Source organism: Streptopelia decaocto (genome assembly GCF_964273445.1).
Source record: "Streptopelia decaocto genome assembly, chromosome: 5".
Classification (NCBI taxonomy): Eukaryota; Metazoa; Chordata; class Aves; order Columbiformes; family Columbidae; genus Streptopelia; species Streptopelia decaocto.
The window spans coordinates 26,879,343-27,023,521 of record NC_138659.1 but is presented as its reverse complement, the minus strand read 5'-3'; the positions used below and the strand labels follow the sequence as shown (position 1 = coordinate 27,023,521).

General features: G+C 40.8%; 5 protein-coding genes across 15 annotated transcripts; 1 reads left to right on the top strand and 4 right to left on the bottom strand.

Moving 5' to 3' along the window:
• Positions 1-2,022: 2,022 nt before the first annotated feature.
• Positions 2,023-20,104, bottom strand: LPAR3 (lysophosphatidic acid receptor 3). 4 transcript variants are annotated; one of them, XM_082054485.1, is made up of 6 exons: positions 19,666-19,684; positions 19,295-19,493; positions 17,158-17,260; positions 13,732-14,163; positions 10,283-11,040; positions 2,023-4,326 (listed from the first exon to the last, which is right to left on the bottom strand). In XM_082054485.1, the coding sequence occupies exons 5-6, from the start codon at positions 11,016-11,018 to the stop codon at positions 3,977-3,979; spliced, it is 1,086 nt and encodes a 361-aa protein (XP_081910611.1). In that variant the 5' UTR covers positions 11,019-11,040; positions 13,732-14,163; positions 17,158-17,260; positions 19,295-19,493; positions 19,666-19,684; the 3' UTR covers positions 2,023-3,976. The 4 variants fall into 4 exon arrangements, with proteins under 4 accessions (XP_081910611.1, XP_081910613.1, XP_081910612.1 ...); XM_082054487.1 differs by lacking the exons at positions 19,295-19,493; positions 19,666-19,684 and adding an exon at positions 19,763-20,104; XM_082054486.1 differs by lacking the exon at positions 19,295-19,493 and having other exon boundaries at positions 19,666-19,709.
• A 3,809-nt stretch (positions 20,105-23,913) lies between these two features.
• On the bottom strand, positions 23,914-45,556 carry MCOLN2 (mucolipin TRP cation channel 2). Of its 6 annotated transcripts, none has more exons than XM_082054478.1 (14): positions 45,334-45,556; positions 41,796-41,958; positions 38,653-38,826; positions 35,626-35,770; positions 34,987-35,074; positions 34,402-34,498; positions 33,800-33,899; positions 33,112-33,227; positions 31,570-31,719; positions 30,172-30,273; positions 29,937-30,059; positions 27,158-27,364; positions 26,009-26,124; positions 23,914-24,708 (listed from the first exon to the last, which is right to left on the bottom strand). In XM_082054478.1, the coding sequence occupies exons 1-14, from the start codon at positions 45,381-45,383 to the stop codon at positions 24,672-24,674; spliced, it is 1,668 nt and encodes a 555-aa protein (XP_081910604.1). In that variant the 5' UTR covers positions 45,384-45,556; the 3' UTR covers positions 23,914-24,671. The 6 variants fall into 6 exon arrangements, with proteins under 6 accessions (XP_081910604.1, XP_081910605.1, XP_081910606.1 ...); XM_082054479.1 differs by having other exon boundaries at positions 41,796-41,955; XM_082054480.1 differs by lacking the exon at positions 45,334-45,556 and adding an exon at positions 45,019-45,239.
• Positions 45,557-48,069: 2,513 nt separating this feature from the next.
• Positions 48,070-64,537, bottom strand: MCOLN3 (mucolipin TRP cation channel 3). 3 transcript variants are annotated; one of them, XM_082053291.1, is made up of 14 exons: positions 64,225-64,358; positions 62,136-62,365; positions 60,306-60,473; positions 59,634-59,787; positions 59,060-59,144; positions 58,883-58,979; positions 58,176-58,275; positions 56,051-56,163; positions 55,822-55,971; positions 53,765-53,866; positions 53,531-53,653; positions 52,797-53,003; positions 52,314-52,443; positions 48,070-50,573 (listed from the first exon to the last, which is right to left on the bottom strand). In XM_082053291.1, exons 2-14 carry the CDS (start codon positions 62,361-62,363, stop codon positions 50,554-50,556), a joined length of 1,677 nt encoding a protein of 558 aa, XP_081909417.1. In that variant the 5' UTR covers positions 62,364-62,365; positions 64,225-64,358; the 3' UTR covers positions 48,070-50,553. The 3 variants fall into 3 exon arrangements, with proteins under 3 accessions (XP_081909417.1, XP_081909418.1, XP_081909419.1); XM_082053292.1 differs by having other exon boundaries at positions 48,071-50,573; positions 62,136-62,386; positions 64,225-64,537; XM_082053293.1 differs by lacking the exons at positions 48,070-50,573; positions 52,314-52,443 and having other exon boundaries at positions 52,814-53,003; positions 53,734-53,866; positions 62,136-62,386.
• A 6,357-nt stretch (positions 64,538-70,894) lies between these two features.
• Positions 70,895-97,194, top strand: DNAI3 (dynein axonemal intermediate chain 3; the record flags this gene model as incomplete). The annotated part of the gene is made up of 24 exons (XM_082053157.1): positions 70,895-70,979; positions 72,241-72,279; positions 76,436-76,617; positions 77,164-77,268; positions 78,111-78,278; positions 79,789-79,988; positions 80,263-80,379; positions 81,013-81,203; positions 82,068-82,192; positions 82,296-82,385; positions 82,805-82,894; positions 83,593-83,721; positions 85,632-85,705; positions 87,084-87,219; positions 88,059-88,146; positions 88,418-88,518; positions 89,335-89,398; positions 89,791-89,921; positions 90,630-90,834; positions 91,241-91,332; positions 92,572-92,747; positions 92,869-92,920; positions 93,294-93,383; positions 97,174-97,194. 24 exons carry the CDS (start codon positions 70,895-70,897, stop codon positions 97,192-97,194), a joined length of 2,751 nt encoding a protein of 916 aa, XP_081909283.1.
• Positions 97,195-98,244: 1,050 nt separating this feature from the next.
• Positions 98,245-128,049, bottom strand: SYDE2 (synapse defective Rho GTPase homolog 2). The gene is made up of 7 exons (XM_082052449.1): positions 127,899-128,049; positions 122,718-123,449; positions 113,055-114,151; positions 110,257-110,383; positions 104,952-105,133; positions 103,831-104,062; positions 98,245-100,661 (listed from the first exon to the last, which is right to left on the bottom strand). Exons 1-7 carry the CDS (start codon positions 128,005-128,007, stop codon positions 100,159-100,161), a joined length of 2,982 nt encoding a protein of 993 aa, XP_081908575.1. The 5' UTR covers positions 128,008-128,049; the 3' UTR covers positions 98,245-100,158.
• Positions 128,050-144,179: the final 16,130 nt, after the last annotated feature.

Here is a 144,179-nt window from a genome sequence, read left to right as displayed (position 1 = left end):
CTGAATTTTTTTAAACAAACAAACATGTATAACTGTATATAAAATACAGAGTCATAGAATAGTTTGGGTTGGAAGGGTCCTTTAAAGGTCATTTAGGCCAAGCCCCTGCCGTGAGCAGGAATGTCTTCAACCAGATCAGATCTGATCAGAGAAAGGCACCATAATTTCACGTAGCTGCAGTAATTACTGCAGGCCACAAATACGTGCTCAAGCTGTTTTATGCAGTAACAAAGAGGTATTTCACCAGTCTGCAGTAATTACTACCAAAAAAAAAAAAAAAAAAAAAAGCCAAAAAAACCCACAGACCTTACACAGAGGGAAAAGTTGCCATAGTAAAGCAGCCCCAGAGCAGAGGAGCAGCCGTGTTTGGGGCCACTCCAGCTGTAGCCATTTGGCTGCTGTCCCAGGGGGACTCATCACCCACACCACCCAGCTCACATGGACAGCACAGATATTAGAGAAACTTCTCTCCCACGCACACAGTTGTTAAACAATCATCAGTCTAGTTGCTTATCCAGAAAGATTCAAAAGATCTATCATGTAAAATAAAACCCCATTGTTCCTGGCTTTTCATAATAATTCTCTGAAAAGCATCTCCAGTGATTGTGGCCACACAGGCCTTCTGGGAGCACTAACCGTGGAGGACAGACTGTACATCTTTCCCCTGGGAAACACTGTGAAGCATTTCTTCTTGGACCCACTGAGCAACTGGAAGAGCAACTTTGGTTTGGGAGACAAGGAACTGGAGAGGGGAAGAGGAGGGGAATACCTCAAAGGTTTACAAACCATAACTGCTGTGACAACAATGAATTATAAATACTTGGTCACTACACTTAGTAGGATACAGCAGCTCTTGAGGCTCTCCCAGACACAGAGAGCCCTCCAGGAACATGCAAAACCTTATAACAATTCAACTTAATGGTAACTCCGCCTCCTTAATTAATGTCCTCAGGTTTCTGTGGGTGTTCACCCTAAAGCCTTCCCCAAAAAAAGAATTTAATCTCAGACAGCAGTACACTGGCACACATAAGTAGGAGCAGGTACTGGAAAGTCAACAGATATCTGTTATTTTGGGTTATTAGTGAAAAAGGCAACAGAACTTACCTTCATCAAGTGCCCTTTGCTTACCCCACCCCGCCCTCAAGTACAAATAGTGCTTTAACATTTCCCTTGAGACAAACTATTTTGATAAATGTTTATGGAGTTAAAAAGAAATAACCCACTACATGAGTAGCTAGATGTTTAAACACTTCGCCATAGGAAACATTATACAGTCTCTGGTGTAGCAATTTGTAGGAAAGTTTGATGCAAGATCAGTTTCCTGTCCCAGCCAAGTCACATCGTAATTTACAGTAGCGGACAATGAGGTAGCAGCCTCTGAGAGAAACATCATGCCAAACAGAGGACATGACGTACTGCCAACAACACCATTCACAGGGCACCAGTTTGCAAGCTTTTTGGATTGATTTGTTCTGTTGGCTTTTTTTTTTAATTAGATAATTTTTAAATGAGATAACAGGTGGAATAGAAGTGCAGACCTGAAATCCTCCCACTTACTTGTGAGAGAATCATTGTTAATACCCCTCAGATCTTAATCCAGACCACTATATGAGGTGCTCTACTAACAAAGCAGTCCTTTACCTTTACAGGAGTCACCTTTTCCTGCTTACCTGGAAGAATAACCCACATGGGGTTATTTTGCAGACCAAATCTCAAGATCTGCAGGTGAGACCTGGTGTTTTCTTGACTGCTGCAGCTGTTCAGATCTTCATCCAAGCTCCCTTCAGGGCTTGATTCAACCAAATATTACACTCGCTAGTATTACATTACTAGTAAAAATGAAAATTTTATTAGAAACATCCCTTCTGCTGTGGTAACACGAAACAACATTTCCCCATCTTTATTGGTATCAGTTTTAGTTTGGATGAGTCTGTGGAAATAAGTAAGAGTAGCAGCAATTAAATGCCAACTGTAGTGCCAGGTGATGTTCAGCCACCATCTGATCAGGAAACAAAACAAGAATTTTATTTTGAAGTAACATTTTATTTTCTGTTAACTTCGTACATGGAGCTTCAGCCTAGTTAACACAAACTGTGCGCTGCAGGTAGCTGTAGGGACAGGAATGCTGGCATGCTATACCTTTGCAATGCCACTGGCTCTAGAAAGCACCACTTTTACATGCTTTACAAAACACCAAAATAACAAAGTATTACTTGCACAAGAATATCGCATTATAATGGCAAAAAAATAAAGAAAACTTAAACCATTTCAGCATTAGTCATAAACACAGCATTTACCTTGATATGTTAGGCCAAATCCCTAGAGGGTACTTGTGTTATGGGAGAGCTCTCTGAGCAAGGGCTGGCTGTGTTTGTAAGCTGAGACCTGCTGTGAAATTCCCCAGTGCCTTCTGCAAAACTGCAGCTGGGCCTTTGATCCAAGTGCTAGTTCTGCTTTGAACAACACACTCCAGATACCCACATGCAAGTTGCACCAAAGGAAGAATTTCCCCAAACCACAGCTAAGCTTTATCTTCCAGTCTCATACAATATGCTCTTGGTGCTGTTCTCCAACAATTCCAAGTGGTCAAAACTTCCAAAACTTTCCGAGGTGACATCTGGTTGTGGTCACCTCCTTTAACACCAGGGATCAGACATTCCCTAGGACACAATACAGGTAACTCCACTTGAAATTAAGACAGGTAGAAGGGAGCTGAAAGCAGACAGTAGGAGCCAAGTTTTTAGAGTACTAAGAAGTCTATATTCCAATTTTTAAAGTTTAAATTTAAAACCTTTACCCTAGAGCTTTAAATTGCTGGATCCTCCATTAGAGCATACTCTGTATTTCAAAATTTCAGCTTTTTGGGCTGTAGCTGCATCAACACTAGACTTGATTAGTCACAATGCTGTTTAGTCACCTTCATCGCTTGCTGTTTCACGGCCTCTTCCTCAAGTATTTGTCAGTAATATCTGCTTGCAAATCAGATGTTAAATGTCCTCCAGACAAGGTCAGACAATCAATGCATACTGTGCTTTTGTAGGGGTTTAAGTTGGTTTCAGGCTTTTTTCCCTGTAAATTAATCCATATTTTAAATAGCTTGATTGAACCTGTATATATATGTCAAACCTTCCCTTAAAGGTCTGCCCTCTTAGAACAGTTTTGGATTTCATTTCTCTCAGTGGCATAGCAGGTAAAGAGGGGTGAGAACACCCATTTGATGTTAACTGAGGAAATAAAAAGTGGGCATAAACACAGCCAGGCTGCTCTTCTGTTAGCATGCCCCCAGCATCTGTCTACACAACAGCAGCAGAGAGTGCAATATATCTCCTTGCAGCATTCATCCCACTACAGAAGTAATAATGGCTTTTGTGCTGCTTCTACTGAAAATCCACAGCTGGACACACTCATGTGTGGGCTGGGCTTCCCATCACAGCCAGGTTTCTGGCACAGCTTTAACAAAACCAACTACCTATTTTGAAAACAAGATAAGGAGAAGAAGGAGAGAACTATTTCATGACTGTTGTAAACCAAGACAACAGATCACAATTCTGTCCAACCAGGCCTACGATCCTCCTCAAGATGCACAGAGACCGTTCAAAGCATAAATACTCAACAAATGCCAAGCCTGCACGGTGAGGCAGGTTTATTCTCTCTGTAGGAGCCTGAGGAGGGTCTCACTACATTGTTTACATTTTGTTTCCATGCACAAAAAGTCTGAGATGTATTTATTCCATTCATACAAAAAACAATTTCATGTACTTAAAAGAAAAAGGGAGAGATGGCAGCACAGAAAGTTTTCTTCATTACAAAGTGTTTTTCCATCAGGCAATTATTTATAAGAACTTTTGTTAACACTGGAGTTTAGGCTCTGGAACAAAGTGGATATATTGTTTACTAGCTTTGTCAGTCAATCTTCTCTTGCAAAACCTCTCCCTTCCCCCTCTCCTTTTCCAGCCAAGTCAGTCCCTTGAATAGCTCAAGAGTTTCCTTTGTCACCAAGATCTTCTTTTCCACAAATTGTTCCCTGAATAATGCCATCTTCGATGTAGTGCCCTGAGGTATCTGTGCTCCTGCAGAGAACTGTTGAGGGGATCCGTGACGAGCGTCTGTCCTGGCTCTTATCCTCAGAAGAGCAGCAAATCATCTTTTTCATGGTAGCCCACATCTCATCATCTTTGTATGAATAAATTATTGGATTCATGACAGAGTTCAACAGGGCCAGCAGAAGAAACCACCTTTTAACATTCTGAATCCCACAGTATGTGCAGTTCAGACCATCGAGCAGTAAGACAACCAGGCCAGGGGTCCAACAGACAACAAAGGCACCTAGAAATAAAGGAAACAAACAAACATTAAAAAAAAGGGACTTCAAACTGCTAGGGATTTTTTTTTTTTTTTTTTTTTTTTTTTTTTGCGTCTTACAACATTGTGTTTATCAAAATTCTACACGAAAATTATAAAAGCAGGAGAGGACAAAATTCTAATGATAGTAGCAAAATAACATCTACTACAGCTTCTCTGCCAGGCCCTGAGCATGAGGCAGGGCAGCTCTCAGAATGCTGCGGGGAGCAAGGATCCAGCTGCTGACAGCATCAGCTCAGACACAAGTGGGGAAAGGTCTTCACAACAGTGATTTGTCCATGCTGATAAATAAACAAGAACTCTGGAGCACTAACAAGCAGAGAACTGGTGCTCTGAACACAGACTACTTCTCTTCACATATGCTGGAGGAGCAGATACCAGGTGGCCCACTTCCACAATGACATGTCCTGTGTCACACTACAGCTGACTCTGTAGAGCTGTGGGCACACTGCCCAACTCACGAAACAAGAGTCACATAATTTACACACGTCCTGGCTGGAACCCCACAGCCGGTGCAGGACACACACCATTGACCAGGGCACGCCAGCACTGCCGGCTGCCCAGTCCAAGCAGCACCCACCTCGCTCCTCTGCTCCCTCCCGCCCTGGGCTGCTGGGTATCTGAGACCAAACAACTCAGATCCAGGAAACAAATTAAGTTGTAAATGAAAAGAGAAAAAAAAAAAACAAGAAAACAAAAAAACCTAAACAAAATAAGCCACAAAACAACATAAAAAATGAGTTAATGAAGAAGAAGCAAAAGGTGCAGCAGTCAGGGCAAAGAAACAAAGCAGAGAGCCAAATGAAGAGCAAAAAAGACAAAAAGGATGAGGAAGTATGAGAGCAGTGATGGGGGCACAAGAAAACTCTGCAAAAGAGGCATTTCCCCAAAAGACAGCAAGAAACCACAGGACAAGCCCAGGAGCAGAAGGGTTCTCCTTGTGTTTCAGCTGTGAGGCAGGAATAACAACAGCTCCTGTGAGGAAGAAGTGAGACACAAGTTGGTAACGAAAGCTGAATGATGCAAAGTAGGACAAACGCTCTCTGTTCTCCCACCAGCCCCTGAGAACAAACAAAACACACACACATAAACAAAAAACACCACCACACACAACCAAAAAAACAAACCAAACCAAACAACAAACAAACAAACAACAAAACACAACGAAAGAACACCACCACCACAACAAAAAAACCCTGACCATGAAGCAGGGTGGAATAAGGGAGAGGAGATATTAGACACAGTGAAGACAACATGAAGAAAGCATAGAAATCGTAAGTTAGAAGGATGTTCACTATTGTGTTGACATCTTTCCATGTTTCTATCCATCCCCACCTTATAGGCAAAGGTGTGGGCAGTACTGGTGGGAAGGGGCAACGTGGCAACTGAACGCAGCCCTCGCCCATGAGCTTGTGAGGGGCCCTGAACAGCCCATCTGCTTCCCGGCACCACAGCCCGGCATCCCTCGCCTCCGGCCTGGGAAGGAGCGGCCATATGCATGATAATGCTAACCTAGCACAAGCCACAATTGCTGTCTGACATCCAGAAATAGAAAATTACAACTCTGCACAACAGTCACAGTTTGAACAATGTACCGAGGAAATTCCAATCATTTATAACAGCAGTTTCCCCTTTTTTGTGCTTAGAAAAAAAATAATCAAACAGGGATGATAGAAGCTACATGTTAAAATGCTCACTTGGAGATATTGATATCTGTTCAACAGTTTTGGTAGGAAAAGCAAATCCAGCTCAGTTCCAAATTTTCCCATATCTGAGTCATGCAAGCAAGCAGTGGGAGGGCAGCCAGGCCACGGCAGGATGGGGCAGCGCTGGAGTCAGGGCTCAGCAGCACCCCGGCATCCCCTCGGCTCCACTGGGCACACCGGCTGGTTCCAGCAGCACTGGGCTCTTCTCCCCATCAAGGATTTCAATCGACACATCTGATGGGCAGGCCATGATGGTATATAAAGTGAATTCATGTGATTTAGTGATCATTAGGATTGCTGAAAAATGTATCAATGACAAGATATCACAGATCTTGCTGTAAATCTGTACTCCTGGAGTCCAAACAAAATGCAACCAACTGATTTACTATGTTCCAGGCAATATCGTACAAAACAGAAAGGCAAGAGATTGCCTCCTTCAGAAACTGCATTTTCTAGTCTGCTGTACCAAGATTTTTGTGATGCTAAGTACTAATTTCATGGTGTTAGTTTTGAGATACTGATTAACATCAGTAACATTCCTCTGTTGCCCACTGACATCAGGATCTGCAAGCTGCCACCACAACACTTGTTTTCTCTGGTCAATCTCTATATTACACACTGTTTTGGCTCCAACATGCTGAGTAAGCAGTTGTGACACCAACTCTCTTACAGTCTACAACAGGAAAAATGCTGCACTGATTTATTGCCCTGGTGTTCCCCAGCAAACCCCATCTGTTTTAACAAGTGCTGGAATCAGACCACCCAGACAACACTGCTGGTTCTAGTTGAGTGTCTTGGACAGAGAATATTTGCTAGCCACCAAGGGTTACTTCCACAGTCACCAGCAGACAAGCTCCATGCAGGAATTAAGATGATAACAAACCCTCATTAGAACAAGTACAGAAAGCATCTTAACCACGTGCACCACAAAGCATGCGAGTTCAAACCCTGCCTTCACGGAAGTCAGCAGGTGAGGAAACAGACCCCAAAGCCACACTTAAGACACAGAAATCTCTCATTTAAACAAAACCCCAAATTCGCAGGCAGGATTAATCCATGAACTCGCAGGATATATCCCTGTCTACCTATACAGGCAAAACCCTAAAGCATACCAGTGGCAAAAGTAAGGGAAGAGATACCTGCAGACAGCTCTGCACATTTCCCTCGCCCCAGGACTTATGACAAGGACAGCACAATGCAGTGACTGTGCCAGAGTTACTGGGAAATACTTTAATGGGGCTATTGCTTTGACTCCATCAAAAATACATTTTTCTGTGTATGGAGACCACACAAATGATTCACACCCTGCTCTTAGAACCACAGAGATGAAAGCAAGGCATGGCTCAGACTTGCAGCCTTGCTCAGATTTTGCTATTTTTAATCACAGAGCTTACAGAGGGAACCATGGTTAAGCATAAATATATACCTTTGTCTTTGCCCTTTGGTGATTTTCTAGTTTGCAGACTTTTTATCCCATAGGAGCTCCTCCCACTGACAAAGTGCCACATTCAAAAAAGAATTTAATTTCTGTGACTCTCCAAAATTTACAGAAATGACATGAAATATAGCCTGGTTGTGACAAGAATGAGAAAAACAGCTCTGAGTCTTTGCGCTGGATTATGGGAGATCAGGTACCACAATGCCTCAAGGTCAGTTTGAGGATTTTTTAGATTTAAACGTAGATTTTTTTTTCTTGTAAATTACATCATCTCTGCTTGAAAATTAAATCCTGTATAACTGGAAGCACTACTGATGCTTTTGCAGCACTGTACCATGAAACTCTGCACATAGAAGCTGTCCCTGAGCACGCCAATGCTGAGAAAGAACGTGCAGTAGCTTCCAGTTGCCATTGCCACATGTGCGCCTGAGTTAAAAAAGCAAGTTACCAATTAAACTATAAATTCACTAGAACTGAAAATCATCCACCCCAAAGTTGCTATTTCAGCAGGAATCTCACTGCCAAGCTCAGATGAGCTACCACACACACCACCTGAAAATCACATACCTGCATGCCTGCCAGGCACCCTTCTTCAAACCTACAGTCACAGGCCTAGCTAGGACTGTGCCATGATGTCAGCCTAAGAGGAGTTTAGCCCATTTTGCTAGGTTTCCCATCTTCCAGTTTCACTCAGATAACTTTCTAGGGTTTAACATGCCAAAGGGAAAACCATTTCAACTGCTTCTATCCTGTGACGGATCATGTTAGGAGTTATGGTAGAAAGAGGCAGATGGCAGGGACTCAAGTCCCAGCCTCTGGAGGAGGCCATCGGAGCCCAGCAAAGGGTGATACAAAAAGCTATCTGCAGCTGTGGTCACCATGAATCCATGAAGTTACACTGAAAGCCAGATTCCCCCAACTCTTAACTGTAGGACCACAGGAGAAGAACATCCTGGGATAACAGTGATGTTCCCAAGGACGATGATACCAACAGCGCACATTAATGAGAACTCTGGTTTTTGTCATGCCTCATCCAGCAACAGAGCATCTTGGAACTGCTTTTAGTTAAGATCATATCAGGCACATCCAAAGCATCTTCAGATGTTTTGGAACAAGCCATTAAAAATAATTGCCTCGGGTAAAATCCACACACTGCATATAGCTATAGGTCATTGCATCAATGGGTGTAAGCAGAATTTTAGGAGTATCCATTTGGTCACTTGGTGACTTCTTTGGTAATCAGGAAGCCCAGAAAGTGTAGTATTGAGTTTCTAATACATTTTGCACAGTATGCTTGAATGACTTGACCAGGAATCACATTTCAAACCGTTTTAAAAAAATGAATTCCCATTCCTAGTAATAAACATTTATAAAAAGCTTCTCAAAGTCATAGTTTGGAGAACTGATATGAAGGAACGTAACAAGATACATCTCATCTGACACAGTCGTTTGGGATAGATCTCCCATCCAGCAACACATGTACTAATTGGACTCCTACAAAAGTAGGCTCTCTTTGGTTTTGTTTCTGACTGGTAAAGTAAATACACAAAATTATGATCTCTACAGTAGCATTCAGGCTTTCTACATTAAATTGCCTGGCCCAGCACACAATATCATTAAATATTTTACCCAAATTACAGTTTAATCTGGTGGCTGAAAAGCCACATTCTGCAAGTAAGAGAAAGTTAATGCTGATCTTTAAATCAAACCATATTCCTAAGGCCCCTCTCCCTAGTAAAAGAAAAAAATAAGTTAAAAATTAAGCTTAAAGTGGGCTTTATTTGCACGCAACAGCGTGGTGAGCACTGAAGACATGTCACAGGCTACAGGACTGTGAGGGATTCACACATGGCAGCCACCATTGCTGTCCTCCCGACTTCACACCGGCTGGCTGGGTGTCACTTCTCTGCTCTGACCTGCAAACATGCACAGGTGGCACTGACAGCTAACAGTGTTATTCCAACACCCACTCAGCACCTCCCAGCTTTGGTTGACAGAAAACTAAATAATAACTATATAAATATACATATAAACTATACAAGGCTTTGCATGATGATTTAGTTGCATGTGACTTCCCAGAACACAGCCTGCAGTCCTGCCTTGCATAGAAAGACTCAAATAACTGCTTTTTAAAAGGGTGTTTCTTTTTGTCTCTTTCCAGTGCAACAATTAACTAGGATCTACCTGATGCTTATGCATTAGGACAGGATCATGTCTGGAACAATTCAGAGCTTTTCTGCAGGAATTTTCTTCTTCCAGATGACTGGTTTAAGTTTCACTCCCCGAGAGCTTCAGGGGCAAAAGACTGAATCTTGCCCCTGCAAGTCGAGAGGGAGATAGGAACAAACACCACATTCTATTGCTATAGATGCCATAAAAATCAAGGGGGAAAAAAGGACAGCTGGGGAAGGATTTTGAAGGGAAAGGCTCTGGCAGCCAACAAGCCAGCTTCAGAAGATAAAGGAGTGTGAGAACCTTGTACTTGCTGGAACCATCAGTTCACTTTCTTTTCTGAGGTCCGACAGTTTAATGAAGGGATTTTTTGTTTGGTTTTGTTTTAGGGAGGTTAGCTTAAAAACAAAACGAAACAACAACAACAAAAAAAAACAACAACCCAAACACACACACACAAAAACCCACAAAACAAAACAAGAAACACAAAACAAACAAACAAAACAAAACCCCCAAACCACACACCAATCAAAACACCACCAAACAACACAAATTCATTGATTAGCACTGCCAGCCTTGCACACCATGGTTTGTAGTCTCTTACCTAAGACTGTCATGACGGTCTTCATAAGCTTCACAGGGGTTCTCCTGCGGCTAATGGATCCACTGGTGTGTGATGACAAGACGTTAGTTTTCCTTTGGACATACATATAGATTCTTATGTAAACCACCACCACGATGAAGAAGACAACCAGGTTTAAGACACTCCAGAATACCAGGTAGCTTCTGCTGTAAATAGGCGCCAGGGATGAGCAGGCGGTAATGTCACAGAGGCAGTTCCAACCCAGGGTAGGAACAGCTCCCATGAAAATAGCAATAGCCCAAATTGATACAATTAAGAAGGTGACTCTCTTCTTTGTGAGATTACTGTGGATCTTCATCCGCATTATCGACATGTGCCGCTCAACAGCTATGACGAGGAGATTCACCAGGGATGCTGTCAGGCTGGTGTCCAGAAGACCCTGACGCAAAAACCAGCGGTTAACAGTTAATGTCTTAGAAACTGGGCCAGTGTTGAACATCAAGAAGACATAGGCAATTCCAGCAAAAAAGTCTGCAGCAGCTAAGTTGGCCAGGAGATAGTAAAAGGGAAAATGAAACCTCTTGTTCTTGACCACAGCTGCTATGACCAATGAGTTTGAAATGAAAATGAAGAGGCAGAAAAATGTCCCAAAACACAGAACAACAATAAGCTTTGGCCCTGTCCACTCATCTACTGTGTCAGTATTTGTCTTGTTATAAAAAAAGTCCATGCGCTTATCATAGTAGCATTCGTTCATCCTGGATTAAAGCCCCTGCATCCTAGGAAGGGTGGAAGGGAAAAAAAGAAAGGATTTAAAATCAACTGTTGGTCCTCACTTCAATCACCATACCCAACATACTTGTTTCTAGGGTGAGGGGAATGGGACAGGCACATGAAAGGGTATATATCTGGAGGCCCTAATTAAAAATTTCATATTGCACCAAGTTAATATAGAAGGAAATATTTTCTCTGCTGGAGGACTGCAGTGCATGATGCTTTGATGAATGAGGAATTGTCAAAAGACTTACCCACTTACAAAACCCCAGCACAGTCCCTTTGCACCACCAGTCATACAACATAGGCAGTAAAGTGGAAGTTAAGAAGTTAAAAGTGACTTTCTATAGGACACAAAAAATATGAGCAACAGCCAAGCCATTCTTGCTGTAAAATCCCATGTTTGAGCCACAGCCCCATCATTATTTCCATTTCTCAATGTATCCAGTCAGGACAGTGAAGTATAAATCATAACCCTTCCATTTTACTGACTAAGCAATAAAAGGTCTATTACTGGAAAAGTGTTTTGGTTTTTCAATTATATATTAATAAATATAATAATGTATGTAAAATATGCTGCAGGCATATATATTCTGAGCACGTGCCTGTTATTTACTGCTACAGGATTTAAGTAAATGTACTGAAAAGGAAAAAATATATTCTACATATTTGACTGCTCTAAAGCCAGGGATTATTTTATTGGGCTGTCAACCCAGAGCCCTGTGAGCACCACACAGCCCAATCATCTTTAAAACCAAAAGACAGTTCCCTACCCAACCAAAGGATAAAGCACGACCCAGCAACAGCAGCGGGTTTTTTTCTTAGCCCAAATCAGCACTATTTTGGACACAGGGTTATTAAATGTGATGGAAGGGGGGAGTCTGTGTTCCAGATTACCTCACACTTCAGCTACTCTGTTGAGGTCAATGTCAGCTGCCTTGGCAATTTACTACCTTTATTACGAACCAAACTGCACTCAAAGTAATTTACACAAGCAGCTCTGACAGCAATTACTCCTGGTGACCAGACCTCGCACAGGGTCTCACAGCCTGAAGAGGTTGTGTCTGATCATCACGATCCCTCACATTTGCTGTCAGTATCTGAATAAGGGTTTTAACAATGACCTCGTTAATAGATATTGCATATTTTTAGCAAAACGTAGGAACACAGCCCTGGCATAAGATCCTAATCATGTTAGCTATTGTACAGAGCAGCAAACCTGTGCCTGACTGTAATATAAGGCCAGAGAGGAGATATCGGGTACAAAGCTGCAGGAAAGGCAGCAACACCAATAGTTTTTGGGAAGCTCCTTGTGAGCCTCAGGCTGTCACCAGTGCCAGAGTGATGGGCTGAGTGTGGCTAAAAAGAAAAAAGAACCTAGAAGTATTTACAGGCAGAAAGGTTAAAAAAAATAAAATAAAATCATAAACTTTTCACCTTTGCAGCTAAAATTGATCACAGATAAAGATCAGGTTCACTTAGTCCATTATTACCCTGTGGTTACTTAACAGTTATATCTCATGGGAAGTGAATTAAGCAATCCCCAGCAGGCTAGCTAACAAGTCACATCTATATTAAAGGTTACTGCTGAGTTTTAAGGTAAAAAGGTTCATCTTCTGTCATTTATTCTACTTGGATTTTTTCTCTCATGCAATATTTGTATTACTTAATTTTAAATCAGCTTACACTATTCAATGATTAATATTTTCAAAGTGATTTTTTTTTTTTTTAATATTTTGGTTTTCTGAACTAGCTCCCTGACCATTTTTTTCTTTGGCTCATGCCTTACATCTAGCAATCAACATGAAAGCAGGTCACTTGACATTGTTGTTCATTTTATTATCCTCAAAAACCCAGGCAGCCCCTTCTTTTATAAAATAATATATTACTTAAAGCATCAAATTCAAGTACATAGAACTAAGAACAATTACTTAAGGACAAGAAATGGAAGGAAACAAGTCAATCATCCCTTGTGCTGAAATATTACAGAGCATCCTTTCATCTAAAAGTAAAAAAGCCTCAGCAGCTCAGATCCACCGTAAGGGGTCAATTGGATTTCCATGACTACTGCTCCCTGTCCAGGGCAATATGGTAGAGTTGGACAGTCAGTACATTCCCCATTCTCACCCACAAAGTACTCAAAAGTCAAAGTAAGTCTGTAAGTGACCAGAAGTCCCCAAGGATCTGCAGATGACAACAGTCACTCAAGCAGCCAAGTGCTGGGAACCCTGCTCAGCCGAGATGACTCTAGTCTTACCCACCAAAGTGGTAAAGGACTTGCTGGGCTTGACATGAAACTTCTACAGAACAACAAAATGTCTGCAAATAGAAGCAGCATTTTGGGCAAGAACAGCATTGGGGAAAAAAAAAAAAAAAGAAAAAAGAAAAAAAGAAAAAAAATCTGTGAAAATTACAGGGAAGGTTTTCTGAACATATATCTTACTGTGTAATCATCTCAACAGATGAATCTTTTATTTGCAGTGACAAGAGAGTAAAGAAATCTGCAGATACGTTTTGCATCTTATCTGCCGAACAAGCTTAAAGAAATCCAAAATAACAATTATGAACTTATTCTAAATACTTCAGCTTATTGAGATCACATACACATTGATGTAGTATTTAAAAAAAAATATATATCAAAAAAACCCCACACATCCATAATTCTCCACCAAAATAATCACACTACAAACACTCACTGTCATGCAGCAGAGCTCAAATGACAAATGTTTTTGAAAGAGATTTCTTGAGGTGTTGAGATAAGGCAGGAGGGAGTAGAAAAGCATCCAGCTGAGGTCTCAGTGTCCCAGGGCAGACTCTGGAGATATCCTAATGGAAGCTACAAAGCAGCAGCTGAACTGGAGCTAGTTTGCATCCCAGTCCTTCAAGGCAGAGACGTAGCACTTGGGCTGTCTGTACCAGCCTATGTCCAAAAAGCACTTGTCATGCCAGGATCCTTCAGACAGTGGTTTACTTCACACCTTCATTTTATTTTCAAGTCCTCCCAGCAGAAGGAGCCTGGCCTCAGGGAAGCTGGGCAGCCGTGACAGAGCTCTGCAGCTGTATCCTCAGTGGTCCTGCCCCAGTCTGCACCAGGCATGAGAGATGTGCGATAGGATATCCCATATTTCCTGGAAAGTTAACACATTGCATGACATTATTCTCCAGGCCTCCTCTTTTGTAGCCACATCAGGGACATTTATCTTAGTCAGAGCAGGTTTAAACTTAAAAAGAAAAACACCTTAAATGTTACATATTTCAGATTTGCCCATTAAGTACACGCAAATTTGAAGATTCAGAAAAGATATTGTTCAAAGTTTTAAAAATAATAGAAACTGAAAGAGTAGAAAAACAGTTACATTGGTCAGCCCAGCTTTATAAAGACAACAGAGAGTCTTTAGAATCTGCAGCAGAGACCTCCCCAATTCTGCTACTCACTCCATGAAGAATTGTCTTCTTTTGCTGTGAAAGTGGCTCTCATGAGCTTGATACTTCTCAGGTTTTTACAGGAAAGGACAGCAAACAATCTGCATTCACCTCTTCTATGCCACTCACATTTTATAGCCCTCCCTACAGACCTCAGAAAGCTTGATGGCAGTAACCACATATTGCATATTCCACGGGTGGGCTGAGCTATTAGCTTGCCATAAGTCACTTGCAAGCAAATACATCAAAATTTTGCAAGAGCCAAAAGCATACCCTTGTCAAAAAGGTTCTGTTCCTTATTTCAATTTATGTAATTACTTCAGTTCCATCAACAGTGGTTACAAAGCTGAGAAACTGATGGACTGCAAAGTGCGTTTTCCTCTACCACTTTGAGTAAACATAAGCTTTGAGTGGGAGAAATTATCTTTCCCAAAAATCTCAAAGGCTTTCATTCAGTTAAACTGCTTTCAAATGCACAAGCACGCATTCAGAATTCTTCCCAATTCAACACAGCTTGAGCTCTGTTTGTCTTAAAGACAGCTTGTATATTTGAATTGATTTTGAATTCCTCTATGTAAGTGCAACTTGTATCAAGTCAGAATATGTTCTTCACCATTCTTAAAATAAGAGTCAAGAATTTGCATGAATATACAAGCATATATTACACTAGCTACCTAAATAAAGAATTAGTGAAATAAAACATCACTTAGATAATGTTAATCATTATTAAAGCAGGTATTTCTGAAAGAAAATTCAAATAGCATTTTAATGAGAAGGTCATTACAACATTTAACCTGCAAGCTGTAATGTGATTCATGGCACACCCCACTGGTTTTCTGCCTCTTTCCCAACTATTAAAACCCAAGTTTTTTCCATACATTTGCCACAACGTTACTGAAGAGGTCACATCAGTTTGGAGGACTTTGATGGCTTCTGCCTTCTGTCTGTATAAATGCAACAGGGAGGAGTGCACAAGCACGGGTTGGCACAGTGAGCTACCATGAGAGGATTCAAGCCAAGTTTGCAGCTTGATGGAGAAGTCCATAGAGCAGGACTGAACCTATAGAATAGCTATAGCAGTATAGCCATATAGCAGGACTGAAAGTTACCCTGGGTGAGAGGTGAGGGAGTTCACCCAGGCAGAAGCCCAGCCTGGGTTACTGCTGGTTTTCCTGAGCTGCCACAGGGGTTTCCATGCAGAAATTCAGGGCAATTCAGTATGCAAAATGCTGCACCCTGGAGCAGAAGGAGAGAAAGCCAAGCCGGGCACAGCCCGGGCAGGTCCGTGGGACAAGGCACAAGCAGCGCCCAGGCTCAGCCTTGCAAAGCAGGCAAGCTGCCAGCCCATGCCCCAGTGCTTTACCTCCCTGCCTCCCCTGGGCCCTTAGCAAAGACAAGGTATTAAATACAGGATCTCTTGGGTATTTTGAAACTTATTATAGAAATTTCTCTTCAGAAAACAGTTTATCACGCTGACTGATCATAGCCATCAGGGGCAGAGAACAAGGAAGCAAGTCACTTGAAATACTCTTTGCATTCAAAGATAGTGCAAAGAAATATTAAGCAGCAGCAATTGACTACCTGCACATAGTGCTTCAGCTTTTTGAACTTAATCTACAAGCAGCAGACAGTCCTTGATGCAGTACCCCCAAGGGAGTGCCTGGGTGCTCGCTGACCGCGCAGCCCTTGGCAGCAGCGCTCTTGCTGCACCCTGTGCCACAGGCACATAGGAACAACCTCCGTTCCTTCCTCTTCTGCTGGATAAAGAACTGGTGCTGCTTTTGTTTTTCCTAGTTACTGAAAATACCTTTCTCGCCTCACTCCAGGCAGCAGAAGGAAGCCAGGGTGCCGGGCAGCCAAGCTGTACATGCAGCTATACATGCAAGTGATACCAGTGCCAAAAGGGAAGCGGTTCCTTGTTCCCCTCCACACTCATATGGCCACAGAGGGAAACACAGCCAAATGATTGCACAGTAACCCAAGAAACCCATTCAGGTTACCTCAACTTAGAAAGAAATACCAGTGCAGAAAAGGGTGTGTAAGGCAGCAGAGGCCAAAAATGTTAATATGTAACTGCGAGAAGGAGTTTTGTGAGGTAAGCACTCTGGTTCACTCTTAATTGCCTTTAGTAGTTAATTTATATTACGACAAAAATCAAATTGGAGACACTGGCTGAAAGGAAGCCCATAAGGAACACAAAATTATGCCCAAATATCTCAATTAAAACAAAAGCTTTTTTATCTGGTACCATTAGAGAATGCAATAAAGCCAACGTTCATGTAACAGGTTTTAGAGAAACAAGTTATCTCTGAAGTAACTGTTTTACATTTTGTTTATAATTAAATTCTGTGGGAACTGCGTGTACTTGGAACAGCATGCTATGTGATCCACTTTAAAGAACTGAGAATATACTTTTAAGTCATTTTTAAAATTCAGCTCTACAAATTGGAAAAGAAATATATTAAAGAACTATAAATCTCAATGAGTATGTTTTTAATCCAGATAACTTCTTTATTAGCAAGGCAATCTACTTCTGGCTGTGTTTGGCTACTTCTTTGTAACTTAAGCATTCTTATTTCAGATAATTGGCTGAACTCAAGTCAAGCACACACAAGCCACATTATCCCATTATCTTGGTCTTCAACCCCTTTTAGAATAAGGAGAGCAGAGTGCCACATCCATTTCCACTCCAAACCTACCTTCAGAATGTTAACTTGATGGGAAGTACAGCAAGCCTCAGAATTCCATCATGGTTCTGGTCATTTCCAGCAATAGTCCATTTTAATGGTATCATCGTTTGGACTGAAAAGAGAAGGGAGGGGGGGTGAAGGGAATCAACACTATTCTGTGTGCATGCTACATTTGAGAAGCATAAATAATATGTTCTTTAACTATTTCAAACTTTGACGATTATTACATATTGGTGGTGGAAACATCTAAGGTTTTATTATTTATCATGTAGCCTTGGTATTATATGCAGGCTATATGGTACAAACAAAGGATCTTAAGAAAAGTATTAAACCTACCAAAAACATAGAACAGGAAGACTAAATATTTAAGTTGCAGAAAGGAAGTAGTACCGCCAGCCACAGACCACAGTACTCTGTATACAGACCGATAAGAGGCTTAAAAATCACTGTTGGGGCACAGAAGTGTCACCCCATACAGCCCAGCACAAGCAGCTGAGCTGTGAAGCACAGAGTTACCGGGGCACCTACACCAAGGTGCCGCAAAGCTCAGGCTCCAGCTCCTGAAATCCCTTCGCTACAAAGCTTTTCTACTGCACCAAACTGCTTTTTAGAGCTCTGATCCACTACAAAAAGTTGTTAGGATGGATACTAAGTAACTCACTAGTTACCACAAGTTTAGACTTCAGACCTGGGTAATTTAAGACTTTCTGAAATTATGGTTTACTAAATCTATATATGGAGTTCAAACTAAAAACTTCACTGCAAAGCTTTCATTTAGAGTCTCCTTTAAGTGTGGTTTTGGAAGGAGCTGGCAGGTCATCCTATAATGCAGAAACAGACACAGCATTTAAAATCTTTAAAAGCCATTCAAACAGCTTGTACATTGTGAAACATGCCTAGAAAAAAAGATACCTGTCCTGCTTCTAAACTAAGTTTTCCACTTCTGCAGAACTTCCAGTTCTGCTCATCGATCACTAGCTGCTCCATTTTACAGTTAAACAAATCAGCTTTATTCCACAAAACCTACAAAATGTGATTACAGACTGTTTCAGCACAGTCCCAACCAAGTGAAATTTTAGTATTCATTTTCAGTGTATTGCTGATTAGGACCTGAATCACACCACTGTTCATTAGAACAAACCACCTGACCATATCTGATCTGTTAACAGATTCAGAGCCCTGGTTTGCAAGCAAATATTTCATTGGAACTGGTAGAAATGGTGGGTTCTGAAGAATATTTGCTAAACATATTGAAGTGGACCTAATGGCTTAAAAGTAGAATTCAGTCCTGTGAATCTTCAAGAATAATATCCAAGAGGAATATATTCTCTATGATGTCAAAACTTCTACTTCAGAAATTTTATTTCATTATCTGATAGCATAAAGACTGTACTGGAGGAAGCTCCAATATAGTTAACAGTCACAGTAGCACAGAAGGATAAGGATACAATCAATCCAACTTGTCTGAAACTACAGTCTAGCATTCTACAAAAGGTAAACATATCTTTCAGCTTAACTTGCTGATAAGAACCGCTGCATCTTTACCGTTTTGCCGATTCTGCAAATTAGCTTGTGTGTTCTGTTTTGAATTTTTTTGTGATTTTTTTTTCCAAATTTCACTTCATTTTCAGTATGCAGATAAACTTAGCGAAATCTCATTTTTTTGCTATATAACTGGATTTGAGTTGTACCTCCTGCTACACCACTTAGAAGACTGGAACAACATACGAGAAATCACATACCCTGCACAGCTTAAAGAACCAAGCTACAGCAATGCACCTTGCCAATTTGTAACAAGAAATGTCTTTTCCTAGATTCATACTACAGAATGAAGAACAGACCTACCTATGTGACCTCTGGAAACACAAGTAGTATAAACGTGCAGATTTTTTTCTTAAGGAAAAAACTAATCAGAAGGTACAATGCAAAAAATATCATTGTATTTTTCAGTGTGTTGCATAGATTAAGATGATAGATCACTGCATAAAAGAATCCGTGCCAGCCCCCAGGTGGTACATACTTACTACCAGTGCTTCAGCAGGACACGACACATGAACAAATCCTGGTGTTCAAACCCAGTGTCAAATACATAGAAACTCACATGCGTACATATAGGAAGTATCTATATTTTTAAATATTTACATACACAGAGACGTGCCTATGAGGGAAAGCTGCAGCACCCACGGTCGCCAGGGCGATGCGTCGTCCCTCGGCGGCGTGGCCAGCAGACCCGCGGCGGCCCCCACGGAGCCCGGCCGTCATCCCCGCTCTGTGCCCACCGGCAAGGGAATGGGGGCTGCAGCTTAAGGGAGTTTCAAAAAAAACCGCAGCTTTCTCCTGCCCGACTACCAGGAAAAGAGTTAATAAATCCCGAAGTTCATCAAGTCCACCATAAAGGTGTTCCCACGCCCGGACGCCCCCGCCGAGCCGCTGTCGGCCCCGGGAGGCGGCCGCCCCACCGCCCCGGCCCCGCTGTGGCTGCCGGGGGGCTCTGCCCCGGCCCCGGACCCCACTCACCGGCAGTCCCGGACCGCCGCGCCGCCGCCGCCGCGCAGAGCCGGCCCGGCCGCCGCCCCGCCCCGCCTTAACCCCTCCGCCGCCGCCCGCTCCGCACCTGCCCCCCTTGCCCAGCAACCTGCGGCGAACCGGACCGAAAAGGGGTTTTTGATGCGTTTGTTTTCTCCCAGGTGCGAAGGTTTGGCTTCTCCAAGATACAGGCGGAGACGAGGCGGACGAGACCTTCAAGCAGCCGAGAGCAGCAGAAGTCTAAAGGGCTGAGCTGCCTGAAGAGCCCATCAAAAGGTCCATCATCACTCACATTTTGGGGAACAAAGGCAAAGCCCAAATAAAATAGTAATGACTTCTGTGAGTAGATCAGGACAGTAGAGGCAGGTATATGTGCTACCTCTTTCCAGCATCACACACAGCTGTTCTTTTAAACATGGTATAAAAAGAAATAAGAACCACTTCACACCGAACACTGTGACAGAGAAACCTTGAGGCTCGTGTTAGCTCCAAAGGGCAGCACTGAGCACACGCAGCTTTGCCATGAAGGGTAAGCCAAACTCAAACATAGGTGGTGGTACAAAAATTATCTGAGGACTGTGATCAGCTGGATCTGTCCCATCACTACCTACCTGAATAATTTACTGAGACCAGGCATGTATCCAAGGTGTACAGAACTACTTATACATCTGCTAAGAGATGGAGAACCGACAAAAGAAAATCTCAAAGCCTCTGCTCCACTTCCCAGAAATCCTGGTAAGGATTATAGCATGAAACCTAAACAGAGCATTAAAGACTAAGCAAAGCCTTGCACATGAACATTCTATATGAAATGCCGAACAGCCTCCAGTCCAGCAGTTCTTTCCTGTTTTATCCATCAAGGGAAGGCTCCCAAAGTAAGACCCCAAATTCCTATCTATCCTGTCTCCCTCACCTTGAAGACAGCTCAGGAAGCTTTCTTCTCCTTCCTGCCTGTTTCTAATGCAGCCTTCCCAGTGCCTTTCCATCCATTTCTGTCCTTCTTTTAAGTCACACAAGCAATCAGCAAAAGCTTCTTATTCCCAGGGAACAAGACAACCAAAAGTAACAGCTTATTTTCAGAACTCTTTGCAGAAGCTTATGCTCCAGCTCTGTTCCCTTTACTGTGCATTGCCTCCTTAGAAGTTGGAGTGGGATCATCTATCAGTCAGGAACTGTATTCAGATCTGTATTAATGAACAGAATTAAAAGTCAAGATATATTCCTCTTAAGTTTAACCTCTGTGGAATACAGAGTCAATGAGAAGCTTCAGCAACTGGCTTTTTTTCCAAGACAAAAAAAAAAAAAAAAAAAAAAAAAATATCAACACTAGACAAGAAAGCTCTGATTCCATTATAGAAATTAAGTATCAAAATCCATAAGAATAAGTATTTTCTACATTCCATTGGTTGATAACATTTTCTCCTCATTCCCTGAGGATTCTCTCACAAATAAATACTTATCTGAGCAATGGTTTTGGCGGATCACACAGTGTCCTGCCAAATTGGAAAGGAGCAGTTGGACTTGGAACTTAGGGGCTCCTGTCCCGTGACTCACAGTGCTAAGGGTAAGCGAGGCACCTCACCTGCTTTAGGGAAGAGAGGCACCAGGCCTCAGAAGGCAACTGTTTGTAAAACAGAAAGTACTTCCACAACATCTGATGCCACCTCAGACAACATTGAAAAAAACCAAACCAATTAACAAGATGGGGGATCTTGCTTTGGGATCCAAGCCCAAAAACTTGCCATGCTTCAGTCTGGTGTTTGCGGTTCATAGCCATTGGCAATAACAACATCTCACAATTAGATACAGAACTTGCACACTCAGGCAAGAGCCCTTGGAGGCATGTACTGCCCAACACATTTGTAAGCCACATCAGGGCAACACATACTGGAACACGTTATATGACTAATTATTCACTAACATAGCATTAATTATCTGTTTTTTCTAGGTTCAAGTTTCTAACCTAAGATTTCCATAAGTACTGGCAGAGGAAGGCCAGTAAGGAAGATACAATTAATTTTCAGACATGCTGGATTTTGGTCCTGTTTACTAGGGAACTGTTTGACAGATATTCCAGAAAGCCACCAGTAAAATAGCAGCAAATATGGAAAACACAAGCATCATATACACAAGAAAAGGTTAAGATTGCACACCGCATGAACAAAGAAACTCTGCCAGGTATCAGCTAATGCTGATCACTTCTGCAGTCTGGAAAAGAGCATGTGGATTACCTAATGCCCCAAAGCAGACACTAGAAGAATAGACCCCAACAAGTGCTGTACATGAAAAACTGACTCATCTGTCTTGAGTGGAAGATAATAATCCTCTGGCCTAGATCACACAATTAGCATCTGGTGAAAGTTGCTTACAGAAAATCCTAACAGTGTGAAATCTCCATTATTGATAGCAATATAATTTTTATCCACAAGCTGTAGTGACAGCTGAGCCCACAACAAGGCATTGCTTTGACTGGGATGGGGAGAAGATTCTGTCACAAAGCAAGACGAATGCTAAAATTTGCAGAGCCTGGATGCGCGGAAACACTGACATGAAAACCATCTCTTCTACACACGTGCCTGCAGCCTAGGTAAGACAAAATTACATTGATTTCCAACAAAAAAAGTATTCATTGTCAGGAAAGCAAACACTGCAGGGGAAGATGTCAATGACAGCACATCTTTCCAAACCTCAGTTACCACTGCTCTTACCTGATGGCCAGAAGCACTGCTGGAGAAGCTGCAGTTAGCCACCTCTCATCTTTAAACATCCCAGAGGAGAGACAGAGAATGCAGACCTATTAAAAAAATTGTTTTTCAACTTACCAGATAAGATGTGAATCCAGCATTGCTTTTGGCCCATATTATCCACTCTCCAGTTTCCCAGAATTAAAATATATATATAGTCTATTTTTCTGCTGTCCATTGGGAAAGTATTTATTCACATTTAATTCAAGAATCAAGTATTTTCTCTCTTGCTTTTCATATCAAATTCAGGTCAGCCCACGCTACAACCAACCATCACATCTTCACAGCTGGAAGGTGATCACTGCTGAGGGCACTACAGCTATTCTGATTCTTCTAACATCTGTCTGCTGCAGGCTCCATGGAAGCACTAACGAAGGTCCCACCAGGATCATACTGTGAACTTCCAGTATCTTTGCTCAAGGACAGCAAATCAGGCTTTTGTATTTAAGGCTGCAGGTACACATATAGTTCCACTAACAAGGACGAACACTTTGGACAGTGCTGTTAGTGACTCCTTTTCTTAAACAGTTGAGTTTTTGTTCTCCTGACTACCTAGCAGCACAGAGCATGCATTTTCCAAGTTCCAGTTGGTTTCTGACCATCTTCTTCCTACATTATGGTTATCTTCTGTGAAAGAGTCCTGGTCCCCTCTGATACTCTTCTCCGTGCCAGATTTCAAAGGGATGCAATGCAGTATTTTGATGAGTCTTTAAGAACAGCTTTCAGTAAGTCAGGATCTTGTTTAAGTTTCACCAGCATCATTTCCTTCTTCCCCCAAACTAAGCTGCCACCCATCTTACTCATACAAGGACAGCATTTCAAGTTGCCAGTAAGCCTGAAGTTGCACAAAGTCCATAATTAATAGTTAAGCATACATATTAAAGACCAAGTCCTAGCCCACACACTCCAAAGCAAACATTATCTGCTACAATTTGCTTTCAGTAAGTAGATGATAGGTCCATTTAGATAAAGTGCAGTGTCTAATATAATAGCCCACGCACCTTTGGGGGCAGTCGGTACCACTGAAAGTCTTCTGAAGCAGCTGGTAACACCTATGGCAGAACTATACCAGAAGTGCTTTAAAGAGACCAAATGTGCTCTGTTCTCATTGAAGTAAAAAAAAAAAAAAAAAAAAAAAAAAGTCAAAGGGGAGAGAAAAACAAAAAGAAAATCACCACCAAACACCACAAAACCAACACCCACCAAAAACTAGTACTCTGAGATGGTCATCTGTGAAGACACCTAGAAAATCAACTGAACAAATCAACTGCCAGACCCAGTTGTTATGTATTTTCTTCCACTTAAGATGTGTTTGAAATTAAGTAATTAGGCAAGTCAACTCCTTTGCATTGCTTTTGCCCGAATTTGTCCTTCAGGTTATGGCAACAAAACAGTGCAATACTAAAAAGAAGAAAAATAAAGCAATAATCTCTTTATCATCCTTCACATGATGCTTGCTGTGGAAGTCTGCAACCATGCAAAAAGAGTATTTACCTATAGCTAAAGTAGTAAGTTTAATTTGGACACAGTACACATGAAATATTATAGACACAAAAGACTGAAAGCAAAAAAAAATAATCCACAAAATACCTTGGTTTTTAGTAAAGCTGGTAAAGAAAAAATTGTGATCTATTAATTATTTGTTTTAAAATATTATACAAGAAGGAGAACAGCAATTAATTTGCACTTTTGTGCAGCTCTGTAGTTTTACATACATTTATTTAAAGGAAATGAATTGTGCCAAGTAGAAATTACAGTCACAATGCCAAATGCATCACTCTAAGCAAAAAACTCCTCCCTTCTCCCTGAATACTTTATCTTGAATATTTTTTAGCATGGAACTATTAAAAAAAAATATATATATATATATTTTTTTTTCAAGCATTTTTTTTCTGTATTAACAACAGCAGTTGGTTCAAGGCTGCTTTTCCTCCTCCCTGAGGTGTGTAGCAAACAGAGCTCCCACAGACACTGCTCCATGATCAGCCTTCTTTAACGTAACAGACTTGGGGCAAGAATATAGAGTTCTTCACAGCTCTCCTCCAGATCCAGCTTCTGGGCTCTCCTCCTGGTCAGCCAGCTGATGTCATATTAGCAGCTTTTCTCCTCCCAACACCTTAATTAGGTAAGATTAGTCCATTCACAGTGAGGCAGGTCCAGATAGTGGGTTTCATTGCAATTTGGAGAATTATTTTTCTCCATACAACTATGCTTTCTTTGCATATATTAGCAATTAACTTCAATGTGTAATCATCAATTAATAAGTATAAGGTTGTCATCACTCTGTTGTCTGCAAAGAAAAAAAAAAAAAAATCACAATTTTTCATTCAGCAAGAAATGCAATAGGAAGTATTTACCCCTACAAAACCAAGCTGAGCTATGATCCTTGTGTTCTGTGCTCTCCAATTTCAGCATAAAGCTCCAGCACCCGCACAGGGACAATCAAGCAGGAACAGCTTCAGTAATAAAAGCTCTGGATTTGCACTCCAGTTGCCAGGCTGGTGCCCTCAATACTCTGCAGAGTATTAGAGTAAAATATACATTCAAGCAGACAAAAATCTCTTATCCTGCACAATGACTTATGTGAAACCTGAAGCTGTACCTGGCTGGAGTTCTTATTCACTAGTTGGCTTTCAAGCGTTCACAGCAACTGCTGGGGTACCTGCCCATCATCATCACACATGCTCCTTTTTGGCTGCCAGAGTACATCCAAAGTATAAAGTTGCATTTTACAAAAACTTCAGCACATAAGTACACAAGTATCCTACTGCTAAAACAGGATTTGTTACACCACCTGGGATTGAACAAGTGTTCACATTCAGCTCTGCCCTTTCTCCCATAGCCTCACTTCCTTGCACAGTGCTCACAACCATTCTGTGCACAAGCAGGAATTCTCTTGGACTGCCTAGTGACAGTGACAAGACCCTTCCACTCTCAATGAGGGATTCAGAGGTGTGTTAGGTTTCCTTGGAAACAGAATTCAAAGAATAAGACTTCCACACAGGCACCAGGTGAGACATTCACCTCTCAACAACTCTAACTTAAATAGGACCACTGGTAAGACCTCCAAAGGCTTGAGGTTGGTGGCAAACAGACATTTACAAGTGTGTTTCCAGTATTCTGACAGATAGTATGGAATGAGTTTTCCTCACAGACACAGCACAGCTTCAGGATAAGTACAGGACCTTGCCTGAATCACATTCTCTTGCTTTCTGCTATTACTCCCAGCCCAGGGGAAAAGCTTTTTTAGAAACAGAAGACTTGCAAAACCCTAAGAAGCAGAGACTTAGTTTGCTCTTGACTCCTTGACAGTTGCATGTTATACCCTGCTGTCCTCCCATCAGCTTCTACCAGTTTCTGCATGGTAGTTTTGATATGAGCAAAGCACTTAAAACATGCTTTTAAGCTCAGAATTACCACTGCTGCACCATCAGTAGACTAAAGATCTAACACCTAGTAAAACACAAGAGGAACAACAGATTCCAAATATTCCATGGGCTGAATTCTGGATGCTCCAGCATTTGTGAAACTTTGCTGCAAGAAATCAACTGGTGTATTTAATGTTTTTATTAGAAGTACAGCCTACTGACCTCCTACAGCAGCAGATGAATGGCATGGAAGTACTTTCTTTTCTGTAAGCAACACTGCCATGGTCTTTTAGAAATTCATGTAGATCTGTTACTGGAAACCCACTTTGTTGGTATTTCTGAAAGAGAAAGTACTTTATTTAAAACACGTGAGAAGTTACTGGCCATGAAGTGTTCTAAATTTTCCTCTAGAGTGAAGGGCCTTGAAGTGGATGTTCAGTATTGCCACGCTGCAGAAGTGCTCTGCAAAACAGCAGTTCATCGCACTGAAGTGGCTCACCCATTGACCCACACAAGGTGCTCGGAGGGAAGAGTAACAGTAAAATGTTTTGCAGATCAGACCATCCAATAAACTCAGATGCACAGACAGCCGAGTTGTATTTTGAGCTCTTGCTCAGTCTGGAAGTTGTGGTTCATGTCAGAACAGCCTTGTTCTGCTGGCCTGTTTATCTAACACTGAGACAAGAAAGGGACAAGAGCTGAAGAGGATGATCTGCTTTGCCTTCCCACCAGTTATTGCAGCTACCAGGAGCACAAAGGAGAGACAGCACTGGAGGACAAGAACAAAAGGTAATTACTAAAGACTTCATTTCACTTTCAGACAGTTTATACTGGAAATGGAGGCTGCAATTTTAAATTGAACAAGAAGTAGTGGGTCTTTTGGAAGACATTTCCTTTTAACCACAGATTTCCAAGCAGTGCATTAAGCAAGCCATTAAGCAAATGAATTTAGAGTTATCTGCTTGGCCCCTGCCACACCCCTGTCAATGCGGTATTCTCCAAGATGCCAGCAAGCCCTTCCTGACCTCAGCTTCTAGTGCCATGAGAAGAAGCGCTCACTCCAAACAAGAATTATTCAGCTCTTTCCACTCATCCTTCAACTTGTGTTTCCATAAGCTGTTACATTTTGAAGCCAGGTGAAGCAGGAGAAAATACTGGGACACACACTAAGGATGATTTTCCAAGCCAATTACTGCTTAGTCATTTGGATGACTACCCAGTCATCCTCCCAATTTCACCACAGACTAAACTACAAGATTTTAATAGTCTCACCAGTCATCATAACTAATCCTAGATTGTATGGTGTTGAGTGACTAAGAAGAATGAATACAAAGCTGATTAGAAGTGTAATGGGAAAGAAAAATGTTTTACCTTTATGGTGTCGTAGGAGTCAGTAATGAGAGCAATAAAGAGGCTGAGGATCATGTATATAAACAGACTAATGAAGGAATAGAGATATAACCGGCTGAACACCCACACCAATGTGCTCTTCTGCTGGATCTGAGCAAATGTTGCAAACATATCATCACCGTTGACCAATGAAAACAGACATTCAGCCACTGTGTTCAGATCTTCAAACTAGAAAATAAGTATAAATTATTAATAGAATGTGAAGGTCAAACATCCAGATTAAATGGAAAGTGAAAGGTGTTATAAAAACAAAAGTAATTTTGTTCAGGGTTTTACTCATAGCAGAAGAAAATAGTCAACCCAGCCAATCAAATGCTACCACACTTCCTTTCCTGTACATTCAGGCCAAAACATACACATCAGTAACAGAGTCACGCAGAAATATAATCTTGGCTAAGCATTATACATTTACATTAGAAATATTAAGATTTATTTTAAAACAATAAACTCATCAGTTACTGGCTGTTTTGCCTGTTGAGCATCACCACCACAGAAAGTTTGTTACCAAATTTTAAGCTGGTTTAAACCTGCAGAAAAATATCATTCTGTTTGCCAAAACATGTAGATAAAGTGATTTCACAGAATATATACAGTAAATCAGCAGCGTTATGCTAGGAACAGAATCCACATCCTCTGGTTACCCAGCTCTGCAGCGCTACTGGAGTAGGAGTAATAAATCAATATTGTATTAAGAAGTTAGAGATAGCATGTAGCCTTCTGACCTCAAATGATCTAAACCACATTTGTCTGGTGAGAACATCATCTATCTGTCATTCAGAAAACCCTGAGCTGTAGGTAAAAGCTACTAAGCACATCCTGGACAAAATCATGGTTTAATTTCCAGGACATCCTCTTAAATTCTTAATTCCATTTCCCCCAGCAGGAACATGCTCTGAGGCTAAACTCTATTCAGCAACCAGGTGAGTAAACTTCTCACCATCACTTTGTGCCTCCAAATAACTGGATTTGTTAACTATACTTTACTCGACAATATTAATTAGTGCACAATATTTTAATGTAGTTATTATCAACAAAACAACAGTACTACACTCACTTTAATTTTGGTACTATATTGAAAACAAGATGTAAAGAGGCATATGTTTGTAAGAACATAGTGTCGCACATAAACAGCAGGTCTGGCCTTACCCATGGCTTATTTTTTAATTAATCTTTTTATTTATTTTTAGAGCCATTATAAGACTCAGCAGCACATTCTCTGAGAAGAAGGGGTCCATAGCATGGGTAATTCTTGAGTAACCCACAGGTTTTGATTCATAGGCAGAGACAAAACTGCTAAGGATTGCTCACACTTACAAGCCCCTGGATTGACATAACACAAAATCCAGGGTTACCACTCCCTCTCTCTGTCCACAGAAGAAAAAAAGTATTTGTATGTTTTTGAGCCAAGGTCTTCAGTTTTGGAGCACAGGGACCCTTCTCCTGCAGACCTGCACAGCAGAGAAAGCTCTTCCCGTTCCCTTCCAGGGACACTCACACTGCAGAGTGCCCAGCGGGGCTCTGCGCGGTGCCACATCGCCTTCCAGCGGGGACCGGCTGGAATAGGAAACCCCACAGCCACAGCTGCCTGCCTGCCTTCACAGGCATCTGGGAGATTTAGCAAGAGGTAACACCTTCACAGGTAAGAATATTATTGACTGCACTTTCTTTTGCTCAGATAATTAACATACTTGCTGCAGGGAAGCTGCAACAGTAATTATGCTGTGCCTGTTATAAACAATTAAGCCCCTAGTATGACCAAGGATCCCACAGATTACTATGGAGAAATGTATTGTCATCAACTTAAAATACGCACAGACTGAACAACTACATTTCTCAAAGCAGAGAACTGCATTATGTTAGAGGAATCAGAGCTCCGGGGGTGCAAAAAGCTGAAGCAAGCGCTGCAGCCTGTGTCTCTGTTACTGTATATACTGTGTGTGACCAGAAATCAGGAATGAAAAGTCATACATTCATTACTGATTAAAGGACATCTAGAATTTATCACAACAGGAATGTGCCTTTTTAAAACTGTCACAGAAGAGCATCTGCCAAGAAATAACAAACAAGTCTTGCAGATTTTTTTTTTGCATGTGTTTCGGAATATACAAAGCCTTACTGCTGTATCCAGCTTTCAGATAAGATGAAACACCAGGCACATACTTTGACACCAACCTTAAAAAAAAAAAAAAACACCAAACCAAAAACAAAACACAAACAAACCCAAACAAACAAAAAAACACAAAAACAAACAAAACCAACACACTAACAACAACAACAACACACAACACACAACACAAAGGAAGCAAAGTAAACAAGACAAGCATTCCTCCACTCCTTTAGGAGTCAAGATTTAAGAACTGAAGCTACATGACACAGGGAAGACTTGGAAAAACAAAGTCAGAGTCAAGGAGATTCCCCAAAATGTTAACGGAGAGCTGGTGCCTCTTTAACCCAACTGAGCTGGGATTGCCAGAAGAGGGCGAAAGAGATACAGACCAATTTACCTAAAGTCCCCAGCCTGGGTAAACCTTGAGCTCAAGCACACAGTGAAAGCAAGAACGCGGTTTATTTTGTTAAATGGAGCAGGTGACAGGAGGTACACATGGAAGAAGAACTCCTGTGTTCTTCAAGTTAAAGCTTTTAAACAACAACATGAATTTAAGACCTATTTCTGCTGTTATAACTAAGAACTATACACACAGTCATTCACACATCATTAAACCAGGAAAGGAGTACATACCTTTTCATGATAGGGTCCCAGGACAATCCAACCACAGAAAGTATAGCCAAGATAAATCATCCCAGCACAACAACAAAACCTTAGCACTTTGGGCAATGATGCCTGCATAGTTAAAATGAGCACCTACATGTCAGGGTGGAAGAAAGGAGAATGGGAAAAAGCCACAAGTTAGGGAGACCTGAGTAAGAGTGATAACTAGACAGTTTAATTGTTGAATATTTTAATCTAGCCTTACATTGTAGGTTTGAAAATATCCCAGGTATCTGATGACTCCAACCCAGACAAACAAAGTTGATGTTCCAAGTAAAATGCTGCAGACATCATAACTTGTGAGGTTCTGAGGGATCCAAACAGAGCAGGTGGTCAAATCACAAAGCAGTAGGTATGTCAGCTTGACAGCTATTCAAGTTTCAGCAGTTCAAACAAAGAAAGCAGGGCAGTTCAATACTGAAAGGATGTTGCTACATCACAAAAATCACACCAAGGTGAACTGCAGTTATTTACCAAGATCACCCAAATGCAATAGTGCTGCAAATGAAATCACATCTACACTGATATTATTGTAGTTTTGCATGAATAACTAAAGCCTTTAGCTTGGTTATGACACAGTTTTAAACTTTTTGTTTTTAATAAAAGTGTTGATATATGCTATTGTTAGGCAAACAAGCTCTCATTCACTATTTAGGAAAACATGACCCATCATTTAAATGAAAAGTGAGCCTCAGGACTACAGCCCTTTCCATACTACATGCATTTACATCTCTGAACAGGTTGACAGCTATTTAGGGCCTGAACACCATTTTTTGCTACCAGTGAAGTTTATAACCAATTATACTTGCATTTTATTTTAGAAGGCTAGAACTGTTTGAGGTAAGCATGAGATACCCATCTAGCTCAAGATTTCCTACCCTCATCTGCCACTTTGCCATACAGCGGGAGGTTCTCAAGTGCTTCCTTTGAAGGCCACTCTGGGCATCTGCCCTTTGAGCCTTAGTACATATAAAACATAAGCAGCACACTACCTACCATGGTTTTCCCAGAATACAAAGCTTTGTGAACACATTAATTGCTCTATTGTGAGAAAACAAACAACAGCAACAACAACAACACAACACCCAAAAAATAACACACTCCACACCAAAAAGAAACACACACACACACACACACCCCCCCATACACACAAACCCCGCAAACAAAACAGAAAAACCAAACAAAAAAAACCCTGAAGAGCTGCCAGTTGGACAAAACACCTTGATTACAGTAAATCTAGACTGGGAGGTCAAGGTCCCAAGTTGGGCTTTTTTCTGTTTGTTTTTGTTTGTTTGTGGGGTTTGGTTTTGTTTTGTTAGAAACTGTCTACCCACAGTTCCTATACCAGGGATTAGGGGACTTATCACTATGAAAATAAGATGTTTAAATAGCTTATATGGTCTTACTGAGTGACTTTGAGGAAAAGGGACCAAAACCAGCTATCAGTCAAACTAGCACTAGGAAATGAAGGAAAAAGCACTAGCGAAAGTAAATAAGATTACTAGTGACTATGATAGCTCACTTTCATTTGTCCCCAAGTTAAAACACATTACACTTTGTTGTAACAAGTTAGTATTTTATATCTGAGGTATTAAATTCTCACCTTGGCTTTTATTTCCATTTTTAGGATTGACCCAATGATTGTCATCACATCACTGATAATTACCAGGACATACCATCCATTTATGAACTCCAGGCGGTCAGCATGACAGACATGACGCTTATATTTCTCCAAGAAGAAGTTCACAAATCTCTATTGATAAGCATGTAGATGTTTAGTTACAGGTCACCTTAGATGAAAAATACGTACAGATGCCTTGGTAGTATAGCAACACTCAAGTTTCACATAACCCCTTTCCCTATAGTAGTTGCTGGAATAATAGCTTAAAACTCATTCTCAATTGCAACAGAAATCGTAAAAAATAAGATTGGTTTAGGCCAGTGAAAACCAACTTTTCACAGAACATCTGACTTCATAACCAACCCCCGCTAGCCTAACCATGGCTTGCTGCCCCTTTTTTAGCCCCCTCCACAAAAGTTTCTATCCACCTCCAACAGAGCAAGGCCACTCAACTAAAGGAGTGAAAAGGAGAATTAGTAACTCAAATACAACTATAAGGGAAGTGCTCTCATTTCCAGTAGACCTGATAATATCACTTCCCACACTCAACACCACCTATCTGCTTTCACTTGCTCTTTTTGCTCATGAATAAATGCTAACGTCCCTATTCCTGACAGCAGTTTGGCAATGTCTTTGCTGAATTGTGTCCTCTTCACGCTTGTCTTGTTTACAAGCTACAGAAAGGATATATTGAACAAGACAAACAAGTATCTGTGCTTTCATACCCTATCTATCCTGAACTCTTCTCCCAACTCCTATAAGCCACATACTTGCAAAGTCTGTATCAATTAACAGTTATACACTGGTACATCTCAGGGCACAGCTTGTGTTCCGACATCGGTATTTGGACCAGAAGAACTGAGTCTGCATATATGAAGCTCTGCAAGCAGCTTGAGGTGAAGTGGGAGAGGGTTAGTCTCAGTCTGCAGAGGAGGATGAGCAGGGAAGGTGACAGCAGATGGCGATCAGGGATTGCGGAGGGAGAAGGAGAGACTAACTGAAAAGGGGTGGATCCAGCCCCAGAAAGACCCAAAATCCCAACCAGAGTTAGACAACATGCCATGCTTTACATTTTCTCCAGTTAGAGCTGGCTTTGAGGCATGTTCACTAAAGCATTAATTTATGAGAAGACTTCTATGGGAATTCTACTCTGAAGCCAGGGAAGGAAGAATTTGTGTTGGAATGTGCAGGATGTGTTGGCTGTTAGCAGCACAAAGACTCAGAAGGTTTTTTTCACATAAAATCCTGGACAAAATTAAGTCCTGGACAAAAAATTAAGTCTCCTTTTGCCCTTGAAATACAAAATACTTTGTATTACAGCACTACATAAACAGAAGTAAAAACCCATTCAGCTAGAAACTGTTCAGAGACACCTACACATCCTTTCTAGAGACAGAGATACAGTAAGAGAGCAACATCCTGCAACAGATATACTACCCGATATTCCAAAACACATCATTTGACAATACTAGCCGTAAACAAGACAGACAAAATAATCATTGAGATTATGAGCACTGTACTTACTTTTTGTAGTCTCAAGGCAAGAACAATGGATCGTGTACAGAGGATGAGAGAAGCAAAGCAACTTAAAATGACAAATCCATCAAAGACTAGAATATACTGAGTGTTTTTCTGGAGAACTGCAAAGAATCAAAGAAAGGAAGTAAAGTTAGTCATTTCACACCTCTCTGAGCACCAATTGTTACAAAATGTCACATATTTTGCATTTAAACACTCTCACCCCATAAACAGATGGGGTATAAGAAGTATTCTTTCTGCCACTATGGAGACTGGGCCACAGAGTGAAAGGCATGTTCAAGTTCTTCAAAATAAAACCAAGGATGGATTAATATAAGCATCCCCTTTTTGCACTAAGTTCATCAGTTCATCTGTACTCCAGTGTTAGAATTACACAGAGTAAGAGAAATGTAGACTTCGGTGCATACCAACATTATTAAATTAAAACAAAACAAGAAATCCCACCTCTTATTCCATGACCTGCAATCAAAAATTTGTTTGACTTTCTATACTGTATTATTTTCATCCACAGCTTTACAAGCCATCATGTGAACCCAAATCAGACATTTTCCTTGGCTTACTCATATCAACTGATGAACAGGACGGGGAATGTCTTGCTAGACAGATTGTTATAGAGCAGGGAAGTGACAGGAGGAGATGTGCTATTATGCAAACACACATGCACCAGACTTACCAGAGCCGAATACGTGCCAGTCTTTACATTCTTGAATATCAGTGTCACTATCAAAATAAATTTTGATTTTTCCACTGTGGGCTCTGTTATTGAAAGTTATCTGGAAATACAAGAGTAGATCAGAAATGAGGTTAATAAAATTTCATTCCATTAAAAAAAAAAAAAAACACAAAAAAAACCCAACAACAACAACAACAAAAAAACAACTTGGTAAGTGCTTTGACATAATATGCATTAATATTTGTTCATCAGGTAAGCTTTGAGAAAGATATCACCATGAGTGTTCATACAGACATAATTTGAGGATGTGTCACATATAGCACAAAAAGCAGTATTCCAAGAAGCCAAACTTCAAGTTTAACCTTTAGAAGAATAATGATGACTTATCTTCTCAGGCTGTGAAGCTACCAGCTGTAATATAATAAAATAATATTGTCCCACGGCAACACCATTTCAGCAGCCTTTGGGAAGGAGGCTAAGGGCAAAGACGTGCTCAACTGGTTTTGCCTCGCAGCTGAAGTATAAGGATGATGACTACCCCTCAGCTTAAGATCTTGTTATAATATACAGTGTTGGAAGTGCCATACCCCATATCCACTTACAGTATTTTGAAATGCATAGCAGTCGGGCAATTCACGGGCATGGATTGTCTGTAGGGCAATGCCTTTTAGCTTGAAGGAGATTTCAACCTGTATAAGTCTGAATGTTTAAAAAAGTGTATAAATATATCACAGAATCACAGAATGTCAGGGATTGGAAGGGACCTCGAAAGCTCATCCAGTCCAACCCCCCCACCAGAGCAGGAACACCCAGGTGAGGTTACACAGGAAGGCGCCCAGGTGGGTTTTGAATGTCTGCAGAGAAGGAGACTCCACAACCTCCCTGGGCAGCCTGGGCCAGTGTCTGTCACCCTCACTGTAGAAGTTTCTTCTCAAATTTAAATGGAACCTCCTGTGTTCCAATTTATACCCATAGCCATACCCATACCCATTGGTTGTCACTGAGAAGAGCCTGGCTCCATCCTCATGACACTTACCCTTTACATATTTATAAACATTAATGAGGTGTATGTAAATACACACAAACACATACACAAAGTAAGGAAGCCGCACAACTCAGAATCCACCATGTTCATACAGAAAGACTAAGTTAAAAATTAAAAAAAAAAATCCTCACCATCACTTTACCTGTAAAATTCAAGATTGAAAAAAGAGGAGTTCAGCTTCAGTTCAGCCCTCTTACCAGCTAGCTCCTGTGGCTTTAAAAAGATACATTCTGGAAGGAGAAAAGGAAAAGCTGTAACCTTAAAAAGTTCACATAGAAAGCAGCATAAAACTGAGATAACCAGGTTGAATGGCAAGTCCTAATCAGGCAAAATGTTAATTTTGAGCAAACCTATCCATAGAGAGCCCCAGCTGGTGGGATCAGAAGCAGGTTCATGCAGTAAATTTTGAGGAGCTAACAGCAAGGACTCATCCCCGAGAGGTGGTAATGACACCCACCCACCGAAGGTACAGACAGACCAGCATCCAGAATTCTGTATTTGAGCTTTCTGCATGGAGTGGGGAACAGACACACAGAAAAACCCAAACCAAACAAAACCAAACACACACACAACCCACTAACGACAGCAACTGAAAAGAGCTTCCTATAGTGTACACAGCCACTGTTTCTAAGCAGGTAAAAAACAAGAAGGGAATAGACAAAAGGCATGTTTGTGTTACTATGATTGCCACGCAAAAAGCCATTGGTATTAAACTTTACTGACTTTACATTGGAACGTAAGTACTCCACAGCAAGACATTTTTAGTACAACAATACTATACCTGTTTCAGTAGAAACATCTATGTTCAGTGTATCATTGGAAGGAAGCATCGTGCCTTTCCTGTACTGTTGTTTACAGATTTTTAAACCTGATCCTTCATGTTCATAACCAAGCGTTCCCAGGGATATGTTCTTTAATTGCTTGTACTAGTTTAAAAACAAAACAGAAGTTACAGAGATAGTAGTCTCTTTTGCATTAGGCAGTAACTTGCCATCTCAAAGTTATGTGTATCAATATAGCTTTTTACCTTTAAAAAAACCAATCTTTACTTTCACATAAAGTCTGTAAATTGAGAGTGGATAGCTTACGGGAAGTAAAGAGGGCTGCAGGCCACTAATTAGTAGTGATTGGCATCCTGATGACATGGTGACTGGGAGCCCAGTACCTACTGGGCTGCCTGCAAACGATGATCTGTGTGCCAGGCAGCAAGCCAGCAGACAGCTCTTAATTTGATTCCTGGCAGGGACTTCAATGCAGTATTGCTACTAACCACACACAGTCCTGGGGTATCTTATGTATTTATCTCATGAAGGTGTTAGTTTTCACACCACTTGAAACTTGATTGCTTTATGTACAATCCAAGTCACAGTTCTTATCAAGCCCACCCCAAGAGTAAAACCAAAGCTGCTCCCTGTGTGACTACAGAAGAGGGAGGCCACGTATTCACCACGTAACCAGCAACTGTGGAACATACAGAGAGCTTGGGCAGCCTCCAAAAGTAATTTAACCTGCCTACTTCACACAGAAGGAACTGAAAACATGCCTGTGAGGAAGGCAGTTTCTTTTTCACTTACTCTAAATACAGCAGAACCACCTTCTTCATATGTTAAGACATGCTTGAAAAAAAAGGACTAGAAGTTAAAGTGAATAAAGCTAAGCCAAGTCAAACATCATCCACACACAGATCAGCCCTTAGCATCACCAGTGAACTCCATTAAAGGCCAGTCCTCTCCTGACTTGCCTTCCACACATCCTCAGTATCTGCTGGAAACAAGAAACCTCCTCTGATCCTCAGAGTCACAGCTTCCAGCCCCGCACAAGGAGCCAAACCCCGGGGCACAGCTCTCCCTCTGGTTCTTGACTCCTCAACAGCTGAGGAGATCAATGACTAACCATGAACACAGTCATCTGCCAGCCCAGTTTGGCACCAGCTAACACTGTTCAAGAGAAGCCAGATGGACCCCTGGCCTTTCGAGGAAGAATGCATAAGCATTTAGTAATTAATTAGTTTTTATCATCACCTCACCAAGTGCAAGAGCTCAGGCCAGGCCTCCGTACCCTGTCACAACATTATCTCAAAGTAAACTAAAGAAGCCAAGTCTGACTAAGGCAGGTCAAGTGAGTGGAAACAGTAGTTAGTCACAACTCCACATCCTTCTGAGAGCGTCTCCAGATCACTGCATCCAACAGCCACTGCTCTGGCCACGTGTGCTCTCAGGCTCTGCCCTCCTGACAGTGGAGCATGTGGCTCTGGGTTACTCACATGCCACTTTCAAACAACACTACAAAACAGTGAAAGACAAAAACCCCATTTCCACATTTCTAAGCAGCCTCAGACAGAGCAGCCAGTGGAATATCCCAGTCCTCCAGGCTCCACCGCAAGCATGGTACAAGCATAACAACTCCACACAGTTTCTTCGTGATAGAAGCTTCCAAACTGGACCCAGGAAAGGAGCGAGGAAAACCTGTGTACTCTTCCAAGTGGAAAGTATGTTCATTTCTTTTTCTTTCAGAGTGTGAAAATATCACAGTGGCATATTATACAAAGCCTAAAATTCCATTTTTACAACTTCAGTTTTGCTGTTCACTATTACCATCTTCTGTAATATCATATGCTTCTGCTTGTCCCACCTGTTCAAACCCCCAACCACACACTTCAAAGTAAAACTCAAAACGCCAAAACCTATGGCTTCTAGCTGCCCATCTCAAAACTAAAAAGCATTGTTTTTAGCTTAGTAGCCAGCTAGCTTGTCTCCTCCTAGAAGGCATCTTTTAAAAAAATAATTTAAAAAACACCCACCCCAAAAAACGAAACACTAGTGTCAATTTCTGCTTGGAGACACTTTTTTTTTAAGTATTACACATGATAAAAAAGCCTCAGTAACACCACAGAACACTGAAGAATCCAGATTACACAAGTTTAAATCTCCTTAAAGGATATGTCTACAGTTATACATAGACATTTTATGAAGTGACCTTTTTCTGATGCCTGTATCACACATTGGCTCATTCTTGAGGATATAAAGCTATTATTGCTCTACTGTCTTCTATCTGGACTTCACCTCAGCCTTAGTGCCTACAAAAGAAGGAAAGTGAGACAAAGCAAGCAAGGAAGAGAAAAAAAAAGCACAGTTTATGGAAGAAACAGTGGTGATATTGAGAGGAAATGAAAGATGGTTTAAAGTCACTTTCCGTTCATCCCATGTGAACAGTTTCTGGGCTTATCATCATCCTCAAACACAAGAGATGTTTCATTTTCCAGACACACACTCATTCATCTCATGACTTCTAAATGTATTAATATTAAATGCAAAAATATTTACTGCATTTTCATCCTAGATTTATTCACTTTCCTCCTACAATTGTAAAGGGACTGTTCTTTAAAATACCATTCCTAACCAGGGCAAGTGGCTCTACATTCCTGGAAGTACCCTATTCCCCATTTTGAGGCCTCTGGCACTGACTACAAAGCTGTGATTCAGCATAGCTCTAAGCACAAATTTTTTGAATACCATGCATAGGTATATTCAGGCCCATAGCTCTTCAACATAAGACCTAAACAAAAATTCCAGTTCATACAAAATGACTGATTTTCAAACTTTCTGCATTTCAGTACTATGCACTGAGTACAATTTTGGTTTAGATTTCTCCACAAGAGACAAAAATGCAGACACCTACACTCAAAATTCAGGATATGCCACATATGCTGATTTGCTGAAATATCAAAACTGAAATCCAAGAATGGCAACAGCAAACCAGAACCTTAGCTTTGGCTTTAGTACTGTCGATTATAAACACATACACTTACCTGATTAATAACATAAAAAATGCTATCATAAGCATCCTGCTGTGTATATATACTGCAGCTGTAGTCATCTTCATCAGCTCCAGTATAGCCTTTCAGGAATAGGTGTTTAAAAGCAATAGTGTTTTCCTCTTTGAATGAGACCACCAACTGGTTACTCAAACCAAAAAAGATAAGCTGGAAAAAAAATTTTAAAGGTCAAAATTGCATTTTGGAAAGAGCTTTGAATTATAACAAATACAAAACAAAGGCGCCTGTTGCTATAACCCTGCTAAAATAGGAGAAAAAAAAAACCACAAAACAAAACCCTGTTAACTAATGCCATAAGACCACTAAAGTCAAGTTTGCTGTACATAGGGTAAGAGAAGCAGAAATCAAAGTCTTCTGCCAATTCTAAAACTTACAGTGCAGCAACTACACAGCCAGCTAGGTCACTGCCACCTTTCACACATCCAGGACCAACAACTCTAACTGGAATTTGCCAAAACTTTTGTTGAGGATAGAAATGGCAGAAGATCTAACCTACAAATATAGCCTGCTAGCCCAGAAACACCCTGCTTTTCTATGGAACTAATTCCTGCACCTTCTTCCTACCTCTGGCATGGCACAGGATTAGAGCAAACCTGTGTGGGACCCCACAGCAACAAACGCCATCACCTGCCTGACCCAGGTGCTGGTTAAGGAGGCTGTAATAAGAATTGGCAGACAGCAGAGTTACTACTCAGGATATGTGTTGCCCTACTGTATGGATGCTCCCATTCCTACCACCACCAAGGAAAACATAAATGGAGCACAGAAGCTGAAAAATCAAGCAATGAGACTTTCTTCGCAGGCATAGTAGCAGGAAGATATCCCAAGCCCTAAAGAGCTAACTCTTCACCCTAGGTTTAAATTGCTTACTAACAGCAAATGTGAAAATGTCTCATTAATGCATGGAGTTTCCAAGCCCTACAAGAAACTGGCAGAAGCAGAGAAGTAGTAAGAGTGAAAAACTGCAAGCAAAAGAACTGTGAACTTAGAAATCCCCCAAAGCAAACAGACTGGCTCCACTAACATCCAAATTCTTTCATGCAAAACAATAGAAACTGGAAAGCACATCTATTTTTTTCCCCTTCACCAGACTATGCCATCTTCTGTCCTAGACAGTAATTGCTTAGAACTGGGCCAGGCTAAAAGAATAGATGCAGCAGGACTATTTAGTGTAAGGCTGTTTGATTGTACAGCAGTCACAGCCAGGACAGAGAAACGGTGATGTCAGCTTGGACAGGTATATGCAGTCTTCAGATTCAGAACTGAATCCTCAAACCAAGTTCTAAATAAATTATATCTTCAGTTGACTGAAAAAAAACAAAACAAAACAAAAAAAAAAAACCACAACCACTGAGTGCTACAAATAAATCTGCAGCACTCCAGTTAGTATTGCAAAAAAAATCAGGGATCTTCCAGTTGCAATACAGAGAAACAAAACATAGTTGGGAGGGTTTCCTCAGGGGACTCCCTAGGGGATTTCAGCATGGCATTGGATTAAAACTCCCCATATGGGACCAAAGCTGCTTCTGCTCTTCAGTCAGGCACAGGCACCCCAGCTGCTGCCCCAGACCACAGCAGCTGCTGGTGTCACAACTAACAGGCTGGCACCTGGCAGAAGCAGCTAAAAGGAGGCTTAACTTATCCCAGGTTGTCCTGCAAGGGTGTTCCCCTTGCTCTGAAGTAGAGATACTTGTTGAACTTGTCCATTTACTAGTAGCTCACGTTTTGAGACCTCCCTGCAGAGCAGCAATGTATTTTCCTTCAGAAACTCTATTTTCTTGCTGACTCCCTGCCTGGCATCTGAGCAAGACCTGGGATTGGCAAGAAAAATCTTAAGCAGCAACCCAAAAAATCTTGCAGCCTTTGAAAGCCAAGCAGCAGAGCACTCATTCTGCTCATGCAGGTTAGTGAGAGACTAGAAGAGCAGACAGAAAAACTACATGTTCTGTAACTCCTCCAGGAGTTTGAGTATGTTAAGCTAGATGGAAAGTACTGCACCTTTTCAGAGCCATGTAAACCTGCATTTTGTCTCATTACTTACACACTAAGGCTACTGCCTGTCTTTGAAGAGAGTGCAATAACCCACATCTGAGGTGCAGCTGCCAGAGAAGCAGAATGGGAAAACCTGTCCCCTTACTCGCACTGCCCACCCCCTACTCCCCCACACCGTAACACACACCCTGCTCCCAGCAGCTCTCGCATTCCAGGTCACCATGTGCCCGCACGAGTGTAAATAGCCCATTTCAGCCAGCCGCACCCAGACAGACGGACCACAGCTGCAGCACAGGCCAGACCTGGTGCCAGCGGGACCAGCGAGCCCACCCCATCTCTCCAGTGGGGAGATGAAGGGCAAGAGAGTCAATAAAACACAGGGACACACACACACCGGGATTACACTTAGTTCTAGCAGGCAAGACAAACACAAACCTGGAATCCTGCAACTCAGCATGTTTTTAGGAGTTGTAGATTTAGCTGTGTCGGATGTTACAATCCTGCATTTCAAAACTCCAGATAAATAATTTCTACCTATACATGTGTCCCATTTTGCTTCCCTCCACCTCCAGGCACCATTTCTTACTGGACTGTAAATTAACCAACTGCACTGTGATACAGTACAGCTTAAAAACTGCTTTCTCCTTTGGTTCCACCTCTCTAGGTACGTGACTGTTTGAAATGCATCATTTGGTGACAGATGCAAGGGGCACATCTGATTCTGCAGCCCCATCATCCCCAGAGACTGTAGCATTTTCACACTAAATATGCGTTTCAAGTTCCTGACTAGATTTCATGAAATACCACTTTTGAAACAGTCCAGTGAAACTATGACCTACAAACATAACAGGAGGCAAAACACAGGGCAGCACTGGGACATCAAGCCTGAAGACAGCAAAATACCTGGTCAAATATTGCCCCAAAATCTCCAGGAGGCTTTATTAATTTAGTTTGTTATTCTTCCCCCTCGACACACCTTTCATAGTATTTTTTCCTTCTGGACTGAAGCAGGAAGTTCAAGTCAGTAACAAATATCCAGGGATGGCAATGGCCCAAACCACAGACCTGCTTCTCCCGCACTTCATTGCTACACCTTCTAAGAGTGAAAACATAGTTAGGATTACCTGAGTAGTAACCATAAGTATCTTCAAAATCTGCAAAGCCAGTTTCCATGGAATTTGACGTCTTGCTCTGTATTTTTCACATGGGTTCATGAAGTAAAACTTCAAATCTTCTTTCAGAGCTGCCTCTTTTAGATCTAAATCTGACTGAGCCATCATATTTCTGCTGTAAATAACAGGTTGATTAGAAACCAACAGAATGCTTTGGCAGACAATTTCCTCATATTGCAGTTTCGCCTCAGATCACCACACGACATGAAAGGTCTGTAACAGTTTTCTGTTTGTTTTACAGCAAAATGCAAGAAACATTTCCCTATGATAACATCAGTAAAAATCATTCAACCACATTAGATCACCAAAACACAACATTTACACAACTAATTCTCAGGAAATAGGCATTAATAAGAGGATTTGTAATAGTAACAGCAAGTCTACATTTATCTCTTTCTTAAAACTAAAGATTTGAAATAAACAGAGGCCACTCTTAACAAATTTCTCAGAAAAACCTGTATTTACCACCAGAAAAAGGTGTCTTAAAGACAAAACAACCAAAGCAGGCTTCACAGCATGCTTCTGCTGTGAACATGCAGCTTTAAGGGCTAAACTCATAGGCATTCATTTATTTAAATATCTGGGCATGTAAAAATCAGAGGAACAAGCACAGAGAACTGTTGTTGTAGGTGTCTTAAATCACTAAGTTTCTCCCTCTCAGCTAAACAGAACATTGAAGATCATTCCCCTTCTCCTCATCTTTTTAACCCTGTTTTCCAGTACCTTAATTATCAGAATCTTCCTTCTTCACAAAAAGATCAGAACCAAACTTATAATTTTTCCTCCCTCCATGTATCAAGGTAGAGCAATCATATCTGAAACTGGCTACATAAGGTGATTATCAGTCCCATTTACCATCCAGAAAATTACTCCCCATGTTCTGAATTTTACAAAGGACAACATTTTTCTCTCAAGGTCAAAACCAAAAGCATAATTTCCGAGTTTTCAGATGCGTTCTTAGTTATTTTGTTCTCACCTGCCTGAAGTGTATAGGTATTTAAGCCCGGACTGTAGACAACAAAGCACATTCGATTTGCTAGAACTAGCTCTCTCATAAGAAGAGAAATGAGAATTAAAAAACACAGTAAAGTCAACACTGTGGTGTTTCCTTGTAAGAGGAACTGAAAAAAAAAACCAACTTTTTTTAACATTAAAAGCTCAAAGGTTATCTTTATTACACAACCTTAAATCAATCATTCATGAAGATGACGCGAGGTGGGCTGATTTTGGTTTTGAGACAGGAGAAACACTGGAAGGTTTTTCAGAAAAATAAACTGTGAAGTACATGCCTCTTTAAATTTATAATAAAAACATACTGGGCTGGTTTTAATAAAGTTTAAGATATAAAAACGTTGAAAAATTTAAACACATCTGACAGAAAAGCATATCATAATTATAGCTGTGAGTATTGTCTAAGGAAACAGGTACATACGTACTTCAATCCTGCACTGAGACCCAAAGGCGTCGCTGCTCCTGCACCAGCTTCTCTTGAAGGGGCAGCAGCATTTGTGTGAGTACACAATGAACAAACACAAAACCCAGACTGAGAGTCATAGGAGTAGGTGGAAAAGAAAGAGGAAACAGAGCAGGTTTAAGCTGCATCTGGTCAAGACTTAGCACATGAAAGTATGACATGAGAACCACCCCAAGACTTCAGCAAAATCTTCACCTAAGTTTCCAGTAAAAGCACACTTGAAGCAGCAGATCTTAAAAAAAAAAAAAAAAAAAAAAAAAAAATCAAACAGTAAACCTTATAAGAAACACTATTTCCTTTGATATTCAAATACATACCATGGAAGACACAGTGGTTTTCTCCAGAGTTATCTTTCACACCCATACAGCTATTCTAAAAACCTGGTGATGAATAATAACAATACTTTCACTTATACAGCCCTCACTTAACTCCGCTGGCTAGGGATTACTTTCACTGATGCCCTTAGCTGTAGAACCTGTGAGGAGGAAATTCAGCCAAGGAAAGCAAAATACTTTTTCAGCTTAGGAGGAAGAGATTCAAGCCTGTATCACTGTTGGGCTTTGTCTTCCAATAAAGAATAGGCATTCCCTGGTGTAATATCAAAGAAATAATTCATTTGGCAATAGGTGAAATACAGCATTGTTTTCTGTTCCATTAATTTCCAGAATAGATTCAAGGTAACATCCAAATAAACGGCACTGAATCTGCAGAACTAGAACCTTCAGCTGAAGCATTAAAAAAGACTGAGTGATTAATAGTAACTTGCCTCATTTAAAGCAACTTATCTAGTTCTCCCAAATGTTTATTAGCCTAATCATCTGAAAATAAACCAAACGAAGCACCTAGCTCTAAACAGAGTAACAGAACAATTCCATTCAGACACAGCAGTGTAATTAACACCACTTAGTAAGTTTCAATGGCATGTTTTGTAAAGTACTGATACAAGCAACTTTTTTTGTGAATGAAGACTAACTCTACGCATATCTAAGTGTCGTTAAGTGTTGCGCATCACAAATAATAATTGTTACTAATTCAATGCTAAAAGCTGCATTAGGATAACCACCATTGCAATGCTGTATCCGGTAGGACAATCTGTTTGGATATTGGTTTGTAGTGAGGCACTTCAAAGCTTAGAACTCTATTCAACGAAGAGGTTTCAACAGCAATGACTACAATTTACAGCTACCTACTTATTAAATAAGCATTTAATATGTAGCTCTTCACCACTATCAGAGATCTGTACCAGGAACATTTGTTTACTGGAACTCTACACCTTAAGAGATATTAACAGGATTGATGGGGAGGGGAGCGAGAATAAGAAAAGCAAACAAACAAACCCACAAAAAGCCCACACACTGAGTTGGTTTCTACATATCAGACTGGGCAACCCCAGCTCCACTTTAATGATCTTTTCCTAAATTTACAGCTCGCTCAGAGGAGCGCATGGCCTAGCACTTCTCAGGAAAGCAAGCACCAAGAAACTGAGGAAGTAAAACTCCTTTCACACAGCTGTCAACGTTACCAGTCTCTAAGTCACCGCAGGAGCAGTAACAGCCCCGCTGCCAGAGCAGGCAGAGCAAGGGGCACACAGAACACCGCAGCTCCCACTCTGGACCGCAGCAACAGGAGAATGGGGCCGTTCTGTAGCTGCTGGACAGCAGGACAACGCGAACCCCGAGAGGCAGAGCGGAGAGGACCTACCTGGTGCAGCAAATTTAAAACACGAGTTTGAGCAACACCTGGGTAAAGACTAACCTGGTGGCCGAGCACTGCCGGGCGGGGGAAGGGCTCCTCTCCAGAAGCCGCCCACCCCCGTTCTGGTGCGGCAGGCACTCCCGTTATCGCGGTCCCACACGGCCGCCGTGCCCCGAGCGGGGGCTGGGGCCCGACCCGCGCCCCGGGGCGCTTTGCTCCTTCCCGCTACCGCAGGAGCGCCCTTATCTCCCGTCCCCTCCCCGCCGCGCCGGGCGGCGTGACCCTGGCAGGCAGCGTCGAGCCTGGCCCCGTCCCGCTCACCCGCTGGCGGCGGCCCGTCCGCCGGGCAGGTACTTGAGAGAGATCTCCATGGGACCGCGGAGCTCCGGCAGCCCTCGGCGGCCGCTGTCCGGGCAAGGCGGCGCGGAGCTCCGGCAGCCCTCGGCGGCGGCCGGGGGGAGCCGACGCCGGGACCCGGGCGGCACAAGCCGCGCAGCCCCGTCCCGCCAGCTACCCCGCGTCCCGCCCTGCCGGCCGCACCGCCTTTATGGGCCCGGGCGGAGGAGGGCGCCCCGCCGCACACGTGCCCTGCGGCCGCCCGGCAGCGGGTGGTGTCGCTCCCTTCACCCCCCCTGCCTCCTGACAGCAGCCAGCGGTGCCCAGGCTGGTGTTCAGTGAAGGAAGGCTCGGTAGTTGCTGTTGTAGGCGAGGAGACAACGTGCAGGGCAGACTCTCGGGTTCGATTAGCTACTACAGAGCTGGTCCTTTTGCAGCTGAAAAGGTACTTAGTTCCTCAGAGGATGTGGTTTCATGTGGTTACTCCAAACGTGGGTGTTCAAAACAGAATATAGACTTTTAGGAGTCTTCCTTGCAGCAACGGTGAGCTCTCTGCGTGCCCACTCGGTAGGGATGGGCAGTGTAGGACTCTGACATAACACTCTCAAATGATGCCATGTTTGGTTACAATCACACTATTTATGTGAGAAGATGGAACAAAAGCCCAGACAAACATCCATGTGCAGTTACTCAAAATTAGCTGCAACAGCATTGTGTCAGCTCATGCATGACAGGTTTCTCAAGGCTTTCTCTGAAGCATCTGGTATTAGCCATGGCCTGAGGCAGGATGATGCCCCTGACAGAAGCAATCACAGGCACCTGTTTTTCCCCCGTCTACCAGAGCTAAATTATGCCTTTATGCATTTTTATTGGAAAGGCATGAGCATATCTGGATTTGATTTCTTTCTCTGGCACACTGTTTAGTTGAGAATATGCTTCTATTCAACATGGAAACTGGTACTTAGAATCAAGTATGGCCCCCACCTCCCTCTTCCTCTCTGTGTAACTTCATTCTGTTAAGAGATCTGAGCTCTGCTGAAACAATAAGTTCTCACTACCTGGGCATATGCAAAACATTGGCATTGAAATGAGCCTTGGTATGAAACCAGCTGTTACTCAAGTTTAGCCCTGTGCAACTTATTTTCATGAGGAAATACTGACTATCGATATTTTTCAGGCAATTCTTTTCAGAGCCCAGAATCAGACCAAAGGAACTCTCTTACCCCTCCATGCCTTCTTGGACAGCACTGGAAGTCCTGTGTTCCTTAGAATGGCATTTTTAAGCATGATGAGTTTATCAGATGCTTTATCTGCTTCTTTGCTCTCTCCACTTATATTTTACATTTCTATCTGTGCCTGCTTGATTGTATCACCATAAAGATACTGATGTCTCCAGGATGCAGCGTTGCTAGCATTGCTGATGTTGAGATCACTGATACTGTTGAAGTCATGAGGGTTTTTTAGACTAAGATCATTGTTACACTTGACTCTCCAAGGCCATAACCAGCACACAAAATAAGATTAAAATGCCCCACCACACACACAACAGCAGCGGCCACAGATCTCCTGACAGAGCTGCACTTTGATTCAAACGCAGCCAGTAGGCTAGAAAACACACAATGGACTGGCTACTTCTCAGGTGAGCCAGATAGCCAGGCGGATGAATGTCCTGAACACCAAGGCTTAAGGAGATCAGAAATGCGGACAGCAAGCACTTAGATTGCCAGCAGCAATACCAAGGAGAACAATAACTGAGTGTCTTGTTTTCTTTCAAAAAACAAACAAACCAACCCAGAGATATCAAATACATAATACAAGTAGCATTATTTATTTTTCCAGTCAGAGCTGGACATTTTGAATGGGTGTAAGCCAGTAACTTGTCAGGGTACTGTTCTTCTTTCCCCCATGTAACAGCACTCCTGGCCAGAAATATGCAATTGTTACTCTGCTAACTTTATAAGCAGTTGTCCCTTCTTTTCCTCCCACCTCATCCTATCCTTTGCTTTACATGTCCATCTCCTAACTTAAGATAGCCCTTCCCCCAGCTTCACACTGTGACTGTGCCCATTACAATTTGAAGGCAAGTTGCCTTTCATCAACCATTTCCTCCCCAAGCCCGCACAACTGCCAGCAATGCTAAATTAAAAGCTGTGTAGTCCAGCAGACCGTGGTTTTCACTGAATTTCTGTGTCTCAGTTGATTGACTTTCTACCTGTAGCACAAGAACACCTCATTACTTAAAAACTCTAACATGGATTTCACTACAAAACCAGCTTTACAGAGAAGTTTGTTCTCTAGGCAATAGAAACCAGCCTTCTGTGGAAGATTTCTCCTATTAGGAATTGGACAAATCTGTATACAATATCTTTTCCTGCTTTGTGGTCACCCACTGTAGTTTTCCATGCCTTGTGCTCATACTGCAGGCTTCTATTAACATGATTTCTCTCTGCCTCTATAAAACTTTGTAAGAACCTGATATTTTAGAGCTCTGTCAATTTTCCTTGAAATTTGGTGCCAATTTCATAAGTTGAGAGTGATGAAGCATATGTTTTGCCCTGCTTCTGAATGAAATCAGGCTATTACTTACTTTGTAACTCTATTGGCAAACAAAATACTCCATAGCTGTTTACAAAATGCACCTGCATTTTGAGAAAATTGTTAATCTTGGGTTTCTCTTAACTCTATGAAAACTCTGTTTTAATAGAGGCTAAGAAGTCAGCCTCCCGCATTTCAGTGATCTTAAAGTGCCTGCCAACCTTGTCAGAATTCCTTGCACAAACTGTTTTACACAACAGTGATACGCACGTTACATAGTGTGTGTTGTCAAAATCCATAAGGAGTTAATTGTGTCAACAGAAAACACGGTCACTTAAATATTTGCTTTCCAAGGCAAGATTGCCTTGATTATCCTTGAAAAGCTTCAAAAGCCTTCCATCTTCGGTGACTGTTGGAAGACAAGGACCTCAATACAGGAAAATTTCAGATACTGGGAAAAATCTGCCCACACCTTGCACTTGGCTTGCCTTTGCTGAATTTGAACTTAATATTACGTACAGAAGCATTTTTAGTGAAAGGTTTAATACTTGCTTATTTGTTTCTATGGCAAACTCTGAAATGCTATTAAACAGGATCAAAGTGGGAACAGGCCCTCACCAAGATCCACAGGAACTGTCTTGACTACAGGAAATGCAAGTTCACACACTCCACATGCTCTTTCCCGCCAGAAATCGCATATTGCTATAAAAAACCCAACATATTTACTCTTTAGATGAATATTGACACACCCAATACTTACTGCAGCTGGAAGTGTTTATTGTAGCACATTTACAAAGTGTAAACATTCAGACAGAACACGTTTAGTGTCCTCCACCTTGGTGCACAGCATTATGCATTGTCACGCACAGCTACAGGAACATTGCTCACAAATGCAAATTATCTAAAATATGCTTCCCTTCGGTTTTCTATTCCAGTCTCAGAGTGAATAGGCTATAGAAACTAAGGCATCCATTAAACAGTATCACAATCAACAAAGTGTATAAACTAAGTTGAAAAAATTGAACTTTTATAATATCTAATGTTTCAAACAGGCACTGGCACTACCTGGTTATTAGGCTGGTAGGAAAAATCCAGTTCATAAAACATGGAGAGATATGACTCTCAGAGACATATCTTACGTGTGTTTAACTTTGTTTAGATTTCAGGTTGTCCTGGTTTTGTTAAAAACAAGCTTTTCTTTTAGTGAATTTACCTGTCAGCTAAAGCTTCATATTAGCTGCATTTTCCTGGAGAACCAGATACATGTTTTGGTAAACATAGCAATGGAATGCGAAGTTATTGATAAGCATGGATGCACCTCTTGTGAAAGAGGCAACGAGAAACAGGTGACCAAGAAACTGACCAACAGAGTATAACATCCCATTCATGTGAATACTTCATATAAAAGTGGGAGATCACGAGGATCTCGTCCCTCTTCCTTATGGCCGACATTAGGAAAGGACCTTGCTAGTCATCCCTGCGAACTGAGGGCAGTGACAGACCGAATCCAGCTCCGGTTGGCTGCAGAGTCCAGTCCAGGACTTCGGGTGCCGGCTCTGCAGTTGCTGAGACTTTCAATCTTGGTTTTGTACATTTTGTATTATTTTCTCTATTCTTATTAGTAGCATTAGTAAAACATTTTAATTTTTCCAACTCTCTTCTCTCCATCCTTCTTTCCCTCCTGATTGCCTGTCCTTAGTGGGAAGGGGGGAGAGGGAGGGACTGACAGGGGAAGTGGGGGAAAGGGGATTAACAATACATCTGCCACGGTTTTATTGTCACCCCGCAATCAGACTGTCAACACGGGTTTACAGACACATACAGAGGAGGAATTCAAATAAAAAAAAATAGATATTTTGAAAGTGCTTTTGTCTGACTTCTCCTTTAAAAACATAAGGTCAGCACACTGTGAGGCTGAAAACTGTAACTGATCCTATTCAGCACTGGATATAGGAGAACACCTGCATTTCTCCACTTAGCTCATCCATCAAACTTCAGTTCTGGCCTGGCATATCCCTGGCCTTTCTGAGAAAAGACTTCCACTTACATCAAGTGGTACTTCTGTTGACAGAAATACTTAGTTTATGCTTTCAGCCACATTGGAATGGCTTGTGCATCAACTCGTGATGACTTCAGAAACAAATTACACCCAATTTAATAGTTTGAGTTTATTTTTACTATGAGTGCAGACAAACAAAAAAATGCGGAGTGCTCTAGAGGGAGCTTTCGTTCACTCAGTCATGGGTCAGCAGAGCTTGATAGTGCCTGCAGTACTGAGGGTTATGTTGGTGTTCAAAGTTGCCATTGTCCAGCATTATTTCTACTTATAGGTGAAAGTGACTGCATTTCTAGTCTACTTGCATAGTCTAGCCAAGTCTCTGAACACAGACAGGTTTTAATTGCCCTTTTCATTCTAGCACAATTTAACTGAGGAAAAAAAAATAGAACAAAGCTAACAAAAAAAACAAACCCCCAAAGCCCCTGAACTAGCAGTGAGAGCACCTAATCAGAAAGACTGTAAATTCATGATAAACTTCTTGCCACAGGCTTACACTGTTTTTCGAGAAAAGCAAATTCAGGCTTTAGGTATAAGGTTTTCCACCAGCTCTACTGTCCAGTTCTTGCAATGTGTGCTGCTTTAAAGCCTCCATGATACACTTCCACAATGCATTAAGTATGTTCACTACAACCTGTACAAGAGAGGAGGAAAAAGTTGTCAGGTGCATGCATTGGAATAATAGTTTCATTGTACAAGGAACCTTAAAGGTGTATCTGAACTATTTAATTACTAATTTGACATACACTGATAAGAAACTGCTATTAACCACCATAAAAGATTTTGAAAGTGAAAGAATTAAGAGAAGCCTTGTGTGTCCTGTAGGACCATATGATTATTTAAGGAGTGAAAGCATAGAACGGATAATGCAATATCCTGCTTGATATACTTTTATTTCTTCCTACAGATCATTTGTTTCAAAGTAAAACCAGAAAGACACAGTACAGAGCTAATGGAACAATGTTGAGTATTTACAGGCAACTGCAACATCAGCCCCTGGTCTAGCTTCCAAAGAAAGAAACACACTATTTTTAGATTAAAAAACAAAAACAAAACAACAAAAACACAGAAACAAACAAAAAACCTTAAAACCAAAACAGTTTGTAACACCAACATGCGTGATACTAGGCATCCATGTGGATCAAGACATTTGGAACCAGGATAAAATCATTAGAGAGTAGGTAATCCATTTAGGAAACAAGGCTCTCAAATGAGGCACTTAAATGCCTACAGCTCAGTTCAAATCCAGGGTGCAGCTGACTGCCCAATACTCCAGAACAAGAAGTTGCTTGAGAGTAACCAAGTTTTCCTTTTCAGCTGCTCTTCTAGAGTCCCAATCCACACCTCACAGTCAGTGGGAAAAGTATTGAATCCCCACCCCATCCTGCCTCACACTGGGTTTCTTGCCTAGTTAAACTGTGTGTAGAAAAGGAAATATTAAGATGTCTGTGTCCTTCACCCAGGAGCAAGCTGCCCGGCTCTGCTGCATCCCACACTTCCATCCCCAGGCAGGCTCTGGATCAGAACGCTGGCTCTTGCTCTGGACTGACCCACTACAGGCTCTGTTGTCTCTCTGCTCTAAAACATGTCCCTGTCTCTTCCCCCTCAGAAATGTATTCTATCTGGCATATAACAATATAGCACACCTGAAAATCCCAATACCAAGTTGCTACAAATGCTTTTGATGGTTTTAATCAAGCTGCAAATATTTTAAGGCTCTCCTACCAAGTGACCGTTCAGCAAGCAAGGCTCAGAGCTGCTGCCAGCCAGGTTAAATATAAACCACGTATCCTGCAATCAGTATTCCTGAAGAAACAAAACTTCAACTAACTGAAGCATTAAGCTCTCCATAGTGGAAGTTAGGCAATGCTTTTCCAAGCACTGCATCTTCAGCTGCATGCTGTCTTAAAACCTTGGCAAGCTGACTTTTTCCCTAAGTTTCAGGCCTGCTACGATTTAAGTTAGGAGACCTTACTGCCCAAGGTATCGTTAAAAGGTGGATAAGATGACAGTGAATGAGTTCTGTAAGTCCTGCTTATTGTAGCGAGTACAGGAAATGTTAATGCTTGCACATTACATGTACAGCATTCCCAAGTTACTGTATATATTACTTAACTTGCAGTATTATTTTTCATATGTTAAGTGATTCTTAATTTAAAAGTTCCCTCACCTCTCCTAAGCAGTTTGTTTACTGCAGGCATTTTGCTAAAGTGCTCCATTTTAGAACATTAGAAATAGTTTGGGATTTTTGTGGGTTTTTTTCCCATCCATCCCCCAAAATTTAAGTACTCTTCACAAATGTTATACCAAAGACATTTTGTGGTGTGTTGCTTTTGCATATACCTTAATGTATAACTTTATTATGGGTACATACCATTACAACAACAGAAGAGAGATGCTGAGCTTTCCTCCTCTAACCTGTACCTGCCGGAGTTTGGTAAGTCTTTGCACTGTGATATAAATTTCTGAAGTTCTGTCTCTGGAAAGCCATCTTGCTGGTAGTGCTAAAAATTTATATTTAGTTAAACATTTAACGAGACTGAAACACACAATAACCAAAAACCTCCCCACACCACTTCTCAGACATTGCTCAAGACTGAAATTAGAAGATTCACAGAACCAAATATGAAATTACTGCTTTTTGGCAGATATTTATCTTCCATTAGAGCAGGAAATCTGGCTGATAAGAAAACTGAAGTAGAGAGGGATTAAAAACCTCGTCATGGCTCTGCACCATCAAAAGTGGCCATTGTATTTATTCTTTAAATTAGCCTGCAGTGCAATTCAAAATATTGAGAAGAGAGTCTTGATACCACCAATCTAGCATTTTTATTCCAAACAAAGATTCCATGCTTACCTTGACAGTCTCATATGTATCTGTAATGAGTGCAATGAAGAGACTCAGCACCATATAGATGAACAGACTGATGAAGGAGTAGAGGTAGATTCTACTGAATAACCAAACCAGGTAACTTTTCTGCTGCATTTTTGCAAAAGTGGCAAACATGTCATCTCCATTGATCAATGAAAAAAGGCATTCGGAAACCGTGTTCAGAGAGCGAAACTAGAGAGGAGGGAAGACAAGCACATCCATTGCCACTTTATTTGGATTCAAGACTGTACATAACTCGAAGAAGATACACAGCTGATGGCAGCCGCCTCAGATCTGTCTGTGCGCCCAGGGTATGACAAGGTACAAACAGTAAAACATTTGAGGAATGAGCAGTTTGTCACCTCCTGTACACATACACCTTCAATTCAAATAAGCCAATTTCACTTTTTAAAAGAGATGAAGATAAATTACCCTGGCACTGGTGTTCTACAATATGAAAATTCTTTCTCAAAATACCAGCATGTGATTGGGAGTCACAGCAGTTTCTACTTCTGACTCAGAGCTTTCATAACTTGAGGAAAGTCTGATTGAGTCATGGAAGTCAGATTCCTCAAACAGAGCAGTGTCATGTTGAAGATGTACTATTTTCGTATTAAGGGAAACCTTGACATGGAAACTTAGAAGACAACAGTAGTAATCTCTTGTTAGGAATCCATTCTGCTACTCAAGTTGTCTTTTTTTCATGTTAAGTATATTACCTTCACGTGGTATGGTCCCAGTACAATCCATCCACAGAAACAATAGCCCAGGTAGATCATAGCAGCACAACAGCAGAACCTCATCACATTGGGTAATGCTGCTCGCAGTGTTAGGATGAGAAGCTGCACAAAGCGATGCAAACAGTTAGAATTCAAGCAGGCATTTCTTCCAGTGCTCTTATAGCAACAAACAGAATAAATACCAACAGCACGAAGATCCCAGGAGATTCTTACATTATACTTCTGAAAGAAACCTAGGTAGCGAATGACTCCAAGCCACACAAGCATAGTGGATGTCCCTAGGAGTATGCTACAGACATCGTAACTTGTCAGACTCTGAAAAGAAAAAAAAAAAAAAGGAAGAAAAACAAAGGAAGAAAAAATAATCAAGTATTGCAACAACTGATAATTTCCAGTTGTGCCTCTCATTACTACAAAGGTCTGCTAAGAAACCTTGCTTTCCTTGGCAATCTCTCCCATTAAAAGTTAATTTGGGGCAATGTGCATTAGAGAGTGCAAGTCCCACCACAGAGCAAGGTCACTTTCAAGTGTAAAACTCCTTTCACAAGCCTTTATGTATGGCTGTTTGTACTATAGATCCTGACAAGATGAGCTTCATTTGCAAGGCCAAGAGCGCGGCGGCACTGCCGGCACAGAGCAGAGGGCCCCTGCACCCGGCGCAGCAGGACTCGCACAGCAGCTCTGCAAACACGCCCTGTGCTGCTTCCAGACCTGCAGCGACTGCTGCTGGAATCTGCATTGACAGATTCCCCGGAGCAGCTTGGGAATCTCTCCACTGCATCCCCACGGACAGTGTAGATGTGACTTTAGAACCACAGAGCAGAGAAGGTTCTTCCAGTACATAGGCAAAGCAGTTTTTAAAAAACAGCATGACCTGTCAGCAGAGCTCAGGTCAGTGCTAAGGAGGATCTTGTTAGCTAGCTGGGGACTGTGAGGTGTAGAAAATTATCAGGAAGACTAATTACCTTCTAATTAATTCTAACCAGAACTTCATTTATATTTTATTAGCACTTCACTGTTTTTTTTCCACCTATACATACTGACCTGTTTTCAACCAAGTTAGCATATACCCTGTTCCCTGAACTGCAGCTCTACTCTAAAATGGATGATGACAGCTTACTTAAGAAGTTTGACTATTTTCTGGTTTTATTCCTCTAATAGTTGGCTAATCTTTTATATTAGCATAATTCATTTCCAGCTTGACAAAAAGCAAATATAGGCTACTTGAATGTGAACTTGTTATTCAGCCATTAACTTTCACACAGTAACATGGAACAAGATCTTGTTATTATGGTCCACAAGGCTTGCAAAATGAAGTGAAATGTACCTGTAGAGAAGAGTTTCAGTAAAATACTCTCTTAGAAAAATAAGTATATATAAATAGATGTATTTACATACATAAGATACTGGAATCCCAAATGCAAGACCTTACTCCAATCTTGTTCTTGTCTTCACTTCTCCCAAAGCTGATGGAATTATATCTTATCTTAGCCAGTTTCCTCATAGCTTCTTTCTACTCCTAAGAACTGAGTTTGTAGTTCCTAAGGTAAGATAGGGCAATTTGTACAGGCTGTTTATGATAGTCAAGCTGTCACCAGATGGATTTCAGACCCATCCTTTCATCACTACTGTCCAAAGTCTGTTGTGTTGCAATGCCACACTGCAAAGTCTGCTACAGATTTGCTACATTATCTGAACATTAGAGTGCTTTGGGATAGCGTATTGTAATAATTTTCTCCCTAGCTCTGGCTGTACAAAATATGGTTTGGGTTTTTTTTTCCCTATGTCAAGTTTATTTTAGAAACTGAAGGTTCTACCTGGCTGTGGCTGGAAACCAGAGGCTGGGAAAGCAACAATGCAATATTTAAGATGAGGGTCTCTGTGCTGGTTAAACACTTGTTGAACGGGGAAAAGAAAGTTAAATGCTAAATTTTTTAAAAGCCATCAAATAAGTAAATATAAGTCATCCTAAATTGGGAAGAGAGGAAGTCAATAGTCTTAAACTTTCAGAGATTAAGTTCATTTTATTCCGTAGAGTGACAAAGGAGCAAAGATAATTAAAACTAAAATATCTAGTGATATTTGGTGTTTTTAAATCTCACAACTGAAAACAACACATCTCAATTATAATTCCAGAGGAGAAGGTAGCATTTTAAAATTTCATGCCACTGAGAATCAAGTATGACCAGCCTAAAGTCCTCTGAGAGATTTAAACCTCCCTGGGACAGAACAATCAGTTTTTCTTCCACCTGACGTTGTAAGACTCTTACCTTGGCTTGTATCTCCATCTTCAGAGTTGATCCCACAATAGTTAAGACATCGCTGATGACAATCAGGATGTACCATCCATTGACAAATTCCATTTGATCACTGAAAGATACTTCTTTCTTATAATAATATAGGAAAAAGCTTACAAATTCCTAGGGGAAAGAAGGAAAGAAAAATTTACCCAGACTAACACAAGATGTGAAGGCTTTCCAAGGAAAGAGTTATACCCACCCTTTGGAGCCAAATTCCTTTAACCACTGATCGTGTGCAAAGGATCAATGAGGCCACACAAGTCAATATAACAAAAGCATCAAAGATCATCATGTAATGAGTGTTCTTCTGTACTGCAAGAACAGAAATGTATATGTTTAGAATCAAATGCATTTCATCTTGTTGACCATCTTGAGTACTGAAGTAAGAATCAAATTTTGCTGTTAACTATGCTTATACAACTGAATTAAGAAAAATCACAGCTTTATCTGACATTTTCATGAGAGACACAAATGCATCTGCACTGCAGATGCCACTTCAGTTAATTTAGGAAGGTTGATACCACATCAAAAATATACCAGAGTATGAGTGCTTCTTACAGCCCTGCAGAATCAGAGGTGGAAGATTTCTATGTTACAAGCACTGGAATGGCCTTTGGAGTGACAGCACTTGTAAAATAATAAATTTAAAAAAAAATATCACAGGAACTTTACAGTATCATCTCTTCCAGATCATTAATTGACTATCAGACAGGTTTTCTGTCCTAGAGAAGTGCCTATAATTTGCAGCTACAAAAGACCAGTGTTGAGCTAGACATGAATTCTCCATCTCTTATGTTAATAAAATTCACATTCTTGATCAACTAAGGTCAAATTTCACGCCAAATCTACCACTAGACCTATTTTTGGTTTTTATACCCATCATACAGGCTGATTTATACCCATCATACTAGCTGAAACTAGATGAGACAGCATAAGCATTAGATTTTTAACGCTGAAAGAGTTACTGTTTGAAAAAGATTGAAACAAATTAGTGCTAAATTTTCAAGAACATGTGATAATTCTCCAAAATGGGATACTGACGTTCTAGTTGACTTCACAAACTGCACTACTCAGAAAAAGCCCACGTATTTCTTACTTACACCAAAGTCACTAACACATGTACTGTTGTCATTTAAGGTGGGGTTTGCAGTGCAGTCCAGAACAGCAACAACTTGTTATTGTCCAATTGCAACCATTATCTTTGTATTTTTGCTTGGCTTTCAGAAAATAATACAGGGTGCTTTAGGAAATGATCTTGAAAATTGTTATAGAGGCAAATGCCATAGATATCAAATGCGGATTATTACAGAAGCCTGGTACCAAAACGTTCTTGTACTGCTGCACTAGCAATCTCTTACAGGTAGCTTGCCATCTGGTGTGCATTTATAATACAGCAGCTAGCAAAGCTAGTTGGTAGTGTAATATGGGTTTGTGTAAGTGGTGTGTTTTGTACTCTGTGACGCATTTCATTAAATTCCTTAAAATTAATTCCAATCTGGATCTTAAAAACAAAACAAAACAAAACCAAAGCCAACCTTTTTTTTCACTACCTGCTCTTCATTTCCTAATGTTAGCAAGCAAAGGGGAAAGTGGCCAAGTAGAAAAATTGAGCTGATCCATCCTATTGCTTACTTTAGAAAAAAAAAATTAAAATAAGTGGAGTTTAGAGTCCCAGAAAACTTCTGATTTGAAAGAGATTATTTCCTCTAGTCAAAAAAACCTCATACAATGTTTTGACCAGACCCCAAAACTGTTACAGGGTGCTCTTGTAAGTAACTATTTAAGATAGATTATATAACCATGCTGTGCGTCTCGGTTACACCCAAATACACACCAAACAACATTTAAGCAGCCATAATAAGCGTTTTAGCCATTCCACTCTAGCAAGCCTCAGCAATAGTGTTTCCTTATTTTTCCTGGAGCAAAGTCCTGAAATAAGAGTGAATCAGCTTCAGCTTTCCACCACTATCATGTGTCCTTCTGATGCCTGGTGCCAGAAGAATAGTTCGCAGCCCTACCTTAAGCAATGAGCAGCCTAAGTTCAGTAGCCAAAGCCAGAAGGATGCGCACTGAGGTGTGAAAAAATTTCAGTTTGACAGTATCAATGGTGCAAGGTTTGAGAACTGCTAAAGAAAGTAATGGTGTGTCTGGTTCCCAGGATTTCAGATCAGAGGTTGATTTCTGAAGAAAAGCAGGATTTAGAGCACATCCACTAGAGAATGTATGTCAATAGTGCCTCGCCATTTAATTAATTAGGTTAACAAACATGGTGCTAGTGTGGCAAACGTTTAGCATGAAAACTTGAACACACTTATGTCACTTACTTGATCCAGAAACATGCCAGTCTTTACATTCCCTGATCGCTATGTTGTTGTCTAGACTTATTTTAATTCTTCCACTATGTGCTTTATTATCAAACACTATCTGTATTAACAAAACAACAACAAAAAAAAAAGCACATGTCTTTTTAAAGTTAAACCATTACATACGTAGCACACTGTATTGCTGAGCTTGCATAATGATTCAGAATAATTCTCCTAGGGGAGAAGTTACAAAAGTTGTTTAAGCTTAAAGTAACTCCATTCAAATTAATGTTGTCAAAGTGAAAGACAAACCTAGTGAACCATGTATTTGCCACAAATTGCTTGATCAACTAGATACTAGGTGAAATTCTTTTAACTACAGCCTCATTCCTCTATGATCTGAAAACAATCTTTCCTAGAAGCATCTCTCTAAATAAAAGAGGTTTATGCTTTTGTTATACTTCAGATGGATTAGAGTACAAAAGGTCATACACCAAGCAAGTGCTTCAGGACCCCATCATGAACACTCGAAGCTGAACCTCCCACAGCCACAACTGGTGGTTATTTACAGGGTACACTAAGCCATGACAGAGTAATCCAGACACCACCAAAGACAGTCACTGGTGCCCAACACTCTTCAGAAAACATCTGCACTGACTGAGAACAGTAAACCAGCAAGAATGGTTTCTCATTTTGAACTGAAAGACACGTGACATCCTTCCACGTACCGTCAGAGTGAAATCGTAACAGTCGGGGAGCTCGTGGTGACGAACGGTCTGGAGGTTGATTGCCTTCAGATTGAACATGAGCTGCACCGCCACCAGTCTGCAATGGAGCTTCATGTTAGCTTTTCACAGTGAAAATGTACAAATAACACAATACAGGAGGTGCTGATTCCTCCTCACCTGTGGAAATCCAGAGTGAAATTCAAATTGTGCTTTCCCACTGTTGTGTTGTCTGATGGCATCATTGGCTCAATGTACAAGCAGTCTGCAATGGAGAAGTACTCACAACAATATCTCATGGGTTAACACGCTCTGTAACTGTAATCTGCCTTTCCCACTCCCGAGGCTGGAAAGAGCTGTTGACTGCACCAGACAAGATAGCACGCTTAAGTGAGGCATCATTTGAGAAGCTAGTTGACAAACACATTGGCTTCCCTGAACACCACCCAGGTTATTCATCATGAATTCACAGGGAAGGCTCCTGAAATTAGCTCAAAATACTTGCATTACATGGCCATTAGTGCTAACCACACATCACTTGCTTTGTGGCAGTAGACATAAAAGACTGTTACCTTGGAGGTGAGGGCTATAGGTTAGTTACATAGTAGTATTCTTATGAGTTTTGGCTGGTGGTTAAGTTCAATACAGATCATGTGAAAGGACTGTACAGTACTGTGGGGTTTTTTTAAATAATTTATCATAAATGCAGGGTCCCTCCTCCCAAAGAACTGATACAATAGATCAGATTCATCACCAGTCACAATCTCTGGGTCTATATCAAAGGTGTCATTTCCAGGACAGATGGTTCCTCGCTTGTAGAACTGCTGACACACAGCCAGAGCTGTCTCTTCTGCTCCCCTCTTCTCATAAGCATGGTTTCCAACAGAGATGTTGGGCAGCTGTAAGTACTAAAGTTCAGAACAGAGAAACCAACTTAGACAGCACCAAAACTGTTATTCTCTGAAAAACAAACAAACCCAAACAGAAATGTTTGGATCTGTGCCAGACCCCATCTTTTTTACTTAAAAGGTCATCTGAAGAGTTCTGAAACCTACACCACACTACAGCTGAGTCCTCAAATCCTTAAAGGTATTTGACAAAAACAGTAAGTGCAGGAATTGAACTTAAATACTTTTGGCTTATTTTTTTCCTCTTTATAATCCTTACTAGAAAGCCTAATTTGTTACTTGCCAAGAACTGTGGCTCAAATTCGAGGACTGTGTTGAGTGCAGAATTAGTACGCTGGTTAGTTTTAAGGATGTTGCCACAAGTACAATGCTCTGGCAATGACAGAAAACATAAATGAGTCAACGCTTAGGCAACTGCACAAAAGGTGAATTTCAGACTCCATCAGGGAAGGTGGAAGAAGAAAAGATACCCAGGTAAAGAGCATATATATTGTATACATTGCAGCAACAATCCTTACCTGGTTTATTGCAAAGAATATCTGGTCATAAACATCTGTTTGTGTGTATACAGCATAGGTATCATCCATTCTGTCCATGTATCCTTTCAGGAAGAGATGTTTGAATGCGACAGTGTTCTCCTCTTTGAAGGCAACCACCATTTGATTGGTTAATCCAAAAATCACCAGCTGAAAAAGATATTTGTATTTCCTGTTCAAAGTCGAAGTTGGATTCTGGATTAACAAAGGAAAGGAATCCTGTCCTGCAGACAGCCACTCTTTCATCATGTTGGTAGACAGGGCAGTTATGTGCAGGCTACTCCATTTCACAGATGGTCAAAAGAAAGCTTGGCTTCAGGAAACAATGGGTTTCAAGAATGCTCCTTAAACATGTTTACCAGCATCTTGGCCAAGGAATTGCATTTTTACAAAGAAAAGGATACCATCTCAAATTCAAGCTACCTATATACTGTTAAACATGCTTTGTTAGTTCAGCCTGACATTAATATCACTTGCCCTGGGGAATATCAGTGTTCTTCAGCCAAAAAGGCAGGACTGGACTTAACCAGGCTCCACCTTGAAGTCCTTACTCCAGCACACAAAAGGCAAATTGAGGACAACTCAGAAGAACAAACATTTCTCCCTCAGGTTTCAGTGAAAGTTGCTTTGAGGACGACTGATCAAAACTGTGCTTGTAACAGGATAACTTCTGAGGCTATTTAAAAAATGTATTTCAACCGTTCACAAAATGTTAGCACAAAACCTTGCTAATTACTATCCAGGCTGAAGAGATTTCTAGAAGAATGTGATGTATTGTTTGTGGGAGCTCACAATTCTCTTTAGTGACTATTGTTTCAAATCTAGTGTCAGGAGTATTGTGAAGAAGCTCATCAGAGATAAGTCTGAATCAGTAGTCTACAGATGAGTTTTATGGCCACAATGCAAACTGGGTATGCAGGTTTTGATAAGGATAGTTGAGTTACAGAGATACTAAAAAGGTCTGTGGCCCAGCTCGGTGTGCTAGGCACATGGGAATACAGCAGCAAACCAACAGTGCTAAGACTGAATTACCTATAGGCAGATATTCTCTGAAAAGACTACATCAGCATTAGTTTCTTTCCTATTTATGTTCTTTCACCGTCAAATTTTATTTCTAGTTGCAAAACGGGACAGATGACAATCAGAGGATGATGGCACTTTTAAAATTGAAGTGATAAGAGATACAAACATGCTGCCAGATGTATAGCAGGAAAACTATTATTTCTGCAACTCAACCCATCATTCATGCAACCGTGGAAAACATTCTTATCTAGACTTGTATTGTTGTAGCACTGGTACCACATGAAATCTATGGTGCAAGGCTGAGTGAGAAGAGTAGGACAGAAATTCTGGGTTTGGTTTTTTTTTTGAAACAAGAGTTTGTATACCATACGCAAGACACACAAATATCACGAAACAGCTACCAATTTCAGTTCTTATGTGACATTGAAACACAAGCAACTGCTCCTTCCCTTGAACATGAATGCACTCTGAGTTAAAAAGGTACTGGGGGGAGCAGACGTATAAGGATGCCACCCATGTGCGGCAGGTGGGAAAAGTGAAGTAAAAAGTCAAGTTGAGCCATTAAGCATAGCTCAACCTCTACCTTTGCTCTTAGGAAAGCTATTTTTTCAGTCAACAGTTTTAGGAGAAAATTATGCCATCTGAGATCTAAGCTACATATATGCAACTAAGATAGTTTTTTAGTCTGTCCTCTCCCTCTTTCTGACTCACACGATGGATAGCATTTGTCACCTGCACTCATTTGACTTCCACGGGCTAGGAAGGGTCTCTGCTTCTGTAGTTACTCACCTGAACAGTAACCATTGCTATTTTGAGTAGCTGAATCCCAAGTTTCCAAGGTTTCCTGCCCCGGGCCCAGAATTTCTCACATGGGTTCATGAAGAAGAATTTTAATTTCCTTCTAAGCTGATCTTCTAGAAGCCCCTCCTGGCATACTGATGGGTGTTGTTTGTAGCTGCAAAGACTTCCATCATCGTGAGTGCTGCAGCTGCTCACAGACAATTCAGGATTTTCCATTTCTGAAATGAAGTCCTTGTCAGCTGGAAAACATGCAAGCATAAATACAGCAGCATCAGATCAGTTTGCACTGACAACCTGGACTCCAAAAAAGTTTGTCTTCTCTGAAAAGCACTTGCACATTACACTGAATTTAATCCTTTCCTCAGAATATTGCACATGTTCTGCAGAACCCAAAGAGAAGTTTGGGCAAGCTCTTAAATTTGTAGACAGGCTATCAGAACATTTATTTAATAGTAGAATTTCTGTCTCTCTGGAATTATGGAGTCACTTGCTGAAAACTTCTTCCTCTCTCACTTGCCAATAACACCATACATGCAAGACATCGTGACTCATTTCCTTTTGTGTCCAAAAGAAAAACAAAAGCCTCTCATGACCATTCACTCTTCTGGAAAACTTATCTACTTCTGTAGCTAGTATTTTCCCCTGCTGTCAGCCTGCTGTCCAGTCCTTGGAAGAAATGCAATTTTTAAGGCAGATAACATTTTTCTTAGATGTTACTATTAGCATTGGTCGCTCTTAGAAATAGAGACCCAGCATGCCAAACTGCAATTCAGATCAATTACCTGAGCACATTAACTTGACATTTAGCAATACTGTATTTTTTTCAGCCATGAAAGACTGAATGCAAACCAATGGCAATGGTGAACCAGAAAAAAAAGAAAGAAAGAAAAAAAAAAAGCAAAAGGTAATTGTATTCAAGCATCATTAGCCAAAGAGGCTCACATTTAGAAGAGAACCTTATAAACACAGTTTGAGACATTATTCTCTACAGTATTCAACATGTTTAAACATTAATCTGTTACTAACTTCACTGATTCGCAAACATTTTATAAATGCTTTATAAAGTACTTAAGAGGTATCCAGGAATACGTATTTCAGATAAAAGATTGTTAACATTAAGAAGAGGTGAAACAGCCTAGGTTCTGAATAAATTTAAAGATGTGCCCTATTAGATGAATTATTTTTAATTTGCATAAGAAAAGTTTATCATACAGCACAAACAAAAAAACATCACTAATATTGATTTTTAAAAGTGCATAAATCACATCCACTCTCCTCAAGCATCCATTGCACACATCAGAACACAAATCTGTTTTTAAATATAATTCAAGACCTTCAATTTCCCCCATTGTCAGAGAGCAAGAAAAGCTTTGAATCAGAAGTTTAGCACTAAGAATCGGCCCATAAATAGGCTTAAAAAATCAGCTCCTGTTTTATCAGGTCTCCATTGCAGGATACAGTATGTCACAGTTTCCACTCATGTTTCTTGCAGTTGATCAATCATTTCTAAGTTAAGCAATACCCTGATACTGCGATATTCCTGACAATGTATGTGCTTGACTTAAAACAAACAAACAGAAACTGACCAGAAAAAAACCCCTTGACCTCACGGTATCAGCTCGAGAAGATGTTGCAGCTAAACAGAACACACGGGAAGTATTTTCTCACCAACCTGCGCAGAGGCAGCGGGGTCTCCAGGACGGGCCCCGCAGCTGGGGGTGCGGCGGAGGCAGCGTCCCTGCCCCGGCACAGCCGCGGCCCCTTACACCCCCGTCGCAGCCCCTACAAACGCTTCGCGAACGCGCTCACGGCTAGTTAGGACTTGCACAGCCTTTCAGGTCGCACAGGGGACCCCCGCGGGCCTCTGTTCCCCTCCGCCGGGCACTGGACACTCCCCGGGAGCTGCCACCGGCCTCCGCCACATCGCTGGCGGAGTGGGGCAGCCCCTGCCCGTCCCGGGCTCGGCGCGGCCCGGCTGGGTGCTGATTTCCCATGGGGTCCCGTAGCCAAAACCTGGAAGCCAGGGGCGCACTCCCCGCCCCCGCTTGGTGCTTTTAAAGGAGAAGCTTCAGCATACCTGCCAGCGGGGTCGCGTCCCTGCCGCCAAGGTCCTGCTGCTCCTGGGGCTGCTGCTCAGGCAGGCAGCGGGGACGGGGCTGCCGGCGCGGCAGGGTGGCCGTGGGAGCGTGATGCCTGGAGCCCGCTGCTCCCGCAGCCTCCCGGCTCGGCAGGGGACAGGGTTTTCGGGACCCCGCCAGCCCCGGCCTGGGGAGCTGCGCTGTGCTGTGCACACAGGCACCGCGGCGTCTGTCACCTTCTGCTTCACATCTCCCTCCTGCCGCACGTGACTGGCGGCTCTCCACTTTACATATGCCTTCTATAGGATGGCAATGCAGTCTCCAGGTTTATTAACTCAGGCTTCTGTATCCGGACCAAAAAAAAAAAAAAAAAAAAGGTAGGACTTACGTTACGTCCCCTCTGTAATAAAAAACCCCTTTCTGGTCAGAGAATTGCGGTTATGAAGAGCAGCCAGCAGTACAATGAATTAAGTAGCATCACTGATATGCTGAAGTCATTCCACATACATGCAATTAAGCTATTAAAGTTATTAACTGGACTTCAAAGAACCGGTCTCCTCTCACTGCACCGGGGAAATGATCACTTTGGTGTTGCTGCCTGACGGGAGGTAGTGCCTGGGACAAAGCCCGGGTTATGATAACTGCATCCACTCACCAGCTGCCTAATTCGTGTTGCAAGTACCTATGTGAGCATAAATATTAAAATAAATAAGGTCAAATAAAGACAAGGCAAAACCAGGGAGAGTAGCAGGCACTGCGAGAGAGAGAACTCCTGGCTGTAGAGAGAGAAATGGATCCCTCCTGCCTACCATGAGGAGGGTGGATGGTCCGTAGAGTGCCACGAACTCAGGGAGAAAGGTACTCCCCGGTTCCTTTCGGATTACCTTGCAACAAAGCAAATGAAATTATTTTCATGCATCAAAAATACGAAAGATGTGGAATACAAACCTTCATATTACCACATCGCATCGATTCACCTAAACCTCCCTCCCAGCTGGAGACGCCCCCAGCACTGCCTGGCAGCTAACGGCGAGGAAATGCTGGGGCTTGGGGACCGTGGGTGGCTTTCCCACACAGGTAGTTGCCACCAGCGGCCGCCTATAGCCCCCATCAGGCGGTGCTCCCACCTGCCCCAGGCACAGCATGCTGGGACGGGTAGTTCTTGTCTGAGCGGCCGCGCTCCTGCCAGGAGGCCCCAGCAGCGGCTTCCCCTCGCGGGGGCGGGCTTCAAAAGCAGAGCGCTGATTGCCTCTCGGCAGCGTCAATCTTGGCCCGTCCCGTTGCCCTGACAACCGCACGGCGCCAGGGACGCGGCGGTGGCGGGGCCGCGCAGGTACGGGCGGCGGGGCGGGCAGCGGCGGGACGCGGCTGGGGGCCAAGGGGACGAGGAGCCCCAGCGGCGGACGTGCGAGCCCGAGGGGAGGCCCGCGATTTTGGCAAGAGCCCCCGAGCGGCACCGGCCTCAGCCACCCCTTTCACCCTGTCACCTGCACCCGGCTCAGCCTCTTCCCTGTGCGCCCCGGCCTCATCCAAGATGAGAATAGTGTTTTTCTTACATTTGCTTTAAAAAAAAAGTCTCAAATTCTTACCCAGTGTAAATCTTTACGATTTCTGGTTCAAAAGTCATAACAAGGCAACATCTACTGTTTTGCTTCCTGACAGTATCATGTTACGACAACTTAACTGTCATACTTATTAACTATTGAAGAACTGACCAAATGGTTAATAAACGTTAATAATGTAGACCAACTGTACTGGCTCACACCAGAAGTTTAGAAAGGGCCTGGGCGAGATTATAAAATAAAGCCATATTTCCACTCTTCACACCCTTTTTTCTTGGATTTAGGGCTTTGTTTCTTCAGCCAGTGGTGTTATCATTACTTGTAGTAGCCCTTAATTTTTCACCTGACAGTTTGCCCTGTTACTTTTTGAAGCCGTGTGCTTTTGGCAGCTATCTTGTCCACAGGCAGTATGCACCATAGGTCAGCTACCTCTTGTGCAATGGAATACTTTTGTACTCCTTTTGTTTGTCTGTCCCTTGGTAAGCTCATGTGATGCCAGCTGGATCTGGTATTACGAAAGACTGTGAATAATCATCCCCTGGTCACTTTCTCCAGGCCTCCCATGATTTTGTTGACTTCTATCATATCCTCTCTTCAGTCCAGGCTAAAAAGAATCCTATTTTATTCCTAGCACAAAACATGTTCCATATCTTCAATCATCCATGTTGTACCTTCTCTAATTCTATTCTGTTTGAATGGAATAAAAGAGAGAAAGAGAACATAGTATTATGTTTTAATGAAGTTTTCCATTTTGTTCCCTATGCCTTTCTTATTAATTCTTAACCTAAATTTACACATATTGTACTTATCATCCCAGAGCATGTAATTATCTCTACTGACTTCTATCAAATAACAAATCTACACCTGTTTCAAGTTGTTGAGAAGTTGTATGTGTGAAATCAGGTACATTCAAACAAAGGGAACATTGTACGTGAATTTCTGGAGAGGTAGTATTTTTAAAGAGTTCCTAAATGTTTACTGACAGAAATGTGATTTTCAGCTTGATAGTTACATAAAAACAAAAAAGCAAGCAGCACGTTTTGGTAAACTCCTTGTAGTGCTTTTGTTAAATGTCAATGCACTCAATTCTTCTGTCATTCCAAATTATAGTTAATTACAGTGCTAAATTAGTAATGCACCCAGGCTTGACCTCAAATCATTCAATTAGGCAACTAATGAATCATTCTCTGTCCTCAATTCAGATAGCCTCTTTTGCAGTACCGACAGCTAATTAACTTTCCCCTTTTGCAGTACCTAGCAACTTTGTGGATTTGTTTTATAAATGTAAATGTTTCAGTACATTAAATGATTAGGAGAACACTCTGATCCTATTTTTTCTCTTGAGCCTAACATTCAAAATATTACAGCTATCTATAAATAAAATAGGCTACAAAACGTCAAACAATGTTGTCAAATATTTACTTAGGTTTTATCAATTAAATAATGCAACATAGTGTTCCATGGAAAAATTGCTGAAAAATTAGACTGAATGTATGTAATCACATTTTAATATAATACATTACCTACTTTTAAAAAATAAACTATGTGCCAGTGTTTAAGACAACCAATTTTCAAGAGCTATTGTTTTTTGTAGGTTTTGCACTGTTACATTTTTAAAGTCATGCTAATTTAAATGTTGTTTCCAACCTCTGCTCTCAATCGTAGAATCATGAAGGTATATAATACATTTATACATATAATACATTTGCATGTTTCTGGACAAATATGCATATTAGAGTCCTTTCTAAATAAGCAATATAGAAGGGGATAGGAAATAACTACAGATTAAAGAAATTAACTTTTTTGTCATGTTTTCAGATAGTCCTCTAGTACAAACACTTTTTTTTTGTTTTCATTAAGTTCTGGATAGGATTTGGTACTTTGTGTAAAAACTTATGGAATGAAAAAAAAACAAACCCCTGAAGTAAGAGGTAACTTCTGAAAAGACTATCTTTTCTCTTACACATTAAGAGCCATCAGGATTTTCATTCCCTTACTTATTTTTTTGGCAGAGGAAGGGGTGCAAAAGATTGCTCTTCAGTACCTATTTTAAAGTTCCCAGTGTGTATTGCCTTCCTACAGGGAGCACCTGGGGGTTAGTAGCGTAATCCTGTATAAAACCAGAACAAAACAAAAACCAAAACCAACTTTGCCTACATACTTTGTAAATGGCTGTGGGCTTCATTATGCTTCCGGAGAAGATTTTTGGGTTCTGCCTTTGTTCTCTTTGGAGGCCTTACATGTCTCTGAACCAGTGACAATCACATGCCCACAGGATGACAAACGGGCAGAGGCAATACAGTGTTAGGGATATTGTAAAAGGACATAATTCCTTTCTGCTTTTCTGTCTGCTTTCCAGTTGGTGAGGTTCTGTGCATCACAGATGGAACCATGAGCAGTCCTATTGATTGCTTATTTATTTGCAACCCTTAAAGAGGGATGCTTCTTGTATTAATGTGTGTATGTACATACACTCACTGACACTGCCTTCCCCAGCATTGCCCTTACCTGTATAGTGCTGTGTGCACATCTGCTCCTGATTCTTTCAGTAAAGGAGGAGGAACTGCATTATTGGGAGACAATTTTCAAAAGTTTTAAGTGTTTTTATAAGAAAAATATACTTGAATTCCGATGAGGCAAAAGGCATGTTTTTACTTGCAAGTTGGTGCACTAAACATAGGCATGTGACTTATCTCAGGCTGCTCACTGCTTCCTCTATTCATGTGACTTAGGGTTTAGGTTACTCAGAAGAACTCAACATTTCCAAATTGGCTTTGTTTCAATGTATAATTAGGAAACGGTGAAGTAAGACAATGTGACTATAATATATATATGATATGGTTTATGTTGTCCTTCAACCAATTTCTATAACAGCTGGCCTCTCCTATGCTGCAGGGCTGTCGATTTTATCCAAGAGTGTCAAGGTTGGTTTCAAATGAGAGTAGTTATAGAATGCATTTATAAGATGGGTCACAATTATTTTTTTAAGTGTAAAATATACAAGGAAACAGATAAGAAATAGCTGTGCACTTTTTTGTTTGTTTGTTTTAGATAAGGGAAAATTAGCCTCTTTTGATCATCTGAAATGACATACACTCAAGTTAGGTAGCCTTAAGTGTCTCAGAAATATAAACTAAGCATATTGTACAATGTTGAGGCTCTTTTGAAAGATTATAACTGGAAAAATATATTGAATGTTACCCATAAATATATTGTCAATGTTTGTAGTCCTGTATCTGATGAAAAGACAGTGAGAATGAGGGCAGAAAAAACTCCTTTCTCCTTACATTCATCACACATTACTTATGTGTTTTTTTGATCTTCCAAAAACATCATCCTTTACAAGGCAAAAGTTTCAGAATCCTGAAACATTGATCTGTTTTGCTTTGGTATTATCCTCACTTTTTGGGAAAAAAACCCAGAAGATTAAATTGTTACAGTTCTTCAGATGGATTAATGAAGGGGGCTGTCTTTGCCATTGTGATCAAACAGCAGAGAAAAGCACTATCATCCCACGGATGCATCTTGTCACCTGTGATCTGCAAGATCCAGTATGACGGAGAAAAGAGCCTGAGGATTTCTAGAGTATATTTATAGAGTATATTTTTCTGGTTTGATTGGAGAGAAAAAGAAAAATGCACAACTGTAAGGAGCCTGTCACACTCTGCTCCTTTTAAAGTCAACACCACAATTGACCTCAAATGCATGGGAAGTTAACACAGAACCCAAACCCAAGCTATACCACCAGGCTATAATCTGTGAACTATGTTTTGCCATCAGTGGTCATCTCAAAACTAAAATTCTGATTGGAAGCTAAAATTCTGTTCCTTGCTTTGGAGTATTTGAGAGCTGTGTTACAAAATAGAAAAACACTGTTTCTCAGTCTGGGGATGAAAGACCATACCAAAGGCAGGACAACCACTGAACTGCAAATGCACAGGCCACAGCATGTTTATTTTAATACTCTCACTATTTTAGGCCTTTCATTGGGAAACTCTCAAGATAGAACATGTATTTTATAAACCCACCTTTTCACCTTAAGCATCTTGACAGTGAATGGGCTGTTCACATGTGCAGGCAGAGAGGCTGTAGCTCCTGTAAGAGTTCATCAGAGATAGTTATGTCCTGACACAGTTCTTGAAGGTGTCATCTCTCTGTCTTATAAGTGCATCTGCTTTCCTCTTGTTATGTTAAAATTATAATAGCATCCAAACACCACAGGTGCTTTGTAGACGTTTACAAAATGGTTCCTCTCCCAGTCAGTTTATAGTCTTGATAAAAGGTGGGAACATGGAAGAGGGAGGACACAAGCAAACTGAAGGTCCCATTGTTTTTATCCCAGCTGAATGCCTCCAGCTGTTCAATAATAACATTAACACTTCCAACAGAATTTGGGCCATCCCGACTTAGTTGTTTCGTCGCCTGCTGTGTGTGCACTTTCCACATGATGGTGCTGGCAGTGCCTTTGGTGGCAGCGTGCTGCCTGCTCTGTCCGGCTCTGCAATGGAGCTTGGCCTTTCCCAGCTGTTCATTTTATCCTAGATATTGGGAATAAGGAAAGTAAATGAAACAAGAGCAGCCTCCTGTACAGCATCGTCTCCAGCTTCGTGGCTGCTACATGTAATTACGCGTACAGCTTCTTTCCAAGTTTGCCCCCCACAGAGCTACACTGAAAAATGAACTGGAAACAGAAAAGCACAGAAATGCTTTGTGCAGCTGAGTAATAATTTACACCTAAGGATATTGGGACAAATATTTACATTTGGAGAACTTTCACCTGCACTCTTCCCACTGTAGCCCAGTTCCTTAGCTTTCTGTTCTAACTCAACCTTTGGGGTAATCAGTTTCCATATTTAATCACCTAGGACAGAAAAAGTACATATTACATATGTACGTATTACATATATACAGAAGAAGTACTCTTACATATAATAAAAATTTATGATTTAAAATTATGGAACATACCTTTTGCCTGCGTATGAAAATATTACTATAAAGATAAACTACATAAAGTCATGGACCAAATTTTCACTTATACATGGTACATTCGGTTGCCTGTTTTAAGTTTATTGATGGTGTGTATCTTTCTCTAGAGAAATCTAAAAAGATGTCCTCGAAAAAAACCTCAGCAAAGAAACAGAAAGGTGGAAAAAAAGCTAAGGAATCCTCAAAAGGAAAACAAACAGAGCTCGGTACGTAAGGTACAACAGCAATGAAACAAACAGTAATCTGGTCTCATGTGACAGCTACCTTAACTGTTTTGGGCCAATACATTTAAGTAAGCATGAGATAAATTAGAATATGCTATTTCATATAAATAACTGAGACACCTACAGTTACTGATTATGGTTTTGTAACCAATATGTGGAACACAACAAAGCTATATTGCAATATTTACTCTTTGTCTGGGTACTTTAGATGTAATAGTTTATGGTGTTGTAATAACAGTATTGAATGGGAAATTGTGAAGCTTATATGTATTAAGTGGTGAGATTCACAAAAGCTAAAAGTCCAGGGAGGGAACATCAGGCAAAGAGAGGTGCCCCCAGAAACAGGAGTTCAAGTGCTCAGGATCGCATTGTAAATAAATGTACAATATTTACTAGACTCTCACAGTTTCATTTTGCAGTGCATTTTATTGCATTTTTTTCTGAGGTATGCTGAGATACTGTCTCACATCATTTATAAAGCGTAAAGTTAATGGAGTGTAAGGCTAATGAGCCTTTGCTATATATAAATATTTTTTCCAGTGATTAATGCACGTTCTCAGAAAAGGTGGGAATGCACTCTCGCTTGGGTTTTCTTTGTTTTGTTTCATGGATTATTTTTTCTGCCATGACAGCCACCTTCCCCTTAATCACCTTTCCCCCCCCCCCCAGCTGATTAATAGCTGTTGTGCCGCAGAGAACACTCTGCACGTCAGCGCTGGTCTCTCCTGCCCTGCCTCGCTGCTGGGTCTGCAGACCCTCTCTCAGCACCCTGGCACCCAGAGCGAGCCTGCACCCCCTGCCCCTGTCAGCACACCAGCCTGTGGTGCCAGCAAACCTGTCCCATCTGTCCCCTCCTCGCAGGGCATGGTTTGCATGGAAACTGCCCCAGCAGGTGCTGGCAAGTGGCAGCCCGTGCCCTTTTCAACCACGGAAACTGCAGCGTGCAGCACAAGATGACCAATTTCTTACAGCTTCTGTCTTGTGCAGAACACCTGCTCAGAATAAAAATGAGTTTCAAAATAGGCTAACGCATCCTGAAGATACAGACCTGTTCTAAAAGGCTTCACTCATTTCTTGCATTAAATTTGAACAGGATAGAAATTAGTTTTGTTTTTTCTTCAGAGCTTAGTTTTATATCTATTGAGAGATTATAAATATTGCCTGAACAAGGAAAGAACTGTATATTTATGGTTACTTTGTTAGGAAGAAAAATTACTGATAACATCATGTCATTACATTTCAGATAAAAATGATGAAGTTGATCTTTCTATGGCTAGTATAGGTAAGTGCTATGATGACTGGGCTTTAAGGTAAAAGCTTTGGAATACTTTAACCATTTTGAAGCTTCAATGTTACTAGTGCCAGGGAAATAAAAGATTTTTTAATGAATGAGAAAAATTAGGAAGTATGAAGAAATGCAGCTATTACAGCAGTGCTTACAGTAGCACTCTGAGTAGCAGGCAGCGCAGCAAGGAATGCTGAAACAGGTATGCGTTTGGAGAAGATGTTTCTGTCTTGTGTTGAGAGTAGCTGGGATGAGGGGAAATAAAAAGCATCACAACATAATTACAGGGTGCAAAATGTTGGCATTTAGTAACAGTTAAGCAATTGAAAGAAAAACTTGAAGTATTTTTATCATTATTTTAATCTTTGATCTTTGTCAAATCATCATGAAATCTGAAGAGAAGATGATTTTAGCATATCACTTGCAGTTTTTAATCATAGTTATCAATAGATGTTGATTAACATCTTTTGCTTTGTAGGGGAAAAATCTGTCATTTAAAAGTCACAAGATATCAAGCATTTCTTTTGCCTTATATACAAGAAAAGTGCAGTTTTAAGTGTGGCTGCAGTTCAGACCTGAAGTATGGAATTATTTGAATTGAAATATTTTCTTTTTTCTTACACACCAAACTTTTTTTTTTTTTTCCACATTTCTGGTTGGATTTTCTTCTGACCTGATCTGTGCTTTATCGGAACAACCCAAAGGGTTATCTCATTAATTGGCTTTTAGCACTACGGCTTTTGTTGCCGAAAGCTAAAACAATGGGGAAAACTAGGAATACACAAACTAGGTAATTTTTTAAGATATCATAAATCACTTGTCTTCCTCCATAACCCTTTGAGCACTCATGTGGAAGTGAAAATTGCACTCTGATTAGCATCAACAAAATGCCTAAGCTGCAGTTAATGAAAGTGGACAGTAAGTGATCCCTCAGATTATGAAAGTGTTACTTAAAAGGAAATACGGGGTTTTTTTGTGTTTCTGGACATACTTCGTTTTGTCAGTAAAAGAGAATTTTACCTCCACCTAGTGGCAAGTAAGGTTAGAGCTGTAGTATCTAATCTTGCTAGAAACCTGTTTTTAAAAGCAGGAAAATAAAGTTGCTGTGTGCAGCCCACTGTCTCTGCAGGATTTAAAGTGTCTGCATGGTGTCTCCTCAGCGTAAGACCTGCAAGTGTGTCTGCCTCTCTTAGAGCTTCTTGGTCCTTTGTGAAGGGCTTATAACATTAAGAACTGTTGAGTGTTACAAATCAGTACAATTTACTACTAGAAAAAACAATGCTGCTCATGTTATAGTATAGAATCTATTATTTATAGTCTATATTTACTATATAGATAGATATATCTCTATTATGTACATTCTATAGTAGAGAATCTTTTTTACTATTCCATAATATAGAATTTCAGTCCTTTAGACTAAAACAATGTGCATATTTTAATTCTGATCATTACTTTGTTTCTACACATGGACTTACAGCAATAAAGCATTGAAAAAAATACACTTAGAGTATCTGTCCTACTCTGCTCCTCTCATAACAATGCCTATTGTATTTTTGCTTAACTTTAATGCATGCGTGTATTGTTTCATTTGATATTGAAGCCTACATATCTTTGAAAGACTTTTTTTTTTTTAGCATTAGCATTTGTGATTCAGCATTTTAAAAATAACATCATACAAGCTTCTTGAATAAACACCAGTCACTCCTGGTTAGGACTTCTGGTGTATCTAAAAATAAAAATAAAATTAATTGTTTGAGCTTACTTAAATAGTTATTTGAGCCATAGGAATAATATTATGAACACAAACAAACATAAGAATCAGCAAATTACGTTTATAAATTTTCTGTAGGTTTCATCCCCCTAATTGCATGAGCCACATAACCTACTCTGAAGACTGGGATATGTACAAATTTCTTGTTCCTTTACTCTCCTGTCTGTTCTGTCCTGTGAGCCAGCTGTGCACGGCAGAGGAGGGAAGTTGCATTCTGGTTTGGTGTGCAGCTCTGGGTTTCTATCCTCTTTCTATCCTATGGAATTTCATTTGCAAAAGGAGGTCTAGTTTTTTTTCCTCCAATATATCAAAAAGTAAAGTATATCTGCAGTGTTGCAGTTTGTACTAGGGTTTGAGTCTGCTTCCCCATGACATCCCAATGAGGCATCACACCCTTGGCTAGGGTGACCTGGGAGCACTGCAGATCAACTTTTGCAGTTACTTAAAAGGACTAAATGTTTCAAATTATCCTGGAATAAACACTTTTTTCTGCACCTGGTCTCATAGCCAAATTGATAAGCAAAAGAAGAATCTAGGTCTTTGCCTTATTATGTACAGAGAATAGATGTCAGAAAGGCAAGCACAGGGACTCCAGAAGATAAACAAGACCTGAGTTGGTCTGGTGTTACCAACCGTGAGTTTGGACCAGATGACTTTCAGAAGTATTTCCCAATCAACATCCCTATGATTATGTATTTTTGGAAGCATCCACAGAGAAATCCTGGAAATCTCGGAGATATCAAAAAGGAAAGTGGTACAATATTGACCACAATTTGTGAAGAAAATGAACTAATGGGCTGCATGCTACCAATGGATTGTGTACACTACAAAATAACTACTGAATACTAAGTAAATCATACCTGGTATAATGAAGGGTATACCAGAAATATCATGCATTTAGTCAGTGTTACTGGATGACTATAGCAGAGTAGATGCATTGGATGAGCAGCACTGAAAGATTTTAAAGGATAAACGTCAGATTCGTCAAACATTATGTGTTATGTGTTAGGCTTATGCAGAGATTTAGCTTCCCGAATGATAGAGATTAAGGAGGATTTATCACTTTGTCAGTCCTTGTTGGCTTAGGTTAGAGATGGCTTCTTAAAACATGCTGAACCAGCTGGTCAACATAATCATTTTAGATATACCAACTTTAATTTAAGGCATACACAGAGAGAAAAATACCACAGGTGCTGGGAAACCATAAAATGTTAAATAATTCAAACTAAGAAAAGATAATGAAACAAAGATGATAGAAAATATTAGCTATTATCACAAAAGCCATCTCATGTCAGTACATAAAAATCCCATGTATACATGTCCCTGAATCTCTTACACTTTCCAGTTTATTGAAAAGATGAACATTCAAAGTGAACATTTGCAAGCCTTCTCAGACAAAAGTACCGGCCTTTAAGAAGAATGTCCTTACCCGAAAGCTGAGACACAGAGCACAAGCCTGCTCGTCATGGCAGCATTGCAAAGGAAGAAAAGAGTCTCTCGGATGGCAGGATTCGGCTAGCTGGGCCTATAGTGATCTCAGTCACGTATAGCTGTTGCATAAGCTGGAAGGCAGAACGTGTACTATGGGAAGGACCAGTGTCACGTACAGACAGCTGACTCACACTTTACAAGAAGTATAGTGTATTATCTTCAGATTGAGTGTTTGCAAAGCGCAGTTGGTGGGTCACAAACGGCACCCAGCCTCACTGAAACCAGTGAGGGTAACAGTACTGGAGTTAGGATAAGAAATAGCTTCATCCATATTAATTCAGAACAAGCTAAGAGGTCATGTGTGTAGAAAACAACAACCACATATTCTCCAGCAAAGCTGAAAACAAACATCTGGCTTGAATCTTAGCAGCCTTGCTTTAGTCTCACTTACTTAGAGAGAAATAGACGCAACTGGACTCTGAATTCGATGAGAGGAAGATGAAAGTCCAAAATCAGAAAAGCATCCTTATTTGGGAGGGTATTGAAGCCTCATCTAGATTAAACATTGGCTTAATATGACACCACTCTACAAGAAAGGACTACAGTATATTTATTCAAGCATTCTCTTAAATCAGAGCCATGCAGTTGTGTTCTTAATGTCCATTCATGACTCTTCACTAAAGCTCTTAATCACCTGTTGATCAAGAGGAAAAACCCCTCATACTAGGAATAATGTATTCATTAAACAGAAAATGTTAGATAGAGTCTTTTCTGAGATTAACAAAATGTAATATCATTTATATTCCATGCCTTCCAAACCAGCAAAAACTAAGCTGAGAGATTCAAAGGCATTCTGCTAGGCAACGGTAAAGACCCAGAATCTAAGTGTATGGTTATGTTCACACAATACTCTGATATTTGTTTATCAAACAGTTTTGCTTTCTTTCACAGGTCACCCAGAAATCTTTCCTTTAGTTTTTACTACAAAGACCCAAGAAATTTTTAATTGCCGAGCTGATGAAGATGTCACAGAAGAAAATTGTTTCAAACTTATTAAAAAAGAGGACATCATTCAGGACCTGAAAACAAGAGCTACAGTTTCTGACTTCCACCCTGTCAAAAAAGTTATCCTAGTACGTAGCTTATTTCATTCTCACTTTAAGGCTTTGTGCTCTCAGAGTGCATATTCTTTCAATGATAAAGCCTGTCCTTGTTTGACTCTGTAAATACACTAATGCTGTAATATCTGAAGGCTATATAGGTCACAGACCACTGTCAACTCAAAGTTTCTCATGGATCACCATGTGCTATTTTTTTAACTAACTTCAGATTGAAAATATGCTAAAAGTATATAAATATTATTCGTTTTGATTCTATGCACTGGCAGAGCTTCATATATTTTGGCTTCCTCTAATTCACAGCCTTTTTATTGAGAATCATTAAACCAGTCAATTTTCTGTTCTCTGTATGAAAAGATTAGTTTTGTCCCAGGCATATTTTTATTACAAAATCAAATTAATCTGTTATTTTCAATTAGCACAAGGAATTCTCTGTTAGGACCACAAGATTAACCAAAGATACTGAATCTACACTAGTGGTAGCTTTGCCAGTCACAGGTTTATGTCTGTTTTGTATGTTATTTGCTTTCAGTTTTCCACTAATTGTTTTACTTATAATAGGAATATCCAGGGGAAGAACTTCTGGTAGTTTTTGATGCAAAGTTCCAGTATGGACAGAATTTTTACTTGGTTGCTTCTGAGGAAGCCAAGGAAAACCTTCTGAAGGTAAGAAAATCCAAGTACACCACAGCATTGTTCTCCCTATGAAAATACTTCAGAGTCTTGTCTCATACATGTACTTCAGGAATGGTACTGTATTCATAAGCATCTGATGGGCTTGTCATGCCAGAATGTTTCTCTACAGGTTAGTCTGATACTGGAAAAATACCTTTATCACTGTAAAAATATCTTTTATACTGAGAAAAACTGAATAAAATTTTTGTAGTTTGCTTCAGAGGTCCAGTATAACCCCTATTGCTGCAAAAGCATTCATTTCCTCTGCCAACACCCAGGTTTCTAAGACAGACATAAAACCAGAAGATTACAATATATTGGGCATCTTCAAATAAATATTATTTTTCACAATATGTATCTATATGTTATTCAAATAATACTTTAAAATGTTATTGAGTTCTGAATAACTCCAGATGCACAGAAAATTTCCCCTTGTGCTTTGCATCATAGGAGAGGTTTATGGGTAGATTATACAAATTTTCAAGGTGAGTTTGTTGTCACCCAGCATCAGGAGAAGTAACAAGTAATAGAAAAGCAAATTGTAATTCCAGGCAGGAGGGCCTAATGTAGAAAATCACTATAAATTCTTGTTTTATAACCATGATTTACTTTAAAGACAGTCTGTCTTTAGTAGTTAAATGTGTAACATTTATTGGAGAATTCTAATGCATAAATGAATGAATGGGACCTAACCCAATTGTACCCAGCAACACTGTGTAGAGAGGCAGAAGAATATGTGAATAAGGGCTGAAAAAAATGGGTTTCTAGTCAATACTTACATTTCACTAACATTTTTTTTTTTAATTGCCATTTCTCACTGTTTGATGTCACAGCCTCCAGAAACTGTAGAAGAAAAAAAAGACGACGATGAAAAAGAAGAAGAAAGTGAAGAGGAAACCCTGGAAGTCCAGCCTTATAAGCCTCCTGTCCACAAACCTTGGGTTTCTCTTGGCAGTGAGAAGGAAGTGGAAGAGGAGTCTGTTAAAGAGACTGTTACAAAGGTCAGAATCAACAGATGTTAACCATACGAACAAATATTATTTAAAAATTATTTTAAGTTCCTTAACAAAAACAGTCAGAAAACTGCAAGTTGAAATCCTAGTTTTCCTGGGGGTCTTCTAAGAAAACAAAAAAAAAAAAAAGAGAGAAATAGAGAAAAATAAAGTAGAGAAATAGCTCAACTTTTAACAAAAACTGAAACTGCTGAAGAAACTTTTTTTTAAACAACTCTGTTCTCTTTAATCCTGCAAATAAGGCACGTGAGACTACATTGGACATATCTGCTTTTTAAGCTGTAAATTCAAAAGTCCTGATCATCTTTGGTCATTAGTATCTCTGCCACTTTTTGCTCAATTTACTATCTGGCCAGATTAGAAGTTGAATCATTGTAATTATATTCTAAGGACCTAGTTCTATCTCCATGGAGCCCAGTGAACTCTGCTTCACTATATGAATGGCATTTAAGTCACACACAGCACCTTTAAGGCCTCTCTACTTCGGAATCAATGTTTTCAACTATAGGTACTACAAGCTGACTTTACTGAGGGACATACTTGATTAACTACACCTACAGATTATACTGAGAAATTATACGTGCAAAAAGTAGATCCACTCACAGCTGTCACCTAACTTGTAATGTGTGGTGCACCTCCAAGCATTTAACTACCAATCAGTGATTTTTACTCGATACCTAAATCCCTGTTCGGAGAAGACTGGCTACATTTTGATAGTTCTCAGCAACTGGACATCCTGCTTATACTTAGAAGGGTGTCTGATTGCTCTAAAGCTAATTTAACCTACATTCACAGTCTGAGTATTCTGTACTCTACCTTGCTGGCAAGGTCCACTCAGAACTATTCTCAGCTGCCTTCCCTTCTGCTTCTTTGGGAGGTGCTGGAAAAAGTACTTGGCTGTGAATCCAGGACAAAGAAATACCTCTCTACCACCTGAAATCAAATGTCTGCCTCTCTTTGAGGGCAGAAGACAAGCCACATCCCTTCTTCCTTCTGAGTTCTCCATATAAGGAAACTCCTCATTCAAATTTTTGTGGGTCCTCTTGGGGGTACTTTTCTCTCCCCAGGCACTTCAAGGGAAATGGAAATACCTCACCCAGAGTGGCAAATTGCACTAAGAGGGAAGGGCTGAAAAGTCCTAGGTCTTGGAAATCCAATGCAGTATCACACAAGACCTCCTGCAAATCAATCATTTAATCACAGGTGTGGTTTTGATACTGCATGAATTAGAAACTGTAATTCACTTATTCTACTAGCAGTAACCCAAAACGTTACCTAAAGGCAACTTCTTGTTTCATAAATACAAACCTGTCTTCTGTTACATATGTAGGTTATTTATATGAGCACTTCAGATTTTCAAAATGCAGAAATATAGGTAAACTCAGCACAGAAATCGTGAATAGAACAAAATCCACAATTACATAAATGCTGCCATTTTACAGAATGAACCTTCAAAAAACTTTCTCCTCTGCTAACTACAGAAATATCTCTTTTCCAGATTAAGTATAGGATTTCTCGAGTACGCAGGAAGTTCGGTGCACCAATTACATTTACTGATAAGAACGCTTCACATGTAAAAGACAGTTACCTTGAATGTATGTCCTATCAAGACAAATCTTTCAGTATTAAAATGCTCGAAAAAGATGTGGGCATACAAATGGTTCCAAAACTTAGAGAAGCTATTACTCAGACAACATGGTAAGTGTGAGAAAATTTCTATCAGCTTATTTATTAACCTATGCACTGTTTCTGATCTCAACTAAGGTTATGTAAATTAACTCAACTCTTCTGGAGTGACTGAGTTACAAACTGATTAAGAGAACAGGTCGCATCTTTCTTCTTTTGCTCTTTTCCAAAGAGTTTCTAGAAAAAACGGAATATACTTAGCTTTTAATTTTACACATTACATGGGTTTCTGTCTTTGAAATTGTTTCTATATGTACTCACATTCAAATTTACTCCAATTGGTTAGGACCTATCCAAAAAATGCAGCCACACAGTATTTTCCTATAGAATTGTCAAATGAAGAAAAAGAAGAGAGTCTGTCATCTGGGAAGCTGAAGGAATTTCTTACATCAGTACATTTAAGGTAAAATTACTGCAGCAATACACATTTAAGGCTACCTGAAATTATACAGAATACATGCAAGAACTCTTGTCTGAGTGGACCGGTTGTCTGGTCAAATACTGATTTTGTTTGTTTGCTTGTATCTGTAAACTTTTTTTTAATTATTATTTTAATATTAACAAATATCAAGTTGTTTCTATGAAAATTTCTATAAATTCTATGCCATACAAATATGAATGTTGGTTTAAATAGATATTTGAACTGCTGAAGTTGATAGCGATACATCTTTCCGAGCAAGCAAACACTGCTCACTCAAGCAGAGGCTTATGCAGAAGGGCGGAGATGGTGTCCTACAGCCCTTAGTCGTGGGACAAGTCCCACTTACCGATGCTTTGTGCACATGAATTGGACAACTGCACTGTACTTGATCCATACAGAACTTAAATTATTGGTACGATTAATTATATTTAAATAGAAGAGGGTTTACTTACAGTGATGCATCACTGAGGAATTAATACTTTTTTTTTTTTCACTATTGTGGTCATAATTTTGTGTAAAATAAAAGCTGCCTCTTTACAGACATATTTGTAATCCTATTGCTGAGTAGTCACATCTGGATTATTGAAAGTGTTAACTGTTCTTTTCACAAAACAGAATGGAAATTGCATTGCAGCAAAATGAAATTATGAATGCTTTTTTTGATGACTGGAAGGCCCTAACAGAAGAGGAAAGCAGTTCTGGTGGCAAGCCAGATGTTTATCTTAAAGCATACCAATCATTTACAGATCTACACTACTTCAAGGACAGGACTATTAGCTGCATTTGCTGGCATCCAACCATTTCTGGTAATGTGGTTAAAATGCTGATTTGAGACTTGAATGACATGAATTATATAAAACATGCATCTTTCGTATAATTATCAGCTTTTAAATTTAAAAATCAAATCAAAACTCATTTAGTATGTCTGTCTGAACTGATGATTTGAGACAAAGTAAAAAATGAGCCAGATAAATTCTTTGTAGATTTCAGACAGGACACGTAAAGTCCCTCACGCCAATGTAGAGTTGAAGATGACAGTAAAGGGCAATTTCTCCCTTCTGAGGCTCATCTCAGCGGAGCTGACATGGCGCCAGGTCCTGCTGGTGGCCCTGCACACCCCTGCTCTTCTCCCCACAGCTGGTCTTGTAGCGTGCACAATACTTGTGAGGAATGTCACAGCCACAACGGGACATGGACATCACCAGGCACACTGAATGTCTCCTCCTGCTCCCTGCCATAGAGTGTTGCTCTACACAGTCAGGCTTACAGGCACAATTAAGTTCTATATAAATGTCCTAACTGCACAGCATACTAATAGCCAACACTGCAGCCTGTGTACGAAGTTAACTTGACTACAAAAGATTTGATTTCATGATGGATGACCAGGACTATATGCCTGTCACATCATCTCAGGTGTAGTATTACACCATTAAAGAGTAGTGGCAGAACTTAGGTTTTATGTCTCATTGTTAAATAACTTGATTTTAAGTAATAAAAATAATTTCCTCTATTTTGATCTACAAAAAGAAAAATATATTTATATGTCGGGATTTTTTTCTTTTTTTTTTTTTCCCCACTGTATTCAGAAAGTACAAATGTAAGTCACAATAATTAACAGCATGTTGAAACTTGAATTGTCTCTTCTGAGAAAATTAATCTCTCTCAATCAGGGATTATAGCCGTGTCAGCAAGAGGGCGGCTGTCTTATGAAGAGCAAGTTAACCTTTCTGATAAATCATTGCTGCAGCAGCCAGTAGTACTTTTTTGGTGTTCTTTTGACCCTATCCACCCTCAGGTATTTAATCAGGACTTTTAAATATGCCAAGTGTTTAAATAACAAGAGAACAGACAGTTAATGTGACTGCATTTCTCAACTACTTTGTTTTTCTTCTTTCTAGTTAGTGTTGGAGTGTCCTGAAGACATTTGCTGCTTTCAGTTCAGTCCAAGTGATCCCAGTATCATTGCTGGTGGCTGCATCAATGGACAAGTATTAATTCTCTGTTTAAGAATAAAATAGGATATTTATGTATTTTCTTACAGTGTAAAAATAAGGGTGGAGGGATGTACTCAGCATCTGTAATAACACATAGTGTCACAATACCGATGTCAGGGAGTCACAGAAATTCCCTGATTCTGTACTGAAGTTATGCCTGGTTATCCCGTAGTTGAGCCATTACTGTACGATGCTTCTTTGTAGTACTGATAAATAGTTCAAGCTATAAAGACAAGTGTAGCCTTTCAGCTGATTGCATCAGACTGAAGTGACAATACTTTAAACACTTCATAAACTCTAGAGCAGAGAGTGAATTTCTTATTTTTCCCCAAACCTTCAAGAATTGTATTTGAAGAAATGTGTATTAATATAAAGGATGAAATAATTTGTAATATACTAATTTCTCATTGTAGGTTGTACTGTGGGATGTTTCTCAACATGAAGAAAAGCTGCAAAATGTAAAGCCTGTTGCTGATGGAGCTGAGATAACAGCTGTTAGCATGGTGAATGCTTCCATTTTAGATAAATAGCAGTGCATCTATATGTCTGTGGGGAAAAATGGGTGAAGGTGTCCTAACTCAAACAGAGGAGTAGATCATCTTTGCAATGAGAGACTAGAAAGGATAAGAAACCTGATGAGTTCATGAAATAAACCCATTATCACAATATAATTTCTACCTGATTGGTCCAGCTTAAATAGTTTTACTGTATTTTCTGCAGACTCTGGCTTCAATAAGACTGTTCTTTAATGGGCACCAGCATATACTCACTCTTGGTTTATGAAGCCTATCAAATACATAGAGCATTTGTTGCTGGATAAAATATTGACAATGATTCTGGAAGTTTATGGACAGAAAAAAGTTAGCTTGGAAGATGAGAAGCAGGTTTCAGTGGAAGGCGACTATAAAGGGGATAAGCAGAACAGAGACCTAAGAGCAGAACTAATAATTTAATAACTAATAACTTAAGTGAATATGTGTGTGCCTGTGGAGGCACGTTGGAATCCTTTTTAGAGCTTCATATCCAAAGACCTGTTTTGATGCTTTCCATTTTTTTACCAAAGGGAAGGTATTAGTTCTATAAACTGATCTGAAATATGTGAATAAGCATTCACAGTATGTAAAATAACCTTTTTTCTTTGACAGATCTACTCTTGTGTTTTGGAAATACACTAAGATATCTCTTTTTAAAACATTTCTAGCCATCACGTATGCAAGTCCAGCACAGTAGCACAGAGCCACCCCTAGTGAGATGTTGTGTAGTCTCTTCCATACCAGATAGTCATGAAAGACCAGTAACAGATATACATTGGCTACCAGATTATTCCGAGGTGAGTTTAAAGATTCACTTTTTTTTTCTTTTTATTGTTTTCCTAATCTACTTCAGAAATAATAGTGTAAACTAAAATATTAAAGATTCAATTATTTATAATAGCCTTCATTATTTCTCACTGCATTTTCTAAATATTAAATAGTCCAGTGCCACTTGTCCTGTTCATTGTGCTTTACAACTGTGCTGTGTTCTCAATGTGATATGAATCTGCTTATACTGGGAAAAAAAAAATCTGTGCCTTTACTGAAAATTGTAATTCAAAATTACAATAAGCCTTCCATATCTAAAATATATTGAATTTCTATTACGAGCAATCTAGCCTTCCAAGAAGAATTCAGAGAAATAATTTCAATTACCTAAATATCTAGGCACCCAAGAATTGTGTTATTGTAGTTATGTTAATTCTTCTAGGTACTGCCTGTGTACTCAAAATTTACATTTTCTCTGATGGTGTTAAAGCTCCATAGTACTTAGAGTCTACATAGTTAAAGGGTCTAACACTATTACATGAGTATTGGATGCTCTTTTACTATCAAAATACTACACATGATCTTTAAAAGGTTTATGTTTTATTTGAAAACAATTTTTTAAGACTTCATAAATAGTGCAGTCCTTAGCAACATTACCAGAAAAGTGGGGAAAAGGGTGCACATGTATCATAACAAGAACGCTGATGCAGCTGTTCATTATTACATTATGCTACAGTCGTACCCATGGATACGAATTGGTACCAGATATAAACATGAAGAAAGGGATTGGACAGCAGAATGTTGTTGTGGGTTTGGTTGTTTGGGTGGAGTTTTTATTGGCCAAGGTTTAGGCTCAGAAAGCTGTTTTTATGTTCATCTGGGATAACAGATACAGGAAACCCATGCTTGATAAATAACACTGACAAAGGAATCACTTTCTCAATATTCAGCAACAAGTACTAGCACATACTTTTTGTTATATAAACACGGAATGTGGCAATGTGTGTCAGCATTTGCACAGCATTGTGGGTTTTATGGCACTGTTCCGAAAATCAGCACTTTGTTATTACATATCAATGAAAAAATATTCAAAGTTATATCCAGAACCTAATTCAGCTTTGCACAGTTGTGAGACTATAATTTGGACTCCAGGTAGGCAACTCATGAATCAAAATAAGAGTAGGATTTGTCCTAAAAAGAAAAAAAAAAATGGTAGCTGAAACTTTGCCACATGGTTGATAAGTATAGTTTCAGCCAAAATATATATGTTTTGCATATACCGGAAATTGTATTGGGTCAGGGCATAGCCTATAATCACTTGTTCCCCTCCCTCTGACATATTTTCTTTATTTTTCTGAATAAATTAAAATAAATTTGGTATAAGACAATAACTCTTGGTAAATGGTAAGTACTATAAAACCTGCAGAACCCCACATACACAAGTTAAACTGTTAGTAATAAACATTTGAAGGCACCACTACCATTCTGCAGTGTGGTCTAGCTGAGTAATAATTTAAGAGAGATGACCCATGGTGTAAACTTGGCAAAGAGACATTCCCCCACCACACTTAAATGTTTGAGATAAATCTATCAATGATTTGATCTTTGGTTAAGCTGGATGAAAATGTTACAAACATGGCAACTTAAAGAGAGCCTGACTTTCAGTGGTTCCAGCAACTGTTTATCCTGCTTACTTAATTTAGAATTTTAGGTATTTAGGAGGCAAAGCCAGTATCAGTTCACTTGACGTGCGTTTGTAAAATAGCTTGACTTTATATCTACAAGTTAGTAAGTCCTAATTTTCAAACCTTAACCAAGCAGAAACAGTTACTTAGTTTTGAGAAGCCCACTTTATATGTTGAAGTACTTACTTAGCAGAGTATAGTTTTTGTCTCTCATCATCTTCTCCCTCTGTAATTATTTTTACTGTTATTTTTAGGAAAACCAAATGGACGCAACTTCTGAAAACAGAGCTGAAAATTTTGTGCAGCTTGTAACCTGCTCTCCTGATTGGTATATACAATACCTACCCTATGAGGCATCTTCCAGTTCCCTTTGGAAAGCTTTATGGAGCATGTTCAGTGATTTAACTAGCGCACTTCTGGATTCCTATCAGCCTGTCCTGAAGAGCTGAAATTCTGTATGCAGAAGACATGCATATCAAGTTCTTGGCCACTTAAGCCCTTTACCAAAACAGCATTAAGGGTTCCCTAACTGAAAAACCTGATGTGTATAGCTTTATATTCTACTTATACTTTAAGACTGTTGATCACACATACGTTGGTCTGCAGAGCCATACCCCAACACTTTACATTGATTTTGTAACTTCCACAAAAAGCTGTTAAAGATTTTGAGGTCACAGAAATACCGTAAACAATATTTAAACTTGGAGACTTAGCTGGAAAAATTATTCTGTATGAAAATCCTCTTTTGTGGACTGGATAGTCATGATGGTTATGACCAAATATTATCCTGTGTGAAAGACTTTGCTTTCATGATGGCAAAAGGCTTAAGGCTTCAAGGCTGGGATCAACCATGTATTTGCAAGTTACATCAAAGGGAGGGTCAGAGAGACCAGAATGTGGTAATGATATGAAGTTATTTTCCCTAATCAAATACAGAGAAGATTTCCAAGAATTAAGTTAGAAGAATAATTGAAAATGCAATTGATAATAGGTTTACAGTGTAATGCAACTAATGCACGTGGAAGAAATAATTTAAACTACTCACACACTAGGGCTCCAGATTAAAAGTATTCATCCAAAGTAAGAGCAGGGAAGTCACTGTAATGTCATCCTTGAATAGCACGGGTCCCTGAGCAACTCCTGATAGAAAAGGGAGAGATGTCAGTAATGAGGAAAATTATCATTGTCTATATTGAATGTGTGAATGAACAACCAGAGTAGAGCAACAGGAACAATCAGAGGGCTGAAAACTCTGACAAGATGACAGATTTAAGTGAGTGAAACTGTTTGCCTTGAATGTCAGCAAATGAATTGTTACGCACGAGAACTGGGAATCAGGTTCCATTTGAATTACTAGACTACCTGCTACAGAGTTCTTCTGTCCAGTTCTCGTAGCCTTCGGGAATTTCATCCAGGTAGTGCCAGGAACCTCACCCAGTAGCTTCCCATAAGCAAACTGTATGGATGCTCTCTTGCTGCTTTGGTATAGGTAAGAATTGATGAAACGCTGAAAAAAGGAATATATGCCATAATTTACAAAGGAAGCAATTAAGTATCTAGCATTTGTCTGCTATGTTAAGTTAGAAGATGAAAAGCTAAAAAAAAAAAAAAAAAAAAAAAAAAAAAAAAAGCAACTTTAAAATGTATGGAAACCTGCATCTGACTGACATAGAAACAGGGAATAACATTATACAATCGTTTTGCAGCTCAATATTATTTTGGAATAATCCAGCCATGAAACCTTCATCTGAGAAATTAAAAGAGGAGGACATTTTTGGTATGCCCTTTGATGTTCCAGATACTTCTAAGCATCTAGATGTCTGCTGGAAACCTCTCGTAAAGGTACTGTAGACAATTATAGCACAGAAGGATCAAACCAAAGTGTAGATATGATCAAAATTCCATAGGAATGTTTTATTTTGCTCAACAACTCTTTATTTTTTTTCTCCAGTAAATTGTGAGTTCCTTGTGAATTTATTTATGATTATGAAATGAAAATCTTCAATGTTATTCCAAGAGTTCAATAAAACACATTTTGAAAAGCTAACTCACAAGAAACAGCATAACTGTTTCTTAAAAACTGCAGTAAGTGCAAAAGTAGTTGTATTAAGAGTGTAAGTTCCTGTCAGCCTTTTTAACTGCTGTGCCATCTCAGGGGCTCCCAAACTGTGAAACAGGGCCATGGTCAACAGAACCATAATTACTGGCAACCCAACAGTGAGTCTGATGAAAACGGTCATAGCAGTTTGTGAAAAAAATAACGTTAGGTAAAAAAATCCTTTCAGTAATCTGTTAGGTAAATATATATATATTTGTTTTTATATTTATTTATTTATTATTATATATATGTATATATATATACACACACATATATGTATAATTTTGGACCTGCTGATCTGTGCTGCTCAGAATAGCTGCAGCTGGTACAGTTGTTGAATCAGCATGACCACTGGAATGGTTATTTTGCTAGAAACATGGCAAAATCCTTAAATGGAAAGCTTAACACAAGAGGAACCACAGCTTTACATTTTCTCTGTGTTTGCCCATGAGGCAGCAAATACTGTTAATGGAGTATTACAAAGAAACTACAAAGACCTGCTTCATTACAGCAGAAAGTCATTTAGTCTTGTACCTCAAAGATCTGACAAAATGAGTCAGCAAATGCTTTTTTTTCTGAACAGATAAACCTGTGTGAAAATGATACCAATGCAGAGTACAGTCCCGTTAGATTTAATTTCAGGGAACTGCATTGTCGGTACAAAACCTCAGGTAATATTTTTATTACACCATATTGGGGAAAATGTTTTTAATAAGCTTATATTTCAGTATATATAATACATAATGAAAGCTGAGCAACAGTATATATTTCAGTATATATAATACATAATGAAAGCTGAGCAACAAAATGTTGTGTAGCTGAATTCATCGGGGGAAAAAGATTTCTCAGAGATACTGGTATTCAAAGTGCGACACATGTTGACTACAAGGATGTGTACATGTATTGAATACAAAAAGAGCAGTTCTGTACCTTACACACTAGATGTACCTGCCAAGCAGAGCCTGTATAGAGAGAGGAGCACTTCAAGCAAAAATGTGAAAGTGCTAGAGAGTATCTCCGCCAGCCTTCTTGTTGGAACTGAAGTAAGTGAAAATAATAGATTACTAGTGAAAATATTATTCCAAGATATCTGAAAGACTGGAAAATAAAACAGTATTTTCACACATGTTTTCTTCAGGAGTTAACTAAAAAGATCTATCTGGACATGCCACATTTTACTCCCGTTTTAATGCATTTAGCTACATGCTTAAAATAATTTTAAACCCTCCAATATTTGGTAGATTATGAACCCTTACTTCAAGGGCAGAATTAGAAGACATTTCCAAAATATGTCGAATTTGACTTTCTGCTATCAGGAACTAAACAGTATTTCCTTATTCCTGAACCCGTAAGATTAGTAATATTTTTTATTGTTTCCCCAAATGCCAGGCGAAAACACTTATAACACGGACTCCTTCACAACTTATTTCTACTTCAGGAAGCCCCAGCTATTCATAGCTCTTTACCTACCCCACGTATCTAAAATTCCAAAAATGTTCCCACTTTCAGGTTCATATGGAAATGAAAGTTTAGCTTCTAGCTACCTTTTTGCTTCTAGTCACCTTTTCCCCAAAGACTGGAGCAAAGCATAAACTGTGAATATGGAGCAGCTAATTCTGCAGGAAGGCCTGCTGAAATACATCAAGGAAATTAAGAGCTGTTTTGGCAATACATAACTGAAAAACAGTGATCAAAATTTTTCATGTTTTTTTCAGTCATTGGCTGCAAATTTAGGTTTTAATTCACTCAGAAATTATTTAATGATGGTTATAATTAAGTTCCAGCTTAAAAATAAGTCACTTTGTTATAAGCCACCAAGCTCTAACATCAGCATTTACTTGATTTTTCTGGCATCACAGGATGGAGATATTGTTTATTCTGACTGGAAAGTGGAAATTGATAGTGACTCAGAAAAGCAAATTAGTAAGTTCAAGTTTCTCAATACCTGTTTAAACCTTAATGTACCACTAACTTTAAAATATTTGTACCTATACTCTGTCCTTTTAAAGTTCTTGCTCATCTGTTATAGTCTATTCCGCTGATGACACCAGGATTTAGCAGTACCCCCAAAGCTCAAGCAGTTCAGCTCTCATGACAGAACAGCAAAAACCCTCTGCAGTGTCACAGCTGCATTGCTATGTCCCTATTGGCAAAAATCATGGAAGTGACTAGAACTGTGGCAATTGCAATTTCTATACCTTGTGAGCCAAATAATGAGGCTGGTGTCTTTGGAGCCTGTGCTGGTTTCATCCTGTGTAACTCCCATCGTGAAGATGATCACCAGTTACAAGCAACTGCCTTTTTCATTTCATTAGGTCAGAAGCACATGCAGAAATACACCATCCACACTGAAACTATTGACAGTCTCCAGAGATCTCCATTTTTTAAAGACATAATTCTAAGTGTTGGAGGACAAACTTTTGCCATTTGGAAAGAAGGGGTTACAGTAAGTTACTTTAACACAACTGCAAAATAATTTATATATTTACAAAACAGAACTATAATAGCTTCAGAGACTGTATTTTCAGACATGTTTGTAAGTCACAAAGCTTCATAGCTTAGAAATAAATCAGGTATATGAAAATATTTTCCTTTTTCTTGACATCAGAAAACTATTTTAGAAATGGCTTTGGAAACTTGCCTTTTACAGAACAAATGAAGTGACCTTATTTAATTCCAACCTTGCAAACTAGCTTCTCAATAAATTATTTCTGTTGCTACGGAAACCAAGAATAAAGGCAATGTGTGATAAACAGGTCTGAAGAACTCACACTGAGGACACAGTCTCTTAATCCTGTGAAGATAAAGAAATGCTGGGTTTTTTTACAGTTCCTCTCATGTAGGAATCCAGGTTAGCTGCACCTGGCAAAATCTGTAGACCACAGATTTTGACAGCAGATAGACAGATTACCTTAATAGACTTCAGGTGAGATATCAGGTTTTTGTACTTCCCTACAATTCTCTTTATCTGCAGAAGGTGATACCAATTTTGCCATTGATACAATTTTTGTAATAGGATCATTGAAATTGCGAATGTTCCTACACGACAGGAGATTTCAAGTAGTGAATGGATAGTACTGTTTGATTGTTGGGTCTATCTTTTATTGTTTTGGTTTTTTGTGTTTTTGTTTTTTTTTAAAAAAAAATAATCAAGAATGGACCAATCCTTCACTCAAGCTGCTCTGCAGGAAGATACACTGCAGGAAAATGGTCCTTAACAAGACCAGGAGTTTTCTTCATTTGCAGAGATGATGGAAATATAGATATTTGGGACTTACTAAAGAAAACATATGAGCCATCTCAGTTCCAGCACGTCTCTGAATCAATGATCACTTTCATCAGCCCCTGGATTGCCTCACGTATGTAGATGGTGATTGCATTTTACTGCGTCACCCTGTTTGCAAAATGGCCTGACTCCAGGGCACACTAATCTTGTTACAGAGCCTCTTATAGAATAAATACATACCTCCACTAATTTAACACTGCACTGTATATCCAAAAATACATACATCAGTTCTAAGTGTAGTACCATGGCATTAAGCAACTGAAAATATTTAATTTTTAAAAAGTTTGAAAAGACAAACATTAAGGGGAATTTCATTTGTCAAGAAAACAGGAGAGCAATGGCGCTGCCTTTTGCTGCAGTTAACAACAAACCAAAAAGACCACAACAAAAGTGAACTCTCTGTAGCTCATGTTTGGGTGGAGGTATGTGTTACTGTGGAATTTAGATTGTTTGTATGTTTCTTGTCAAATGTCTTTCAGCAAACCAGCATTTTTTAGCTGTTTCTGATGATCTTGGCGTACTGCATGTTTTGGAAATCTGTCAGACACTAAGTCAGCCTTCAGCGAATGAGGTTGGTAAGAATATTTATCCATCTCTGTGACACTGTATCCTGAAATACCAACACAGAAACAGGCCTGCCTGGAAAAACCTGCCTTCAAATGGTGGCAATTAATTTCTGATCAGTATGGCTATATTCTACAAAAATCACCTGTCACAAAGCTGACTTTGTGTGGAGCTCAGATTGGAGACACCTAAAGGAAACCTGGGTGACAGCTGGCAGAATTCCACTGCTCACACCCAGCTACATGAGAACAGTAAAGAGTTCAGCGTTTTTTGCCACATGCATAAAACGACACCTGGTTTCATGCACTGAAACAATGCTATATAGTGCATGATACTGTAAATATACTGAGTTTCTCTTTCTTTACACCTTTTTGTTTGCATCTGCATGAGTTTTCCTCCTGTAAATTTGTTACTTTGATTTACATGTCTTAGTATTTGGTTCTAGCTTAGTTAAAGCACATTTTGCAGACTATTACTAACATTACCCCTTATTCATTCTCTTCTGCAATAAGGACTACCTGTGCCTAAGGGCCATGGGAGCAATGGAAACAGTTTTAATTTTTCTTTATTTTCACATTTTCAGTTGTTCTTTCCCCCCCATCTCCCAGTCAAAAATCAAACTAGTGTTTTCATCTCATCCACTCCAGCAGTCTTACCTGCTACCTAGTCTGTCATTTTTACATTGCAACATTGTCTTGCTGTCCAACCCCAATTTTAAGTTATGTATACACTTAAATAGTTTATAAATATCCCATAAAGGTTTGCTGTGTGCATGGAGCAATATAGCAGCAGGTCAGCAGCCTCATTTTAGTAAAAGTAACCTCACCAAAGCAAGGCAGGAGCTAAGTGCTATGACATGAGGAAACACATTGCTTCTGCTCAGATTATGTGTGTTTTGGAACTACACTAAAGCACAGAATTTTTAACCCAGGAGCGGTCACTAATATTTAGATTATGTTCATTCTAACTGAAGTATTCACTGAAAAATGTTTTTGTAGAGACTAATGGAAGTCCTGAAGGATGATATACTCAGAGTCAGTGTCATAAAAAATATTTAACCCCATGTATATTTGTATCCAGAATCAATTGGTTTCAACCCCCATCTTATATTGTTTTGCTGCAAATTATTCAGATAACTAGAGATATCGATATTCCCAATACAGATTAATTATACTGTTTAGGATCATCAGAAATAATTCTGTGTCTTTGGGTGTGTAATGACCCTTGTTTGTCATTGTGTTAACAGCATGACACCATACTTGATTATTTTGAAAGAGAAGTCAAATACCTGAACTACTGTGAACAAGAGTTTCAAGAATATCAAGAGCTTCAAGCCAAAACAGAATTGAAATCAAGCTGGAGGCACAGAGGGAGAAAACAGTATGTTATAATTGGAATGAAGAAAACTTTTTGTTTCTTTGGGTCTTAAAAATGCACCTGTTTTGCTAGGCAGGATTTCCCATATTATTTAAAAAAATCAGGATCATCATAATCAGAATAGCTTAGCAGCTCCTTATTTCATATTTACAATTGTTTGGAGTAGAATTGATGGTCCTAGTTTACCTGAGTTCAGCTCTTGGTTAAGTGCAACTCCTGTAAGAGCATTGTGGACATTTAACAACTGTGAATTTGCTTTTCTTTTTGTGTCAATTGCTCTTTCTAAAACGTAGGCTTTAGCAACTTCTCTATGAGCATTGCTCCTTCAAGCAAGGAGAGACTCCAGCCTTCCATTCTTTATTCACATAAGGATTTTGCCTATCCATTCTTTTGTAAATGGTTTAATAAGAGCAACTAATCAACCAAGGAAATAACAATTCCGTTTATGTAGCCCTAGTTGTTGCCTATTTTCATTAATTTGTAATAGCACTGATACTATCCACTAGAAAGCAATGGGAATGCTTTCAGGTTTCAAAGCTTAACAGCACGTTATTGTCTGTGTTTTTTCTTCAGAGTATGACTGCTCTATAGAAAACAAAAGAAGAGATGGAGGAGCAAGAAAATGCAGACTACGCCATGTTTCTGGCCCTGGAGAAACAGATATTAGCAGATTTAGTACTAGTAAACAGACAACAAATACTTTCCTCATTAGATACCTAGAGCCCATTACCAGCTTTAGAACCAGTGAGCTTTTTGTTTCAGGACCTCTTTATTTCAGCAGAACATCTTTAGCGTCAGAAATAAAGATCCTGCAGTTAGAGATTGTTTCTTTAACTTTATCCATTTGTTCACTCACAATGTGGTTAGAGAACAACAGCTTTGGGCACACTTCCACCTCTGTCTTTCATTAATACAGATATAATGAACATTCTACCTGTTGAAATAGTCGTTTTTGAGGTTCTGTGTCTCTCAGAGCTCCATACCCTGTAAAAAACTTAAACACAACTCAGCCGATCATCCAAAAGGCCCGTATTCACCCTCCAATCTACATTCCACCAGAGGGGAAGCCGTTCTACTCCAGTAGTTACATTCACACAGGCCATCCAAATTCTGCTGCTCAGCCCCAGCAAGCTCCTCCTCCATCATCCCCAAAGTATTTACACTCCTCCTGAAAACTTAGGGACAAGAAGTAGGGTTTTTTTTGAGATACCCAGAACATTTCCTGCTCTGGAGATATGGTGACAAAAAGCACTCCTGAGAGAAGGACGCTCACCTGGGACTTGTGCAGCCCCACGTCCCTAAGAAGCTGCTGGGGAAGAGGAGGGCACACAGGCACACTGATACCTCTGATGGCTACAACAATCACAATAACACAGGAGATGAAAGGAACAATTCCTCATGCAAAAGCTCCACCCTCACCAAAGTGATTTAAAGATCACAGCCAGACCCTGAATTCTTCTTATAAACCAATGAGCCATTGAAGCTCATAAAGCATAAGAACAAAGATATTTTTTTCACTAAAGATGATTTCATCATTAGCTAGCTTTAGTCACTAAAACTTCCACAAGCTATTGTTTCCCCAAATAGCATGTGCAGTCACCTGGATTACAGCAGGGAAGACGTGGCCATCACTGCTGCAGGAGGGTCCATCTCAAGAAGATGGCTACAATGCTCAAAAGGCATCATATAGTGCTCTTGCAAGGAATAGTCAGCATCAGTGGTCCCTCAACAACAGCAACCTGGTTTATTCCCTTAAATGCAGCCACAACAAATATTCTGCATGCTATTAAGTCTTCTATTTATTACTTACTACATGTAAATGATAGGGCAACCCCTTGCATTTCTGTCAAATCCATATGTTGATGCACTAAGGGGGGACCGTATAAATTACTAAACAAATTTCAGGGACTGCTGTACCAAAAGCCTAGATCTGACCACACTATTCATAAACCCCTCAAATTTTGCAGGCTGAACCACTTCCATTTATCATCAGATTAGAAAACGATTGCTACTTAAGCCTGACAAATGCTTACAAACAGAAAACCAAAGCCATTAAAATACATTGTTCCCTTGAAGAAATCAGTATTATTTAGAACAAAAAGCTTTTGCCAAGCACACCGTGGCTGTTGCATGTGTGCATTTCTGTAAAAAGACAATTATTCTTGAGAGGGATCTAATGGTGTTATACAGAAGTTTTAATATTTACCAGTGTAAATGAGTAACAGCTCATTAATATTAACGTTTGTCCTCCATCCACAGAGATGACTCTTTCATAAGCAGTGCTCTGCTGGTTGCTCAGTTTCAATAGCCAGGTCAAACACCACATAACTGAGCAGAGCCTGTCACGCGGAAATTAAATCTATCAGAGGAGGACAGATTAAACTCTATACGGGTGAGTTCACTCTTTCCATGACTCACCAAACTGTTTGAGGGTCAGAGACTTCTGTCAAACAAATGTCCATATGGTCACAGTAGACACCAAAGCACAAAAAACAACTGACACACGGGATTTGCAGAGAGGATCTTCAGCTGACAAGCGATAGCCAACTCCAGTGCTCTGCTTCATCAGAGTAAAACGTAGCCAAATACAAAACAGGAGCACTGTGAGCCTCCTGTGTTCCAAAATAAACATGGCAAATTGATTTTAGGCAATGTTAATAACAGGACCCTTCGATTTTCTACAGTCATGATCTCCCCATCATATACTCTTACCACTTTGATTGAACTTTAGTCAGATTTAAGAGAGGTCTGGTGTCACTGGATAGGACTTAGTTTGAACAAGTCTCTTATCTATTAGTTTGAAGCTTAAATATTATAGTAATATTCCTTGCCTCACATATTAAACTACCTCTAAATTAAAACTAAAGAAAACTCAACAAGCACCTGCTCCCTACCACCTGCAGCAGTGTTTGCAGTCAGAGCTCCAACAGGAAGAGAACACAGCTCCTCTACTAAATCAATATTGAACTAGCAGCCTGCTCTGTACAGGTTATGTAAATATCCCACAACTGACTAATTAAAGAGTACAGCTCTCTGTTATCAGGCCTAGACTTTGTTAGAACACTACCTCAGATCACCTTCCACAGGTTTTTGATTAACAGGGCAGCAAACTATGTATACATTGAAGACAACCATATGGTCACAATTTACCTGGAAAGTCCAACCCTCTCCCCTCCACTGTAGCTCTGTCACTACAACCCAGAAGAGACAGCACTCTCAATGTGAGCCTCATTCCCCACCACAGAGGCACTCTGGAGAGTTTTGATTAAGAAAGTATTCCAGATGACAGCTAGATTTCAGTGGGGTTTTCCTAACAGTGAGGACAAGGAGGCAGCGGATCAGAGCTCTGCTCATCAGCCCCCTTCCTCCCCAGGGCAAAGTTCTCTGGAATCCCCAATGGACAGGGAGCAGCTTTCCTGAGAGCCATTTTCCTCCTCACCTCTGTTTCCAAATAACACCAGAGACACGAGATCATACATCCCACCATGATCTTTTATCCTCTCCAGTGCAATCCTAGGCATCCAAATACCTGTAGGGTTGGTTTTGCATTATCTCATGGCAGACTGTTTCACAGGTTAATTTTGCCTAGCAAATTTTGCTGTTAAGACAAATTATACGTTCCCTGCATGGCTCTAAAATGTCAAACAGAATGAAAACAGTTAATACGTTGAGCAGGATGACATTTTAACAAATGCATTGTAGTTACACTAAAGTGTAACATCAGTCCTCCCCTCACCTCAAATAATCACGTTTCAACTGTTGCTACCTCCAGCATTTGAGATAAAGGCTTCTTATATCAAAATACATTTTTACTGGTAAGAAAGCCCCATACCTTGGCATGGGGAGGAAGGTGAAGGGATTAAGATCTGGCAGCAGAAATACCAGATGTATCTCTGGCTTATCAGATTTATAGATTTATTCTGTAAAACCCCTGAATATCTACTTCTGTTGCGGACGTTTCCCTCTATTTTTAGAACATGTCTGAGTAGCTGTAGCTACATTTCTTGTCTGGTGCATTTATAAACACACGTTACACATTTGGGAAAGACGGATCTGAAGTTTCTGAGGATGTAGGTCCCCAGTGGCTTAAGCCAACCCGAGGTCACGCTGCCACCCCTTCTGCTCCACACCATCCCTACCCAGCTTTTGCACGCTCCAATAAGCCACTTTGGGAAGCTGAAAAAGAGAGAGAAAGCGATTCAGTGTCAGCTGGATCAGTCACAAACCCGAGAAGCATTTGGACAAAAACAAACAGCAATGGACTGAAACTCCACTAATGGGCCTGGTCTATTCCTGAACGCATTTGAGTGCATCATATCCTTAACGTTGGGCAGCAAAGAGTTGCACGGACCTACTGATGCATTTCTGCTTTTCCCTGCAGACGACAAACTCTCGGTCACTACCCAACCCAGCACATGGCCACCACTGACCCATACTTGGGTATAACGATTTGTATGCGATTTTGTTGCAGGTCTTGGAACTGCTTCTGTGAGAGCATCTGCAGCCAGTTTCTTTATCTGGGCAGCAGAGGTCACACCTGAAGCCCATAGGCTCTGAGGACACCTGCTCTCTGCACTCACCTGCAGGCTCTGTCCTCTGCTCTTCGCCTCTTCTGGCAGTGGGAAGAGCCCCTCCAGAGGTGAAGCTGCTCCTGTGGTCAGAACTCCTTAAGAATCTGTAACAAACGTAAGAAGGATGCAGCTTGACCAGATTATATAATTAATTAGACAAAATATATATATTCTTATGATATTATTATGTAAGGGACAACATGTAACAAAAACACCACTTGGGAAATATAAGAGGACTTCTAAGGTACAGAACATTGTTGTTATAAATATATAAGTTGTTATATAAGTTGTATATAAATTGTTATAACTAGATTAACAGTAAATGCTTCATTTAAATAATACCAGTACTTTACTGTATTTTAATTAACTAACTAGATTAACATTAATACAGTTTATCAAGCCATTAATTTCCCCTGTTATAAGGTTGAAATATTAAAGATGACAGAGCAGCACACTGCTGCACTGAGTTGCAGAGCCGTCCTGGAGAAAAAGCCTACACTTGTTCAAAAGGTGCTCACTTACATCATCTAGATTATTACCAACAGTGAAAACCTAATACATCATTTACCAAATAACTTTACATGCAAACATCTTTCCAGCAGCGCTAATACATCTGTACACCCAGTGCAGAAGCCAGGCTATGTTCAAAAGCATCAGCATCCTGCAATAGAAGAAGAAATGCTGCCACAACACTGGTTTGACAACTTCCTTAGAATATTATTCCTTTTGGATTTAAATTGAGTAGTGGTTTGGTTTTCTTTTTAATTATGTAACTGAAATGTTGGCTCAATCTAGAAATGACAATAGAACAAAAACATCTTCTGGAAAGCTGAATGTCTTTAGGGAATTAATTCACACATGCAGCCAGTGCAAATAAAGGTTTAAAAAATCACTAACTAGGCTTAGTCAAATTTTGTTCTTAATTCAAATTTTATTTAGAATTAAAATTTATAGTTTAAAAAGTATGCACATTCTGTAGGTATAAAAGTTTAAAAAAATACATTGATTTATTGATAAATGCTTCAGGTTAAATTTACATTTTCATACATTATCATCATATTGCAATAATTGTTTTGCATCTTTTAACACTTATAAAAAATAATTTAATGAGATCGAATAAACCATTTTAAACCACGCTAAAATAATTCCTTGAAAAGAAGGGTGAAGTTTGCCATAGCAATTCTTAATTCCTTTCTCCTGTAAATAAATAACTCTTCAATTAAGCAATATAAGGAAGTACGGGTTAGCAGAAAAGCACTTACCCACAGGGTGAATAGAAATCCATGGCGGGATGCCAACATTGTACCAAAAAGACGAAGAGAATTAAGTTCTACCCTGCCAGTGACTGGGTGTTTGTCCTCTCACAAGAAGTAACCCTCTTGCCCCCGCAACCTCCCATTCCTCCTCCTGGCGTGACCCATAACCAACAGGGAATGACACTGTATCTCCTTTTGGTTAGAGGGACTACATTCTGTGTTTCTGTGAAACATCTGGTAACTATTTCTAATTAAACCAAGAATGTGTTTCCTTAACATGAAGTGGTGAGTTGCTCACCATAAATGACTAAAGATAAAAGATGATCTGAGAAGATGGTGATAGCTGAATCTAATAAGGTCACAGTGGACTGCAATCCCACCCAAACTCCCCAGGAGTAACATAATTCAACCTCATGTAACAGCTCAGGTTTCCATTTTAAGGAGATTATTTAAAAAAAAAAAAAAAAAAAACGCAAAACTTGGAGAAAATATAACTGCCTTTGTGCAGAATTTGAGCCTTGCACCTCCAGAGCCACTGCCCTTCAGAGAGGGCTCAAACACATCTAACTACCAGCAGCCAGACAAATGCACCTCAACAAAAACACATAAAACCCTGGAGAAAAAAAAGTATTGAAATGTCAAGAATAAAGTAACAGGTTACAAGAACAAACCAGAAGTATTTTTTGAAAAATAAATACCTTCCAGGCTTTCTTTATATATGAAAAAAAACATGGCGGGGGTGGGGGGGGGAGGGAGGAAAAAAAAAGAGACAGGGTGGTGCACGTGTGAGAGAGTTAATAGTCAACACCTGCAAACCGATGCCCCTACAACACATAAGGTCATTTACATTAATCATTCACCTGCCTTCTCTCTGGCCATGTTTCTGTGCATAAATCAAATGCTGTGTTACCAAGGGGTAACTTCATCCTGGCATCACTGAACACATCTTCCTAGAAACAGGGACATTTCATAATTCTGAAAAACCTCTCCTTTCCAAAGGTGGCTACAGACACTTACACATTTATACATGGATATATACAAACAAGGTTAGAAAAATATTTAATTTTTGCTTGTTTAAATAATTACTGAAAAGTGTTAATACATGAATACATTAATATTTATACAATTAAAACTTTATATATAAATATTATATATATATATAAAGCATTTTTCATAGCAGCCATTGCATATATAGTAAAACAAGTCTATCTGAAGTCCATGCTGCAGAACTCAGGCCAAGCAGCATTCATCCACTTCCGAGAGGAACATCTGTACCGGAGCAAGGGTTTCAGGAATGAGGAGTTCTGCTGCTGATCACAGCAGAGATGTTGCTTTATCTTCTGCCAGGTATTGCCCAGACTGCCTAAGTACACAGTATTTTTAGGGAGAAATGCCACTATGTGGAATCACCTCATGGTCTCTAGGCTCGTCTCCAACACCAGAATCAGGACAACACCTTTTTGTTAGAAGGAGGCAGAAATGTAACGGAATGGCTTAAAATTTGTTAATGCAAGGTGAGCCGTGGCCTCGCCACGAGGCGTTCAAGGGCACCATCGCTCCTCACATGGCTGCGAGACACCCAGTGAGGGGCGCGAAGGCACTGGGAGGAGGTGTCATGCAGGGCAGGATTTAGTAACTCATATTTAGCTTGTTCTTGTTGAGTTCCCTTTCCAGGTTTCCTATTAGAGTATCAATACTTTCCTGCAGGTCTTTGAGGTTTGCTCGGTGATCCACCGCAGAGTCTATCGCTTGCATGGTCAAGTAGCTCTGAAACGTCTGCTCTCCGGGGATGGGCTGTGGGCGCCTCACCGGGGCATCCGGTTCCTCAGCTTTGCTGCTGTCATCCCCGCTCTCTGAGTCTTCTGAAGGGACGTCATCGTAGTCCGCTTCACCCAGGCAGTCTTTTGGGTTTAAGAAATAGTTCTCCCCACAACTGCTCCAGTCTCCAGCGTAGCGGTTGCTCGAGGGGCTGTCCAGACCTGCAGGCCTGGGTCTGAGCACTCCAGACATCTCAGTACTGCTCAGGTTCAGCATCTGAGGTCTCTGCCTCTTGGGTCTCAGGTAATTCAGGGAGGATGGATGCTCAGGAAACGCATTCAGATGTGCTGGTTCTTTGGCAGGTGAGGGACATACTAGAAGAGAGAAGATAAACCAGAGTCAAGGCTGAATCTGTACTGCAACAAGAAAAGTCCATGACAGATGCCCGCTCTCCTCCCTCAACGTCACATGTTACCGGCATGCATGGATACATGCAAGCTTACAGCCAATACATTCCACTACTACATTTTTTGCCACTGTTGAATATAAAATAATTTTTAAAACTACTGTAAAAGCTCGGTTTTGAAGATTCATGCCAGATTCAAATTGCAACTGAGAAGCCTATCTGAAAGTAGAAACTCCCAGAGCACTGATTAAATTAACTGCATGAGTTAATCACCATCCGGCTGTGGGTCAAAGAAAAGCAAACAGCTCAGCTCACACACTTTGTCAGGCTAAAACAGTAACAGAAAGCAGGCACAGCAAAATAGGTTAAAACACAACAAAAATACCACTGCGGAGAAACACCTAGACAAGCTGAAGATGCACCAAATGCTGAACTCTTGTGCTTCTCTTTTGCCCTAATGTTCTGCACTATTAAAAGAAGCTCAGTTGCACTGATTTTCCTAAGCAGCCACAACGCCATGTCAGACGTACACTCAAACAGGTTTGATGGCAATGTTACCTGAGCTCACGATTATACAGTGTAAGTTACTAACAGTCTCCTCCACTGTTACTGGCTTCCTACGGTAAACAGCAAAAATATTTTTACTGACCTGTGCCTATTAAGCGTCTGAGCTGCAAAGCTTCTTTTGGTTTTAAACAGGCCATTACCTCTCATAATCAGAAGCAGAGACCTTCTGTTCCCATTCACTGCTGAGAACACGGCACACACAACCAGCACGGTTCACCATCTCACCCTCTCCTCCTGTTACACCCCACACACAAGTACAAAGGCTCGGTCCCGACATGGGCCCAATGCTTCTCTGTCCGGGTGCACATTGCAGGCCTCTCCAGGGTATTTTAGCTTTACTTTACCTCTTGCACAGTAACATGCAATATCTATCTCTGCTTCCCCCTTGCCCCTTACTGTAACAAAAGCCCTTCTGTTTAGACTATGCTCCATTAAGATGAAGGGCCATGGGTTAACAATAACTTGCCAGTATTACAGGGTCTAACTGAACAAAGACTATTTGTTTTCGGTTGGAAAAATACGGAAATTGAAGTATTGCACAACATGTTGATTATCAAGCTGTCTCAGTCTACAGAAGATTAAACATAAGGGACCCGACTGTGATCCTTCCTTCAGGTCCAGATGGTCTGTTTACACTGCACAGCATCTGCCTGTCCACATCTCTGCATCCGTATTTTACCTCCATTTTAGCATAACATCCTGCACAGTTCGTGCAAGCTGAGGGACAGCTTTCCACCTGCTCTTCCAGGTGAAGGAAAACTCTACCACTTACCTTACTCAACAGCAACGCACACTCCTATGGGCAGAGCTATATCTACCTGCTTTTGTTTTCCACCACAGCTGTGCCATAAAATGTTGGCAATGAGTGGAGATGACAAGAGGGAAAAAGAAAGCCATTCCCAAATACTCTTTATATGAGTTGGGGAATTTTTTGTATCCTGAACACAGAGCAGCAGAGCCCACCTAGCTGGCTCTAATGTAGCCACAGCATCTGTAATTCAGAATGACTAAGTGAAGCCCTTCTCGACCCTTCACGTTTCCCAGGTGACCCTAAGTCTCCCATAAAAAAAACAGACCTTCTCCTCTTCAAGTAAAAATAAAATACATTTTAAAACAAACCAAATCAGATTTATTATTCATTTAGTTCAACTGTAATCCAATTCCATGTTTCAATTGGTGCAGAAGTTCAGCAGTTTCCCAAGACCAAATATTGTGTTCTAAAAGGGAACAATTAAGAAGCTGTTTAGATTAGATGAATCTTCCCTTAGCCTCGAGAATTAGAGTTTAAACTATGCAAACTTGATAAGTGGATATCAAATTATTCAGGTTATCAAACAGATCCATTCTCCACACCATTAGCCAGACTACTGTGAAAAAGGAAGGTACCACAGCACAACAGACCCATCACCTCCATGGTTAGGTAGCTTTCAACAGCTGCTTGGCCAGACTACCTGAAAACAAAACTAAACCCACCAGATTCAATGTTCAGTTATGCTCAAACTCTCCCTGTTTAACTGAAAAGCTGCAATACCTTTGTCTGCTGCTGACTTTGGGCAGTGTTTGCACAGGAGAGGGCTGTGGTTCAGCAGCATCAAGGCACAGAATTGCCCACGGGCTGAAGCCTGGGGCTCCAGGCGTCAGCCGGACCATTCCCACTGCCTTATGCCTCTTCTCGATACCAGGGGAAACATTACCACCATGCAATCATTTCCCATTTGAGAGGCAGATCTTAGCAGAAACAGTTACTTTCACTTCTACTTTGGAAGTTTATTAGGAAGATTAGAATTTCACCTCCTTTTTTATTGAGAATTGACCTCAAATTGTACAAAAGGATATGACGTCATAAGTTTGGAAGTGGGAGCTAAAAGGTACCTAGGGTGCTTTGGTGGTGGGGTTTTTTGATTGTTTGTTTTTTGTTTTGTTTTGTTCAGGTTTTGTTGTTGTGTTTTGCTTTAAAAGTCTTTCTCTTTATGCAAAGCTCTGCAAAAACAACTAGAAGTGGCACAGTTCATACTGTAAGGATGTTCCAAATTATGCCAGATTACAAGGGCAGTAATAAAGTAACCTTCAAGGGTCTCAGAGACCAAACAACTAATGAAGTCCATATGCAGATAATCCTGAATAGTCAAAGCAGGAGAGCAGAATAAAAACACACACACACACACACACACACACACACACACACACACACACAAAAAGACCCCAAAACAAACCCATATATCCCAAACCCACCTAATTCTGATGTGGAAACCTTACTGTCACTGGATTTGTTTTTTTCTAGTGTCTTTACTTACATAAAGCACTCTTCACCACTTCTTACATTATACTCAAACTTTGCCATCTGGTAAGAAAACAATTAGAACAACCAACTTCCCATTAAACAAAACTGACCAAATACAAAGAGTAGATTATAAAACTGGCATGATTTCTTTAGATTAGTAGGTTATGCCATAGTACCTTGTGTTGAAAGAACACCAATGCTGCTCAGTCATCCTGTGAATCAATGTACATTGTCACACAGTAAAAACATACACTAGCGGTTGACATTGAACACATTCATAAAATAGTACCTGGCCACAGCTGGAGTAAATAGTGAAGAACCTCTATGTGTTTTTTGAAGTCCAGGGCACTAGCAAGCTCTTCCGAGTCTGTGAAGACTCTGTTGTTATGGTTGGTGGTCTCCTGCCTCTGGCTCAGTAACACAGGCCCAAAACATACAGCTAAATTCTGGCACGTCATCTTATTTACTTTATGGTAAGAAGCCACTAGTTTCAGGTGATCCAACAGCATCTTCAGAGTAGCCTAAAAGAACAAGATACTGCTCAGGAAACAAAACACTAGACAAAGGTTGTGTTGACATCCTAACGTCACTGCTCTCTAGAGGGGTAAGATCAAGGCTGACAGCTACGGTTTTTCTACCAACACCCATCGATGGAACATGTAAGAGCTGAATTAGAAAAGTCCATAAGACCATCACAGAACAGACTAGTTAAGACAGACTTCTTGGTAAAATTTAGCTTGTTTCTTACCTGATCTCAGTTTTACATGAATGGTTTTCCCACAATGGAAAGGGGACATCAGGAATGGGAGAGAAGCTGCAGAAGCAGTACAGATCATCCAGGTACATCAGAAAATAAAGAAACCCTCAGTATGACCTCGGCATCAGAACAAGCTTCCAGATAACTTGCAGGTTCTGTGCAGGTCACTCACTATCTCTCCCCCAGAAATGGGCTAACTGTGATTTTCAATAGAGGTGAATTTGGCAGGTGACAGTGCACAGCGCCATTACACTGCACAGTATGGGAAGTGAAGGCTTTATTGCACATACTTAGGAAAAAGGAATGCATTTGCCCATGTAATTATGACATACAGATCAGACAGTTCCACAGAAATGGAGCAGGACACCACACGGGAATAGTCTTCAGTATAAATGTAAAAGTAGTGATCACAGCTTTTCATTCAGTTTTACAGAGACAATATAAAATGCAAACTAGAATGAATCCAGCAATGCAGACCTTCTAATTAATCACAGCACGGAAGTATTTTCAAAAACACAGAGCATCAACAATCCAAGAGGACCATTAAGTTAGGAAACAAGTATACACATTTTGACACATTTTATATCCCATGTGAAAATGTTCCTTTATTTTCTGAAGCACGCAATTTACTTGAACCTGCTGACACTGCTCACCTTCTCAACATCTGGCAGGCAATCCAGAAGGGCTGCTGTGTGCTCAGAGTCACTCGGATCATTCTCGCAACCACTTGCTGTCATTTTCAAGGGATTTTTTGCCATGGCATCCAACACGGCTTCATAGAGCTGCTTTGTTATCAGGGGAGAGGGTAGCTCTCGCAGATAGTCCTTTAGGACACCTTCACAAGAGACACGAGAGCAGACACCTTTAACAAGCTGCAGATTCACTTTCCAGTGATTTTTGGGAGCACTAAGGTGCATCAGCTTCACCATCCCATGAGAAAATCCTCTGTGTCAGTGCCAAACACCGCACTCAGAACCAAGGGGTGGGAGGATGACAGCAAAAGGGCAGTGATCCCACGGGCTCAGCAAAGAGGCAGGAGGCATCTGTGCAACATCCCCATGAGGCTGGGGGCACCAGCACCCTTGTCCCCATGGCTTCTCCAAGCCCACGTGAGGCAGTTGATCACAAACTCAGGATGAAGTGGGGAGGAAGGTGCACTGCACCCAGAGAAGAGCGATGGGTGCCAGGGCTGCTGTGTGCGCAGAAGCGGGTACCTCGAGCATGGGGTGAGAATAGTTCCTGGTCCCTCTCCTGACTGGGGTGAGGGAGAGGTGAGGAAAGGAGCCCAAGGAAAGGAGCTCCTACAAATTAAAGTCTTCAGCCTCATGACACCTCCTCCTTTGTATACAACCAGCAATTAATTTTTCTGTTCAGCTTTCAGCTATAAAATTATGAGGGATAACCCCAGTGTCACATCCAGTAAAGCACACAGCATTTTCTCACCTACCAAAGCACAGACCAAAAAGATGTCCTCAAGAGGGAAACACCAAGTCCCCTCTGCCCCTGGGCACTCTCTATCCCCCAGCACACAGCTCGCTTCTGCTGTGACGGATATAATTCACAGCCACGGGAGACAGCAGCTAAAACAGCCATGCACTGAGCCCCCCCAGTTACGGAGACACATCACACCTTTTCAGAAGCTGGGGACATGCTGGAGGACAGACTGTTTCTGGGGGATGCAATGAGCAGGCAAGAGCACCGTTAATCATCTAGTCCTTACACAGATGCAAAAACACAAGAAAGAATTGAGCGTTTGCGTTCTTGCAAGCTAGCTTTAATGGCTGGCCGATACTTCAGCTTGAATGGGTTTCAGTGATTGTAAGAATAATTATTAAAAAATCCAAAACATTTAGACTTCTAACAGCAGACCCATGGAAAGGACACAAGCAGGATGCTATCCAGGAGAAATGTGTCCAAGTACCAAAATCTGACCCAAAATCTGAACAAGACAACCCTGCCTCCCAGCAGCTTTTACTTTCCTTAAAAAAGCCACATTCTGTGCCACAAATATCTACTCATTTTAGCTGGATCACAACTGAATTTAAATACCTTGTTAAGAAGAAACAGTGGATTAAAAGAACTTTTTGAAAGCAGGCACTGTAATTAACAAAGCAGCCTGTGCTCCAGAAAAGCAGAGTTGGAAAGGTAGAAGATTTTTTTTTAGTATGCACTCCTCATAGCCTTGTAAATTCCCAAATCACAGCAAATACCATCACACTGTGCTATTCAACAAGCAACAGTTTTTATAAACTCAGTCTTTATAACCTAACTGTAAACTGAACTATATAGCAGTGGGCTTTGCTATGAGGTCATTTCTAAAAAAATACAAGGAATGAAAGCTAACATTTTCCCCATCACAGCCATGTTCATGAGCAGAAGGCAAGTAAAAGTTGTATAAATATGTTTAAAAAAAGAAAAAAAAAAAAAAAAGCCAAAAAGCACTGCATCTAGCAGTAGTGCAGCTATTCAAACTGCCCTCTGCTTAAAATGGGAACCTCCCACCGGCAATAAAAAAAAGTACAAAAAACATCCATGTATTTTCCTGAAAAACATATTCCCTCTGGTGCTTTAGGTTTTTTTGTTGTTGCTGTTTTAAAAAGAATATGCCACTTCTGTTACTGCTCCACTTCAGTCGCTAGCTATTGTTTAATAACTTAATATTCCCCTCTCCTCACCAAATATTACTTCTTCCCCTCATTTTAGAGGGCCATGTTCCATGCGTGGATTAGCAGGTTAAAATATTAAGGAGACAAATGCGGCAGAGGCTGGTGCTGTACAACATGGTTTGGGATATTTTCCTTTTTCCGTAAGCAAAACACTAGCAAGAGATGCTGACTTTTTACCAGGATTTTCTTTTTTGGAAGGGAGGGTTGAAATGAGAATGAGTTTACAGTAGGAAACGCTAGGTCTTAATCAAGTCAGCTTAGACTATTGAAACACTCACAACTGTCTAGTAATAATCACTTAGTGGGAATTCCTGTAATAGCACCCATAGCTGTAGGACAACCACTTGCCAAAGGACTTTCTCCCATTTAGCCCTGAATAACAGGATAGTTTGAGAGCCATGAATGCCCCTTGACCTTTCTAAATCCTTTTGCTATTCACTCAGCTAAATTAGCCCTGTAAGAGGCTGCTGTTATTTTTTTTCCACGAATCTACGCTTCCCGCTGCTGCCAACCCACTAGCATATTCCCCTTGACACAACCACACACAACAAATTTAGACAGCAAGCAGAAGTTTCAATCCACTTCATTAATTCCTCATTTTTCTGACCCACTGAACTGTTAACAGTATTGCATGCGTTATGCAGAGATACGAATTCACGTGGATGTGAACAGGCGTGAGGCAACATGACTACTGGTCAGTTCCAAAAAGTGGCTGCACGCTTCTGTTTGAGCCATGAGCACACTTAGCTCTGTGTGAGGCTGTGCCAACCCCAAGAGCATTTCTCAGTCAAGATTTAATCATTAAATGTTCAATCTTGAGTCTTTGGAGACTTGTCAAAAAAAGAATATCTTTTTCATCTTTTGGAAAAGCAGCACTACTCAAATTTCAAAAAGGACGCAAGGCGGCACTTCTCTTCAAATCAGCCAAGATTTACGCTGAGGATTCATATTTTATGGAACACATGGTTTGGCTTAGAGAAGTATGAATCATGCGCATCAGCCTCAGCATTGCAAACACAACAGGGGAACCATTCCCTTGCAAACCAACTCCCCACGCACATGCGAGAAAGGTTTTGTGGGTTCTTTTATTCCTAGCACCAAGAATGGTGGGTAGGTTCCCCTTCCAGCCTAGATCACACTATTTACAATTAATAAGAGAGGGGGCTGCATTTCGGTCAGCAGAAGTTATGGGTGCAAACCCCCCCGGCTCATGCAGGACCCCTGCACTTGCTCCTTTCAACACACAACTAACACAGGCACTAATTGCAATCACACAGCACAGCTGTAGCATGGGAAAGCAGCTTTTTTTTTTTTTAAGTAATGTCTTCAAACTATTTTTTCCTTGTAAGGAAAACAACATATAAGTAAACTCTCACAATATAACTCATACAAAAGCATGCTCAATAGTCTTTCTGTAAGACAGACACCAAGACTCTAGTCCTTTCACGCTTACAAACAAATTCTGGATGCAAAAACTTATCCTTCAGTAGCACAAGCAAAAAAAGGACCAAGAGTCCAGCAGGACCTGCATGGTCACCAAAAGTTCACCATCACCAATGAGGCCTGCAGCAATGTACATTGAAAAAGTGAACTACACTTCTCTGTGTAATCACCGCATCACAACTTGTGATGGAAAGATCAGTCAGACTGTGCCGCCGCCCTTCCACTTTACATCAGTACCGAGCTCTCCTGCAGTTCAGGCTTAGGTTTCAGACAGTTCTGGTTGTTTCTAAGTGTACAATATATTCAGGGAAATCAAAATCCTTACAAAATGTTACAGGTTCTTTTATATATGGATGAGAATTAAGTTCCTATAGCCTTTCCCATGATACTCCTGAACCATTCCTGCAAATACTGTTTTATTGTAATGATTACTTGTAGCATGGGAGTGCAATGCCATTTTTATTATTCCAAAATTAAAAAAAAAAAAAAAAGTTTTCCATAGCTAAAAGTTTTCATGAACCAAATGGCAGTTTGCCATTTGTCTGCTTATAAGTCGATATCAGACAGTTTCTGCTGTTTGGCAGAAAACAATAATTTCATGGAACAATCTGTTCTTAGAAATTATCATTTTTTCTTATTAATTTATTTGTAAAGAGAAGAATAGTATAAAAGATCTTTTAAACTGGATAATATTTGCTTTTTAAAGGGTGAACACCATCAGAATGTAACACAAACACAAGTTTTGGCTGCTGTGAATGCTGGTACTTGTGAACCAACTATCTAGACATTCAGAACCAAAAGGCTTATTTAACCCAATGAATGTTACCAAGTAACATCATCTGATACCACTTTGTATAGTTATAAAGTGTAATGAACAAAATTAATTCCCAATACACTGAAATGAAGTAAATCAAACAGGGTAGAGCTGTCCTGTACATTGGATGTTACCAAAAGGAGCGTACAACCACTGGACTAGTTATTGAATCATTAGTTCATATTTATTCAATGTACAATTTATACCCTGACTACTGTTGTTACACTTTCTATCCCTGGATATATAAGAAATGAATACTTCTGCCTCATTTCACAGAGCAATTGGTCTACTTGGTGAGGCCTGAAATTAGATCAACTTTGGTTTACATAACAAGTATCAATAGTTATAAGACTGTTCCACTTTTAAGCAAACAGAAAAAAAGGTAAACAACTTGCACAATGCAACTTCCATATAAAGAGTTGATGCTGATGCAGAGGCTTCTCGAGACCTTCTCATCCTACACTCCCAGCCCTTCTCACCCATGCCAGGAGCTCACTGTGTGACAGCAAGTAAAGGGCCAGTCTCGTAAGCAGGAGAAATGATGATCCTGCAGCTCAAACTAGCCTGCACAAGATCATAAGAAATCTGTTTCCAAAAATCCTGCTATCTCCAACATAAAGGGAAGACAATGGGTTGATCTGAGATGGTCCTTCAATCTCATGCTGTAGAGCAACCAGCACAGCGCATGTCTCAAATCACAACCATGTTTTTCAAGATCTGCTGGAATATAAACCAACAGCAGAGATTTAACCTGCGCCAGGGACCTCGGCTCCTTTCACATTGCACTCCCCTCTGTAACCGTTGCCGAAAGCGGCTCCTTCCATACCCTCTTCTCTCCAAATCACTGCTGCTTCCTATTTACATCTCCCCAAGGTCACTGCACCTATTCTCACCTTCAGCAATACAAAGCAGCAGTTAACAACTCATTAAAAGACAACTGAAAAGTAGTTCAGAGCACAATTTCACCTTTTTGAAAAAGTACCTTACAAACGGGGCACAATGCTGTATTAAAAGAAAAGCAAGGAACTGGATTACCTGTTATGACATTAATATCTGGGTACTGGCTTTCACAGAGAGTCACAGCCTTGCTGTCCCTCTCAAACGCTTCCCGAAGCTCTTTCTTAACTGCTGCTGAGCCACACAAGCGATACAGGCCGACCACCTAGAAGTGAAAATAATGGCCACGCATCAGTCATTTTCCTGTACAGAGGACTAATAATTGACATCATGTGTTGCGTCATCCCGAGTGCAACAAAAAGAACTGCTTGGAAAGTTATGTCAAGGAAACTCAAACAGTGCAAACCATTAACATCAGACAATAATATATATTATCAGACACTGCACAAGAGACACAGCTGGGACTGTTAAGTGCTAAGTGAATAACGCTAATGTTTTCCATAACAGTGAATGTGCTGAGCAGTATTTTACTGACAGAACGTGACTTCTAAGTCAGAATCATTTAGTGCTTCATTTTTATGCAAACTTAGGAAACAAGAAAGCCAGAATAAACTAGAAAGTAACCAAAATTTAAATTATACATGATACCAGTAACCAGAGTTTCAAGAGAATTACGAATACTCTCTTATTACATCTGAAAGATGCTGTTTTAGAGATGATGAGATGTTGACTTGCAGGTGTTTCAAATTGTATGAAAAGTTTTATGCAAAGCAGGGGTTGTTTATCATGCTCAAGACAATAGGAATGGAACACACAACACTCTTAGACAGAATTATTAATTCAATCCACTGCTTTCATGCACTCAGATGTTGCATTTTATCATTATTTACTTTTCATTTTCATCAACACCATTTATATAAAGCACTCCTATGATATTAAGGAACTAAATCTTAAATACATCAATTGCACTTCCTTTTTATGAACTTCATAGGCAGCTGTAGTGAGCTAGTCCAAAACTACCATGGACTCAAAAGACAAGAAAAAAAAAAAAAACAAACAAATAATCCCTGATTTAGACTGTACTGACTTAGACCATATGAATCTAGGTTTGCAAACAAGACTATTTGTCTGGCCGTATATTAATTCCTGTTTAAATAAGTGGAAAGTTACCCAGTGGAATTTATACTCCCTGTTTCCCAAGACCAAATATGATCCAGTATTTGCCTAAGGCAATTTATTTTCACTCTAAAGTTGTCTAATGCCACATCTGAAATTCAGGTGGAGATGCCAGAAGCCTGCAGTCTATAGGAAAGTCAAAAATGTCAGACAAGCACGTGGTTAAAACAAGAAGTTAACAGTATATTTTACATTTTTGGTCCTCCATGTTCAAATACACAAATTAGATTTCATGCTCAAAAGCTCCAGGTACATTCAGACAATTCAGATCCCAGTTGCTTCATTACCAGTGTTGCCTTGATTACACAATATCATTTGCATGACTAGGTGCTAATAAGCCCAAAATAAAATGCTGAAACCATGGGACACATATATTGGAAAGAATAAAACTTCTCTTTTCCACTGATTCGCATTCACTATAAGAATCACACAGTTGCTATTAGCAGTGACTTCCAGCAAAGTAATTACACAGAAATACCATTTCTGTCTCTATTTTATGACCTAGGTTATAAGTAGCAGAGTTAATCTCATAACACCTGGAACTACATCCAACCTGCCATCAATTTAAAATAGTAACTGTGGTAGTTGTGATTACTACTTAATTTCACCTGAGCAAGAACAGGTGTAAAAGAAACTGAGGGCTCACCCAAACTGTGGAACAGTGTACAAGAGTCCTCCCACCAGTTCCAAATTAACTGCCAAGGGGAACATCCAGCCTCAGGACCGTGCATCTTTCTTCCTAACAGACTTCTTGTCCAGCATCTGTAACTGGGGATTTGTTTCCATACCTCATTTCTCACCCATATTTCTGTCCATTAGGTTACACCGACCAATAACCTGCATTAGGCTGAAGAGCAGACACTGGACGCTGCTGCCTTACAGCATCCACCTCCTGTCCTAATTTTGTAAACAACCTGAAGAAAGGTAAGGAGCAGTGGTATGAGGAAACAATTCAGCACCTCAGCATCTCCTCCTCATCTTAGTGCTGTACACAAACTGATGGCAGATGAGTCTTTGGCACACATGTGAGCAAGGTTTTGACAAAAGACCTGTCACTGTATGTAATGCCTCAATATTGGGTAGGAGGGAACATTATACTCTTATTTTTGCAGATAGATTCAATAAGTCCTTACAGACTGAACTGTGTCCCAGGAATTGGGCATTTTCAAGTTCTCAGCTCTGCTTTTTGAGAGTGACTACATGCTGGGGGCTGCAAGTTCATTTCACTATCCCTGGTCCTGTTGCAAAACTGCAAGGCACCATGCACCTCCTTCACAAAGACCAAGTTGGAACCATTGATTTCACACAGTTATGATGTTCACCAAACCAATGAAAAAAAGGTGACATGTAAAGGGGTTTATAATTTCCCCTTTTCTTCCTCACTGCTCATGCTCTGCAACAACAGCTGTCCCAACACAGAAATATTAACAAAACAGATTAAAATAAGCACAGTACCTGACAGCCTCTCTTTTCAATCTCCAGAATGCATTTTTGAGAGTGACTACATGCTGGGGGCTGCAAGTTCATTTCACTATCCCTGGTCCTGTTGCAAAACTGCAAGGCACCATGCACCTCCTTCACAAAGACCAAGTTGGAACCATTGATTTCACACAGTTATGATGTTCACCAAACCAATGAAAAAAAGGTGACATGTAAAGGGGTTTATAATTTCCCCTTTTCTTCCTCACTGCTCATGCTCTGCAACAACAGCTGTCCCAACACAGAAATATTAACAAAACAGATTAAAATAAGCACAGTACCTGACAGCCTCTCTTTTCAATCTCCAGAATGCATTTCTGCAGCAAAAGTGGCACCATCAAGCCTGCATTTTCCTTTTCTACAACTTTTCGAGCATCTACCCCAAACATCACAGGCTCCCGATCTGCATCAAGGCCATCAAGAGAGTTTTCCCACTGCTCCATGAGCGACAGCTTGACGTAAATAAGCCCCCTCGGTTCCAGTTTGACAGCCAGCTGATGTGTCTTTGTCACTCGGAAGAGAGTGGGAAGAGCCACAGTTCCATGACAACACACCCGATTTTTCCGTGGGGTGGGTTCCCAGCTGAACACCACCAGCTTTAAGTGCTGAGCGTTTTCAATCTCTATGTTGAATGTGTGGTCCATATCTAGAAATGTTGTCCTACATGTCAGCAGGGCTGTTCTTGCTTTGTTTACTGAGTCAACCTGTATTGCACAAAAGACATCTTTTGAGTCTATTCTTGGTGGTTTTAAGTCTTCAGCACCATAAAAGTGGATGCTCATGAGTCCAGAGATGTACTGAGAGCACTTGGGTTGATCAGAGAAGTTGTAGTGTCTGAAAGCATCAATATCTATTTCAGTTTTACCACTGTTACTTGGAAGACCCTCCTTTCCTTTCCCACACTTGGTTTCATGCCCATGTTTCCCTGATTTTGTTATAAGTTCAGGAGAGTCGCCATCACTGAGGTAACCACCTTTGTTGAAGGATTTGGAGCTCCTTGAGCTTTTCTTTTTGTAGGTGTGTTGTGATGACACGCTACTGTCAAGATGGTAACGACTTATCACGTTCCTGCTGGCAGCTGTGGTAGAGTTTCCAGAAGATGGCAGAGACACTGTATGGCTTGTATCCCGGCAGCTTCCCTTTGGCAGGGAAGGATTATCTGAACTAGTATGGCTTGACATTCCCTTGACACTCAACTTCCTGCTCAGCTCTGGCAGCTTTTTCATTTTCATAGAAAGCTTCCTCACAGTCCTGGGAGATTTAATTCTATCAGGGAAAGGCCAGTTGATTGAGCTGCCTTTTTTCAGAGGACTGGGACTTGGAGGAGAAACTTCTGTTGAGGGTACATCAGCCTTGTGTGCAAGTACAACTCCAGACCCTTTAGAAAAAAAAGAGAACGAATAATCATTTTCAAACCCCTCAGTAACGAAAAAATAAATCTTGAACTAGGGGAAAACATGCTGATTTGCTGTAACTTGATAAACGCAATTAATTTAGACAACCATCATTCATTCATCAGTCAGGTGTTCATGAGCATTCAGAAAGCTGTGCTCTGCTGACTTGTTCAGCCAAATTTGGCAGCTCATAGTCAGAAGACAGATTTGTTCTGCTTTTTGGAGATGAAAGAGCCAGAAACTACGTATAAACAAACGCGCTACCTCACCCGCTGCATCCAGCTCAATCCATTTGTGCTGTATTCCACATAGAAGCAGAAGGGGCTGCATTCCCAGGGCACAGGTGCAACAAAACTGGTCTTAAATGGGAAAACACTGGAAGGTGACAAATACACCCTTGTCTATGAAGCAGTTAGCTACATAGCCAACAGATCAACGTTGCCTACTCCCCTCTTAAGTCCAGAAGATAGACACTTGTCTCCAGTGAAGAATATGGCTATACTCTTGTGCATGTCCTTGTTACTCAGAAGAGCCCTAAATCCCTCCCATGTAGACCCAGGCAGTACTTCCCACCTTTTCTTCCATTTCTATCAGTTCCTCCTTCCACCATAGGATGGAGGAGGAACACAACAAGGATTTACTGCTTCCAAAAGCTGCATCCTGCCCTGCCTCATTCCTGTCTTCAAGTTCCCATCTTTTCTGGCACAAACATCCCATGAGCGGGCTGGAAGTGTCCCAAGTGACATCTTTGTGGGAAATCACCCACTTTTCAAGGTACCAAAAAAATTAAAAAAGAAAAAATCATAACAGTCAGCGCTGATGTTGAAGAGCGAAAAAGAAAAAGAGACCTCCTCAATTTAGTAATAAGGGACAACTAATTAAGGAACATGATCAGACAGACAGTACTGCACACAGTCAGGAACCTGCGGTTCACCTCATGCTCCAACACTTGAGGAAATCCAAACACCAAGTTATAGCTCAAGCTGTTCTCACTTTCACCAGCATGAGGCAGTAATGACTGTAGGAAAGGCAACAAACAGATTTACAGGAGTTAATGAAGCATCCCAAGAGGGGAGCTGAAGCCAGAATGATAGATATTAATAAAATTATGTGAGTACTCTCACAGTCACTTTTCTATCCCTTCAGAAACAAACAGTGGTTCTTGCTATTAATAGCAATAACCACCCCGTTCACCCATCACTTTGCAAATTTTAGCAGCTCCCAGCAAGACTCATGTAACCTTGCTGGTGCAGGGTACCCCGCAGCCCCCGAGCACACTAACCCTGAGCGGTGCAATTAGCCCAAGCAACTCGCAGAGACTCAGACACCTATATCCATCCGTCATCCTCCCTTGCTAGCCAGGGAAGGGGGGAGTCTATTTACAGCATATATATATTAAAGCAAAAAAAAAGCATTGTTTTCACAAGCTACTTGGTAAATCATACTTTACAGACATTTCTACTACACATTTCTCAAAGTCTTTAATTCTAAACTAATCACTTCGAGTCCAAACCACCACACAGCTAGTGATTTTTACAAGTCCCCTGTTCATTCAAATTCTTTTTCACCATTTAACTATAACTTACTTTTATACTTAGCTTAAATAGTTAATCAGATGATCTGGTCTTTGACCAAAATGATTCGTTGTTTTGTTTTTTCTCCCCCCAAAAAACCTTACAAAGACTAGTTCTAGTCCCAACAGAAGTTTGGCTTTAATAACTTTTGCAGATAGTTGCTTAAAGGAGTATCTTTATAAAGGAAAGTTTCAGTTATGAAGGATATCACAGAGAATCTGTTTTCCAGAGCAACAGAGGAAAATTCATTTAGCCCTCCATCTCATAGAAGTAGTTCCTTTGCAGGGGAAGGGCTATTTCTAGCACGCCTGCTGTGCTTTTCTGCCAGGCAGCTAGTTAGAAATGTGGTGTTTGATAAAGGCGGACAAAGCCTCCCCTTGTACTGCAAATCACAGCCCGGTCCCACTGGTGGGCTGGCCCGGGGCGCTGGGCAGCGATCAGTGCCACACTTCAGCCTGTACCATTAATCTTCCCTTTCTGTCAAAAGCCTCTGGCACAGGCCTGGAAAAGCAAGCCAGCAAATTAAACTTCCCCCCAGCTCATTAAAACCAAAGAGCCAATCTAACACTCTGACTTTTATGTGTCCAACTTCTGCTGCATTTAGCACCAAATAGTTAAAATGAAATATGTGGCTGGAAGAAACTGAACAGTGGAGCATTATGCAGGACGGTATTCCCATCAGCACTGAGCCACATCTTGTTCCGCTAAAGCCAGCAATGTGCTGAGGTATGCACGCAATTTTAAAGAGTGTCCATGACACAGCTCTGAACAAGCTGCAAGGGGAGCAGTAGCACAGCCTGGTCACACCGCATGTCCCCAGCCAGCCCTCTCGACACAGGCTGCCAGAGGAGCTGAGCTGAGTCTCACTCCTTTCACCACAGTACAGGCTGCAAACCACTGTACTGTGCTGCAAACAGGCTCCTCACTGTGCCTGTCCCCTCTCGCTCCACCACTGCACATCCCATCTGAGCAGTTAAACTTTAAAAATATCCTTATGGAAGGATGGTAGGAGGAGATGAAACTTAGGAAGCACCTGTCACACAGATGACCACCAGGGCAACGGCATGGTCAGTTTCTTGTGATGCAGCTGACTATATATATAAATATATATGTGTGTGTGTATATACAATTCATTTATTTTTTACAGTGAGAGCAATCAATCACTGGAACAACGTCCCCATTGCTGAAGATTTTCAAGACGTGACTGGACAGGATGCTATGTAATATTATCTAGGTCCCCTTTCCCACCAAAAGGACCAGATGATCTTCTGAGGTCTTTTGCAATCTGGGCTGTTCTATGATATAATTGTCTTTACTACATTTACCTTATGCTTTCCAGAAGATTTAGCAGTATAAGACAAAAAAAAAAAAAAAGCTTTTGAAGGCCAACACAATTCGAATTGAAGCGACTTGACATGGTAAGTGCCTGCTTCTATCAGCTATTTGTTCGGCTTGACCAGCAAAGCCACCTTTCACTTTGCTCAGCAATATGCCCATGTGAAAGGATAAAGCTTTTTCATGACTGGATAAACACCTGGAGGGACAGGAACAGCCCAGGGGGACACAGTGCTCCACAAACACAGTCCCCCGGTCCCTCCCCACCCAGCCAGGCGTCCACCTGGGCAATCGCCACCATCCCCAGGGTGGAACAGGGCAGCCCCGACAGACCGTTCCCTGCACAACCCTGTCCCACGGCAAGGGGGGACTCAAACTGCCTGAAGCACTGACAACACAGCCCCTGCCAGACACACGCAGTGATTTAGCACTGTAAAAATGCCTGTCTGACCCTGCTGAACGTTGTTTACCTCTGCATGGGCACACTGTCATATTGACTGCTAGCAACATGCTATTTTACAAGCACATTTGATTCCCCTATTATACACATAACATTCCTCCTTGCTTAAGCTAGGGTTTCTGAGTTATTCCGAAATTCCTCAGAAGACCTGTAATTTATTCATATTTTTGGGACAACAAGTTGAGGTAAGTCAGAGAACTATCACTTCCTTATGAGAGCAAACTATTGAAATATCAAACAGCCACATTCATAGCTAATGGAAATGCTGAGTTCCCACCAAACTAAACCTGATAGTTACTGATCTGGATCCTCAACTGACACAAATGGCACAGCTCTACTGATGTCAAAGGCTGTTAACTTAGGTGCAGGCAAGTTATGTTTTTTCATCCTCAGACAGTTCCAGACCTACACAACTTCAGTAGAATGGTAAATGGCATTAAGAGAATTCATGCTGCCTCAAATTCAAGCAACTGCTATTAAGATATAAGGAAAGCATCACCTCTATTCACATGTGCAACTGTGGATTAAAAAACAAAAACAAAAAGACACACAAAAAAACCCTTAAAAACACAAAAAGGAATTTTCTAAAAATTGGAATTATTTCTATGCAACATGTTAATTGTCTAAATAAACTGAAGAAACCCTCTTAAGGATTTTTTACCTTTATAAATATTACTACTTTTACCAATGCAGTCTCTGAGTTCTATGCCACGTAATGCTTCAAAGAATGGAGACACTATTAAACAGGTAAAAAAAAATCAAAAAAATCAAAAAATCTTTAAGAGCCCTTTAAAGGTAGCTTGTTTTCATCAAATAGTATGCACACTGACATTAATTAAGCTGTGACAAACCCATAAACCCAGGGATCACTTTTACAGGAGAAGAAGATACAAAATAAATTGCTTTAAATAGCCCATTAATTAAAAAGAGAAGTGATTACAGAATAACCTCCCAAGGCTCATGGAGAGGTGAAGGGGCTGACCACTGCCTGCCCTGCATCAGGGCGGGATCCTCAGAGCATCACTGACAGGGGTACGCCAGAGAGAGGAACATGTACGCATAACAGCACTTCAGATCTCTGACCAGACTTCAGTATCCACAAACAAGCATGAGTTTGTTGCAGATATTTTAAACATCAATGGTTCTGCAATACACATAAACCACGGTCGGCTCTGTTCTGGCGCTGGAGCCGCGCCGGGATGCAGCACCGTGGCTGATGCCACGCACGGTCCCACTGGGCTGGTCAAATGACAATTTCTTCCCCTCACTGTGTCTTTCACGGCATGAAAAGCAGCTTTTCCCCATTTCCCCAGTCGGAAGGTACAGTTATTCAGTACAAATCAGAAACTGAAAAAGGCAATAGCTATTTTAAATTAACTACTTCCACTCCGCAGCTGCTACATCCTTTTGCCTCTTTCACCAGCAGGTCTTTATGGCATTGTCACCTCACGTATCAAAGACACATGCATGAAAAAGCCCTTGACCTTCCAAAGCACGTGCACAAACTCCCCAAAAGCCCACTGCCAAACTGGCTTCAGCTCTGCAGCAGGACAAGGGAGCAGAGGGACCTTTCTGCCACATGCCAAACGATTTTGGTATCTCAAACATTACGCATGAATGCTTTTCCGCCTCATGAAACCAAAGCTCCTTGCACTTGGAAAACAAACACACAAAAAAATAAGCAAATAGTATTTGCAATGTGTTGAAGGAAACTGGTAGATAGGATTTGCCACCCAGTATACCCTACATATATTGCTGGAAGCTTATTTGCAACATCTAGGCATGCAAAGTATTTGCTTGCATTGGCACCAAAAGATGTATTTGGAAACCAGGACAGTGGGCACAGTCTAAGTGGAGAAAGAGCTCTGTAGTTTAAAAGCGATTTAAGCCAAGCTCCAGTTGGCATGTACTGGGGAGTATAGTACCAACCTTCACTTCCTACAAAATTGAAAAGAAATCTGTTCATAGCAATTCCTCTCAGGATTTCCCATCCAGACAACTAACACACATACATTTTCAGAGCAAAAGCACAGTCCAGGTCCTGGCAACCTACATTGCTCAAGTCCTACCAGGATGCCTCTGAGATACAGACACATGTGAGATGATCCCACTGATCAGGTGAACACTAATCCCAACAATAATCCTCCCCAAAAGCAAAAATATTACAAATTCTTCAGAAGGTACTATTCAGAGCTCCACAACGTAAATCTATCGCAGGAGCTGACATTATGAAGGGGTGTTTTTCTTCAATATTTTGCATCTATAAAAACATACAGTTCTAAACATTTGTAAAGAAAATTCACTTCAACATTTTATATATGCAAAAGCTATATATATTTTTTTCGTATTGCATATAACAAAAAATATTCCCATTTTCCAACCATAAACATTCTGCCTGTGCAAGGACAGAGACCCCAAATTAAAAACCGTCTCCAGGGTCCTTTCCACTTAAACTCTTCTCCCACAGAACTAAGAGTACGAGCTGGCACTATGTTTCTACATTAATAACTTGGAAATGAGTTACCTTCTTATTCTTACCTTTTGTGTACTTCTTATAAACAAAATACATAGAAATGCTTTATTTTTAATCAGTTTCCTTTTAAAAGCCAGCACAGCTACAATAATTCACTAAGGAATTACCTGACAAATCCTATTAGCGTAAGTGGCATTTGCTGTAGGAAGGAACCAGATTAACACCAGGTACTAATGGTGTAAATTAAGACTGTGGGGTAAGTTAGCACCTCTAAAACTATGATCCATTTTACTGATAACATTTACAAGAAATATCTATTTGCTGCTGTGTTTGGAAAGATACCCAATAACTGAATCCTATCATTTATTTTTTTTCTTAATATTCTGCCTAATAAAGAATCTCAGAAAAAAAAAAGAAAAAAACCAAAAGAAAAAAAATCCATGACCATTTTCTCTCTACAAAATTGAAAATCCAAATAAGGCAGGAATGTCTAAAGTTATAGAGGTAAAATTGATTCCATTATCCAAAGAAGAAAACAGAAGATGACAAAATGAACAACTATATATTTTCTTTTTATGGTGCCCTACTTTTTTATGTCTGTGCTTCTCAAAATCTAATACTTCAGACTCTAATGCTAACCAATATTGACATATATAAAAATCATATCAATCAGAAAGGTAAGCAAACTTTTCCCCAAAGCAGTAATTGCTTATTTGTTAGGAGTTACTGCTTAATGTACCCAGCTCTCCAAGAACATAGACACCTATTCCATAGCCATTGTATAATTCAAACAAGGTCCTAACAAAAATAAAGTTAAATTGGCCATGTTGTCCTTCATGCAGTAATTTTGTATGGATGAGCTGTCATTTTAAATTTCACTGAAAACAACTGTAAACACCTTAACTGGATTAAAAAGAAGAACTAAGCCACTTCTCCATAAGAAAGCCAATTACTGAGCAGCAGGAATCCACTTCATCAATTAATCTATTCAATGTGATCACTATTCAATACATGCAAAAGAAGAACTGCATTTAAAGTACCTTAATTAAATCAATGCATAAAAAAAAAAACAATCAGGAGAAATCCCTAACACTTTTCTCCTGGTTTCATAAGACACTTTAAATGGACAATTTTGCTTTCAGAAATAAATGTTTCTTCAGCATGAAAACAATTTTGATTTTTATCTTCTTATATAAAGGGATTTATTTTTTAAAGAAATAGTCACCTATATACTGAGAGATTAGCCACCTAAATGAGGGTCAAACAGTCTGCAGGACACACACGTGGCTTTCCTAAATAACCATGCTTACTGACCTCTCCAAAGCACCTAGAGCTCCAATGACAGCAAAAATCTACCCAAGAACATGATATTCCATTTATCTTGCAAGCAAACACAACTGGTCTAAGTATTTAATGCAGCTGTAAAGTGAGCTATTTCTAAATAAATGCCCAATAACCTTAACACAGTTTGCTACTAAAAATACACTTGTATCTGCAGTGTTTCCACAGAAAGAACAAAATGTGAGGTCCCAGAAGAGACGACGGAGTGTTTGTTCTTCCGCTGTTTACAGCAGTTGCTTTGGTGCCTTTGAACACAACCCCTGTTCCCAGAAGGAATCTCTGCACTGGGAATTGGGCTCAGCAGCTCCCAGCACACAGGGACATGGGGCCAAAGCCCAACGGGACGGCCAGGCTAGATGGGGCCACCAGGATGGGGGCTCCTGCAAGGCCAGTGCACACCCAAGCTCCAACACCAGCATTTCAGGTCCTCTCTGCCGAGCTGGGCAGAAATACAGGCTCTTAAATGTCAGTACAAAGAAAGTATGAACTTTCTCCGAATTGGGGAAGCTGGAATTCCCTGTCTCCTGAACTTCACACTAAGTTTCTAACATCAACAGGTTACTGGAGTTAAGGTCAAGATAATATAAGGCACATCGGTAATTTAAAATAATTCCTTTTTGGAAAGGGTTGGGGTTTTCTCTCTGCTTGCTTTTGTTTGGTGTGGTGCTGTTTTTGTTAGGGGTTTGTTTGCATTTTTTTTAATAGACTGCAAAAAAACTTTAATAAGATGCTGAATTCACACACTAATGGAATTATGGAAATGAGAGTGTCAAACACTCAGCCAAAGATAACAAGGAATAAAGAGGTTGGCTTCTGAAAGTGAAAACCACTCCTCTCCAGTCTATTAGATTAGAGATCAGCCTGAGACAGCCAACAAGACGGCAATTACAGAAAGCAACATGATGAATAGCGTTTATATGATCTTCCAAAACGTCTTTATTAAAAAGTCCCAGACAGCAAGTTAAAGAAACTTCTACAGACATTAAGTAGCTCCTCGGCTGGAATCCAAAGCCAGGGTTAGACACTAGTTAGCAGAAAGGAAACCCAGTGTGTCCTCACATTACCAGGTTTTAGCGAATTTGCTTTGTAAAACCTTTGCCTTAAGCAAGCCGAGGGACAAAGAGCACAGAGGACAACAACACCTGGACATGCCATGAACAAGCTGACTGAGAAACCACTGCGCAGCTTTACATTTAGTGGCCATCAGTCGCACAACACGAGTCATTTTTTGTGAACACGACATGCATTTCCACCGGAAATTTGCTTGATAAAGATAAAAGGAGAAGGAAAGGGAGACAAAAGAAGGGTTTATTATTCCTCTAAAAGAAAACAGGACATCGTACTTTTAGGTTGCTGAACCCTCTTACCTGTTGAAGGGCACTTAAAAGCAGGATTGTCCTCTGCTGCCGGCAGGCTGGGAGTCTTGCAGGCAAACCTCTGCCGGTGCTGCTGCACGTGCTGCCCAGCATGCCTGGCATCGGCCTGACTCGCTTCACTGGGCTGAACTGTCCGGCTGGTCCCCGTGCTCCCCACGGAGCATGGGGGACCCTCGTGGGGACCTGTGGCTGTCCCCGAGTCACCCCCAGGGAGGGGGTTGTACCGAATCACTGGGGAGCCCGCAGCAATAGGGCTTTTCACAGCATGAGAGGGGACCCTCAGCAAGTTGGGCTCATCATCTTCAGGGATGGGGTTGTACCATATTTCTCCTTCATCATCTGCGTCATTATCCTCACCAAAGTCCGAAGCGGCGCTCCTTGGCACGGCAGGACCTGCAGTGCTTGGCAGGGCACTGACGGGGGCGCAGCTTCGCACCGGGCGCTCCCGCCACACGGGTGACGTGGAAGGAGCCCGCGGCACTGGGGGTTCAGACAGCAGGATGGGAGATTTGGGTACCGGCATAACAGCCTCCTGCGTTTCTTTGGAGGTATTGTCTTCTGCTGGCGGAGGAGGAGATCGGTGCGTGCTCTGCTGCAGCCAGCTGCGTTTCTTAGAAACAGTGATGCTGTTCACCCGCGGCCTGTGCACGGGGACCTCGCTGGCCTGCGAGGACTTGGGCTCCTTCCTGCTTCTCGAAGCTATGTAAACATTTTCTATTAGATCTGTTCCCACAAAGACAAAAAGAGAGGAAAAAACAAATGTTTAGAATATAATTTTTTGTTTTGACAGATGAACACATATGCTGTCATATGACATTCGCATTAGACCTCATCCAAAAGGACAAAAGTTGATGTGATCATAAAATTATATTTTAGCCTGTCAAACCAGAATGTACACATAATTAACAAAGAGCCAGACTTGTTTGGCTGTATTTTTAACACCATGTAATTTAGATAAATGTCAGTGAGATAGCCCTGCTGAAAGGTCACGCATACTTAGATACAGCTGCTTCTTGTTCAGCTAAGTTCAGGTATCATTACTTTGAAAAGTTCCTGTGTAGTGTTTCCATGGTTTGTTTATGCCAATGAAGAAATAGCCCCTGGTTTTCCTATAATGTATACCTTAAATGGCTACAAAAAAACCTCACGTAGATTCACTTCTAGATTTAGATACAAAATGAAGGTGAGGAACAGGCTGCCCAGGGAAATGGTGGAGTTGTCATCCCTGGAGGGGTTTAAAAGACAGGTAGATGAGATTCTTAGGCACATGGTTTAGGGGTGGACTTGGCAGTTCTAGGTAATGCTAACTGATGATCTTAAAGGTCTTTTCCAATCAAAATGATTCTACGTATCTTTATTTCTTGCACAAAAAAACTCCAGAAAGAACTATCCTTACCAGCTTCATCATGTAATTAAGACAGAAGTATCCCTGATTTGCAGGGAATAAAATGAAACACACCATCATGAAAGGAAAGAATGAGAAGGAGGAAATGTAGAAAAGTTTTCAAGTATCTCATTACACAATGAAAATTTCATGAAACACTTAATCAGATTTCACTGACTGCCCCCCAAGCTTGACACGATTTCTTTAAAGCAACAGCCAGACATTTAGTTATGCATAGAAACAGCCACTTCCACTTGAGTCCCTTGTCAGAGCAGGTCCAAGGTGCCCGCGCAGCTGCGGTGCCAGAGCCCGGCGGACTGCAGGGCTGCAGCAGCACGTCCCGGCCGGGGAGGTGGGACCATGCAGGGCAAACACCAGCCCCTTCACAGGAAGGAAAGCTGCATGCATACAAATGAGAAACTCCGGGGTCAGGTAACCCCGGTGCTCCTCTGTGGAGGACAAGCCAGACAGGGTTGGCCGTGACTGAATGGGGATATAACTGGATTCTTAAAAAACAGATGACTCCATTTCATGCAAAGCCTCCTGTAACTCAAAGTTCCAGATGGGAGCACTTATTTGATATTGCCTGAACAGTATTCTCATCAAAAAATTATTTACACACCAATAATGGATGTTAAAATACATACACCTCTCTGGAGGAGAAGCTCTGTAAATTCAGCTGAGTTTACTGTAGAGAGGGTAACAGGAAAAAGACAGACAGTTGAACACCTTCTCTTTGACCCTCTTTTTAGGTTTGTATATTAATGACAGAGAGGTCCTTGATAAGATCTGAAAGACTATTGTTTCTCTTGATCCAAGATTCATCATTTGGTGGTTTCTTTAAAAAAAAAAAAAAAAAAAAAAAAAAAAGATGTTTGCTTGTTTAGCTAAACTGCAATACAAACACTACTTGTGATTTGAAGAATTAACTTGGTTCAAAGAATTAACAAACCTAAATGTGCTCATTTTGAAGCCTGCACACACCTCCATTGAAGTGCTTTGCTACACTGCAGCCTGAATCAGTCAATTAATTAATAGAATCTGAGGAAAATGTGAAAGCAGGGCCGAGGATGCAGAACTCTGGCAAAGTTTCAGTGAATTGGCAGCAATCATATTCCTGTCCCCATCCATAGCCTGGAAATGTAAGCCCATCATCATTAAGGTTACCCTTTACTATTTCAAGTAAGAACTAACCAAAAGGATGGGGAAATAATCTGCAGTGGGCATGGGGTTATGCCTACATTGCCAAGAAGTCACGTTGGATCTGGGATGTCTTGGGCAGGCACCTTCCTGCTGGTGACAACTACCTCAAAGCCCTCCACTGCGGTCCTTGCTCCAGTGACATGAATAGATGGAGCATCTGAGAGCTGTATTTCCACAAACAAAAATATCTGTTACTTCCTGCCCCACTGCAGAAACACAGACCCTCCCACGCTGGTTAAGAGAGCACACAGTTCCCGAAACAGCAGGTTCCAAAGTGGTACAGTGTGCCTAAATATACACCCAGTGCCACATCTGGCCTCAGCCTCAGCCTGCCCTTGTGTCCCAGAGGCAGCAAACGCACAAAGCAAGCTCAGCTTTGTTTTCAACATCCGTCTGGGTATCTCAGTAACGAACCACCTGCAAAAGCTTACCACAGAAACATTAATAATCAAGTACCTCCAGTGCACTCCAACAACCCCGCTGCTTGCAGAGACATGCCACATATCACAGGTATTCACAGCTACCCCTTCTCTGTCTCCAAATCAGCCAACATGCTGCCAGAGGTCACTGACTGTAAATGTTCACTGAATCTCATCAAATGATACACTGACATGCAAATCTCCCAGCTGCAGCTCCTGCAATCGATAGCTGGATTTGCAAGTGTTGCTTCCCCTTTATTCGAACTTGGCCCTGGTCCGGAAAACCCTTATGCCTGTGTTTATTTTAGTAACAAACTGTTTCACATGCAAGTATCTGCACAACCAGTGCTTCATTGTAACACAGCAAGTTTTCAACATCATTAGCTGTCATAGTAACAAGCCTAATTTAAGCAAATACAAAGTTTTCAGAGGTGCACAGGTCAGGCACATACTTTTGGTTCTAGAGCAAAGTTTAATTCAGAAGAATGCTGATGACTGTCTATTAGCACTTCACTTTAACGTATTTAATATATTCTCCAAAAGAGACCAGGCCTCCATATAGATACATAACACAACAATAGTTCCTCCTTCAACACAGTGTTTAAGGAAAAACAAACAAACAAACAAGTCAGGTGTTCCCTTCACCTTCCAATCTATCTACAAAACATTAAATAAATCACTATTTAAAGTTAAAAATATTATGGTAACAACACACTTAACAGCTCAGAAACCAGAGCTTCGATGTTTCAGCACAACTGATATCAAAATTTATATTCTGTCTACTATGAAGGCAACTATATTTCAATGTGGTACTGTGTACTGCTTTTCAAACTGCAATGAAGAGAGGAACAGCTTTTTCCAGCTTCTCCATATATGGATCAAAACCATTCCTAGTTCTTCTGGTTGTAATAGTAACTATTGAAACACATTTTCTTTCACTAAGTTTCCTAGTAAAACTATAAAATATAATAATTATGTATCTAAAAGGAACAACAGCAAGACTAAAAATTGATTTGTAACTATAAAATACAATAATTATGTGTCTAAAAGGAAAAACAGCAAGACTAAAAATTGATTTGTAAGCTCTCAAGCACACACACACACAAAAGCAGCAAACAAAAGCCAAAGAATGACAAACAGTCATATGATAAGAAAATGATGAGGGACTCACACAGTGGTCTAAATTTAAAAAACTCTTATTTTAATGAGGAATTTTTATTGCCAAGAAAAAGAGTGATACTATTGTTGAGGATTGATTTAAGACCTAAATTTAGATTTGCTGAAGAGCCTGATCTCTGTTCACAACAAATTTGAAGGTTACACAAGACCTGGGGTGGGGGGGGAAGGGAAAAAAAAGACAACTTTTCCAAACATAAATAAATAACTTATTTAATTTCACTGCATACTGGCAGCTGCATTGAAAACCCTATCCGTTTCAAGGCTCTGTTTTTGTTTTATTACAGTTTATATAAATTAGCACTGACCAATGAAAATAAAGTCAGCTTTTAAACATGGACGGTTCCATAAGGAATAAACCGGCAGCGAGTCCTTTCCCCTGCAATCGCGGACTTGCTGCAAAGGCTGAAGTTAAAGCGAAGCCGCGATGCTGCGGGAGTTACGGGATCAGCTGCCTTCTGCTTTAGCAGCTCACAGCATTCCGATAGATCCCTTCTATTCCGGTATGCTAAAACACAAATGTAAAGTACAAGCTACAATAAACAACCTCATGGATTTCTAGAGAGAAACCAGATCTTCCAAAGGCATGAAAAATTAATTGTTTTTTCTAAAGCGCCATTCCCCTGCCTCGGGGAGCTTTCTCTGCCTAGTTTGGGAGGAGTAACAAAGTTACCGTCTGCAAGGAACACCGCCGGGTTAGCACGTGAAAGCCGCTTCCACGGAGAGGTGGAAAATGCACAGACCCGGGCAAAGCCCCACCGGCAGCAGCACCGGGGCCCGGCACCCACCGCCGGCCCCGCCCGGGGCTCTCCGGGGCAGGGGCCACGGCGCATCCCCGGCGCCCACGGGGCTCCTCGACCCCCTCGTCCAGCGGGGAACCGGCCGCCCGCCGCCGTCCCGGCGCTCCCGCCCGGCAGGTGGAAGGGCGGCCGCCGGCGGGCGGGCAGCCGGAGCCGCGCAGCCGGACCCCCAACCGCCCCGGGCACTTACCCTGCGGGGCGCACACCCCGCCGTGGCGGTGCCCGGCGCCCGCCGCCGCCCCTCGCTGGGACCTGCTGCCCCGCAGCTTGGAGAGCGTCCTGCGCAGCGGGTCCGCCATGCCTGGGAGCCGCCTCCCCGCCGCCTCAGCGGGCGCTGCCCCCCAGCCCGCCGGAGCCGGCCGGCCCCCTGCGCGGCAGCGGCAGCCCCGGGCCGCGCTGCCCCATGGCGGCGTGGCTCCGCGCGCCCGGCCCCGGCTCCGCCGCGCACATACTTGGCATAGCTGAGCGGGGTGAGAGGGCGCCGCTCTGCGCATGCGCGCCGCCCGCCCCCGCCCGCCGCTCCCCGCGGGGCTCCGGGGCCGCTGCCGGGGTGCCCGGGCCGGCCCGTGAGGCGGGGAACGGGAGTCTCCCCCACCCGTCGGAGGGACGCCGGTCCCTACGGTGCAGGGTGCAGGGTGCAGGGCAGCGCCTGTGCCCGCCAGAGGTGGCCCGGGCTGCTGGGGCTGCCGCAGGTGGGCGGCCAGCCCGCCCCGCCGGTCCCGGGGCTCCGTCCCACTCGGGCACGGACTCCCTGTCACTACCCCGAGCTGTGCTCGGAGCGTTTCTCGCTACAGCTTGGAGTATTATCATCACCGTCAGCCATGTGCATAGCATTTCTTGCCAAAGACCAAAGATTGACAGCATATTTTAAATACTTCTTTTCCCTTTACTTCCCCCCCCCCCACCCCAAAGAAACAGACGCGCAGGCTGCAAATTTCTCTTTCACCCCTGGGCTTAGGCCATGCATGTGGCGGTTCTTGCTCCCTGGCAGGTCTTTAGGCTGTTTCCCTGCAGCCTGGCCGCGAAGGAGCAGCGACTTGCTCCCCTGAAAAGCCTTTGCATGCTCAGCAGAATAATGCCAGCAAAGCAGAGAAGAAGCTGGCCTTGGTGTTAGTAGTTTGTAGTATTCTGCCCAAAATGCCACACAGGTGAAAGACAAATGGCATTAGGGCAGAGCAAATACTGTACTGAGGTTGCTTAAGTGGGTACAAATTTCGTTTTGGTGTATGTGTTGCTCAGCTGCATCATACATTAGTTCCATTAGCAAACGCACTGCCCTTCCAAACCCATCTTGGGAAAAGGTACATCATTGATTTTTGCCCAAGATAAAATACTGAGACAGCTTTCGTTGGTTAACATCTACCTGAGTCTACATTTCACTATCAACAACTTCAGGAATATATTTTGCAGTTTTCTATATGACACATCTTACAAGCGATCCACAATACACCTACTTGTGGTGGGCAGCAGCCATGACGTCTGGGGGTGCTGGCGTTCGGGTGGGCTGGGTGTCGCCTCCCCACAGAAGGCAGCCGGGGGCAGGCAGGCATTCCACGCATTCTGCATGCCAAGCACTGCACTGCCTCGGTACATAACAAAACCCCAAACACTGGGCTGAAGGAAGAGCTCCTTTGGTTCTGGAGAAAACAACTGCAGCACGTGAACACTGCACATATTCACAGATTTCCACAGTACTATCTGTAAATATACAATGTGGGGAGGAAAAAAAAAAATCAAACAACAACAACAAAAACCAAACAAAAACACCCCAAGTGCATTACAAAGTAGTAATTGTTTCTCTTAATCTAAAATAAAGCTCATGATGGTTATTATATGTCACGTTGCAACAACTTTCAAAACCATTTTCAACTCCTTTAAATATACATATTGGGAAATCTACGCACAAGTTTCAGAGCAAGATGTAAAACCATTCCAGAATGCTTTTGGTTGGGAAAAATGGCAGAGGGGAGGGCAACAGGTGGGATGGTCCCTGTGCTCACTGCTGTGCAGGTCCCGTGGGTTCTGCCTGGCCCCTGTCCCTGTGGGCTCAGATCCTGCTCCAACGGCAGCCACATCTCACTGCCTGCGGACTGGGTTAGGAACAGCATCTCAGGCAAAGCAGCGTGCAAGAAATGCATAAAACCAAATCTATCAGTATTTCTCTGACAGTGCATTCACAGCTCACAATTAATACATCTGCCTCCAGCAGATTAATTCACAATTACATTATCTGCACCACCTATGGGCCCGCAAAAAGGAAAATCCCAGTGCCACCTCCTCTAAACCAATATTGCCTGTTTGAGGGGTTAAGATTTCAACCCCAACAAAAAGTTTGATTTCCAGGCTGGAATTAGTATGTAAAGCTAAGCCTTTTACTACACCTTCCAGAACTGTGATCCTGATCTGTAAAGATACAGTCAAAAAAGAAAGGTATAAACATATTTGATGGCATTTCTTTGTTCATCTCATAGTCAGATGTTGAAACAAGTCTCCCACAGAACTTGTAGAAAATCCATCCTGGAGACACTGAAAAGTTGGCTGGCCCTGGGCAAGCTCACCTATGTGCTCCTGCTCTGCATCAGAGCTGAGCCAAGGACCTCCAGAGGTCCCATCCTACCTAAATTGTTCTCCTGAGTCTAAACTCATATCAGAGTTGCTGTCCTCCACAGCTGAGACATGGCTTTGATAGAAGGAATGAAGTCTATCCAAGCAGAACACTAGCAATAAAATTTACCAGCGTTTTATCAGCAGTGAAATTCTGCATGAGCACCACAGTTTGACTGCCCTAACTTTACTGATGCTATCACGAGCTCAGCTGCACCACCAGCAAATGTGTGCCTAAAGCAAAGGGCACACATTTGAAATCTGGAAGGAGTGATTTGCCCCATTAAAAAGCACTGAAAAAAATAGCTAGGAGATGAACTCAAGGCTTTTTCTGAAATAAAAGTCATGGCAGCCATTTCAAACTGAGTAAACAAGAGAATTCTACACCTACCTTGACTCTCATCACCTTACCTGCAGATTTCCCACCTGTTCTAATGGGAAATCAGATTCCTCCTGCCTACTCACACCTTAGATCATCTGCATTAGTTCCCTGATGAATAACAACTTGCTGCACTTAAACTGTGTGCAATTTTTAGCAAGATCCTCTTATTTAGGTGGCATTTTTGGAAATTTTTGTTACTTGACTATTTCCTTTTAGCAATTACAACAATATTAGCAGAAAGTAGGTACTAGCCAGAGTAAGGATGAAATCCTGTGAGGAACTGGAGCCCTGACACTCAGCATGCAGTACTGCCTTCTCCCATGAGTATTAGCTATGGAAACAAAAGAAAATTCAACATCATTGTGTTTTCTGTGCGGCTTCACACAGTATTTTCTTCGTGTTCTGTATGGTTTTAAATGTTAGTTTAAGCAATTAGATTATTCCTCTATGCAATAGGCACACAGGAAATAGCTCCATGAAAAGCTGCCAATAGTTGGGTCTATAAACACAATTTGATCTGTATCTTAGAAAATTGTTTCCATTCCAAACTGTGGTTACAAAGCACTTCTTCTTGTTGGCAGCTGGATTTTTTTTTTTATCCCTATGTATCCTTTATTTGCCCAACAGAGTTGGCATTGGTCACACAAAAATATCCCTGCAGATAAAACAACATTAAGTATCTGGCTGGAACTAACTTGAGCCAGTGGATTTAAGAGTCAAAGCTGAGCTTTTGTTTTCAGCTGAGCCCATTTTGATCAGGAGGTGCAAAGCGCGCAGTGCTGAACATGAGACCTTTTACTTGCCCTTGTACAGTAAGTAAAAGCTCCTTCAAGAGGATGGGACTAGAACCTGTGTCGACTTGAAGTGGCTTCCTATTAGGAGACTGGCAAGTATTCATGGCCAGTTAAAGTGTGACTTTAGGCAAATAGAAAGCAGTATTTTTCTGAAGGTACAAGGAGAAATGTTATTTTTTTTTTTTTTTTCATTAACAGAGTGAGATTTTGGCAATTACTTAATCTTTTCTGAGTTGATGACATGAGAATTGTAAATAACCGCAGAAGCAAGAAATGTCAAATTCAAGTTGGAAAGAAAGACTGATGAGGAGGATATCCCTGGTGACAAAGCTGATGCACAGGTGGCAATGTTTAGGCACTGATATTGATGAAATTATGCAGGTAAATAATTCCTAATGAGAGACTGGCAAATAACCTCCACAGCCTTGCTGACAGTGCAGAGATCAGCTCTGCCCCAGCAGGCTCGCTGAAGAAGTTGTGCTTCTAAGGACACAGGCTTTCGTTTCTGTGCACACTCAGGGACTGGTTTTGAACTGCTCCGGTCTGACTGTGGAAAATTCCATCCCTCGTAGCATACAGACTCCTCAGATGTACCTGAAATAAAAGTCACTTATTAATTTAGGATGTAACTGTGCAAAGATATACTTTAATTTACATCAGTGGAATTCATTTGTATGAGTAAAACTAAGTGTCTGGAAACACGAGTGAGTCTCCTTTTCATTAAAGCTTGGCAAATCAGTGCCTTTCTTCTCTCAAGACCTGTCACAGACAGGAGGATAAAGTGACAACTGTATGATTCAAGCCGAGCTGATGACAGGTGGGAACTGGAAACATTTGAATGCCCCAATAAAATCTATGAGCATTCTTTTTATTGAAAACGTCTGCCTTCCTGACATCAAAATGCACTGAAATAAGAGTCCTGTGAAACTCTATCAGACAGCTAATGGCTGTGTGCATTATCTCCAGCCTGCCAAATGTCTGATCTCTCTCAGATGCAGACACCACTTCAGTCATCCACACCTTTGTTACCCCCAGACCCTATTTTGAACTGGACAGCTGAGGAACCCCAGAGGCCCAGAGGGTCCAGAATCAGCTGCTTATCTTCTTCAGGAGACAAACCAATGGGAGAACAAAACATTTATATTCTACACCTGAGGATGTTGCTAGACAACAGGCTGGACAAAGCTGAAGGTGTTCATTACCAAAATGGTTCCACCATCTGCTCCCTGGTCTCTGGAACCGTTTGCAGTTGGACTTGCACTTTTTAAATGCAAATTTTAAAGATGCCAAGAGCAGTCAAGTGTTTGGCTCAGACCACTGACTCCCTTCTAGAGTGCATCCTTGCCAGAAATAATCCAAAACTGCTTTAAGGTGCACCACTGTTGAGATCTTATACCCAATGCATCACACCTGCATTGCTGTTCCTTGGCAATGGACAACCATACTTGGTGTCTTCTCACAAGGAGGTAACAGACCTCTGAGGAGCCAATGCCACCATCTGTTCCTCTCTAACTCCTGTGACACGGGCCACCTGGGCTCTGGCAATGTAGCCAGGACTTGTAGCATCAGGATGGTGACTATCTTGCCTCCATGTGAAGTGCTGAGCCCATTGCTCCCAGTGCCATGGTCTGCTTGTTTTGTTAAGCTGTAATTAAAATCAAACAGGAAAGAATTTTAAGAGCCATGTAACGTCACCCTAGATTCAGATGAGCAGTGTGATGGAAATACTTCTCTTCATAGCTATCAGCTAAGTTAAGCTGCAGGAGTGTTCACAGTGTTCACTGCCTTCTGTGCTTTGTTTAAACAGAAATAAAACAGTAATTCGTGCTCTTTTTAGTAACTTGCATTTATTCTTTTTAAGTTGGTATTTGTCTTTTTAGAGAATGAAAGCTAGCATCCCTATGAGTTTTTTGAAATATGTCATTGAACTTCAGGTTTTTCACTACCACCTCTGACTGCAATCATACAGCATGCCAGTGCTATGGTAGGATGCCAGTTTCACTGAAGATATGCTAAAAATACCAAAGTATTTTGGATACAAATAAGCCAAAGCATTACCCATATGGTAAAAATAGTCAGTATCATGATCATCAACACCATTACCTTCTCCTAACATGGAAACAAAAACAGCAGACTGGTGACACTCAACCTTGGCCGAAGTGCAAATAACCACCAACAAAGAGCACAATATGTTTGGGCAAAAGAAAAACATATTCAAATTTATGCTCAAAACATTAGAGGATCCTCTGTGAAGGAACCTAAATCACTAAATAAGCATTTCTCTATCTATTTTGTCCTGTCTCTTTAGGCCAGTACCACAAATGTGGTCCGTTCTGCACCAAGGGGCAGGGAAGCAGCAAAGCTCTCCCCCACATACGCCTGTGGTCACTCTTTCTCCTTGGCCTCGTGCCTTCACAAAACCTCTGCCATCATTCAGTGTCCCACAGTATTTGGCTATTCATCCAAATTTAGATTAAATGTAACATTTGTGAATCTCATCCTCTAACTAGCTGGAGCTGTCAGGTTTTAGAGCTGTGTCCTGTAGCAGTTCCTGTTGATGTTGTAGGGGACCACTGTACCAACGACAGACCTCAGCACAGCCCAGGGTCTGACAGTCCATGCAACAGAGAGATGTTGCAAGGTACATCTACCACAAATCCCATTATGCACAGGGTCCAAAAACCTGCTGAGTTTGCAATTAAAAAAAAAAATCCTGCAAAACTTAAACACTTTAAGAAGAACATCTTGAATGGCTTCCAATTATCTACTAACAGCCAACAAAATGCCATAATGGGAGAACATTCTCAATGAACATGTTCTTAGGAAAATCAACTCGCTTAAAGTTCCTTTCTTCCACTTCTACATTAGAAAAAGCAAATTTATTTTAAAAATTATCAGCCTCAAAACTCTGAATTTCAAGCCAGAGCAAAACATAGAAGACTTCTAAATGCTGTAAAAGGAGAGGCAATATTTAAAAAGAGAAGTGGAAATTGGAAGACTGATCCTTTTTAAGAACTGTATATAGTATGCTGTGCTCAAAATACTTGACAAGATAATCACAAGATGCCTTAAAAATGTATTCTTATAATCTTAAATTTTAAGCAACAGATGTTGTTTCTGTAGGCAAAATCTGCCAATGACTTTCACATGTTGAAAGGATCTATGTAAGCTAAATGGTTTTATTATTCAGACAACCTTATATATACTCATATATAATCATATTCATGATAGGCATCCTGTATGCTACAAAGCAAAAAAAAAAAAAAAAAGGGAGGGCGGGGGAAAAGACAGAGAAATCAAGCATATCACCTCAGGCTATTGAGAGATCTGTGAAATTTCGTATATGAAATATTCTTTTCTTTCTCTCTGTTGCGTGTGTGTCAAGCAGAGCAATCAGAGAAGTTAATGGTAAGAAACTATGACAATGAAGACTGTGCACACATTAGCGTGCTCACACTCAGCTTGTTTGCAGAATGTGAATAACACCAGTACAGTGGCTGAAAACTAGAAAAGCATTCTTGTACAGCTGTGCAGGTGAACCCTGGGTTGTTCTTTGGTTTGGTTTGGTTTGTTTTTTGCATGTCTTGGGGTGCACCTATCAAGTAGAACAGAGAAAAACTGTGTTTCCCAGGGAAAGTTTTCCTGTTTAGGCCAGGCACTATGGAACACGTTGTGACCCGATGGGCTTGCTTAACTTGTAAGGAACAGCGCAGCAAAGAGAAGACTGGTACATGATGCTGCTGGCGCAGGCAGGGAAAGTCCCTCCTTTGCAGACTTGCAGCACTGCTGCCCACTGGCTGCTGACAGCTCACTCCCAGCACTCACTTATTCCTGTGATAACAAGGAATGAAAAAGGTACAGCAGCTAATGGGAAAGTAACATGGTCAAGCTTCTTTCAGCTATTTATGTCCTTTAGTAGCATTGAGTCACCTCTGGAAGACATAACAGAATCTAAGAAAATTGAGGTTAAAAATATATATTCTCATTTTTGCTTCCTTAATCACACATCTCTTTGCTTGCTCATATTCAGATCAATCTTGTTTTAAATATCATAGAATCACAGAATGTCAGGGATTGGAAGGGACCTCAAAAGCTCATCCAGTCCAATCCCCCTGCCGGAGCAGGAACACCCAGATGAGGTTACACAGGAAGGTGTCCAGGCGGGTTGGAATGTCTGCAGAGAAGGAGACTCCACAGCCCCCCTGGGCAGCCTGGTCCAGTGTCTGTCACCCTTACTGAGAAGAATTTTCTTCTCAAATTTAAGTGGAACCTTTTGTGTTCCAGTTTGTACCCATTACCCCTTGTCCTATCATTGGTTGTCACCGAGAAGAGCCTGGCTCCATCCTCCTGACACTCACCCTTTATATATCTGTAAACATTAATGAGGTCACCCCTCAGTCTCTTCTCCAAGCTAAAGAGACCCAGCTCCCTCAGCCTTTGCTCATAAGGGAGATGCTCCACTCCCTTAATAATCTTTGTTGCCTTTAAGTTATATGGTCCTGCTATTAACCCAACAGTCTAACCAGTCATGCAGTTAAAGCATTTCTGAATACTTAACCCAAATGTTAGATAGCTATTCTATCTAGTCATGACTCATATTACGTGTTAGTGTAATGTCCTGCTCATCTTCTGTGCTTGCTCAGGCTATGGCACATGGTCCTAGGTGGCATCTCTTCCTACCCAGCCTGGCAGCCCCACAGCTGGTGGTAGCCCAGCAGGCAGAGGTGTCACCAGATGCCGGCACAGGGGCTGTCAGCCAGGCCTGCATGTGTTCCTCTGAGTTTCCAGGATTATTACCTAGACAACAAGATAGATATTTAAAAGCAATTTAATTGTTCCCATAATTTAAAATCAATTTACTTTTTACTCAGAAATATTTTCTGAGTGGGGGTGGAAAATCCACGTATCTCAGCTGGGAAAGGCTACAAAGGCTTCTGTGCTTTCTCTAGTGGACCCTCACAGTAAGGGCACTTTTCAGGTGAGATCTGTTATTGAAAAGTGTGAGCTATCAAAAATATTCAAAATATTTACATTCTTTAGTGGATAGAAGCACTACTTCATCCTAATCTCCTCTCTAATTACTTGAGTTGCCAGCCACACCATGGCATAATTTGTGTAATGCTCACAACAAGGACTCACAGCACTTTAATACAACACATTTCAGATGGATATTGCAATGGTGGGGATTCTGAAAGGCTGTGTATGTTTAATAGATTACATCCATACTTCGGTTTAGATATTTACTCGTTTAAAACTTCCATAACCTTCCTTCTCATTGCTAAAATTTGTTTCCTAAACACCATATTCTTCTCCAGAATAAAAGGACTTGACTGTATGTAAAACCCAAGCATTTAAAGTTAAACTTCTGGGTTTTTTACATTGAGCCGTAAGATCTAAAATGACTGATATTTTAAAATCTGGTTTTGGATGGGTTTAACTTCATGTGTTTCCAAGCACTGGTTTCTGCTATGAAACATCATCTGCAAGGTCATTTTCAGTGTTCTTCCACTTTTGTCTGGTAAATTCCCTTGTTGTTTATATAGAAAAGAAACACAGCTAAACAGGATATTCTGAGTGTAAAAACAGAACTTGCATGGGAAGGGACAAGGACAGAGGAAAGTCTGAAACTAAAATTACTCCAACAGGCTTTTTGAAACTGTGTTTCCAAGGTGACAGAAACCTCTTTATTGCAAGGTTGCTCATTTATCTTGAGCAGTTGCCAGGATTTTGATCTAATTTTTGGTTCTGAAGAACTAAAATTATTCCACTCCCTCTCAAAATAAAAACCAACCAAACACAACATATTTTAACCACGTAGTGGCTTCTATCTTTACGACCAACAACAAAGAAAAATCAGGTCAAATGGTAAAGCTGACAATTTTAGCATGCCTTTGGAAGATATATCCCCAAATCGCACATTCTGATCACACATACAGTTCATCAGATATCACAGGCTAAATTATGCACTAAGACCCCACTATGAGTTTGCAGCCTGCCTGAGCTGACATGTTGCTCCCTCCTGTCACAGACAGGACCCTGCCTGGGCAAATACCTGCAGGTCAAAGCCCACAGGTTGTGAATGGAAAACCTCAGGGAGACATACACACACAGAATGTGTTTCTTCAGCTCTTTGTACGTGTTCACTGCTAAATATTTAGGAGAGAAAAAAAACTAAGAAAACACCAGAGGCTGCCTCTGGTATCGCTCTATAAACAGCCACAAAACCGACAGCTTGTTTCAGCAATGCTACTGACGCAGCAAGCTGATGAATTGTTACCTACAGTATCAAGTCTCAGAGCTTTAACACCTAGAATCATTAACACTTTGTCTTAGGATCCAGAACCTTGTTTTGCGAAGCATCTTGTCCTTCCTTAAGGATAAACCATAGTGTTCATTTTCTTCCCCAGTCCTGCTCTCATGGAAAACGCTCAAAAAATTTGACTGAGATTCATCTTCCCCCTCTACTTTGCTCCTGAAACATGATGAATGAATACTCTAAACCAACATGTATTTTCCTTTCTCAACAGCAAATGGACTTAATGAAGAACCTTAGGTATTTACCTGCTTTACCTGAACAACCCCAGAGAATGATGTCCCCCAGTTTCATCTCCTCTCTTCCCCTCATCATGTCATTACCCTCAATTACTCTGTCACAGCTGAGTTTATTGCAGGATTTTGGGACAAGTACCATGACACAGCTCCATAGAAGATTCTTTTGCCCAAAGTGGGACTTAACCACCTCTAGACCTCATGTCCACTGCACTCCTCACATCCCTCTTTCCTTGGGCTTTGCCCATAATGTCCCCAGGGCCCTGATCTTTGCCATACATGGGAGCAGAGCCCTCCCTAGATGGTTACATGTGTTTATCAGGCTTCTTCACAGTCAGTTAGTTATTACAGTTTTAACAGTCAGCAGCCTCTGAATGGAGATGGGTTTACTAATCATTTTGATGGAAACCCATGTCTCCGGGATTCCATGTGCACAAGCAGGCAGACGCACTTGGTCCCACTGACGCCCCCCACCTCCTCTGCCCACCCACTGAAAAACCATCCTGTGACTCACAAAAGCATCTTGGTCACCAGTGGTGTTTCTGGTTCCACACATCATTTGAGAAGGACAACAGTAGTTATGGATGGGCTGTTAGGAAGCAAGGACTGCTTCCCAGTGAGGCATTTCCTTTGCCACTGACAGGCATGAGCCCTGTTACTTCCCAGGCTCAGTGCCGTGGTTGCTGTTGCCTTAGAGATCAGCACCAACTGAAGAAGAATTTGTTCTTTCCAGGTGTCAGGGTCTCCCACTGAACTGGTTGATGCTTGGCTTCCACCATTCAGAAGTCCTCATGTTGTTGTCATTACAGGTTGCTGCCAGGCAAGAGAGCCAGCATCCAAGTGAGCATCAGTTCTTGTGCAGCGGCAGGAACAGCAGCTGCAGCTGCCAAGTCCTGCTGGTGCTCTGCGGGGAGGTGAGCGGCGTGCATGGCCAGCGGGATGCAAATGCACAATCGCGCTCTCCCACTGGCTCTCTTCTCAGATGACACACAAGACATCAGCTCTTCCTGCTTCTGTAATCCAGGGTACCCCCCCAGAAGCCCGAATCGAACTACTTGTTGTTCCCCGTGCCAAGTCTTGCCAGCACTTAGTGTGGAACGGTGAGCAATCCCATCAGGAAATGTACCCAAAGCATCAAATGAAGGTGAATAATGTATTGTTAATTTGTCCACTTCAAAGCAAGCACTGCTGAATCATTTGCCTGTTGCAAAACATGCTGAAAGTGGAGTCTGTGTTTCTGTCTGAAAAATACATCCACCTCTTCTGTCTATAGGAGGTACAGAGAGGGAAGCTCCAAAGGCTTAAAAGCCCAGTCAGCAGGGGTGAGCCCCATCTTATTAATGCAGCTATGACAGTGTGAACTTATGCATCTCAGGCACTGTTAAGATGCCTGTCATACTAGCTTACATTCTCTCTTTCAGATTTGCATACAAAAATAGATATTTTAAAAAATACATTCACAATTGTTAACCTGAAGCAGAATTTTTCTTTGCCTGTCAGCAAAAAGCATCTGGAGATGATCAATCTCTCCACCTTGCCCAAATGTCCTCAGGGAGAAATTAATCTTTAAAGACAACTATATTGAAACGAAAAAAAAAATGTTTGTATAAGTTTGCTAAATTCAGATGCTAGTTAAGTTTTCCTGAGAAAAAGGTGTAGGGAGGGAAGGGGATCCATTCTTTCTAAGAGTAAAAAAGACAAAAACAAACAACCCACAAATCACATTTTTTATTCTACTGCTAGTAGCACAAGGCTTCAGCCCTTATCGAAAATCAGGTGCTCAACTCTATGGCCCCTGGCAGTGTAAATTCACACGTGATTAGCTTCATAAACAACAAACTTTCCATCGCCTATAGCAGGATTAATACATACCTGAGCTTCATACACACATATAGATTCTTGTAGGAATCCATACGGCAACTCAAAGGAGAAATATTACTGATCTGGGAGCTGTGGGTAAGCAATGATTAGTGCTGCAAGTTACTCTCACTCTCATTTTCCAGTACCCCTTGTACTTAGTATAAGAACTAGTGAATCAATTATTATTAGGGAAAACAAACAAAAAAACAAACAAACAGCCCTAAACAAACAAACAAAAACCAACAAAAAACATGAACAAACAACAAAAAAAACCAACATACCAAACAAGACAAAAAAAAAAAAAACACAAACAAACAAAAAAACCCAAACAAACGAACAACAATCTGAGGTGATGGAAAAGCTGAGTTTAGAAGGCAATATTGGTGTGTTGCCAAGAGCGCAGACCTTTAATCCAATTTACATACAGTTGTGTTTTTCACAGCCAGGCATATTTAGGGCGCGCAGGCGCGTCCCGGAGACTCGGGGGCTCTGTGCGTGAGGCGCTGCTCGCACGGGCAGGGTGTGACCGCACAACTATTTTGTTTTGGATCAGGAGCTGCTTTTGAAGTGACTTTCCCCATCAGCCCAGCAGATTCTGCTTTGGTTTTCAGAGTGTGCCAACTGGATTCCTTTCAGATGAAACTCAGCCCAGAAGATGCGCTCCAGGAGCATATTTAATGCACTTGGATGGCTGCTGGGCACGGAGTCCGCGGGAGCGAAGCAGAGCCAGCCCACAGCAATGACCAGTTCACATTACAGGCGCTCTCCTATAGTGCCAAATGATTTACTGACATAAAGACAGACACAGATTAAAGAGCATCCTGTAGCATGATATCAGAAATAGAATTAAAGCAGTTATAACACATATTGCTTCCTAACAACCCTATAGCATTAACCAGGAGGATCAGTAAGCTTGCTTATTCTGTAGTAAAAAAAGAACTACTTGCTTCACAAATAAACCCCATATGCAATATAATAGAAGAAAAAAAATAAATCAAGAAGGAACTGACCTTCTGAAACGGATTATTTCCCAAGTACCAGTAGAGCTAATTTCCCAACTGCTTTATTTACGGTTCTTAATGCTGAAGTGTGTATGCACAATCTGGGCTATAAACACAGCATGGATAGAAAACCCTACAGAGTTTCCTGGAAATTAGTGATGCCACTAAATGGAATAGCTTTTCAGGTTAATTTCTGTAGACTGCTATTAAAACCTATGAGACTTTCACAGAATGAGAAGGAAAAACAAAAATCAGGTTCTGCAAAATACTTGAAACATAAAATGACTGTTTCATTTAAGCCCCTTCACATTACTTACTGAACTCTGAATTTCATAGCAATCAATGGAGATGACTGTGCAGCTGCCAGGGTTCCTGTTCAGCTGCAGACAAAGCAGGCGTGTGTTGAACCACAGTTCAAGTGGAGTTTCCAGCTACCATGGGGCATACTCAGCCCCTGGCAAACTTTGCCCTTTAAGCAAATCATGTTAGGTATTTCCACAGCAAACAAGACCATTATCTTTCAGCTTTGCATGTTGCCAAAATCCTGTGAAGTATTAAATGAGGTCTTTTAATTAAAAACCTAAACACACATACAGTGGGTCAGTTCTGCCTCTAGGACCCCAGTTTCTTCTCTCATGTAGGTTCTCCTCATCTCTTCTAAAGAGTCTTGAGGAAAAGTCAGTTTAAAGGGCTAATTTAACTTCTGGATGAACCTCAGGGCCTGACTGTTAAATCCTGTCCAGAGTTACCCCAGTACAGCAGCAACACAACCCTCAGCACGCATCATCTGCAAGGAAACTTGGTCACAGTGCACTGGAGCAGGTCATTCTGACCAGGCAAACTGCCTTCAGAAATGATGTCTTTTGCTATAGTTCTGTTGTTTAGCTTAGAATTAGTTGAGTTTTGAAAAGTTACATAAAATGTTTTTCCCTTGGCTATGCCCCAACCAGAAAACAAAGCAAAACCTGAGACAAATCACATTTTATAGCTCCAAATACATCACCTTGAACCACTTACACCTGTGCTTACACAGGGGTCCTTGCTCTGTACAGACACAAACGTACAAACCATAGACTTGCTCCAGAGAATTATGTTTCCCCAAAATGAAGAATAAAGTTGCAAACACTCGTGTTCAACCACGTGTTTTGCTGATCTCTACTGATTCCTTAGGGCAGTAAGTTGGCAGCAGGGCTGGTGCTGCTCCTGGCCTTGCTGCCTGACCTCGGGTGAGGTGCCCTCCAGCCTTATTTTTATAACTTTCTATGAAAGAAACCTACAAGTCCAAACTAGAGAAATTCAACTTTTCAAAGCCAATTCTTGCTCACTTTCTCATTTTGCAGAAATCGGGGTTTTTTAAGCATTCTTAAATTCAAATCAACCGTGACTTTTTCAGTCACAAGATGATAAAACCCTTGTTCTTGGGCTTTTCACTACTAAGTTAAAAACTCTGGAACATCATAATTATTTTGTCCTAAATAGCAATTCAGCATGACTCTTAAGCATTCATTTTTTTTTTAAACTTGTTTTCCCAACTTTTTTGCAGACAAATACCCTTGACTAGAACTGTGTTCACTGAATAATTTTTTAGATTGTGATCGATCAATGGAAGAACTATTTCTGAAAGATAAAAGATTACAGTAACTCCTCTCAGGCAGCATTCAAAAAGCATTTGAAATTTATAGGCAAAAACAGTTCAAAAAGCCTCTGTAGTACTAGCAAAATCTAGAGCAAGGTATCAAGAAAACAAGGAAAATAGATGTGTAGTTTCTCAGGAGTCACTTAATCACGTATTAGGCTGAACCAAAGAAAACCAGGGTCTATAGTTTAAAGTTGTACAAATTCAGAGGCATTATGCCAAGAATTAACAGAAGCATCTTTTACTGGAGTAGCACAGCTGAAAAGCCAGCAAATGTAGAATAGAAGAGCTAAATTATTGCAGGGCTTCATTTATCCAGTGATCTGTTAGATGATTTTGCTGATAGAGCAGCGCATGTTTCTGCCACCTGTGTGATGCTTCACTGACTCAGCTGTGTGCTGCAGCTGTCCCCAAAGGGCTGAGGAAAGGCACGGAAATACGGGATCCCCAGCAGAAGGGTGGGGACCCGAATTTATTTGCTACTGGCTCTCACCCACTCAAGGAGCCCTGAATTCAGATATATATGATTGGTATCAGGTATGTCTCCCTGTTTCATCAGCATTGGAATCACTTAATGCCATAGATTCTACTTACTTTCATATTACTGGTTTGAAGTGTCAGTTATGCTCCTGTGGGGAAATAATGCCAGGAATTGACTAATGTTATAATAATATAATAATTCTATAGCATTTAACTCTGTGCTGTCTCATTTAAGTCTGTGTTGCTTTATAGAAAAACTTAGAAAAAATTAAGTTTGTAGGATTTAAGTAGCATTTAATTACCACATCACAGGTCATGGTGACATGGCTTATTTAAACTGTCAGTGAGATACAGCTCATTTACAACTATCCAAGAGGCATGCACAAAGGCTCCTGTGAGAACAAGTCATCTGACATTTCACTAATGGTAAGAAAAGCCTTAGATCTTATATAAATATCCGTATTCCTAACTATTAAAACAGTATGTTTTCAAACAAACCTTTGCCATTGCCAGCTTTATAACTACATTAAATAATGCAACTCTTTGAAACATTAGCTCTTAATCTCACAAAATGCCATTTTATCAGTCCCAATTACGGAATTTGTGCATTCCTCTTAAGCACCCTCTACTTACAACAGAAAATGAGACTTTTTCTAGACCAGAAGCCTAACAGAGAAACATTTTTTTGTAAACCCTTCTTTAGGTCTTTATTAAGTAGCTGTGATCCTTCCCACGAAAGAAGTGAAATTAGTCTCTCACATCACCTGGTCTGGTTCCTCAAGGCACCCCTTATCACTCTGCATCAGACAAGTTACTTCTTTAACAAAACTGGACCACGTTCTGCTCCCCAACAGCCACCCCCCTCCATCACTTTTTGCTGGGTCCTGCTGCTGGGGTGGGGTTGATGGGTTGGTTGGGTTGAGAAGAGTGTGTTAATCCTCTCCTGATAAATCCTGTGGTTTAGGTTTAACTACCCATTACTCTTTTCGGGAGTTAGCCTGTATTAATCCATTCTGCATTTCTTTTCATACCAATCCATCTACAGCAAGAAGCAAACGATTGGAAAAATTAAGCAAAGAGATGGGAAATCAATGTTTGCTCCAAAGAATAGGTTCACTTTGTTAGAAGGCAGTAAAACACAGAGTACTTGCCTTGTTGCTCACAG

Bases quoted from the DNA above. Each gene is read 5' to 3' on its own strand.
- LPAR3 (XM_082054487.1), bottom strand. From the start codon at position 11,018: ATGAACGAATGCTACTATGATAAGCGCATGGACTTTTTTTATAACAAG. The intron at 4,327-10,282 runs GTAAGAGACTAC...CTTTATTTCTAG, and splicing joins GACCGTCATGACAGTCTTAG to GTGCCTTTGTTGTCTGTTGG.
- MCOLN2 (XM_082054478.1), bottom strand. From the start codon at position 45,383: ATGGAGATCTCTCTCAAGTACCTGCCCGGCGGACGGGCCGCCGCCAGC. The intron at 33,900-34,401 runs GTAAGTGGATAT...TTGTATTTCCAG, and splicing joins GCTATGCATTTCAAAATACT to ATAACTTTCAATAACAGAGC. The intron at 31,720-33,111 runs GTAAGTACAGTG...GCTTATCAATAG, and splicing joins TTGCCTTGAGACTACAAAAA to AGATTTGTGAACTTCTTCTT.
- MCOLN3 (XM_082053292.1), bottom strand. From the start codon at position 62,363: ATGGAAAATCCTGAATTGTCTGTGAGCAGCTGCAGCACTCACGATGAT. The intron at 58,980-59,059 runs GTGAGGAGGAAT...GCTCCATTGCAG, and splicing joins TTCACTCTGGATTTCCACAG to ACTGGTGGCGGTGCAGCTCA. The intron at 53,654-53,764 runs GTAAGAATCTCC...CGCTTTGTGCAG, and splicing joins GTTTCTTTCAGAAGTATAAT to CTTCTCATCCTAACACTGCG.
- SYDE2 (XM_082052449.1), bottom strand. From the start codon at position 128,007: ATGGCGGACCCGCTGCGCAGGACGCTCTCCAAGCTGCGGGGCAGCAGG. The intron at 105,134-110,256 runs GTAATCCAGTTC...TCTCTTGTGAAG, and splicing joins AGATATTAATGTCATAACAG to GTGTCCTAAAGGACTATCTG. The intron at 104,063-104,951 runs GTGAGCAGTGTC...TTGTTCTTTTAG, and splicing joins GCCTGCCAGATGTTGAGAAG to GCTACTCTGAAGATGCTGTT.